General features: G+C 43.5%; 2 long non-coding RNA genes across 4 annotated transcripts in view; both read right to left on the bottom strand.

Moving 5' to 3' along the window:
• LOC111091881 overlaps positions 1 to 15,324 on the bottom strand; it is a 21,387-nt gene extending 6,063 nt beyond the window's left edge. Inside the window, exon 1 of the long non-coding RNA XR_005376690.1 lies at positions 15,222 to 15,324. This is a non-coding gene — a long non-coding RNA (uncharacterized LOC111091881). The remainder of the gene's footprint in view (positions 1 to 15,221) is intronic.
• An 18,046-nt stretch (positions 15,325 to 33,370) lies between these two features.
• Positions 33,371 to 114,648, bottom strand: LOC111091974. 3 transcript variants are annotated; one of them, XR_005376691.1, is made up of 7 exons: positions 114,479 to 114,648; positions 77,099 to 77,154; positions 55,732 to 55,964; positions 55,293 to 55,422; positions 40,900 to 41,146; positions 35,516 to 35,707; positions 33,371 to 34,872 (listed from the first exon to the last, which is right to left on the bottom strand). It is a non-coding gene; the product is annotated as an uncharacterized LOC111091974 (long non-coding RNA). The 3 variants fall into 3 exon arrangements; XR_005376692.1 differs by lacking the exon at positions 77,099 to 77,154; XR_005376693.1 differs by lacking the exons at positions 55,732 to 55,964; positions 77,099 to 77,154.
• Between the last annotated feature and the right edge of the window lie 18,805 nt (positions 114,649 to 133,453).

The following is a 133,453-nucleotide window of genomic DNA, read 5'->3' on the forward strand; positions in this document are numbered from 1 at the left end:
AATCAGAAAAGTGATTGCTTTTTCAGGAAGATATGGATTAAGATCCCTTGCTCTAAGTGGGAGTCACATGTGTGTATATATAAAAAGATTCACCAAAATGGATATTTGAGTTTCTGTACCTTATTTTATATTACACCTCAACTTAAAAAAAATGTAAATGAGTAAACACCAAAAAAAAAAAATGCAGGAAATTCTGAATCCAATATGCCTGCCTACTTGGAAGCCAATAATAGCATACTTCCCCTACAGAGTCCATAGCCAGTCTTTGGGGGCACCACACTTGGCATTGGTAGGATTAGGAGTTTTAGTAAGATTTTTTTTCCTTTACTACGCTGGGCATTGATAGTTCACTGGCCTGGGTTAGAGGGACCCTAATATTTGCCTTCTGTCAATGAAATAGTTTCCAGGTGGTGGCCAAGTTGGAGGTAGAGGGAAGGCAAGGGTTGATATAGGAATAAAGGTGTAGGGTGGGATTAGGCGACAACAAATGACAATGACCAAGATTTATAGAAAACAAGCCTTGCTCTCAGTCACTCAATGAAGGATCCCAGCTCTTGCAGCGCAGGATTCCTTCTAAAGGCCATTCTGTGATGTGATGTTATCTGTCAATATGGTAGATAACAGTGGTCACAGCATGGAACATATACCTAATGCTTAGGTGCTTTGTAGACATCAGGTCTCAGAAGACCAGGGACCTTAGGAAACCATTACCATAGTTACTGTACTGTTAAATTGTCTGGCAGTGTCCTGGTAAGTCTGGTAAGTTCTGGTAAGTCTATACATTGACATCTAATCTTGTCCAAATGCATACATTAGGAGGGCCAGCTTTTTCTTGGGTTTCCAACAACATGGAGGTCTGGCTTTACTAGGTAACTAGGTAGGAACACAGTTCAAACACTGTTATTTAGGTCTGCCCCTTAAATCTGGGTCCTTTTCCAACCTTTGGCTTTCTTTACCCCTGAAATGAACACCTCCTGCTCTTCTTGCTACCTGTTCAAATTCTGGTGACCGAATGAATTTTCAGAGGGGGACTGAGGGGTTGCAGGGGACACAGGAAGAGAAGTCAACATCCATGGACCCCTACTGGATTCTAGATGTTGTGCCAAATGATTTTATAGATCTATGCTGTACAACACAGTAGTCACTAGCCACGTGTAACTATTTAAATGTTTAATTTTCATTAATTAAAATTAATTAAAATTTGAAATTTATTTCTCAGTTGCTCTGGTCACATTTCAAATGCTGAACAGCCATGTGGCTAGTGGAAGAATGTAGATATAGAACATCTCCACCATCACAGAAATTTTCACTGGACATACCTATATATAGACTCTTTCCCCTATAATCCTTACAATAATCGCCTGAAACATTTATAAGTTAGAATGCAGTGGACTGCCTGTAACAGAAAACCTAGGCTCAAAATGACTTTAAAAACAAATAATTTTATTTGTTTTTTAAATAATAATTTTAAAATAAATAATGAATTTATTTCTGCTTGGAGACCAGAAGAAGTGTGTTTCCAGGCACAGCCCAATCAATATGTTGCCAAAGACCCAGGCTCCTTCTGTCTCAATGCTTTGCCATTCTCACTACCACCTTTACATCAATCTAGTTCCTCATGTGGCTATAAGATGGCAGCCAGTGGCCTTTGGGGAAAATGTGCTTCCTTATTCATACACCAAGAGAAAGTTAAAATACCTCTCCTCCAGTCTGATTGGACCAATAGGAGCCATGGGCCTTTCCCTAACTAATAACATTCCCCAGGAAGGGACTGCTGGGGCTGCTTGGGATAAGTCAAGATTCCTCTATGGAATTAGAGGTTAAGAAACCTGAGTAAAATCAGGGTTCTATTGGAAAGGAGGAGGAAGAGAAATGTGTAATGGATAACCATTAAATACTGCAGTGATTATTCTTATGCCCATTTACAAACAAGGAGACTGAAGCTCAAAGGCATTAAGCAAACTACCTAAGGTTAACAGAACAGGTATGTGATCACACAGAGGATCAATCTAGGGTCTGTCAAAGCCACCGCTCACACACCGCCTTGCCACACAACACTGGATATATTTTGTCATTGAGTAGCACAATGCCACTCAAGTGGTTATCCCCTCACTTCTGATTAGTAGCAACATGATGATTAGCTAATAAGGCAAAGCAGTAATGAACTTGCTCTGATCATCTTTCTGTGTAAGCAACTTCTGGTTATCTGTTGAACAGAACACATTATGCTGCTTTCCTCTCCCAACCTTTCCTTTTATGTTAAATATATGATTTTTATCCTCAGAAGGGGGATTATCTCAGAGCAGAATTGGCAAGGTTAAACACTATCTATAAAACACATTCAGCTATGCCATGAAATGAATTACATAATATATCAGTCATCTACCTGGCTTTCAAAAACCTGCAAATGCATTTCTGTTCGGTATGGGTGAGTATTTTATATTTTGCCTCCCTTCCCATGAAGGTAAAAATGACCTTGGTTCTTAGGAAGTGAAGATATATTGAACGGGTTAGGATCAACACAGTTCCATTTCATTTAGTCTCCACTAAAATTGCAAGGAGTGAAAATAGAGCTGGAATTTATTTTACTATATATTGCCTCATTTGAACTTTAGTAAGGCATTAGCTTCTAAGGAAAACCCTCCCCCTTCCATAATCTCTTATTGATGGCATGTTAAGGAAATTGCCTTGACTTTATTGATTCTGAGCTATGAGGTACAATGTACCCGGTGGTGTGTTAAACTGAGAAAGGTATGCTGGGCTGGCTATACTGCCTTGGAGATGGACTCAGCTGACAGCCGGCACTTTGGCCCTACCCAACACCTATGGCCATTCTCCCCAAAGAACAAATTAATGGGATGCCAGCCGCGTAGGAGCCTTCTCTCCATGACCTTGCTTTAAAAGAGGGAGCCCTGAAAGGAGAGGAGCCTTGTATCCTGAAGAGGGAATAGCAGGACAGGACAGGACCCCACTCATCTACTCATCAGCTGAGGCCAGGTCTGCTCAGTCTACCCCTTTCCTGGAAGGGTTGGAGCAGGAGCCAGGTGGACCAGAAGGTATGTCTGGCCAGGTTGCTTAAGTTCTGGGATTGAGGCTTCAGCTGTGAAATAGTCTTGGCAGGGTGAAAAAAGTTGCTATTTTGACTGGCACCAACATCCCTTTGCTGTATTTGTCCAGGAAACTATTGTGATGGGCCACTCTAGGTGAGTCGCCCACACCTGGAGAATAGCTTATAAGCACACAGTGAAACAAGGTGGCAGCTAATATGCTCTGCACAAAAAAGTTTCCAGAAGTGTGTGGGGCTGGGAGAGAATCAGGTGAGCAGGTAAAGATGAGAAGCAGAGATGGAAGGAGAAGGTTGTGGGTTGATCTGATGAAGACAGGGTTGTTGCGATCAGGAATATCCAGTAATAGTTTAAGTCATCTGTAATAAAATACCAACTGCCACCACCAGACTTTGATGAAGTCTGCCATTCACACAAAAATTGGTTCAGGGTAGAATTGGAGGGAGGACAGGCATAGACTGAGGAGGAAGGTCAGCATGGAGCAGAGGAGGAAGTGGCCCTGGGAAGTAAGTGGGGTTGACATAGTTCAGAAGTGACCATCCACACCCCAGCCCAGGACCTCACTGTTATCTCAGAACCCAGCTCAGTGTTGGGCACAGAGAAGACCGTCAACTGTCCCAGGCCATCCCAGCCACTGAATGAACTTGTCCACCTTTGATGACCCCCAAGCCATAGATAAAAACCCCCTCAAGCCTAACAAAAGGACAGTGTCCCTTCTTTTCTGAACATGATAATAAGCTTATTTTCTCAACAGTGAGGTCAGAGAATGGTGTAGGTGAAACAAAGAAATCTATTTTTTTTTCTGGTATTAACTGACTTGTATGGCTGCATTCTGGGTGTTATGCTAACCAAGCCTTTCCTTTTTTTCCCCCATCTTAGCAAAAAAAGTGCAGGTAGCTGAGGATGGGTGTGTCTGTGCTGGAGGTGGGAGGAAATGGTAAGGGTCAGGGAGGTTCTAAGGACAACAGAAAAGTCCATCCTATCAGGTAAGTGGTCAGCAAATGCGTGTGGAATGAATTTCAGCCTGAGATGACACTAGACATTATATAGGTCACGGGCCAACAGCTCAAAAACCTCCAGACAGGATTGAGTGAAGAGAGATGGGTAATGAGGGGCCGCTGCTCCCAGGAGGGCTGGTGCCCTTTCTAAGAGCACTAGCCTCTTCTCAGCTCCAGACAATTATTGCCAAGCAGGTACGTGAGTCCCCTGTGGCTAGATCTGATTTTTTTTTCTCCAAGAAAAGCCAGAAATGTGGATTTTCATATAAAAATACCCGTTTGAAACATTGGAAACCGGTTCAAACAATTTCAAATGCTGTACCAGTCAATAAAAATGCATCTGCAGGTTGGATCCATTCCCCTCAGATGTAGAATAGTGGTTCTCAGACACAAGTAGGCATCACGGTTTGCCACAGAACTTAATAAAACAGGTACACTGGCCTCCACCCCCAGAGTCTCTGAGCCAGCAGTGGTGGCGTGGAAGCCAGACAGGTGCCTGTCTAGCGAGTTCCCAAAGATGCTGATGTAGCTGGCCCTGGATGACCCTGGAAGATCCACTGCTCTTGTTGACCACCAAGATCTCCAGGCTCTCTGCCCTGCCAGGGACTGCTGGGGTCTGCCCTCTTCTTCAGGGCCTCCTGCAAATAAAGTTCTCTGTGAGCCCGCTCTCTATTTAAAGCCTGCCTTCGAGGCATGTTTTTAAAATAGAAGCACAAGGCTCTAATTCTTGGGCTCTTTCATTTCCTCGTAATATTTTCCTGGCAAGGTCTGGGCCCTAAGCATCACATTGTCTTCTCCGAGTCCCAAACCAGAATATTCTTTTCCTGGAGAATCAGGTGCCCCAGTGCTCAACTGCATTTGATCATGTTAATATTAGAAAAAATCCAATATAAATCCTCTTGGTGTCAGGGGTTCTGCAAGGTTGCTCTAATTGCCTGAACCTTAAAATACATTTTTAACCTCTTCTGACTTCAAAGTCAGTTCCAACAAGGCCAGGGGAGATGTCTACACCATTGGGGTTCTCATTAGGGCAGAAGGCCACAGTTTTAGTAACTCAGGGGGGTTGGAAGTAGTAGCACATGCTTATTTTTCCAATAGAACTATGCTCACACAGGATTTCCGCTATTACTTGTGTCTTTTCAAACCCAGAATTGCAGAGATGACCAGATCTTGTCCCTTACATAGGCCCTGAGTAGGAGGCAGTAAACCCTCTTCCTCCACTGTCCACAGAGAATAATGCAGAGATGGCTAATGACCAAGTTTGTAAGGTGGCTCAGAAAGCTAGAGTTACAGGAATCTGGCAGTCCTAAAAGACTCATTGCTAGGGTCCCAGGGTGATCATGCACACATACCTATCACAACAATGGATCCAAGAACTTAATCCCAAAGTCCCAAATGCTTCCTTTCACCCTAAATGCCTGCCTATCTTGGCCTTGAAATCTCCTGAAACTTTCTCACTGATGAGAGATATAAAACTAGCAGGCAAGTCTTAGAGTAACCTTCATGTCACTGTTTGGCATCTGGGAAAGGCCACTGCCTGGGTCAGGATGTCACAGAGCAAGCAAGCTCAAGCAACTGTAAACAAGATGGTCACAGGGCCAGGGCTCTGAGTCTGGAGGGTTCCACTGGAGAAGCTTCTAACTCAGACAGTTCCTCTGGCTGAAGAGTGAGGTTCCTGACCTGGACCTTCACGGGTAAAATCTAGCCTGGGAAGCTTGCCAAGATCCTGCTTTTGGAAGCCTGCCACTGGAGCCCAGGCTTCCCAAATCATTCACCTCACCCCCTCCCCCACTGTCTCTGTCCCCTTTGACTGGAGTCTGGGGCTGTGCTCCTGCCACTGTTTACTGCACTGGGTGCTCCCTGCTGCAGCTTACACCCACTTCCCTTGTCTGGAATCGGGAATCTTGGAATTGGTAGACCCTAGAGTCCTAAGCCCCATCTGTAAAATGTGTGTAATGGTAACTGAGAATCAAATTGGACAGTAGCCCTGAAGTTCTTGGCAACCATGAGCTCCTACACATCAGAAGGTGGTGTCTGTGCACTCTGGCTCTTTGTCTTGTCTCACCCAAGTGTTCTGGTTCCTTCCAGAGTGTGTAGCAAAATCTAGGCATGGTTCCCTCTAGCAAGGATGTTCCCCAGGGAAGAACTGGAAGGGAGGAAATGTAATTTGGATAAAAGAAACGAGGTAAAGGTAAAAAAATAAATAAATAAAGTACCTTTTTGAAGGGAATCAGCTCTGAGTGCAGGAATTAGTTTGGAGGCAGAGTCTCCCCCTCCCCACCCACTGTCCCCACTCCCTTGGGCCTTCTAAGAGCCCCCACAGCTTTACCTGTATGGATGGCCCAAGGGCTGGGCCACAGAGAAGCCCAACTCCAAGGGGTCCCTGCCTCCAAAGGGTCAAAGACAAAATATAAAGAGGCACTGTCAGTGAGTCCAAGGGCAAAAGCACATGAGCACACACCTAGATGCCAGTCCTGGCTTCATTCTTACCAGCTGTGGGTACTCATCCAGTGACTTCTCTTTGAGTCTCAGTTTGTTCATCTGTCAAATTGGGACAAGGACACCCATCTCATGCTGTCTTTGTGAGGACAGCAGTATCTACCTGCATGAGTTTCTGCCTTAGATGAGGTTCCCCAGAGGCAGAGGCAGAGCCTGAGACAGGGATTTGGGTATACGTTGTTTGTTAGAGGAATGCCCTTAGGAGAAGGGGAACAAGGGAAACAAGATGGCATTGGGGATTCTACTAACCAAGGAAGTGGTCCCAGCTTTAGCTCTATCCCATGAGGAGTTCTGGAGCATTACAGACCACAGTCGGCACCACAGACTTGGTCCTTCCTAGAAGCCAAGGGCAATAGACTTTCATACCTTCATCAATCAGTTGTTGTCTACAGGCTGTCTATAAGTAGAGAGGGAAGGGAAGCCTGATGGGGAAGTCTTCTGGGAGAGATGGCTCCCATTCTGCTGAGAATAATTCTCTGGAGGAAGCAGCTATGAACACCTTGGAAACAGTGTGGATAGCAGGTAGGGATGGGCACCCCCTGGGTGAAGAGGATTCATGTAGGGACTACCAGTATTCACCATTCACCATTGCTTTACTTCTTTTTAGTGCTTCCAGCAATAAAACACCTTGCTCAGCTGGTTCAGAAGCACATCTGCCTCATCTTGACTTTGGTGCCATCCTGAGCTGCATCACAGCAAGACACTAATGGGTGCCCTATCCCCACAGGCTCATAACCATACCATGTGTGTACATGTCCCACTCTCCTGACCTCACAGGAAAACAGGCAGAAAGTAGGCAGGGTTGCTTTGCCAGGAAGAGAGGTGGATTCACCCAGACCAGCCACACCCTTGCCTTTCCACAATTCCTAGTTAAGTAGCTCTTCTCAAAAGGCTGAGATCATGGAATGGAGCCTTGCTTCCCAAAGTGTGGCAGATGGAGCAGCAGCATTTGCATCACCTGGGCACTCCTTTGGAAGGCAGACCCTGGAGCCCTGCCCCAGAGCTACTGACCCAGAACCCAGTCTCACAAGCTCCCAGGGTGATCCATGTACATTCTGAAGCACAAGACTGCTGGGGCAGATGCTTCTCTTCTCTCTCCTCCTACCACACCACTGGCTCACCTCCACTGGAATGCTTATTGCATTTGCTGCAATTTTCACACTTGAATTTTTGTGTCCAAAAAAACAGTGGTGGGATGAAGTCAACAAGGAATCTGGAGACCCACAGATCAGGGTTTGAAACCCTGCTTTGTCACTGGCTAGCAAGGTGGCCTTAGGCAAGTGGCTCACCACTCTTGAGCCTTTATTTTTCTCCACATAAAATGGAGAAGATAATTTCTACTTCTCAAGGTTGTTGTGAGCCAAGGTAGTTAAAATATCTAACTGTCCCAAGCACACAGTAGGCGGGACAAAAAAAATCCCCAAGGCCTAATTTAGTGCTTGTCATGTGGTAATATTGAGGAAATTTAATTGAAGTGAATGGAGTGGAAGCAGGCTGACTTTCAGCCTCCAACACAACAGAATGTCTGCAAGGAGGAGGAGGGTTTCAGAAACTTTGATCTTCCTGCTTGCTCTTGTTTCTCTTGCCCTTGATGGTTTTCATATCATGTCTTCAGCTGTTGACATGCGGAAGTATTTGTCTCTGCCTTGCACTATTGAAGAGGATGGATAGAGATTCATGGGCATAGAGAGCAGGGCTAGAAGCCAGGTGGCCTTAACATTTGGAGCTCACAGGCTGACCTCCAGACTTCAAAGCAAATGTAGGAAACTGATGGTATGTGCCAAATTCAACCCTGGCTTCTGTTTTGTTTTGTCTATGCAGATTTTAATTTTTTTTTTTAATTGCTGGAAGACTTCTAAAAGCAAAAGAATTTAGGAAAAAAAACTCATCTGACTTTCTGGCTTTTCTTTTAAGCCATACTGACATCATTCAACCCCCACTGTCTGGCAACCACTGGCTGGAGCTGAGAGCAGCGGCTGTCTTTGGCAGGGCCTGCCCTTTCCCTTTTGCCACACTCCACACCTTTCCCTCTTGTCACCCTCTATCACCATACTGTTCTCTGTTCAGCTCCAACTCATCTGTCTTTCTGGCCTCTCCTTGACTGACACTTGGAAAAGGCAGAAGACCCCAGGGAATTTGAAAAAGACTTTGGCCTTCTAGAATCCATGGAATGAAGCTTTAGATGAATTGTGTCATCCTTTTAAGCATCAGTGAGGCCCCTCAAGATCCAATATTTTATGTCTCTCACCATTTGAGCACTTAGGGTGTGCCAAGATTTTTGTATAACTTTCGTATTTTATCCTTATGGTGGTTCTGTGAGATGGGTTCAGTTTTATGGATGAGAAAAGTAGTGCTAAAAGAGGTAAATATGTTGCCAACAATCACACCAGGGGCCAGCAGCAGAGCCAGAACTTGTGAAAGTGTGAATCTAGCAGAGCCCAGTGTCCCCAAGCCCTTGTCTATAAGCTTAGTTTCATATACGTGCATATACCAGGTTGTAAGAAAATAAAACTCCATGAAATAAGAAAAAAACCCAACTAATTCCACCATCAATCATTTATAAGTTTTGAAACCAGTTGAAAAGAAAGGGAAAAAAATCAATCAGTAGCAAATGTTAGTAGATGTCTACTCTTTCACACGCCCTTTAATTTATAATCAATTCTCAAGAGCAAACTCTCCTCCTGATGAGTATGTTGAGGTCAGAACAGGCCTCCTCTAAGACCTGCTGTACACCTGTCAGCAAGCAAAAAGTTGACCGGGGCCTTGAGCTGCCCACACCTTCACATGGGTCTTGCTGCTAGTGGCCAGCCTCCCCCACCGAGTCCTACTCAGCCATGGAACCTATGGGCCCGTTGTCACCCGGCTCTAGTTTCATGTGACATTCTCTTCACTGACACTCAGAATTCCTCCCCTACCACCCCCAGGCTGGAATGCTCCAGGAGTACGGAGTAAGAGGGACAGGCTGGGCCCCAAATCTGCTCTTCAGTCATAATTTTATACTGCATTATCACCCTCATTTGTGGAGCCTCTTTGAGAAACACTTCTCAGCTTTCCATCTGCTGTGGGGTCTTGCTGCTTTTACACACTGACAGAATGTTAAGAGTGGAAGAGGTACTATTTCTGCATTCATATAGACCCATCTCCTCCCACGGGGATTCCTTCTTCAGTACCCCTGACAGAATGGTGATGCAGCCTATCCATATACTTTTAGAAACATGAAACATATTACCTCAGGGGGGCATTCTGCTCTATATTTCAGAGCTCTGAGTTTTAGTAAGCCCTCTTTAAACCTTCCAGAAACCCACTTCATTTTTATATCATTCATCCATCAGCAAACTTGTGTTAGTATACATTCATTTTGCATGACATAATTTTACAAGTGACAGAAACCCCAAATTAGCCCCCCCCAAAAGGCATTTAAAAAAATAGTTTCAAGTGAGGCTTATCTCGGAGTTTAAAAATGCCACAAAGGACCTGGTGGGGCTTTCATTCCAATTTGTCTGCCATATTATTGCCCCATGAATCTGCAAGCAATCATAGTAACTCCTGGGTTATATGCTTCATATTAGCAAAATGGATGCTGTGGTTCCAGGCCTCTTATCTAATCCTCCAGAAGAACCAGAAGCAACTCTTTGGCTAGCTTTCTCAAAGTCCTAAGACTCACTCTTGTTAGCTCAAATCAAGTCATGTATGGATGTTAACTAGATTTATTGTGGCGATCATTGCACGATGTACACAAATACTGAATCACTATGTTATACACCTGAAACCAATATAATGTTATATGTAAGTTATACCTGGAAAAAAAAGGAAGTTTAATTGAGACAGATATCCTTCTCTTGGACCAATCACTGCAGCCAGAGAGATGAGATATGGAGTTTGGGTGGGAAGGGGGAATTGTCCATCCAACTCAAACCAAAACCCTGAAATGGGGGAGGAATATATTCTCTAGAGGAAAGTAAGGATACTGTTGGCAGTAGAAGGGGGAACAGATCCTGAAGAGGAAGCCACAGATGTCTTTTACACATCTCTGCTTTGTGCCAGCCACCATATTCGTTACTGAGGATGGCAAGTCAAATAAAACCCAATCCCTGACCAAGGAAGCTAATAGCTTGGTGGAGTCATTGATTATGACTTATGGAATTCTCATAAGTGCCCCTTTCTGGAGTGGAGAGAACATATCCTCCTTTTATGAAACGCCTCTGGGCATTTGAAGACACTTTGCCCACCTCTTCAAAATCTTCCTGGAGTTAAACATCTCTGGTTAGTCTGGTTGTGAGCCCTCTAACAAGGTGTGCAAGACTTAGATCATGACAGCCCCCTCCTGTGGATGATGTGAACACAGGGTGCAGAAACGATGGTACTGGATTAGCTGGACCCTTCTTCCTCGAAGCAGTAGGTTTTGGGACTCGGACTGGAGTGCATGGAGTTTATCTGGGAGATGGTCCCAGGAGATACCAGTAGGAAGGAAGGAAAAACAGCCAATGCAGAGTGGCCACAAATTATCACTGTGGACAGCCAAAAGCCCAACCATCCCAGGGAATTCTGGGAGACCACATAAGGCATACTGTCAGCAATTCCTCAAGGATAGGAGGCTAGGCAGCTATCCCCCAATTCTCACTTGTCATGGGGTGAGACCTCTCTGAGGGTTCTCTTCGAAAGTGTCAAGGTCTTGAAAAACAAGACTGAGAAACTGTCACAGATTGGAGAAAACTAAGGACACACGACAGCTAAATGCAACATATTGGTCTAGCTTAGATCTTGGAACAGAAAAAGAGTCTTAGCAGAAAAGTGGTAAAATTGAATGAAGCAGATAGTTTAGTAAGTCAGACTATATGGATGCTGATTGGTTTCTTAGCTTTGATACATAGGCCATGGTTATATTAAATGCTAACATCCAGGGAAGCTTCTGTGAAAGGTATACTAGCACCCTCTGCACTGTATTTGCAGCTTTTCTGTAAATATAAACTTATTTCAAAATAAAAAGTCTTAAAAAAATCAATGCTGGACATCTTTCCAGTGCAATAGAGGTTTATAGTAACATTTTTGATGACTAAATAGCATTTCATTGTATAGACATACCAAATTTTATTTAATCAATATCTAGTTTTTCCCTCAAGTTTTTCTGTTTTAACCACATTGAAATAATAATTCTCTTAAATTCATTTTTGTGTACTTGCCCTTAGGATAAAATCCAAAAAGTAGAATTTCTGGGTGCATTCCAAATTCTCTTTTCCAGTTTCTGAGTGCTCCTGCGCCTTGTGTCAATTGCAACTCCTTGGACCACACCTTAACATGTTGAACTCATATCTCTAGGGGTATAGGCCTAGGGATCTGCATTTTCATAAGCAACCCAGTGATGTTTGAGAAGGCTGGTGTGGTCTTGGCTTGAAAAAAGAAAGAGAGAGGGACACCTGGGTGGCTCAGTGGTTGAGTGTCTGGCTTTGGCCCAGGTCATGATTCCAGGGTCCCAGGATTGAGTCCTGCCTCAGGCTCCCCACAGACAGCCTACTTCTGCCTCTACTTATTTTTCTGCCTCTCTCTCTCTCTGTGTGTCTCTCATGAATAAATAAATAATTCAAAAAAAAAAGAAAAGAAAGAGAAGGAGAGAATGAACTTAAAGGGGTTGTGGCTACCTTGATTTGCCTGCGTCTTCCACAAAGCTTGAACTGACACCTCATATGATATGCCTACTTGGTTTTTATAGCTCAAGAGGCTGCCATCCCAAAGGCAATGATCCCACTCATGCCATCAGCAATTAGTTTTGGGGTGCAGAATCTGCAGTGTATTCTGGAGGAAACACGGGGTTGTGGCCAGGGTTGGTGGAGCTTTGATCTTTTCTAATCCAAGAACAGAGTTAAGTGGGAGAACAAGGGAGAAGCTGAACAGCCACCATCTCCGAGTACCTCTTGTCTCTGCAAACCCAGGAGCTGAGAATGGACATCACCTCTTCTGCCTGGCCTTGAAGAGAGGAGAGCAGTATTTCCCTTGCCAGAAGCTGTCTTTCCTGCTTTTCAGGGTGACCAATTCATCCTGATTTGCCAGGACTTTTCCAGTTTTCATGTTGAAAGTCTCATGTCCCAGGAAACACCTCAGCCCAAACGAACTTGGATGGCCAATCACCCCAAGTGGCCTAGAGAGAACCCTAGGCCCTAACTCAGAAAACTTCCTCCCCCACCATGTGGCTAGAACAAGTTCCAGACTCTGAGGTGTTAGAGGAGGAGTCCAAGATGCTCCCTAACTCCTAGATCTGACACCTCTTCCTTAACACCCCTCTTCCTTCTCCCACCCCCTTTCTCCAGCCTGCCTCTGCCCTCAAGCTGCGTTCTAAGCACCTGCCAACTCTTATTCAAGTATTAAAATGCAGTGCCACTATTGCCTTCTCCAGGTAACCTTCTCCATCTTCTCCACAGATGCCCACCTCACCAAAATCCTGCTCTCCCACTTAGCCGTCATGCGAATCTGGGCAAGTAGGTTAACCTCCCTAAGCCTTCCTTGCACCATCTGTAAAATGGGTTTTATAATGCTGCTTGCCTCATAAAAGGAGTACTGGGTTAGATTAACTTACCACATAGTAGATACTCATTGGGAGTTCTTTGAATGAATGCATGACTACGTAGAGTTGAAATTCAACTCAGAGCCAAAAGCTAGCAATGTAGGCAATACTTTGTTCTTCTTTTCCTTATCCCATCTACTACTCTGTCTCTCTATACCTGCAACTTCCTTTACCACAGGAATTCTTAATCTTCTCAGTGTTGTGGACCCCTGTGGCAGTCCGGTCCCATAGACCCCTTCTTAATGTCTTCAGGTGAATTAAATAAAATAACAGATTATAAAGAAAGCTAATTACATTGAAATCATTATTAAAATGTAAAATATAATTTCCGATGCAGTACTGTATAGCTTCTATATTAACACATTAAATAAAGTCTACCAGCAGGTCTTGTAATAACTACTATTTAAATAGTGAACTTAATGATATTTTAAGATAACTTCAAAAACATTAAAGGAATAGAAAAACATCCATGATTTTTCTTGGTAACAGTCCTGCTGATACCACAGTTTGTTGCCTATGTTTAAAATTGATGGAAATGCTACATTTTATCTAGAGGTTAGTAGAAATAAAGATGTAATGGTTCACCTAGCCAAATTCACAGACCCACTGACTTCTACCCTTGGGCCCTTGAGGGGAGGTGTCTGTGGAACCTAGGTTAAGAACCCCTGCTGTCCATGCCAGCAACCTTGGAACACCACCCTGAGAGCTGCTTCTCTATAGCCTGGGGGCAGAGTTGAATGCATGTTCCATGCTCTCCCTGCTTCTAGAACACGGGATTGTTCTCATGCTAACCCTTAGGAACATTCCTTACACAATAGGAACATCACCATATTAGCATCTCCTGGGCTCCAGAGAGCTTGTCTGTGGGGATGGTCTGTCACCTGGTCTTTCTGTGGCTAGAGTGGCTACAAGAGGCCACAGCCAGTGATGGCTCTGATTCCCCAGACAGATTCCTCTGGCAAAACTCATAGTGGAGGGTGCCTGAGTGCCTCAGTTAAGTGTCTGCCTTTGGCTCAGGTTATAATCTCAGGGTTCTGGAATCAAGCTCCACATCAGGCTCCCTAGTCAGTGAGGAGTCTGCTTCTCCCTCTCCCCACCCCCACTCATGCATTCTCTCTCACTATGTCTCTCTCTCTCTCTCAAATAAATAAATAAAATCCTTTTTAAAACCTCATAGTGGAGGGATGCAGGCTGTGCCTCATTCTGGTGGGGCCTAGGCTCCCACAGCTCAGGATCCTCTCTTTAGGAAGCAATACAAAATTACTAATATAAAATCAAGTATGACAACAAATAACTCAAATGAGAAAAGAAATGACAACAAATTATAAATATTAAAAGCTGACAATGCAAATATCACAAAATTCAGAAAAATAGCATATTATTTTTATTAAATAACTGCCTATCTCTTGTCTAAAATATTTTTCCCTGCATTTATTTATCTGCTTTCTCTTTGATTGCTTCATAACATGACAACAATTTTATACTATTTTATACAGAGCCAACAGAAAGATAATTAAGTTTTTTCTCTAGCATGGTTGAGCAGATATTTTTTTTTAATTATCAATAGTTTATCAAGTTTTCTTGTAGCTTCACAACCCATTACTGGTAAGGTCATAGATATCTTCAGGATTATTGTCAAAGTTGGGGAGTCTTTTCTAAGCTGGAAGTTCTTCCAGCCAGAGCATTTCAGGTTTTCTTTTTTTTGTTGTTTTGTGTTGTTGTTTTGGGGGTTTTTGTTTTTTAAAGATTTTATTTTTTTATTTGAGAAAGAGAGAGAGAGCAAGCAGGGTAAGGAAGAGGTGGAGAGAGGGGGAGAAGCAGACTCCCCCTGAGCAGGAAGCCCAATGCAGAGCTCTATCCCAGCACCCCAAGATCATGGCCTGAGCTGAAGGCAGATGCTGAACCGACTGAGCCACCCAGGTGACCCTCAAGTTTTTTTAAGCAGTGGCTCATCTTTATGCTCTGAGTTGGAGACACTCATTAATAAGTCTGTCACCCACACTGTCACCAGAGTGGTCTACTGGGAGGTTCATGCCATCACATCTGACACAAGATAGCTTCTGTTTTGATGAGACATTGCAGAGAACTGAGTCTTTCACTTACATGTATCTGGCAAATGGAAGAAGTTTCCTCAGACTACATTCCAAATCTTCTTTCTCCTCTACACTCCACACAGTTCCGGACTATGTACCTTGATCTGTGTTGCACATCATGTGACAATCTGCAGCTCTGCACCTTTGAGATCCGGTGCCCAATGAGTCAGCTCTGTGAGTGTTAACAGATTCTTGGAAGTCCTTTCCACATGGGATCATCCAGCATGACCTAAGCTAAACCCCAAAGTGACCATGAACGGTGTCCTTCCACACCCAACTGAATGAGTGACCAACTCATCTCTCTCTGGGCCCAATCCTCAAATTGCCTTTGGCTGCCTCAATAGCACCCCACCCTGGGGCAGGATGACAGAGGGGATGTGGGAGAGGGAAGAGGTGTGTTTGATGGATTGTGGTAAACTACCATGGCTTTGCAAATTCTACAAAAACATGTCACCCTGGAAGCACTTTGTGAGGTCCTCCTGGGATCTTGGAAGAGGCATGTGTGAGTAAAACAACCTCAATAAACATAAAACTTATGTTTCTTTGGTTTACAGAGATCAGCCCTGCTGCCAGCTGCAGGTAACAGAAAACTCAGCTTATAGCAGCTCCCAAAAGCAGAAATCTCACTGGTGCATATACTGGAAGTCAAAAGTGGACAGTCTGAGAGATTGATCCAATAGTTCCCAAGAGACCCAAGTTCTCTCTGTCTTTCCTCTCTGCCCTCTACAGAGCAAGCTTCATCTTATACCCAGCAAGCTTCATCTTATACCTGCACCCTCTCTGTTCTTGAGATAGGTGTCAGAAGCCACTGGTCATCCACCTCCTCTAAGCACTTTCTTAAAACCTCCAGCCACTCCCTCCTTGAGTCTCATTGGCCCAAAATGGGATGCCCACCATTCCTAAACCAATCACAGGCCAGGTCCTTGGGATGACTTGCCACCCAATCAAGTCTGCCCCGGGAGCTGAGGTCAAGGCCCCTACCTTGCTGCTTGCTGCCTCTCCATGAGGGTAGAAGAGCCAGTCTGTTGCAGTTTTACAGGGGTCAGGGGTCAGCCCTGGCCAGTAGCCTACTGAGAACATAGTCATTTTCAACATCGGATCTGTAGAGAGAGGCCTTCAGAGCTCCAAGCCATCCATTCATTCTTTCATTTATTCAGTAAGCTTACAAGGGTGCCTACTGGAGCCAGGCCTGGGCTAGGAAGTAGGGAGTCAGAAGGGACTTGCATACTGTCCTCATCCTGCAGTGATTGGGCCCATTGAGGAGAAATGGAAGTAAGAAATTCGACCATAAAAATGTAGAATGAGATGATCTTAAAGACAGGAGGAGTCAGGACAGTCCTGGAGGCAAGAATACCAGTTTCAACCTAAAGGGGAAGGTGAGGGAGAGGCTGCTGCAAAGAGAATGATCCAAGGGTGCAGAGGTCTCAGCAAGGGGAGGGGCAGGTCACTCTGCATGGCTGGAGAGCAGGGGAGCATTGGGCCAGAACTGCCTCTTCCTGCTGGCAGGCAGTGGGCACCTGGCCAGGTCTTCATGCTGGCTTCAGGCCTGAACTGCACCTTGAAGGTGCTAATGCAGGTAGTGGAGAGAGAGCAGCATGGTTAAATTCAGGTTTAGAAAGACTGCTTAAAAAAAAAAAAGAAAAGAAAAGAAAAGAAAGACTGCTTTTTAAATGATGTATGGAGCAGTGATGGGAGGGATGCCAGCCAGCAGTTGAGCAGAAATTACTTCAAATCCTGTGTAGTTGGCTGGCATGGCATTGACTCTGAAACAGCCCCTGTGGCAGAGGGAGAAACAGGCTCTCTGTGGGGAGCCTGATGCAGGACTCGATCCCAGGACCCCAGGATCATGACCTGAGCATGCAAGGCAGATGCTCAACCACTGAGCCACCCAGGTGCCCCTATACATGTGCATTTGTATATGTGCATGTGTGTTCATGTGTGTTTGCATATAAATGTTTGTGTGGATTCATAGTATGTGTATGTGTTGGGTGTGGGGGCTGGTCAGACAACAGCTTTCCTCCCTCTCTATTTGATGGTCAAATACTTTGTAGAGATCCAGAATCACGTAGGAAAGGGAATACTGAGTTCAGTATCTCTGAGAAATCCCTCTTCCCTTGAAAAGCCTGAAATAGAGAAGGGAGTAAGCGCTGGTCAGAGAGAGAGCACCAGCTCTGCCTGAGTCAGGATGCGATCTTGGGACAGATACTTTATGTTCCCAGGTCTCCATCTCCTCCCATGTAAAACAGGGAAGAGAATTCCCAGTTCTGCCTACTTCCTGGGAGGCTACAATGGAAAGGAGAGCATATATTTTGGGAATATAAGACTTTCTTTTAGCAGGGCACCTGGGTGGCTCAGTTGGTTAGGCATCAGACTTTTGGCTTTGGCTTGGGTCATGATCTCGGGATTGTGAGATAGAGCTCTGCATTGGCCTCCCTGCTCAGCAGGGAATTTGCTAGAGGATTTCTCTCTCCCTCTTCCTCTTCCTCTGCTCCTTCCCCCACTTGTGCTCTCTATCTCTATCTCTCAAGTAAATAAATATTTTTTTTAAATGAGTTCCTTTTAGGATCATCTGTGTGGAACAGTGTTACCACACTGGACTGTCAATTGATGTAGACTTAGTGTTCTTGTGATTGATCAGCGCTCCCAAATTCCGACTGGAAAGGCATATACCTTCCCTACACACTCTGGGGAAAGACAAGAGGTCCCCAAGTATCACATACATATTTGGAAGAGATGAAGACTCAACAGGATCTGACTGTGGAAAATTAAGAGTAATTTCCAAACAGAAAACATTCCTATCTTCAAGTAATTGCTGGAGTGAAGAATAGAAAGCAGAGGGCACAAGCAATGCCCCCACCCCTCTGAGAACAACAACACAGGATGACAAGGTGGTTGTCAAGTGTAGTAGGGAGAAATATGCAAACAGATCCAGATCAACCTGAGGTAAGTAATCAATCAGTAAACATTTATTGATTACTTACTGTATGCCTGGATGAATATCATTTCACCAGTCCTTTGTTGGTTTTTTTTACTATGGTTAAATATACGTAACACAAAATGTGCCCTTTTAACCACTACAAGTGTACAGTTCTGTGGCATTAAATATGTCCATGCTGATGTGGAGCCATCACCATGTCCAGAACCCCTTCATTTTCCCCATTACACATGAATTCCATACATATGAGTACCTACAATAGTCAAATTCACCAATTCCTTTAAGCAGATGTCATTTTTTTTACATTTAATTTCTTAAATAATAGGGAAATGGGTACAGAATTGACACCTTGATTCACTGATTCACTCATGTATTCAATCAAGCTAGCATGCCTAGGTGCAAACTACAGAGTAGTTGTCCTCTGCTGCTTGATATGAACTATAGAGAGACAGGAAAAACATAAAAACGCCTCAGTAACTTCTGAGTCGCATTTTTGCAGAGGGCTGTGGGAGAGCTGGCAACAAGGAGAAAGGATGTATTTTTGAAAGGATAAAGCCCCCTTATTATAGCATTACACAAAATTCCTGCTGCTAGTTTCCTTCAGGAGAACTCCAGGCGCGGTCAGTGCTGGTGTGTGCAAAACAATGAAGACATTCTGAAGCTCTGTTTTCTAAGCCAAGAACAAGCTTCAGGAGTGCAAGGAAATGTCACCACAAAAGTCTGAGGAGATGAGGGCCCCCTGCAGACCACAATGATTCAGCTTTTCTCTGCACTATTGTTCCCTGTCACACCTTGCCTGGCTCTCCCTGAGTGTGGAAGGGGCAGCCTTGCAAGGGGAAAACCTTTTGCCAGATACTTCTTAAGCTCCCATTGGCTGTTTGACTCTAGGTGACTAGATGGCATTAAGGGTCAGGACTGTTATATCTTGTGTGTGTGTGTGTGTGTGTGTGTGTGTGTGTGTGTGTGTGTGTGAAGCAGAGACACCCACATCAGTCCTCTAGTGTTCTCCCAAGGGAGATGGAGCTAGTTGGCTGTCCCGCTTGCTTACATGAGATCTAGGGTAAGCTTTTTCCACCTCTGCCCTCTGCACTACTCACATCTGGAGCCAGATAATTCTTTGCTGAGGGACTGTTGTGCATCCTGTAGAAAGTTTAGAAATATCCTGGGTCTCTACCCACTAAAGCCTCGTGTCACTGCTCCCCTGACACACAGGTTGTGGTTGTGACAACCCAAAATGTCTCCAATCATTGCCAGGTATCGTCTGGGAGTAGGGGTGCCAGATTTAGAAAATAAAAAATTAAAAAGATGCCTAGTTGAATTTGAATTTCAGATAAGCAAGGAATCAGTTTATTATATTTGGGACATATTTATACTAAAAAATATTCTTTTGGGGGGACAAAATCACCTCCACCTTGGAAGCAAAATTACCCCCCATTGAGAACCATGGATCTAGAGTGACCAACCATCCCAGTTTGCCCAGAAGTATCCTGGTTTTAGTGCTAAAAGTCCAGCATCCCAGGAAAACCTTCAGTCCCAAGTGAACTGGAACAGTTGCCACTCTAGAAGATCTACCCTCAATTCTTCATGCTGGTTTCAGCTTTCTGGCTCCCTACAGGCTCCCCACAGGCCTTGGGAGATGCTGGCATTTTCAAAGCATGGAGAGGCTTCCTTACAAGATTGACAGATAAGGCCTCCGTGGGAACTACTAAATGGTCCTATTTTTTGCTGAATTGATTTGCAAACACAACCAAAACATTACCAATAACAGCTTGAGTCAGCCTTCAAAGTGGCCTATTGATTTTGAAGGCCTCAGAGTAGTTACTCTTCCCAGAAAAAAACATCCATATCCCAGATATTTCACCTTAAATAATCCAATACCAGAGCTAATGGGACTTCCCCCACCAACAATGAGACTATAAGTATGCTTTGGTTTTCCTATAAATCCTCAAGATGGATTTTTTTGTGGGTTGATGTTGCCTTAATTCAGAATTGTATTGACTGGTCTCCCCCCACTGCACCCTGAGCTGTTACTAAGCAACAGAGGTGGGTTTTTTTTTTCTGTCATTTTATATTGAGCAGAACAGCAAAGTGGGGTGGAGTGGAGGGTGGGGTTCCAGAAGCTTCTTCTGTACTAATGTTGCTATTGCTACCCATGGTGTTAGTCCACCACAGACCCCATACCCCACTCTTTACAATTTTTTTTCCATAAAATTTGACTTTTGGCAACACAAAAAGGAAATCTATCTTGGATTTCTTAAAGCCATCAAGTTTCCAGTCACTTAATGGATACCTTACACCTGTGTTAGTTGGTAGTGTATGGGAGCAAAAATAAGATGTTCTCCATGATATTACTCAACCATCGGAAAGGACAACCTACCATTTACATCAACAAGGTTGGAACTGGAGGGCATTATGCTGCGTGAAAGTAGTCAATCAGAGAAAGACAATTATCATATGGTTTCACTCATATGTGGAATATAAGAAATAGTGAAAAGGACCATAAGGGAAGGAGGGGAAATTGAATGGGGAAAAATTAGAGAGAAATACAAAACCATGAGAGACTTATAACTCTGGGAAACAAACAAAGGGCTGCAGAAGAGGTGGGTGGAGGATGGGGTGACTGGGTGACTGGCATTAAGGAAGGCACGTGATGGGATGAGCACTGGGTGTTATACTATATGTTGGCAAATCAAATTTAAATTAAAAAAAATGTTTTCCAAGAACTTGGAAATGAGGCCTTTCCCCAAGAATGAAACTGAGAAATTTCACATACAATGGCTGTGACTAATTTGGTAAAATGTGCTACTGAGAAGTCTGGGCACACCACAGAATTCCCTTAGGGCATCTGGACATTATCACGGCAGAGTGCCAGAGCCTGCCTACACTGGCTCGTTGTGCCATTGTACACAGTTCTACCCACTGGTAGCCTGAAATCAATCTTGGTGGGTGTATTTATACCATGGAACTTGGCAAATACTATGTATCAGGTGTTTTTGATTTGTTTTGTTTCATTTTGTTTTCCTAAAGAAAAAGCATTTACTACTAGTCTACTATTGAATAGAAATATAGTTAATAGGTAGAGGCCTGGCCAGTTGAGCTTGACTGTGTCTGGAAAAGAACTATATAAAAAGCCTGGCATTGAAACAGGAGGCCTGAGAATTGGTCGTTCTCTTATCATAGCTAGCCAGGAAGACAAGGTCCAGCCCTTGTAGACATGTGACCCCATCTGGGTGTCAGGGGTATCCTGTGTGTTGAGCTGCTTCAAGCTCCCTCAGGGACCTTCTGAATATAACTTGGCTTCCCAAACTTTGGATTATAATCTAGCCAGTTCCATTTCTGTATTAGTAAATCAGCATTCCAGGCTTACATGTCCATCTTGGGGGCACAACTGTAGTAGTTACTGGCTCAGGTATTGGAAAGAGTCACACCTGGATTTGGACCTCAGCCCTGCTACTCTCCAGCAGTGTAATCTGGAGCATGTTGCTGTTAGTGTCCTTACCTTCATCCTTCTCCCTGATTGAGATCCAGCTCAGCTTTCCCCATCTCTACAAAGCTCTTACCTACTCTAGTGTGCACTGATCATGTCCTTCTCTAAACCATTTATTTTGTTTTATTTCTAGTCTTGTCTCTACCAACTAAATTTTATGATGCTTGAAGACAAGGACGGTGCTTTATATGACTCCTTTATTCCCAGAAAGACCTGTCCCTGTACTGCCCGTGTGGCATGTGCCTGATACAAGCTCATGGCGAGTTAATTAATACAGATTCTTGGGGATGTTCCAGGTGGAGTACAAAGTGTGTTTCACACCAACCTATTAAGTGTCAAGCCCCCCACTGCACACTGTGTGCTCTTCCCTTATTTCCCATCTTAGCAGGTGCTCTTGTCTCAAGGACATGACCTTAACTGTATCAGTTAGGATGCTTTTGGATGCAAGGAACAGAAGATTCCAATGCACAGTTGGCTTCAACAATAAGCAAATCAAGAAGCAATATAATCTAAAAGTGGATACAGATAAACAGCCAGGTGATACTCCTTAGAGATCTAGGAATTTTCCATTCTACTACTCAACCATCTTGGATGCTGGCCTGTCCTATGGGTGATAGCAAAATGACACATCAATACCAGGCACTCATGACAAAGTCCACAGGAAGAAGAGGTACTATCTCTCTCTGAGTTTCCTTCTTAGGAGAGCATAAACCTTCCTGGCACGCTGCCTCCTCCATTGCACACAGGCTTTCCCTTGTATCTCATTAGCCAGGAGAGGACTACATACACTTAACCAATCACTTAACCAATCAAAAAGGGCACAAATGACCCTTTTTCAAGTATTGTGACTGCTCCTCCAGGCTCTGCAGGCTCTCCCAACAAAATGGGGGGGATAACTTTTCCCTCTTCTGTAAATCTAATAAAGTAATACAAAAATTCCTTTAAATTTTTAGTGAAAAGAATTTTAGCAGGGATGCCTGAGTGGCTTAGTGGTTAAGCATTTGCCTTTGGCTCCGGGCATGATCTGAAGTCCCAGGATCGAGTCCCACATGGGGCTCCCTGCATGGAGCCTGCCTTCTCCCTCTGCCTATGTCTACGCCTCTCTCTCTCTTTCTCTCTCTCTCTCTCTCTCTCTCTCTCTCTCTCTCTCTCTACCTCCCTGTCTCTCTCATGAATGAGTAAAAAAAAAAAAATCTTACAAAAAAGGAATCGTAACAGAGGCAGGCAGTGCCCTGCCAGTATTTCTTGGACTTTATTATTACACTGTGTGACAAACAACTTCAAACCCAAGTGTTTGTATCTTGGGCTTGAAGCCCTTATCCAGAACCTGGGAAAGCTGCTTTGTCTTCAGGAAGCAGGCCAGAAGTGCCAGGGCATTATCATCTCAGCCCCCAGAAGTCCTCAACCCATGATTCTCAGAGATGGTGTATAAATGCCTCAGCTCCCTCACACCTGGAGTAGTGGCAGGAGGGGTGAGAGGAGTGCAGATAACTCTGAGGTGTGTGTTCTACACTGTTTCGCAGATTTCCTCACATATTTAAACTCTAGGTACCTCCTGGCTCACTTCACCGCCCTACCTTCCCAGAATCCTCATCTTAGGGTCTGATTTTGAAAGAACACAAGCTAAGACTATAGCCCTGTCTTCTCTTGTAGCCCAGACATGACGGGACTAAATGATCTGGAGGAGAGACATCAAGTTTGCGTCCCAAACATCCTCTCTGACCACTCCATGTGGAAATGCCCAGTATACCTAGTAAGCCCTTTACATGCATTGGCTCCTTCTCCTTCTTGCCTCAGAATCACATTCTCAGTAGAAGCAGAACTAGAAGCAAGCAGAGCAAGGTGACCTCTCATTTGTAATTCAGGCTTCTCATTTCTGTTTGATTATCTAAGGAGTTTACTCTCATGTAAGTTAAGGGAGCTGTTCTCTTACAAACAAAAACAAACGGGGTGGGGGGCATTTCAGAGGTGGAGCAAAGAAAAGAGAGGACAAGGAAAGTCAAAGACTCCAATATATTATCTACAAAAGGCTCTGGTCGTTCTGAGGGGGTTTCAGCCATCGAAGGGGATGCTGCACTAATAGGTGTAGATTACAGAAAGCACATTTTTTCTTATCTTTTTAATGGAGGAGATGTCAGTATGACTGTCCTTAAGAAGTCCTGGCACTATAATTATACCAAAGAACCGAGTGATATTTAACTCAGGCTGCAGCTAACCCTGTTCCCTGCATGATCACCTTTCTCAGATCATAGCCTTACCTGGGACAATCCTGACAGAGGCTTCAGTCACTCATCCTAAACCTTGAGGACCAAAGGGGTTTCAGAATGTAGAATGTATTTCAGAAAGGTGGATTTGGTGCACATCCCACATCTTCTACAACACCCCCAAAGGGCTTTGGGACCTCTCCTAGTCAATGGCATTAATATTTTTGCAGCAGCATGTATACATATTCACACCAAGTGAGATCAATAAAGGCTATAAGTAGCCTCCCCTTAGTGCAGGTCAGATATTTCTGGCAAATGAGATAAGTCAGATCAGATTTTGCTGCTACTTAGATTATAATTAACTTCTGGCTTTCAGAGCTTTTTGGATCTTGAGATTGTGGATAAAGAATTAAACAATAGAGGAATGTTTTCATACCAATACATTAACATTTCAAAAAGTAAGTGAATCCTGGCTCTCATCCTAGGTGAGACCTCACCAGTACCCATTTGTGAGAGCCCAGGTGGGGCTAGAGAAAGCCTCAGCCCCTCAGTGCCTGGGCTGGGCTTGAGTCTTATGATCATTTATGTTATATATCATACAGTTGAATGCTAGAAACTGCTGGAACCTCAGTAGCCAGCCAGCAAGAAGGTGGCCAAGGCAGTCCTCAAAGAGAAAAATGAAGTGTCATATCTTAGGGACAAGTATGGGAATGGTATGGTCAAGGCTTAGGCTGGGAACAAGGCAAGAGGACCAGACATTCCTATTTGGCACTGGCATAGGCACCACAGGCAGGTCAACTGGCCTGGACAGACAAACAGTGGCTGAGCTGGACTTCCCTCCAAAAGGCTCCAGTGAAAAGGTGCATTCGTTTTCTGGACACAGAGGCTCTGGTCCTCCCCCACATGAAAGGATTAGGTCATCAGATTAGTGAGGGAATGTCAGGACTCAGGGGATGGCAGAGTGGTTTGGTTTCTTTTTTCTGAACCACTTAGTGGTATATCTAGAAGGTGTGTTTTTGAACATGCTGCAATCTCTTATCCATCAATTATTAAAAAGTTAAGTGACTTTGGTCTCCAGCAGTCTTCTCTTCCCAGCAGGGTATAATTCAGAAGGTGGACAACTCGGGTTTGATTGTTTCACATCTAGGACTCAAACCTTAGCTCTCAAACCTGTTTGGATCCTGAGTAGCAGGGCCCACAGTGGAACAGAGATACAGACTAGGTTAACAGGCAGGCAGGACCATGTCACCTGCCTATCCCCAAACAACCCATTTACATGGGGCCCAAGAACCTCATGGCAAAAGGACTTGAACAGTGTCAGTAATCAGAGTTCTGACACATAAACATGTTTTGTGGATTGGAGGTAGGTCCCATGAGGACATACCTACAGGGCCCAGAGAAGCGCTAGGCACATTGCAGTTGTCACAAATAATAATAATAAACACATAGATAACCTTACAGGACCAGGTTTTATTCTAGGCATTTCACAAATTAACTCAATCATAACAACCTCATGGGAAAGTGTAGCTTATGTTTTGGGTCCCACATCATGATACCTCATCTAATCCTCGATTTTAATTCAGCTTCAATGGGGAGCTCCCTCCTAGGACAGGGCCCCCAGGTATGTACCTATGGCCTGCCTCATGACTCACAAAATCACTGAAACTGCAGAAGCCAGCTCAGTCCTCTGAAAGGCAAGGTGGGTAACACCTGGTGCTGGGCCCCAACTCGAGGCAGCTCTCCATCAAGCAGAGCTGTTAGTTATGAATAAATGTTCCTGCTCTTTCTTCACAAGGACAATCCTGGGGAACCCTGCACACTTTTCGGAGGCCCCAGTGCAATGGGGCTCCCACTGTAGGAGCATTGACCCTGCTAAGGCATCCATGCTTCCCTCCTTCCCTGCTCATCCACCTACTCTCTCACTTCTGTTTCCTGGGGTCACTTTCCAAATGTACAAACTCTACCCAAGTCCTAGTCTCAACTTTGTCAGAGACCCAAACCAAGACAGACAGATACTATTATTATATAGATTTTTTTATTTTATAGGTAATTGGTCCACAATGAATATTTGCTGTTGACCAAGTAGGTTAATGAATGTGAGGCTGGGGCAGAAGAATGGTTTGAGCCAAATACCAAAAAGGAAAGGTGGGATCGTCAGTGTGGTTTGTGCCCCTGGGACTGAGGGTGTCCTGACCTCACTGTGCAGACATCTATCCGGTCCCCGAGGCAGAACGTGTGTGGCTTGTAGGAGCAACTCAACTTGCCTCCTCCTGAAATCTGAGGCTCCTGGGGGCCCGAGTAGCCTTGCCAAACTTGCCCCATCACAGATTGCAGTCAAAAGGAACTATCCTCTTCTGCCCTCTGGGGAGTCAGGCACCCCAAGGGCTGAGAACCTCAGTGTCTATAATAAGCTGCAGAGACCTGCTCCTGAAGACTTTGCCTGGGTGAGGGCTGGCAGTCTCAGAGGGTCTCTGACTTGTTGGGCAGTTGTGGCAGATTCCAGGGCCATGTAGCATCAGGTGGCTCAGTCTGGAGATGAGAGAAGAGTGGGCAGGACCCCTGGTGCTGCCAAGAAGGGCTGCAGGAGAGTGGCTGCCCACCAGCAGCCTAGTTAGGAGAGCTGGCATTTCTCAGCATGGCCAGCAGCCCCCATGGAAAGCCCGGGCTGGGCAGGGGATAATGACAACACAGTGGCCACCAATAACCTACTCTGATTCAGAAGCCCCCATAAGCTGTTCTTGGAGACTCCCAGAATCACCTTGAGATGGGGCTTGCAAAAAACTAGAGTTCCTATGAACAATTAATGTGGTATAATTTGTCCTCATGAATGGTAAGGCTTAGAGATAGCTTGTTACAAGGCTGTAACTTAGACAAAGATACCTACAGTTCCTCACCTCCCAGCCTCACTCATGGAAGTGTGACCATGGTTTCTTTTTTTTTTTTTTTTTTTTTTTTTTTTTTTTTTGTGACCATGGTTTCTGAAGACAGGCTGCCTAAGCTAGAATCTCAGCTTGGCCACCTACTAACGTACCTAGGACATATCTATAATACATTTGCCTTTTTTGTAAAATAGGTACAATATTAGTAATTGCCAGGGGATCTGTCAGGAGGATTAAATGAAATTCTGCATTTACACCACTTAGCACATAGAGTAAAACCCACTAGAGAACATTATTACCATCAGCACCCTGACCCTGCCCACAGCTTCTCAATTTTCAGCTAAGGCTACAACTGCGAATATTGATCATTTTATTTGGTTGTCCAATTACCTGAACTCCTGTTGTATTTTGAAAACTCCCCACTTTATGGGCCTTCATGGCCTTCAGTGTCAACCTGCCATTGTAGATGCTGGCAACGACAGAAATTGCAGCAGTCTCTGCAGCCAGGGCATAGACCAGCTCCAGGACCCACCAACCCTGTGCCCATGCTGGGCTTTGACCCAGAAGCTGGAAGCAAGGATGGTGGACTTCTTTCTCTTCCTCTGCTGCAGGTTCAATTTTGCAGCATGGGAGTGGTAGCAATGCCACTGAGGGTTCAATGGCCACAAGGAGTAGAAGCTTCTCCAGATTCCTTCTGCCGTGTGACTGTGAGTGTTGCTCCAGGCTGTTATTCTCCAGCTCGGTCATTTGTCTCTGTATTAATTCTCTAGGCACCTGGTGTCCTTTTCATCAAATTCTCTTCTGCCTCAATCAGCAAAGGTTGGCTTCTGAAGCTTATAGCTAAGAACTATGACTGATACGACCACATTGCAATGGAATCAAGCCACGGCCTGGAGCTCACAAGGCCTCTCCCTACGAGTGCCTCCTCGAGTCACCTGCAGTCCTATATTTCTAAATCTGAGGCCAGTGCAAGCCATGACTCATGAGGCCCTCATGGCTTCTTGCCTGCATTACTGCCTTCCCCCAGCCCAGGCTCCATTCTAGTCAGAGCAACACTGCTGGAATGCATGTGGAATCCACCACCTTTTCCTTCACTGGCTCCTCCGAGTCTTCAAAGCACTAGGGGACGCGATACATCTATGCTACCTTCTGATCGCTTCTCAGTTGCATCTCCTTTCCCCACCCAGCCTCTGTCCCCAACACGTAAACACCCACTGTACAGACACACCATGTCTCATTGCTTGTAGCTCACAGGACATGTCAAGCACTAGGGATCTACTCATTCTTGGTCCATCAAGACTTAGTTCAAAGGTCACACCCTCCAAGGAGCCTCCTCTTCCTCATATGAATTAGGTATTAGAGTCCCCTGGGCATGCATCTATTCTCAAATTTTTCTAACTCCTTGATAGTGGTCTGTGTCTTTGTAAGCATACACTGTGATTCCCTGATGACAAGGATGTGTCTTTTATATTGATTTCCTCAGCAACTAGAGAAGGGTAAGATTTGGCCAATGTCTGCTGAATTACTGAAGGAGCAATTGTTATGTTGACCCATTTCCTCCCTCAGATTCCCTCAGTCCTTTGTTAGGATCTTTTTCTGAGTTTTTATGCTGTTCTGCAGTGCCCGATGGTTACTGGTGAGCATGTCTTGTTCATCTTGGCCATTATAGCCTAGGGTCACGTATCCAGTGTTTGTGAATTTGGCTTAATCTAAGCCAACAAAATGAGGTGGAATCCTGTGTAAGCTCATGCTTACCACACAGCAAAATTGTTGAAAGCCTGTCCAAATCCCTTTGGGGATGCTCCCACTCTTTTTCTTCCCCACGGTCGGTGAGCCCTGCCAGCCCCTACCCACAAAGGCTCCTTAACCCATGAGCCTGGGACTATCTGATCATCTTCAGACTAAGAGAGAGTAGAATCCAACTGCTAGAATGCCCAAGAAGGACTAAGTGTGTGACAGGGCTTGAAGGGACAGGTATAAGTGGCCCTGGACCAGAGACCCAGAACTCTGGACCCTCTTCCTGACTTGCCGAGATCCAGGCTACTCAGCTCTTTTTCTGAAGTATCTTGAATATGTCCAGGGCCTTTTTAGAGACATAGCCAGCTCTGCCATCCCCAAGGAAATCAAAGAATTCCACATAGTAACCTACAGGTGATATGTATATAGATGAGGTAGATGTATGCAGACTCTTTTATGTCGGTTCTCCAGGGCCTTTGTTTTAAAGCAGCTTAGGAAAAAACTACCTACTCTCTTCTTACCCCTTCTTTCCACTTATTGCATCTTGAGTCATCTCAAGTACGGGCTTGTGGACCCCTGAAACATTGTTCCCAGCCTCTAATTTATTCCACTCCAAGAGCAGTTCTATTTTCTATCCCCTTCCCCCTCTCCTTCTAGCCCATTCTGTAGGGAGTGAAGTGAGGCTGACTTGGGTCCCCCACGTGGTTACCCTCAGCTTCAGCATATTCATCTGTAAGATGGGACCAATAATATCTATTTTGAAAAGTTGGTAATGAGATAACCATGCTAGTACTCTAAAAGACATCCCATAAATGTCGGTGCTATTCTTAACTCTGACTCTGGCAGCCTAAGGCTCACGGTATTGAGAGCCATTCCTGGCAGCACTAGTGTGTAAGAGAGGAGGGAGAGAGGAGCCAGTAGAGCAGTGAGGATGTCAGGGATGAGAAATGATTGAGCTGTTTTACAGCAGTAGATGATGCTCCCAGCCTTGAAGGAGTGGTCCCTGAGCCACACCTGTCATAAAGCATCAGGAAACATCCAGCAGTCAATTCCTTAGTCTCTAAGTGTTTAAATACAAACACAATCAATACTGGGCTCTGATTGTTGCAGCGGCCCTTCATCCTGAGGTTACAGGGGAACCACAAACAAAACAGGATGCCAGCCAACCTCTGCAGATAGGCCACGCTGTTTACCCCTTAAATCATCTGTTGCATTCTGGGTGTCAAGGGCTAAAACTATGCACCCACTAGTATTATCTCCATCTTTATGGTGATTTTGCATAACAAGGTAGCAAAGCCTAACTAGAGTCATGTGATTCTATGCACAAATGGAACTGGATTTCCACCTTCTTAGGTCAGATTTCCTAAAGGCAGAGCCTGCCAGCTCCCTACCCTCAATAATGCTTTCCATTTCTAGAATGCTTATTGCTTGTCATCTAAATCCTACAAAATCGTTCTGTGAAGGGAATAGAACAAGAATACATTTCCTCATTTGAAAAAATAGAGAACAAGACTCAGAAAGTGGCATTCAGCTAGTAACCCTAAGCCCCAGGCTCTGTAAGACTCCAAGATCAGGTCTCTCCATTCTCTCTGTTCATAGTCAATGTTTTAAATTTCTACCACTAGCTCACCCTCCCCTTGAGCACTTAAATAGTCCTGCTTCTTCTCTGATACCCTGCACATTGAGTTGTCAGTTTGCTTATTAGTCCACCACCTAGACTGACACTTTATCATGCTCATCTTTATAGCACCAGGTGTCTAGTATACTCCTGCTTTCCACATGAAGTCCATCACCTAGCAACAATGGTAAATGTAGCTGGAAAAAGAGCCAGAACAGGCCATATGTGGCCTTGGACACCAGGCACAGGAAACTACATCTAATCCTAGACTAGAGATGTAGAAGGTCTTAGGGCTATAGCATAATCAGATTAGCATAACAGAATGGGCATGGATCTGTGTGGAACACCACAGGAAGGGGTCTCCCATCACTGTTTTATAATATGACAATGCCTAAAACATGAGAGAAATTGGTGCTATACAGATGAGCAACACAGAAAATAAATGAAATGGATGTTTCTGCAAGTTTCTCTTGTTAGACTATGAAGACAGATATCCAGGTAACTCACGTTCCCTTGGTCCTTATTCTCTCTGACTCTCAAGAAGGCACCTTCTCAAGAGGCAGAGAAAAGAAGATTGTGCCAAGTCATACTCCCATCAGCAGTGTTTGAGAATATCAGGTGCTCTATATTTTCAACAACCTTGATGTTTTCTGGATTTTGTATGTATTTGTTTTGCTTGCCCCTTGAACTCTTCACCACTTCTACACCTCCATCCCTGGAGCACATATGGACTGTTGGCCCTGCAGGAACTCTGGAAACTGCAGCTTTCTCCATTATGTTACACTTTGGTGATGGTTTAGTGTCTTAGCACCCTCTGTAGACTGACATTCTAGGCCAGTATGCCCAATGGGCCACTCCTTCCTTACCTAGCTCTAGAAAACCTTCATAGATATAGCCGGATTACATTCCCATTGGGCTAGCCCTCATTTTCTGAGTCTCAAGAAAGCATACCAATACAAGTAACAGTGGGGATTTCATAGGGATTACATCTGTCCTACTTTTTTAGTGAAGCATTTATAAGCTTCAGTTCCTTAATAATTACTAGTAGCAACTTTCTTGGTCACACCTCACCGACACCACAGGTTTGCCAGCAACCAGCTGTGTGATCCTAAACAATTTTCTTCCTCTAGCACCACTCTCAGATCTGGGCAAGCAAGTGGAGTCCCTACTCCAATCCCTATGCCTTGGCACCCCACTCTGCTCCCCTTGCTTTGGAATATCTTTCTCAAAGCATTCCTAAGAACACTTATGTACTTGGAACCAGCCAGGGCCAACACTACTATTTCAGCAAGGTATCCTAAGCACAGATTGGGATCCATGTGGGCCTCATCCCCATTTCTCCTGTCAAAATGCCCTCTGACCTATCCCATGGATAGTGTTGACTTAATGCCCTGAGGGACATCAGGACTCATATATATGAGGTTGTTCTAGGGTGACCTGATAAGCAGACTGCCCCTGCTGGCTGACGTGGTATTTCTATTGAGGCATTGCATGAGATTGGGCTGCCAGAATGGTGCTGATATGCTGATTTGAGGTGATTCTCATCACATCAGACACAAGATGAGGTCAGGGCTCTGGGCTTACAATAGCTCACCATCAACTCTTGGCTCTGGGCCCTGTGTATGTGCCCCTGGGCTCTAACTCAGTTGTGTTCTGACCACAGTGCCATGTCTAGTCTATAGTTCCCGAGGGTAGCAGAGATATTTTACTTTGTGAACCCTCTGCCATGGGTACATAGGACAGCTGCCCCTTACCTACCGCAGGCTTTGCTCCCTCTACAGTTGGCTGCACCTATCTCTTCCAAGAGTTTCAAGCTGTTACTCCACAAAGCCAATAGGTGTATTGGATCAATGTCCTTTCTTCCCATCAATCAATGTAGTGACATTGTGTCTTTTCAGGTCAGTGTTAAATGATGCTGGAGAACAGATGACTATACCTTGTGCTAATAGCTCCATGAATGAGCCTTGGCCTACCTGCTAGTGTGGAAAGCAGGGGTACAATCAACATTGAGAGTGATAACAGTTTAGAAATGCAGTGATTACAGCCTAGAGAATTCAGTAGAAGATATAGTTGGAGGATATGTTATTCTACATTTATGCTATAAAATTCTAAACAGGAAATTTAACATGACCAGAAAATGAGGTATCATTCATATTTTCCAGAATATTCTAGGTAAAATTCGCATTTATAATTGCGATGGTCAGTTTTATGTGCCATCTTGACATGGCAACAGTCCCACATTCTCAAGTAAATATTAATCTAAATAGATATGATAAACATCTCTAATAAATTCACTTCATGTGAAGATTATCCTGACATCCAAATGGGCCTCATCCAATCAGTTGAAAGGCTTTAAGTGCAGAACTGAGGCTTTCCTGAAGAAGAAATTCTACCTGTGAATAGGAGTGTTGGTTCATGCCTACAAGTTCCAGCCCACCTTCCCAACAGTCTTCCCGATGGAGTTCATACTTGCTTATCCAGGTCTCACAATTGCATAACTGATTTCTTACAATAAATTTCTTAATGTATACATATCCTACTGATTCTGTTTCTTTGACCCTGACTGATACAGTGATCATCATCAATGAAGCACAGTCACAATCTCTGAGAGAGTCACTGGAAGCCATTATTCACAAGTAGCGCAGAACATGATGCAATGCCATGAGTAATGATAAGACCAGCATTAAATAGATGGCATTAAGGAACCACAGAAGCAAGAAGATCTATTTTGTTTCAATACAAAGAGGTTCCAAGGAGACATAGCACTATGAGTGTTGCTATATTTTTCTCATAGTAGGAGATATTAAATTACCCAGGTGTATTTCACAATAAAGAATGTGAAGAGATGGTTTATGAACCAAAAAAGGAAGATACAATGCCTGGAGTCCACAAGGAATATTCACATGCACTGACAGGACAACAAACAAATACACATGTGCCTCTTCTATACTCATTATTCCAAATCTTCACTGATAAATTACTATGCCTTATATGGGTCCATGAATTTTATAATATCCTTATTAGAAAATGATTTTATTTCCTAATTATAATTTTATTATTATTATAATATGTATTATATTATTTTAAAATTATACTTTCTTATTATTGTTTCAAATTTTTTATATAGACAGGGACCCTGCATGAACTATTTTCCCAAAACTCACACGCTCTAAGGATGATCATGTCTTCCTTTCTTGCACCTTTCCCCATTGGTAATGAGGAATTTGACTGGTTATTCTTCATAGTTCTTTCCAGCTCTAATATTCTGATTCTTTTCCCAAGGAATTCAAAGCACCTTTCATCTAGAGTCAGAACAAATTTCAGCCCAGTGGATGTGGGGTTTTAAATTTCGTTTAAAGAAAATTCTCCCTTCACTTGTCCACTCAGAACCTCTTGCTCCATTCAGAGAAAAGACTCCACTGCTCCATTCTCAGACCAAGGACATCCTCCTTACGGTTGCTCCACTTAGACTCTCATAGCAGATAAATAACCCAAGCCAAGTGGATTTGTGTTAGAACACCAGGCTCACATCTTTACTCCCTCATACAGTGCACTTAGCCAGGAGGCCTCAAAGCAAATTCTGTTGGTCCTCCTCTGCCAACTGGACATAGTCACGCTACCTAGACTTGACCTTAAAGCAGTGTAAACCATTGCTGCAAATATATCCATTCATGTTGTTTTGACTCCTGTCTAGCACACACACTTCTGCATGGATGAGCCTGTAGTGAAAGGGATGATGGACAAGGACTCAGGGGCCCAGGTCTGGCTCTCCCAGCAGCTACGTGAAACTGAGAAGATTCTTTCTCTCTGGACCTCAGTTCTTTTAATCTATAAAATGAGGAAGTTAGATTAAAGCACTAAGGTTGCTTTTAGTTCTCACATGCTATATTTTCTTTTAACATGTAAAAGGAATTTGAAGAGAAAGTACAAATAATAATGTAACACTCATCATATTCCTTCCACTCAAGATATATATAAATATATAATACACACATACACATGTGTATTTCTGCATGTATGCATATATAGTTTTTAATTTGTGTAGGTAACAAATTTATTCTCCTTTAAAAAAAAATTAAGAAATCAAACATTACACAATGCCTTTGACACTTAGAGGGGCATCTGAATTAGCAGTCCTGAAATGGCAGTCCTTGGTCCTGACTGGTTCACAGACATGTTTGGTTTGGCCAACAATGTTTTTAAAAATGTGAATGCTGATGTCTTCTGATGGGACGTCTGTGCCCTGGTTCCATTATAGATCTGTCCCCCCAACTCCCTATTCACCATACTTCACTCACATTTACGCATCTCACCAAGCCACCAAAGGCATTTGAGTTTGTGAACATCAGTTGATTATGTCTATCTAAGAACAGAAATAGTAAGAATGTTTCCTGTCCTGTCCCATTGCACTTCCACTGTATCTCCCAAGAGATATCACACAGGCAGCTAAGCCACTAAGAAGTCTGTTCTTTCTGCAGTGGATATACACAGGAAGAACTTGAGCTTGGAGTGAACAGACTTGGCCCCAGAATCCAGCTCCACCCTTGGCTTCTTTATCCAGAGCTTTCAATTCTTCATTTACCTTCCAGAGATTTTGCGGTGTTCAGCAAAAGCATCTGGCGCAGAAGAGCACACAGCGGGAGCTCAATAAATGCTAATTCCTTCTCTTATCCTGTTGCAGAGTCAGCATGAAACTCTCTCCAATTTCTTCTCCAGGGAAAACGTCTCTGGGGCCCACCCAAGCTGGGTTGTGGTGTGCAACTCCTCATTAAGAGATGTGAAGAGCCTGGAAATCGAAAGGCTGGAGTAGAAGACAGAGTGGGGTTGCCTGTTTTATTTCTTTTGCAATCACACATGACCACAGGGAACAGCATCATGAAGAGGGCAAAATGTGACAGTGGCATAGGTCATATGCACCTGCCCTTCCCAAAATGCCTAAGGCAGCATATCTTCTGGAAGCCCCCTCCCCACCTTTTCTAATCATGGCAAAGATTTCTTTCAAAAATCACATAGCAAAGGAAGCCAAAGGAATGTTGGTGCCTGTCCCTAGAAGCCACATATCTCTATTTTTGGTTCCCAGTAAAGCCCAGTACACTGTAATTAGCATAATAACATGCTCTCTTCCATAAAGACAGATGACACAGTTGACCCCAGTCCCCATCTGGGCACAGGACGTGTGCTGTGGGTTGTTTTGTCAGCTGTGGACTTGGATTATTTGTTAGTACTCTTTCATCTAGTTTGGACTGGGACCAGGCATTTGCAGGAAGATGGGGAAAGATGAGTATGGGGTCAACTCAGCATCTGAGGGAAGAATGGGTAGACGATGTGGAGTGTGGGAGGATTGTGGGTGAGATTAGTATAGAATTTGGCTCCTGAAGTCATCTCTATAAAGACCAACAGGCCCTGACCTCCTTTGGGAATCAAACCCTTCACTCTCATCTTACCTGAGACTTGGTGAACTCAGTGCAGGCCACTTTTAGTCTTGAAAGTTGACTTCCCCTTGGAGATACCTTCTAATACACTTCAAAATTCAGCGTCCTGGCAAGATGTCAAGTGCATACTCTTAAGCCAGCCTCCCTGAACACAGCGAAACCAAATTACCCATAGATATGCAGCCATGGGGCACTATACATTGCCTATGGAAAGAAAAATGAGGACACACGAAGAAGAAACGGCATCAGGTCAACTCAGGTGTAAAGCTTTCTGAATACCCTGCCTTTCAGATAGCACTGTGCAGCCCCCTGAACAATCCCTTCCCACTCCTCCCACCATCATGATTATCTCTCTGGTTCCAGTCTGCTCCTCTCCCAGTCTGGACTGTGTTCCTCTCGCAGATGATCCAAGTTTCTAACATCACATTTGCATGTTACAACTCTTTTGGTTTCTACCTAACCTCACTGTCATTTCGCTGGCCCTGGGGAAAGTAACAAAGAACTCTCTCACCAAACTTTGTTGTCCTCATTTGTAAATGTGGTGATCTCTTAGGCCTCTTCCAATCCAGAAATCCTAATCCCCAAAACAGCTTGTCCAACTGTGAGCAACCTGATATAAGCCTATCAACACTGCATGTGTGCATGTGTATGTATGTGTGTGTTGTATATAGACATGTAGGGAGAGGTATGTATATATGTTAGGCCATCTTTTATAAAAGCCATCACAACCTACAATTAAAAAGACCTTAGTCATGCAGATTGTAGATTCAATCTTTATATACTTAATATAGGCAGGGTAGGTGCTGCTACTCACATCCAGATCTGACTTTGCGACCTCATGCTGCATTCCTGGTAAGCAGACATGCTAAAAGTTCTTTCCATCTCAGAAAGAACAGGTAAATGGGGCACTCTTCCTCTGAGTTCTCTAAGCCAGTATAATACTCTGGCATTCAGCAGCTGTGTACTCATGATCAAGTTACTTCACTTCTTTGAGCCTCGGTTTTATCATGGAGGGAATTCATATATCACAATATAGCTATGAGGATTAAATGAGTTTGTTCGTGGAAATGCTCAGCATAGATCTGGCCCATGGAAACCAATAAATAATATTATGTAGATTACTATTGATACTAACATGTAAATGGTCCCTAAAATATTTCTTACCACATATATTCAGAATAGTTTTAATTTTTAAAATCCAGTAGCAATACACCATTCCTAGTGAAAAGCATGAATCCAAAGTGAGGTCAGATGAGCAAGTTCTAAGGGGACATATGAGAAACCTGAGAGAAGGAAAGGCACCACCTCTTATAAAATTTTGTGGTCTTCCAGATTGTAGTAATGCCGATGATTCATGCATAACTAACACAGAGCATATTGTGTGTCAATAAACAGAGCTGCCCACAAGGAATAGCTGACAGGTCTCTTTAAAGGAGCACCAATTCCATAAAAGGCCATAAATAAGAATGAACAATAGCAAGAACCTCAGCTTTCAACACAAGACACATTTCCTGCATGGGGCTGGCTTTAAATGCTTAAGGATCCAGCTGGAAACAGCATTAGGCAGAAGCAGGGTCTGCAGCCAGGTCAGCTCCAGCTATCTTCCATGTTGAGAACCCAGCTCCTTTACATTCAGGATGTTTGGGGTGAATCCTCTTCCATATCCCAGATAACCAGCTGCTCCCAGGCATGACTCCTGGGGAAAACCTTTCTGGAGCCCACCGTGAGTGAAGCATGTGTCCTCTCATGAGGAGGTCAATTACAAAGTTTCTAAAGTCAAATACGATGGAATCTATCTCTCCAACCAGCCCATAGAAAGAGTCTCACTCCACCATGTTTGCCTTGTATGTGACTATTGAACACACATCCTGAAGCTTCTGGGAGCCTTCTCTCTGAGATATTTGGTCCTTCCAAACAAACCTATTCCATCTTTGAGATGTAAATGGGAATGGAGGTTTAAGCATCTTAGGAAGAAATCCAGAGAGAGACAGAAGAGACTAAAGTGGTGAGCTCTAGCCCAAGACTTGGGAACCCTGAGTTCTGGCTCTGGCCTGAGTGATCTCTATAACCCATGGCTGGGGGTTGCAAACAAAGCTGACCTTCCACCTGTGGATGGGCTCAGGGAAAATGCCAGTTTCCAAGGTGGAGAGGGTGAGAGGGCCCTGAAACCCTTGACACACTGAGGTCCTACTCCCCTTCCTTTCTCTGGATTTAGTCTATAAAACGTCAGTCCTGAGCTGAACTCTCTAGGCCATGCCTTCTCAACAGGAGTGGTTTTACCCCTACAGAGGCAAAAGTTGCTTCAGTGAGAAATTATTAATCTTTACATGTAAAGCACAGATATCCACACAGTGCATAACATAAAGATTAATAACATATTCACAGCCTGTCTCATTGTTTGGGGTTTCACAGAGGGTGGATAAAAGAAGTTGTCCCTCCTTGCAAGTTCCGGGTCTTCTTGAATCCAAGGGATCACCAGACATCCTGTTTCTCCAGTCTAGTTCTGGCTTTAAGCCAATTATCTATTCACTCTTTTTTTTTTTTTTTTTTAATGTGCCCTTGTCACTGAATGCCCTGATGTTGAGCCCTGGAGCAGGGATTGAATATGTCCATGGCACTGCCCAGTGGAAGCCATCCACCATCAGACAAATGGGTTAATTCTGGGAAGACATACTGAACACATGTAGCATGTCTAACATCTCCTGTCCAGAACTCTGACAAATCTAACCAATTCCAAAATACAGTCTTAGAGTGACCAATGGTTTATCACCCAAACAAGGACATTTCATAGAGGAAAGCGGTACTATTAATAAGTACATCTGGACTACAAGAGTGCCTGGGACTGCCCCCAGATAAACTACAATGCATGATCTTTATACTCAGACATATCTATGAAGGACAATCCATAGTAATAGATGGTACTGTTTGGCCATGCACAGGGTCAGTTTGGGTTGTCACACTGACCTAGGGGCACTCCTGGCATGAGTCAGTAGAAGTCAGAGATGCTAAGTGTCCTTCAATATACAAAATAGTCCAGGAAAACAGGGAATTGCCTGATCCCAAATGCCAGTTACTACTGAGAAATAACGATTGATATGGTAGGATACTAATAATCATCAATAAGGAAATCAAACTTGAGATGGCCATCTCAAACACCCTCAGGGCCAGTCAGGGACCGAAGGAGACATGCCCCTTCCTAAGACATTCAAATTCAGTTCTTGAAAAGATACTGTAGGGACGCCTGGGTGGCTGGCTTAGCAGTTGAGCATCTGTCTTCGGCTCAGGGCATGATCCTGGAATCCAGGAATCGAGTCCCACATCAGGCTCCCTGCATGGAGCCTGCTTCTCCTTCTGCCTATGTCTCTGCCTCTCTTTCTGTGCCTCTCATGAATAAGTTAATAGAATCTTTAAAAAAAGAAAAAGATAATGTCAAGCAAGACTTCCCCTCCATGGCACCAGGTTGTCATCTTTTACTAAAGGTTTACTGATCAGAAAAGATGTTTTGATATATTAAGTGAAAACAAGACGCCACTAATCAGTCCAATCCATTTTACATATATACATGTATGTATGCATTTGCATACATGTATTGTCTTGTCATATGTATACCCACACATGAATTTGGAGAACTACATACATATATGTATGTATGCATGTATATCAGTGTGGGCCTGTGTGTGTGTACAAAAATTCTGGAAGAATATGGAATGCGAAGGGGTGACAAAAAAAGTAGATGACCCAAAGCTTGAATGTTTTCTCCTTTAGAGTGTCCTAGGGCTATGTGATCCTGAAGACCTGGGATCAAGTCCCATATCAGGCTCCCTGCATGGAGCCTGCTTCTCCCTCTGCCTGTGTCTGTGCCTCTCTCTCTCTCTCTGTGTCTCTCATGAATAAATAAATAAGTAAAATCCTTTAAAAAAAAGTTTCCTAGGGCTATGGGGAAATATGAAGCTTTTTAGCAAGTATTGGCAACTGCTTAAGACAGAAGGCCCCTGAGAAAAGTCTGTGAAAAGAAACAGCAGCCACAACTGTAGGGTCTGGCCCTGTGATTGTCATCACATCTCAAATGACTCTTGCTAGCCCTCAATCAAACTTCTGATAGACATAAATCTATACCCCTGGGCCCAGCCTGCTGACCCATAGGAATTGGAGCAATGCTGATGGGTGGAGGTGCAGACTGAGGGGGGCAGGAGGGAACTGGCTGCAAATGAGCAAACCATTCCCACTCCCATGTTCTCTTGTGAGGAAAACACGTGCCCTGGCCACCAACACAATCACTTCTGGGCTCAAAAACAGGAAGAAATTCACTAAACACTACATTGCTAGCACAAAGAACAGAGAAGTTTTGCCAAGAGTACAGCCCCGTCCTGATCGGGGCGTCAGCTAAGTCTTTAAAGGAGGGCTCCACTGCAAGGCACATGATTTCTGAGGCAAAGGGGAAGTCCCCCCTGCCCCAGGCCTCCTCCAATGGCTCAGAGATCATTGTACATTAGGCTTATGGCCGGCAAGGGCGCACCAGGATTATCTCCTCATTCATGTGGGGGAAGACATCTTTCCCAAGGTCAGTTATGCTAGGTCTCACCCTTGCATGATTTCCCTCACTACTCACCCCAATCCTATAATGAGATAGGCTCCACAAATGTACTATTTCATTTCATCCTACTAGTAATCCCTAGGAGGCAAGCGGGACTGTCCCTATTTTACTGATGAAGAAACTGAGGCTCTAGGACTTTAAGTCCCATAGTTAGTCAGTGCCACAGTCTTTACCTTATGGTGCCCACCCATCACTGCACACCTCCAGAGAGCTAGCAGCAGGAACTGACAAATATCCTTTGTGGGCACTGTAGCCATGGATGCTGGATTTCCTTGGGGCTAATGTCCAAAGATGCAGGGAGCTCCGGAACTAAGCCTTTGCAGACAGGTTGTAGATGAACTGATTTATTGGCTCTGCCACTGACTAGACATTAGCCAGATATATTCCCCTATGGGGTGCCTGAGTGGCTCAGTCAGCTGAGTGCCGACTCTTGGTTTCAGCTCAGGTCATGATCTTGTGCATTGTGGGATTGAGCCCTTCATTTTGTTCCATGCTCAGTGTGGAGTCTGCTGGAAATTCTTCCCCTCTGCCCCTCTCTCCATTTGTACTCTCTCTCTCTCTCAAATAAATAAATCTTTAAAAAAGAAGAAAAAAGAAATCTTTTCCAGCAACACCTGGGCAAGTTAAGTGTAAACAAATAATGGCATTTGTTTGCAGTGAAAGTTGAGTGTGGAGTAAGGGACACACACTGCTTACTCTGATACTCAGATTCCCACCCTCCACCCAAATTTTGTTAAATGATGTATTAGTTATCTATACCTGTATAACAAACAACCCCAAACTAAGTGGCCTAAAACCATACCATTAATCCAGCTCATGATACTGTGTCCTGGCAACTGGGACTGGGCTCAGCAGGTGGTCCTTCTGTTCTTGGCTTAGCTGCCTCATGCACCTGCAGGCAGACATGGGTCAGCTGTTGGTTGGCTTTGTTGACATTTCCTGTACTCTCATGTCTCTGAGGCCTGCCCCGACAGCTGGGCTGACTTAGCTCCTCTGGTCTACTTGGTCTGTCTTCATCCAGCAAGCTAGCCTGGGGCTTGTTCACATGACTGTACAGGTTTTCAAGAGAAAAAAGCCTTTTGAGTCATAGGCTCAGAACTGGAAGGGTGTCACTTCTGCCAATTTCTATTGGCTAAAGTAAGTCAGAAGGCCAACTCAGATTCAAGAAGTAGAGAGACTTCACCTCCTGAAGGGAAGACCGGCAAAGTCATATTGCAAAGAGGCATGGTTGAGGAATAATTGTTGTGACAAATAATATACCACAACTGGTTTAACATAAGTCCTAGTAGTATCTACTTCTGGCTTCCCCAAAATGGTCCTTGCTCCTGCCCCACCCTCTTCAATTCAGGTTACCTTGAAGAATCCTAACCAGGTAGAGGCTAACACTCATTTTTTCACCCCATTTTCTGTATCTTGTATCTCATAGTCTTTTTTAATTCTTCTAGAAACTTTCACCTAAGAAGACAGACCCCTGCACACGCACCCAAATAATGAGGGTGGAAAAACCCATTGCCTCTTAGGACCTAATCTCAGCTGGATCCCAATCCATTTTTCCATGTACCCATTCTTTTGAAAAAGAATTTATTGGGTACCTGTAATATACCTATAGTGTTCTAGCATGTCGGAATATAAGGAAAAAGCTAGAGTCAATTTCTGCCCTCATGGAGTTCATAGTGAGATAAGTAGACATAAAGAGCTGAGGATTGAGTTAGCTGACCCATGACACATGTTAATCACTCAATAAATGTTAGGTATTATTAATTGAAGAGGTGTTTTAAAGATTACCTGAAAAACATAAATACAAAGCTTAGCTTGATGTCTAAGATGCAGAAACATTGGATAACTGTTTTCCATTGTTAATTAAAGTAATTGATTACCTCCCAAAACACCAAATCAATTGGGCACTTTTTCCAGCCTTCATCTCATGGGAATGCATTGGAAACTATCCATAACCTTGAGTGTTCTGTTCTCTGGGTATCTATTGACACTGAAGTCCTCACATGGCATGACCAAGATATCTACCCAAGCAGGCCCACTTCCCAGCCCATATGTTTATTGACCACCACACTGGGCATTGATAACAACAGCAGCCTCTGCAGAGTCGGGGAGTAAAAGCCAAACCACAGAAGACAGAGACATATTTGGAGGGGGGTGAAGAATAAAACCATAGGAATGTCCCTGTGGAATGACAGAACATGGAAGATGCAGAGAGAAGAAAAGTGGACGGATCTTTTCCAGCTGTGGGCACCCACAGGGCTATGGAGAAGATGGAAGCCCAGTCCCTCCAGTGAAACAGGCTTGCACAGGTGCCTGGATAGGACCCTGGAGAATTGGGGCATGGCTCCTTTCCTCCTGCCAAAGATGATGACCTGGCCTCCAGACTGGTCTTCGAGGGAAGCCTTGCTGCTTCCCCCAAGGGCCAGGCAATACCAGCTCCTTAAAGAGAGGAAAGAGGTACGTGCGGGCTCTCTGGAAGTGTTCACCCAGTGCACCAATTTATCTTCATTGTGATTCGGCAGTTATTTACTGCATTCCCACGGGGGCAGCGCCAGCTGGAGCCAAACTTGGTAATCGTTTCCTGCCTTATCCTCAGCAATTGTGTATTACATTCCAGCTGATGCTACGTACACCGATATAAATTGTTCACCAATAAACACGTCTCTTAAGAGCCTTATTTATCTTTGGGAAGCTTCATGAAATAATCATACAGATTCATCATGCCATATTCTGCCCTTAGACTTTATAGGAGATTCCCCATTAACTTTAATGTGGAAGGTTGTTAGGTGTCTATTTCCCCCTCCCTTAGCATAGATCAAGGTTAGTGCATGACCAATAAAAGACATATTTTCCAAAAGACCTACTGGATCATTCCTACCCTCCTCCTCAGTGACTGCAAAGACGTCTTCTCCCAGGACGATTTCTCATGTTTTGCCTTCTTCACAACAGAACAACTTCCCCTCTACGCTATTGACTTCAGCCCCCACTTCCAGTACACGCAGGTCTCATGATGGGAAAATCTTCTTGCATTGAAATGACAGCATTCTATCCTCCCCTTCACCCAATATCTTTCTCCTCACTGTTTCCAGTATAAAAATGTTCTCACTATTGCCACCAAAATCATGGCCAGCCTTCTGTAGGTATTCCCAGCTCCTGGATGGTCTCTGCCCTTGGTCTCCCTTCATTTAATACTCACCTAAAGGTTATGATCCTGCAGGTTCACTCCTCACCTGAATTATGTTGCTTCCAAATTTCTGATTTTCTGTTGATTGATTCATTTGTTTTGGAATGGGCTCTTATATTAGGGTAAAGGTTAAGCTGCTGTGCCGAAAATACCTCCAGTAAATTGTGACTTTAAAAAGATTGCGTTTTCTCTCTCACATAGCAGTCTTGAGGCAAATGAGGGGCAGCAGCTCTGCTCTTCATGGTCATCTCAAAACCTCGGTTTTCTCCATCCTATTACTCCATGGTTCTTGGTTCTATCGTCAAAGCCAAGTCATCAGCATGTTGACATCTGTGTTTCAGCTTATGAGCTCAAAAGATGAAAGATGTCTTCTTTTGTGTGTGGGGATCACCTGGAATTGATACTTTCACTCCTTCCCCTTGGCCCACACTTGGTCCCAGAGATGCATCTTGGTGCTCATGCCCAATGTCAGTCCTACTGCTGTGTATGAGAAAGGAGGAGAATGGATTTTTGTGAACCTCTAGCACTCTCCCCACAGTTGTGCTTGATTGACTTACTTAGGACTGGACTGCTCAAAATCAAACAGAGTTAAAAAGAAATCTTTCCTCAGAATAAAATTTGTGTAAAAGAAAGAAAGAAACGCCAAAGAGGTAAATGATAGACTCTGCTGCTATGCCTCAAATCTTTCTAAACTAAGACATTCTTTTTAAAGTTAATATAAGAAAAGGCCTTAATAGCAAGGGGTCATCCTTGGCTCCTTTCCCACACACAGCATATCTGATCCATCAGCAAATACTGTGGGTTCTTCCTCCACTGTGTATTCAGAATGTAACCATTCTTCACTTCCAGTACCAATCAAAACAATCATCAACTCTCTCCTGGCTTATTTCAATAGCCTGCTAATGATGCGAATTCTGTCCTCCTACAGTTCCATACTCAACACAGCAGCCAGAGTAATCCCTTAAAACATAAATCAGAACTTGTCACTTCTCAGCTCAAAATCCTCCAATGACTTCCATCTCAAATAGGAGTAAAATACAAAATATTTACAAAAACCTACAAAGACTACATCTGATCTTGTCTCCTACCAGTCTCCCCCTGGGCCCCATCACTTGTCACCCTTCTTCTGCTCCCCACTCCTTCCAAATATGCTATAGCTACACTTGGATCCTTGCTGTTTCTAAAACATTCCAATCACACCTAACCCCAAGGACTTCACACTGGCTGTTCCCTCTAACCAGAGTGCTCTTCCCCAAAAAACCCAGATGTTTCCTGCCCTCATATCCTCCTTGTCAAATGCCACCTGCTCACTGAGATCTTCCCTAATTCATCCACGCAAAGTGGCCACCCCATATCCAGCTGTGTGCTGATAAAAGCTTAACACCAGCTGCCCTTGAATTGTAGCATTTTACATGTGTGATATAAATAATTTCACCACGACCAATTTCTAGCTGCAAACATGAGGTCACTGAACGAAGGCTGGGAGGAGGGATGCACACAGTTTTCAAGAGCTGGTACAAGGTAGCTGCAGGTTACCATTGCCCACATTTCCCCAGCATTCTCTCCCTTTACCTATTTGGTTATTTTGTCCCTATCACATGATATATTATTCATTCACTCACTTGCTTATTAATAGTGGGTGTGTGTGCCCCAGTAAAATTTGAGTTGGATGAGGGCAGAGACTATAACTTCACCTTCATAGCTCTACTATCCAGAGTATCTTAGGCACTCAGTAATATTTTTTGCAATGAATGAATAAATGAAGGAAGGATATGGCAACTCCCCCAAGAGAAAACATTCTCATCAAATGTATGAGGAAATGCTCTTCCCCACTTGTACTAATTGTCTAAATTAGTGCCTTCCATCAGGAGAGGGAGGAATGCTGTCCAGAGAGCATGAAACAGTAATTCCTTAATTGAAACAACTGGAGGAGTTGGCTCGACAGAGAATGTGCACACTAGAAGAACCTGGAAGAGGATCAAATCTGGCAGGAGCCGGGGCAGGCAGGGGGATCCTCCCCGGGTTTAAGAATCAGTGAAAACAGATTCATATAGAATATATAGAAGATTAAGGCCAGCAGGGTGGGTGGATTGGTAAGGGTTCCTGGACAAAAGGGTCAGATAAAGGGAAGACAGTAATAATCCAAGAAATGCAATTGAAGCAGATGTGGGGTACTGTCTTAGCTATAAAAATTAATAACACAAGTTTTAATGGCAACAGGCAATGTGAATAAAGTTGAACAGAAAATGGTAGTAGCGTATATAGCTGGTAACATTACAAATTGGTTCAACCCTTTTGGAAAATTAGGTGTAGTAAGGAGAATAAAAAAAAATGTTCATAACAATTAACTCAGTAAGCCTATTACCTGTATTTTACCCAGAGGAAGGATTTAATAGAAGAAACCAACTATTAATACAAAGATGCTCTCACAGCAGTCACCATCATAGCCAAAGTCAAAAATGATCTAAATGTTCACTAATAGGAAATGACTAAATAAATGATGATCTAGTAACTCAGTGGAATATTTGTCATAAAACTCTAAAGAATAATTATGAAATCATATAGCAATACTAATGATGTTTACGACACAATGTTGAGTGAAGACCAAACTATATATAGTTGACTAATAGTTGCAAATCTTTAAAATTATATTCACAACAAGGCTATGTCTGAAGGAAATGTGCAAAAATGATTTTGGTGGAAAGGGGATTTTTTTTCTTTTCTAAAATCAACTTTATTTAATCACTAAAGCTTTAATATTTTTTTTAAATTTTTATTTATATATGATAGTCACACACACAGAGAGAGAAAGAGAGGCAGAGACACAGGCAGAGGGAGAAGCAGGCTCCATGCACCGGGAGCCCGACATGGGATTCAATCCCGGGTCTCCAGGATCACGCCCTGGGCCAAAGGCAGGCGCCAAACCGCTGCGCCACTCAGGGATCCCTAAAGTTTTAATATTAATAAGCTTTTGAAAACAGACAATTATTTTTACACAAAAATGGAGGGTTGGAGTGTGGAGAAAAGACATCCCTTCTCTTGGTGGTTGGTCCGCCCCATAAAATCCACTAGCACCAGAAATCGCCAAAGAACATGGGGATGCAAGCCCCCTGCACAGAGTGCCATCTCGCCTGGCCACAGTGAGCACTCCATCTGTCCCACCTACTAAGTCTGGGGCAAAAAACTGCTGTGACACTGGGTTTGTGCAGCCTCTTGGGCTTTCAGCAGTCATACAGCATTTCCTGCCTATCAACAAGAAGAACAGCTTGAGACAATGAACTTCATGAGGACACTTCCTGCCTTCCCGGCTAAGCAGTGAGCAGCAGCCCAAGGCTCTGCGGCCAGAGTGGGAAGACCCAGACTTCCTTCGTGAGCAGCTCAGTTAACTTCTGCCCCTGGAGCCTCTTCTGCTGACGGGGAGCTGGGGGCTTCTAGCAATTATTCAATTAGTCTCTGAGCCACCGTACCTTGGTCTCAGAACCCCCCTGAGTGCAAGAGTCCAAGGGGCATATTTTTTTTCCTCTTGCAACTTGTCTTTTTTAACAGCTTACTTTTCCAAACTCTTCCACACTGCACAATGGGAGCCACAGAATCTCACAGAGACCATACACATCAGGGTCAGATTATCTATTCCCCTGACTCTGGGCAAAGCAACACTTTAAATCCCCCATAAAAACAGTTGGCAGCAGTCACCTGAATCTTCTCCAGAGAAAAATAGTCTCCAACCTTCTAGGACTATGCTAATTTGCAAGGCAAAGCAGTGTCCCACAGCTTGGCCATCTGAAAGTGCCACTAATGTAACCGCTCCTACACCATTGCAACTTCACCAATCACATTGCCCCCCTCCTTGTCCCTCAAAGCAAAAAACGGCTGCACATCAGAAGTACTAAAGGCACAGTTCTATGCTTCATTCAACTAATCATCACAATTTTATGTCGTAGATACTGTTAGCATCCCTATTTTATAGATGACAAAACTGAGGCAGAACAAAGCTAAGTAACCTGTCCAAGGTCACACGGTAAGTGGCAGGATCAGGGCTTGAGCTTCTTTGGTCTAATTCTGGACCTACCTACCTCCACAGTGTCTTCTGCTTTCCTCTACATGACTTTGACCCTCAACAAAAGAAGCACTGCATTAACCACAGAGAAGCTTCCAAAATTCAATTGGCCTCCTAAAATATTTCTGAGTTGCTAGGAATTCACTTAAACACAACTGTAAACTTGCACTGATGACCTGCCTCAGGGGAGGCTGAAAAGCATCCCAGCAAAAGGCCAAACAGGCAAACGTTTCTTTAAAAGTGAGCCTCAAATCCACCCCCACCCCTGTGCTCTGGGAAAAAAGTGATGAGTCTCAAAGTAAAAGTTTAATGGTAAACCTTAATCTTCATCTTTATTATGTACATATATACATATTTTATTTATTTATATATAAAATATTTTTATACAGCCCCAGTGGCTCAGTGGTTTAGCGCCGCCTTCAGCCCAGGGTGTGATCCTGGAGACCCGGATCGAGTCCCACGTCGGGCTCCCTGCGTGGAGTCTGCTTCTCCCTCTGCCTGTGTCTCTGCCTCTCTCTCTGGTCTCTCATGAATAAATAAATAAAATATTTTTTAAAAATAAATAAAAAATAAAATATTTATAGATAAATAGAAAATAAAGTCTTAAAAACAAAAAGAAGAAGGTTGACAAAAGTCCTGTGATACCCCTGGGCCTCGGTAACCCTGCCGTGGGGCCCCGTGACAAGACAGAACACAGAGAAGAAAGAACACCCTACCTTCAGAAGAGGGGAGCATGGATGGTGTGGATGGGGGCAGGAGAGCTGGTAGGAGGCAGGGAGGCCAACTTCAGCCTGAGGCTGGCAGCCGCAGACCTCAGAGTTAGACCCAGGAGGAGCCTCCCCCTCAGGGCCTCCCTGAGATATCGCCGCTGGGATAGGGTCCTTCGGTTCAGTAGTTGGGAGGAGAAAATGAAATTATGGGAGCACAACATGACCTCCCGATCACTGTAACTTCATTTATCCCCACAGGCTGGCAAGGAAGAAAGAATACCCAGTTCTAGTCCTAAAAAGCAAAGCTAATTACAAAACTTCCTCTTCAAAGCCCTCTGCTTTTTCCCAATAACCTACAGGAGAGCTTGGCCTCCTTCCGTTGGCACACGAGACCCTTCGTGATCCCATTCCCACCTCCCTCTGCAGCATCGGCTCCCAGGATTGCAACACCCCCAGAACCACAGTGCTCCCCTTCTCCCACAGATAGACCATGGCTCGCTGATCTCTGCACCCGTCCTTCTGCGCCCTCTCCAGAAAGCCCAGCTTTCCTTGCCCTATGCCTACTACTTATTTTATAAGACCAGCCAAGCTGCTGCAACTCCACAACCCGCCTCTCCTTATCCTGCCTTCTGCCTCCTGCCCCCCAGTTGGTCAGCCTTACTTGTGGGTGCCAGACACACAGGGTTCAGCTTCATTTAAACCTCACCACATGGTGTTATAATTGTTGGTCACGCGTACCTCTCTCCCTCGCTCTGTCACGAGCCACCAGAAGACAGCCATGCCCCTCTCACCACTATCTCTCCAACCCACTCCTATCTACTTCCTTGAGGTTCCTGAGTCAAACCCTGCTAACACATGGCCAGGATTAAGTCAGTAGGTGAGGTGATCCAGAGAAGTCTTTTGGAAATCTAGGTAGCAATGGATGTTTGTTGGAAGGGCTGAGATGTTTGTAGTGTGCTAAGTGATTCAAGGACAGGTAACCAGGGAAATTGATCTATGTGACGGTGCTGGGGTGCAGCCCATACTCTGTGACTATTGGCTGAAGTCAGGCTCTCTATTGGCCCTGATGTCTTGTGTCCCTGCATACAAGACTGGGTTTGCACATGTAATGCCTTCCCAACAAGACTGTAACTGTCAGAATTTCCCTAAATTGTTCATGGGAAAGCCCTTTTTAATGTAAAGATCAGTTTTTCATTCAAGAGACTGGGAGAATTGGAACATATGAACTGGCCAGTTGTCTCCTCTTGCCATGCTCCGATGCTTGCCTGGGTCAATGCCACCCTTCTGCTGTCCCTCCCTGCCTGGTTCCCAAAGCACCTCTTCCCTGCTGCTCCTCCCTGTCTGCTGCCAGGATCATTTACTAGGCCGGTTTGTTCAAGCTCCCTGGCCACATGATAAAGGACAGTGTGCACAGCACTAGCAGTTTCTATGATGCAGGTCACTTTACTGAGTCATCTGTCACTGTGTCATCAAACATACCACTTTCTGAGCACTTGCTCTCAAAAATGTCTCTGGCTATTCAGATTTCTAAAAGATTCCTCTTATGGATTGATTTTAGGGTAGAGACAAGATTATCCAGCCTCCTGGCTGAAGAATCCTCTTGGTATTTTTAACAGGTTTGACAAAGAAGTCTCAAAAATAGAGATAGGAATTGGCTTTTCCAACCTACCCCAGAAGATTTGCCATTCTGAAATGAATTCATCCCTGGCAATCAGCCAGGAACCCCTTGGCTAGCATTCATCAGAAAGCCTGCCTTCTTGGCTCTTAGGGAATGCAGTAGGATTGCCTGAGAATGAGGGCTGGGGGTCCCTCCTGTGGGAAGACTGAGCTCAGGTCTACACTATCAGGCACCAGGAAACTCCAGTGTGACTACTCAGACTCAAGCACAGAGCAAGGTATGCCTTGCTTGCTGAACAAGTTCCACTTAGGAGAGAGAAAAGTTGGGGCAGATGTGGAACTTACCCCCTTCCCTGGTCTGGCTGCAGGATGTTACTCACCTAGTGAACCAGCTGCACACAGTTCACAGGTGGACTTGGTCCAGGGCATCAGAGCACTCCTGGGGCTGTGGGCCTTTGGCCATGGTCTTCAGAGGCACTGATACTGACCCCAGACTATACTATCTTCCCAGGGTTCCTGTATCCACCTAGGCAGACACCTGGGGTTTGAATAGACCCTCTAAGAGCTAGTCTGGTCCCTGGAGTAGAACACAGAGCCTGAGGAGACTTCCCTACCATTACCCTCAGCCATGTCCAGTTCTAGGCCTGATTCTTTTCTAATTTCTAGAGGGTCAATGGCTCCTCCATAGAATTCCTTGGAATAAAGCCTGGCTATAATCTAGTACCTTAGTGTAGGAGGAGAGTTAGCTCAACAAAAGTTAGTTACAACAAAAGTTGTACCCTATGACCCAGCAAACCGAGCTGCTTCTAGGAGTGCTCCAGAGCCATCTGACTAACCGAACTATGACTGGGGAAAGTGGGGTGCCTGGCAGGAGGTATCAGCCAGGGGCAATAAGAAGCTACCACATAAGGCAATAAATACTAAGACAGCCAGGGCATGAAGAAAGCAAGATAGCCCCAGTATGTGGCTGGGCCCTGCTAAGTGAGCTTAGAGTCAGGAGCTGAGTCAGAGCCTGGGGCTTCACTCCTGAGAACAGATAGCTTTATCTGGGCTGGGGAAAGGGGCAGACAAGAGCAAGGGCGATGCTGAGCCCCTCTGTAAGGGTGGGGCATAGGCAGCGTCCCCCAGTTGCAAGAGTGAAAGAGCGACCAGAGCAGGGGCTGGGACAGGGAAAGAGCTGCTTAATTTCCTCTAGCCTGAGGACCAGAATTGGCCTGGAAACCTCCTGCGCCTATAGATACTTGACAAGGAGTATCCACCAAAAAAAAAAAAAAAAAAAAAAGAGAGAGAGAAAGAGGGAGAAAGATTTCACATGGTATCATCCAATGGAAGGAAAAGTCAGCTCATGCATGGGACAGAGAGTGACATTCCTTCCTGCACCCACATAAGTCCTCTGAGGCCAAACCAGCCTCATGAGGTGTTTGAGTTCCCCAGAGAACCTTCTTGGGGAGGGGTCCTCTCATCCTCAGGAAAGACAACACCTCAGAGATTTTCCTGCCCTTCTGGGTTTTTAAAGGGTAAAATGCCTGAGGCTCTCAAGATTGCAGGACAAATACCACCAAAGTGCAAAATTATACAAACTGGATTATAAAGGAGAAAGGCTCTCTTGTTTTTAAGGTCATAGGACTTCTACACCCAAATGAACTCTGTCCCCCAAAAGCATCACTCTGGAAAACCACACACAACTTATGTCTGGCCAATGCCATTGCTGGAGATGTTTTGAGAAACCTCCTGGGGTGACCTTCTGAGACCATTTACAAGGCATTGAAGAGAAGCAGTATCATTGCCATAAAACCACGCCTGTTTTTGTTCAAGAATATTAGTCAAGACCTTTAAATTACCAGGATCAGAAATCTAACTCCAACTAGTTTTCCTTGTTTTTTTTTTCTAGTTTCAAAAGCTTTATAGTTTCACATTATATATTAAGTTTGTGATCCATTTTTGAATTTTTTTATAAGGTGTGAGACTTATGTTAAGGTTTTGTTTTATTTTGTTGCTTATAGTTGCCTAGTTGCTCCAAAACAATTTGTTGTAAAGGCTATCTATCCTCCATGGGATCATTTTTACACCTCTGTCAAAAATCAGTTAGGCATGTTTGTGTAGGTCTATTTCTAGATTCTTCATTCTGTTCCGTTGATCTTTGTGTCTATCCCCCCACCATTCCCAGACAGGCTTTATTAGTATAATTACTCAGTAAGTCTTGAAATTGGATAGACTTGGGGATCCCTGGGTGGCTCAGTGGTTAAGCGCCTTCCTTCGGCCCAGGGCGTGATTCTGGAGTCCCAGGATGGAGTCCCACATCAGGCTCCCTGCCTGGAGCCTGCTTCTCCCTCTGCCTGTGTTTCTGCCTCTCTCTCTCTCTCTCTCTCTCTCTCTCTCTGTCTCTCATGAATAAATAAAATATTAAAAAAAAAAGACATTGGGTAGACTTACTCCTAACACACTATTCTTCTTTTTGAACATTCTTTTAGCTAGTGTAAGTTTATTTGCATTTCCATAAAAATTTTAGAATAATCTTCTGTATCTAAAAAACTAATCATCCTGGGATTTTGATTGGAAATATGTTAAACCCATAGAATTAATTTGTAGAGAACTGATATATTTATTGTGTTGAGTCTTCTAATCCATGAATCTGATATGCCTCTCTACTTACTTAGATTCTCTTTGATTTATTTCATTAGAGTTTTATAGTTTTCAGCATACAAGTCCTGTACAGGTTTTGTTAAATTTACACTTACATATTTCATTTTTTTTACTTAGTGATCATAAATGATATTGTATTTTTAATTTCAAGAGTCACATGGTTACTGCTTGTGTATAAAAATATAGCTGTTTTCTCCATATGCTCATCTTGTATCCTATTACTTAACTCACTGATTAAACTTAGGAGATTTTTTTTCTTTCTTTTTCTGGTAGATTCCTTAGGATTTTCTACATAGACAATCATGTCATCTGCAAATAGGAACAGCTTTATTTCTTCCTTCTCAATATGTATGCCTTTTATTTCCTTTACTTGCTTTATTATGCTGGCTAGAATTCTAATACAGTGTTGTTTTAGAGTGGCAAAGTAGACATCTTTGCCTTCTGATCCTAGGGATAAAGCATTCAGTCTTTCACCAAAAAGTATAAGGTTAGTCGTAGGGGTTTTGTAGATGCTCTTTATCAAATTGAGAAGATTCCCTCTGTTCCTAGTTTTCTCAGAATTTTATTAATCATAAATGAACTTGGAATTTGTCAAGTTCTCTGCATTAATTGATATGATCATGTAATTTTTTCTTTAACCTGTTAATGTGATGGATTACACAGATTGATTTTTGCATATTGAATCATCATTCCATCCTTGGAATAAACTCCATTCCATCTTGGTATATAATTTTAATATACTGCTAAATTCCTTTTGCTAATATTTAGTTATAGATTTTTAAATCTGTATTCATGAATATATAGGTCTATAGTTTTCTTTTTTGTAATGTTTTCATTTGGTATCAGGATAATACCAGCTTCATAGAATGAATTGGGAACTGTTCCCTCCTTTTCTATTTTCTGGAAGAAATTTGTGTTGAATTGATTTAAATGCTTAGTAAAATTCTCCAGTGAAACCATCTGGGCCTGGAGATTTCATTTTGAAGAGCTTTAAAATTAGAAATTCAATTTCCTTAATAGTTAAAGGCTGTTGAAAATTATGTATTTCACGTTGAATAAGATGTGATAGTTTGTGTTTTTCAGCAAGGTGATCCATTTCCTCCAATTGTCAAATTTGTGTGTGAGAGTTGCTTACAGTGTTGCCTTATTATCTTTTTGATGCCTTTAGGGTCTGTAGATGGCTCCTGTTTCTTTCTTAATATTGGTAATTGATATCTCTTCTCTTTGTCCTTTTGTCAGTCTTGCTGGAGGTCTATCAATTTTATTGATTTTTTTTCAAAGGATCATCTCTTTATTCCATTGATTTTCTCTATTGTTTCTATTTTCAATTTCATTTATTTCTGCTCTTATCTTTATGATTTCTTTCCTGCTATTGGCTTTGGGTTTATTTTGCTCTTCCTTTTCAAGATCCTCATACTTGAGAGCTCTATTACTGACTTGAGACTTTCCCACTTTTCTAGTGTATATGTTTAGTGCTACAAATTTCCTGTTAGCACTGCTGTAGCTGTGTCCCACAGTTTTGAAATGTTGAATTTTCATTTTCATTCAGTCTAATATATGATTTTATTTCCCCTGATACTTCTTCTTTAACCTATGGATTATTTAAAAGTGCATTGTTTAGTTTCCAAGTACTTGGAGATTTTTCAGTTATCTTTCTATTATTGATTTCTAATTTGATTTCATTGTGGTTAGAGAATACACTATGTAAGACTTCAATTATTTTCACTTTGTTGGGGTTTTACTGACCCAGAATATAGTCTATCTGGTACATGTTCCACAAGCACTTGAAAAGACTATAGTTTGTTGTTTGGGTGAAGTGTTCCATAAATGTCTATTAGATCCTGTGGTTGGTTGACTTTGTTAGCATCTCTTGATTATCTTTTTTTTTCATTTGGTTGAGATGTCCCTGGTTCTTGGCATTACAAGTGATTTTCTATTGACACCAGGACATATTCATTTTATAAGTCCAATTTTCATTTAAGCTTTCTGCTACAGTTGGATTAGGAGTGAGAGGCCCTCATCACTGACCTGTGGGATGAAAGCACTGGCTCCCTAAATGGCCTTCTCTGACATCACCCCTGGGGGGGTGTTGAGATGCCTTTCTACAGCCTTTGGGAGGCTGGAGGTCTAAGATCCCAGTTGGATCTTTAGTGGCATGGGTAGAAGAGAGGCACATATTTTTCTACGGTGTTTGGCTGGAGTAGAGCAGTCATTGTCTAAAAGTTTTCTGCTTTGTTAATCTGCCTCTTTCCTTGTCCTTTGGCTCAAAAGAACAGGCTTTTTTCAGAGCTTTTAACATCTGTATCTGTTGGTATTTGGAAGCTGCTGGCTTCTTCAGATCCAAGTTTGGTGTATATAAGGCACAAAGAAAACTCAGAAAACTTACAAACATATCATTCCTTTGGTCCTGAAGTTCCTAACTGCTTCTCTCCACCTTTGAGAGTCCTTATGTTTGTTTCACATATAATATCTAGCGTTTTTAGTTGTACTTAGAGGTAGATGAAATAGAACTATGTCCACTCTACCTTCCCAGAAACAGAACTCTAATGGAACACTTTCCATTAATTTCCTTCAATCTTTTTTCTATGCTTTTAAAACTGAAAACTTTCTGTACATACAATTATGCTTTTTAAATTTCAGCTTATACTATAAATATGATTTTAATGGGCACAGAATATTCCATTATATTGATAACATGCAATTTCTGAGTCATTTTCTTCTTGACCATTTGAATTGTTTCCAATATTTTATTGTGTAGTTCCTTTTAATGAACATGAGACTTGTTTCCAAGGGCTTACTAGTGTAAGTATCACTGTAATTAACATTTTTGTGCATACAATATTATTTCCTTATGAGGGGGGTACTTTTTTCAGGATGAAATCCTAGAAATGAGGTTACTGATCTAAAAGAGAAGAATATTGTATATAGTGTATTTTTTTAAAAGCACAGTTTGAATACGTTTATAAGAAACATCTGCAAAGACTTACCTATAGTATTTGGATTCAAAAAGACCCAAAAGTGTTCACTCCCACTTCAATGCAAGGCTGAGAAGATTATCAGCTTTGACTTAAGCAGGTGTAACCATCATGGTCCTCCCTGCAGGACTCCTTAATCAACCTGCAAGTCAAGAATCATTTATCAGTGTTTGTCTTAGGTATATCACTGCCAAGGAATAATCAACAAATCCTTTATTACCTACTGTCATAGTTCTTAGCTTCATTAGGATGTATATTTTAGCAATAAATTGTTTTAGAGCATTTGCATGTGCTATGGTTAAAGTTTTTATAGCTTTTTTGTAACATTAAGGCTAAACATGTACTGTTCAAACCAGTAGACACTTGCCATATGTGTGGCCCCCTAAATTTAAATTAGCTAAAATTAAAAATGCAACAACAACAAAAAATTCAAGTTCTCGTTTGCACTCACCACACTTCAAGTGCTCAGTAGTTCCATATGGCCACTGGCTACTCTGTTGAATGGTGTGGATTGCAGAAATTTTCCATAATCACAGAATGTTCTATTGGACTGTACTGGTTAAGCAATTTCTCTTCACACGCAGCTATCACAGAGGACCTTTGTTTCGTATTATCTTTCCAGAAATAAATTCAGATTTAGAATGAAGTATATCTTCCTACTTACTGAACACACAAAGGAGCACCCTACCAAAAGAAGCCAGAAGTGATAATAATCACAAACAGCAACCAAGGATTTACTATGTGCCAGGCACTCTGCTACACACAGCCACTTCCCCTCAACCCCATATCTCATTTAAACTATTTCAAATGAGAAATTCCAGTAGGGGCAAAAATGCTATCCCATTCATTAAAAGTAATTTGTTGGGAAGAAACGCTTTATGACAGTGCTTAGGATAGAGGGTGAGTCTCCAAGATTATGCCCAAGGAATTCGAGGTGCTGATTGAATCACTCTGTGGTCATTTGTTTCTCTGCGAGGGAGCCAGCAGAGGACAGGAAAGGGTAGGACTAGGAAAGTGTGAGCGTGCAACATGTGTGAAGCTCCTCAGTCTCTTAGAAAAGTGTCCTGTGATGTAAGAAGCCTCACATACAGGCCTGGGGACAGCAGTTCAAGGAGAAAGGAGAGGCATCATGGGCCAGTGTCTCCCAGAAAGTCAGAAAGATGTCAGTAAAATGCTGGAGTTGACCTCTTGCTGGCTGTGAGAGGTTGCTCAAGCCTCAGTATGCTGGCCTACAGTTTGGAGACAGTGCCACTTAACACAGATATGTGCTTGAGGCCTGCATTGAAGAGATACAAGTGTTTTACAATGCTGCCTCCCAGGTCACCCCCAGGCTGCATGTCTTTGTGGCCTAACAGAGATGGGCACCAACAGAGCCATTGAGGTGGCACTTGTACTCTCTGGCCAACTGCTACAGGGCTACACAGCATTGAGGAAGGGCTATCTGTGTTCTTTTGAGAAAGAAAGGGTGGCTTTCCCTAACACCCATTAGGCCTGGAGCTGGTGAGTCACCAGGACTTGCCGGGAGAGGATGAAGTCAGCCCTTTGGGTTCTCTCAGTAACTTACTCCCAGCCACTTACCCCCCACTTCACCCCCTGCACAGAGGAGATGCTTGGTATTGCCAGAAAGCAGCAAGGTACATCCATGCAATTCTGTATGTTGTGGAGTGGGAACCCCAGCACTCCCTGAGATATTGGGCTTTAAATCTGTCACAGTAAATAGTCAGGAATTAATACACCAACTCCCCAACTCTGGCAATATAATTTGCCATCTAAATTGTTATCTTCTGTGGGACGGTACATAAACAAAATGAGCGGCTCACAGGGACCTTTCGGCAGCCCTGTGCTCATGGGTAATGTTCTTCCCTGAGGAGGGGGAGGAAAAGTAGTTGAGGAAGGGAGTTGGCATTTCACAAATTCCTGCTGCGAGCCAAGCAGGGAGCTAGGCACTCAGCACGCACTGCCTCTTTTATCTCTGCGACTGTCCTATGAGAAAGGAATTACCATTCCCACCATGCCAAAGAGGAGTGCGAAGGTCAGAGTCATTCGCTCAAGGTCACAAAGCTGGTGAGTTAAAGAATTGCCTTGAGCCTCGGTGGTGGTGCTGGCCCAAGTTTCACGCTCCACTGAATCAAGTCTTCAAACAGTTCCTGGGAGAAGGAGCCAACACAAGGCAGTGATCAGCTCTGTAGAGAATGCCAGTCCCCAGAGGGATTCCTTTTGTCCTCTCTGTGCACCTCTGCCCCAGGGCTGTGTCCCTCCCCTGCCAACAGCCACCCCAGCCTCTCCCTCAAGAGGATTGTCTAAGGGCTCCCACCGCACTCCGCTCACATGAGCAAAAAGCTGGCAGTACCTGGAAGTTTCTGACCTCCCAGGTGGCCCTTAGCCAATGACTGACTGTTTCAAGGCTATGAACGCCTAGCTTGGTTGCCTCGAGTCAGGACAGCCTCTAAGATGGGACATGCTCCAGAGCATCTGGTGGGCCCTGTGGAAGCTGAGACTCTGCCCGAGCTCATAGCCTTGCTTGGCTTCCACCCTGCCCTGCTCCTCCATCCCTTCATCATTTTCTTTGAAAGCACCTCCCAAGAAATCAGTTTCCCACAGATCCTCAACCCAGGGCTTGCTTCCAAGACAAGAAACCCCCAAGACAGAACATTTCCTCACTGAAGGCAGCCAACTTGTGTCTGGGACACAGCTGACTGAATGACCTTTGGTTCTCTTCTCCACTAATAAATTACTTGAGGCCAATCCCTTTCTCCTTGTCCACCAGAGTGCCTGGCTCATAAGTCTTTGCCCTATTGATGAGCATGGACTGATAAAACGTGTGTGGGATCCCTGGGTGGCTCAACGGTTTAGCGCCTGTGTTCGGCCCAGGGTGTGATCCTGGAGACCCGGGATCGAGTCCCAAGTGGGGCTCCCTGCATGGACCCTGCTTCTCCCTCTGCCTGTGTCTCTGCTTCTCTGTGTGTGTGTGTCTTTCATGAATAAATAAATTAAATCCTTAAAAAATAATAATAAATAAATAAATAAAATAAAACATGTGTGTTCAAACGTACAGTCAAACTTTAAACCCAAATCCCCAAATGCAGATTTTTAACGTCTCACTCAAAAAAGGTATCCACTCTCCCCAGAGAGATCTTAATTTGACTGGTGCTGGTTGGTAGAAACCAGTTATATTTCTTGTGTTCAATAGTTCAACTTCCCCCTTCCCACCTTTATCTAGAAGATTCCTTTTTTGGACCTTCTTTATCTTCATCTCCGGACCTTCCTGCGCCTTGCTCAGAATGAAGAGGCCAGTCCTGCTTTTAACTGCCTGGTAGAGAAAGAATAAGACTCTGCCCAGACATACCCCTGCTATGGCTTCTGTTGCTGCCACATGGGACCACTGTTGAAAACTGGTCCTTTGAATTGGATGCATGCTCCTGCACTGAAGTCAGAGCCACAGTGTCCAGCCATGCAGGCTACAGTCCCACTCCAGGGATGCTATTCCCATTCACTGCCCTATGACACAAGATGTCAGAATTGAGTGTACTGCTTGCACAACTGTGCACAGTGGCTTTGCTTGTGCAAGCCCCTCACTGCCTGTGGTGCCCTCACTTGGGTGTTGGGGTTGCAGTTCTTTAGATTTGCATTCAGTGTCCAGCTGGTTCCATGGGTACAATCAGAGGATCGTCCAGCCCCAGCTCTGCTCTCCACATGGACCCTCACCTCCCCCCACTCCCCAAACCAACACACTCTGGCTCTAGACCCTGCTGGTGAGCCCGGGTCACCAACCTAGACCTCCCTTCCTCCTCAGCAACCTCACCATTGGGACTCTTGATGTCCTCTGGCCAGGATGCCTCGGTCAGGATGACCAGGGAGATATTAATGTCTCTGAACATTGGCAGCTTTAGGGTACACCAGTCATTTCCCCTCTGTTCCTAACTCACTCAGTGCCCACCTTCTTACCTGGCCTCCCAGGTAGGCCTGTTAGGGGCTGAACTGTGTCCTCCTCAAAATCCACATGCTAAAATCCAAAACCCCTGTACCTCAGAATATGACCTTATTTGTAGATGGAGTTTCTCAGGTAAAATGAGGTCATTGAGTGAGCCCTGCCCCAGTAGGACTGGTGTCTTTCTGAGAAGAGCAGAACACTGACTGGTACAGAGGAAAGATCACGGAGAACACGGGGAGAGGTGGCCACCTCCAAGCCAAGGAGAGGGGTCTCAGAGGAAGGCAACTCTACCAACACCTTGATTTCAGCCTTTTGGGCCTCTAGAACTGTGAGGAAATAAATTTCTGTTGCTTAAGCCACCTCGTCTGTGGTATGTTGTTGTGGTGGTCCTAGCAAATGAGGAGAACATCCCTTGTAAACTTCCCCACCATCTTCCCTCCTGTCGGCTCTGCCTCCCAAATGGTAGAAGGAAGAGCCAGCCTTGTTCCCCTAGGACAGCTGAGACCTCCTTATCTTATATTCTCATGATGAAGAGAAACCCTTCTCAGGTTGAAGATGGCTTCCTGCATCCCCCAGCCAGAGAAGGGGCTGGCACATTCTTCCACGACAACTGTTCTATCACCAAAGTCAAAGCTACTCAGCTACCCCCACCAGCAACCCACTCCCCAGCTGAGGTCTAAGAGCTTCTGTTCTTGCCTGGCACTGTGAAGCAAGCGTTGGTCCTCCCGAGGCTGTAGCCTGGTAACACCCTTTACTTCTCTATTTTACCCTTCAGAATTGGAGAGGGCATCTATAGAATGTTATTTTTCGAAAAATTTTAGCTGCCCGGAAGGAAGCCATTGCTCTCACACAAGAAAAGTAACATGAAGATAATCTCCCTCACGTGCAGAGCTACCCTGAATGCCTAAGGGACTTCCCCAGAGAGATCCAAGGCAACACTGGACCCCAGAGATGGGAGTCACTGCTAATTTGATTCCCCGGGTCGCAGAGAAATGGAAGGAGGTGGCACAGGAAGAGGGAGGCTGGTATTTTCTTTCCACTCACAGGACTGCAGTATACTTTACATTTCCCAAAGGCCATAATTATTTCCCGGAGAAGAAATTCAAATGACCCAGATAGTTAATTCAGCAAGATTGGCCCAAAAAGTATTTACCTAAAAGGCAGTTTTGTCGAAAAGAACATCACAACATTGTCAGGGCCTGCTCTCCTTGCCTGAAAAATGCAGGTGCCAGATATAAGGCTGAAGCCTAATATAATTAGAGAGAGCAGGAGGTTTGGGAGTTTGAGAGGCAGAGACAGAAGAGGGCTGGAAAATAGGAGAGAGGGAGGAAGGATGGGAAAGTAAGGTGGAGGGGGAGAGAGAGATTGAGAAAGAAAAAGAGGAGAGGATTCCCATGAGCCACCCAATGCAATGACCAGGGTGGGGCTGTCCATGAACCCCCTGGATCCTAGGAATTACTTCTGCATGGAGAAAGGTAGAAGTAGATGAGTAGCTTATTTTTGGTTACCCCCATCTCCCTTCCATGTTCATCTCTGACTGAATGAACTAGGGCCACCTGGTTCAGGTGGTGAAGAATGGTTCACCATTCTTCTAGGGCCACCTCTCCCTTCTTCCAGGGCACCAGGTTCTCCCCACCCGCATGACTGAGACTCAACTCTACTATTTCCTGCTTCCCCTAATCAAATACTCATCTCCTTAGCACAGGGAGCTTAGCTCTGAGCCTAGAGGGAACTCACTGGTGGAATTAACACACACTGATAGCTACCATGTGCCCAGCACCTTGCCCAAGTCCCTTGACCAGGGAAGGCTAGATGTGAACCAAGTCATCACTGTGCAAACAAGAAAATAGAGCCAATGGTGTTCTACAAGAGCATGACAATGTTAGTTTAAAGTGTCCCATTTGCTATAAAAAAGCAAATATCTATTTAGCAGTTATTATGGGCCAGAGACTGTGCCAAACCTTGTGTTGTAATTTTATTTAATCCACAAAAACAATAAGTATAAATACTATCTCTATTTTGCAGATAAGGAAATTAGGAAGAGAGCCAGGGCTGACTCCAAGATGCCATGCCCTTAATCAGCATATTACTAAGCCTCTCAGCGCAAGAAAATGTTGTAACAGACTCTCAAGGTCCCTCTCTCCACCTTCTTATCCCTGTCCAAAGAACAACCCAGGCAGCTACCAGTAAGTTAGCCTTCAACCCCTGAACTCATGATATGTCTCCAAGACAGCTGGAGTTGAGAGACATGGAACTAAAAGGGCATCCTTACAGAGAGGGACTCCAACATTTGTGTAGCTATGGTATGGGTTTGCAGTGTCAAGCAGGAGGAGCTGTACCCACTTAATAACCATGACCTCTCCCCAAGTCTGACTGATTGAAAGAAGCCCATCTTGAGACTTTGGTTGCTTGCAGGAAACCCACATTGCTCCCCAGTGCAAGGTCAGACCCCAACATGGGACAGTGGAATGTGTTGGGAGGTAAGTCTGTCCTATAGGGCATTCATTCTGTCCTATGTGGCATTCACCACAGTGGCAGTACACCTAAGCCATGCTTTCCGCCATCAGCCTGGCTTGTGAAGAAGCCGATATTTCACTGCCAACCCAGAGGTTCCTCAGCCTGCCTCAGTGGCTCAGCATTCAAGCGAGAAGAGACGCACTGTTTATTGGGCCTCCTCCAATCTCAACAAAAGACATTGTTTCATGCTGAGCAGGAATGGAGAACGGGTGGAGTCTCTTGGAGGCTAAAGGTAGGCTTCAAAGAGTTAGGCCAGTCATAGGCCCTCAGCAAAGCCAATCACACAGTCTGGCCAATGAGGGTTCAAATGACTTGGGGCAAAATGAACAAACATGTCCCTACTGATCCATCATTTCAGGCATTGTGGCTCTATGCATAGGAAAATATGTGTAAGTGTTTATTCAAATAGGAACCTATGGCAGATGGGGAGGATGTAGAGTCTGTTTATGTGACATTTAAAGGAGCCTGCTCCCAAGGACCAACATTTCTGCAAGCCTAAGAACAGAGCTGGGTCTGCCAGCATTATCTTTTGCACACTACATCAGGCTTATCCCTTCTATGGGGGACCCTATGGGTCAGGGACCACACAGGACAGAAGCTTAACTCTCCATATGATCCTGGGCATACCCATCACCCAGCCTCAGCTCCTTCCTCTGCAAAGGGGAAAGAGCAGGACACCTCCCCCCCCCCCCCCAGGTATTTGCAAAGGCTGACATAAAAGCAAACATTTTGTGGATGTTTGCCTGCTTAGTTTGAAGGAATAAAACCGTGTAGGGTAAAAAGACTACTGGGAGTGGGGAGAGAGTCCAGAGTCCGTAAGAGGACCCATCTGAGAGTTAAATGCAGTTAGCGCTGCTTGACAGAGAGCAAGGAGAGCCCACGGGCCAAAAACCAATAGTTCTACAGCCTTCTCCGGGTTCCGACAGCATGCCACCTCACCCGGAGTAAGACCAGCACCTGTGCATTCAGTCTGCGCCTTCCCACACATCCAAGCATGAAAGCATAGCTCAGGGGGTCAACAGGACCCCCCATTTCCCGTGTGTCCGCCTGGCTTCTCAGTCAGAACATAGGCTCCTTGTGTCACACAGGGCGCCTCTGTGTGCCCCGCAGACCTGGGCACAGAGCTGGTCCAGGGCAGACCCTCAATAAATATTTGCGGATCGTCTGCCAGGAGGGAGGCCTGCCTTAGGCCAGCTGCATCCCACATCTTCGGCCACCCCTCGACCTGCGATCGCCTTTCAACCTTGATGCTGCAGATGGAATGCGACTTCTACCCACCGTGGAGAAAATTTTCCATGGCACTCAGAGGGGAGAAAAATGCCAGGTGGGTCTCCAGAAGGCTGCAGGGCCACCCCAGGGGCCCTGTGTAAGCATCATCAAGCAGGCCTTTCTGGTGACAGGGGGAAGGCTCAGGTGAAAGCTGGCTTTCCCCCATGGTGGGGCATCGTCACCTGGGATGTTCGCAGCAGAGCCCACAGGAGAAAGAGCGGATGCCAGGGCAGGAAATCCCAGCAGAGCCCCCACACTCTGCAGTGACGTGAGGCCCTGGCCACGCCCGGCCACCCGGCAGCTCCAGCAGGGAAACAGCTTCCTTTTGTGGTCTGACCCTGGCTGGCCGCCAGGGCTTCAACAAGAGCCTTGTGATGTGCACTTTTGAAATGTGTTGGTGGCGCGGAATGGCATGTCTAACTCGTGTTTAATGCCCGTCAGCGTTTATGTCTCTTTCCCACGCCCACGGATGCAGACTGGCTGCATGTGGGGACTGTGGTGGCCAGCCGTCTCAGTGCCTGGCCGTGTGGCAGGGGCCCTCTCAGGACACGCTTCCTTTTACCCTCAGCCTACCCTCTGCCAGGCCAAGGATGTGGCTCCCTTGAGAAGGGAGAAGAGAAGGCAAGCGGGAGCTATACTTAATATCAGCTGCTGGACATGTGTTAGGTTGTTTTCTGTGAGGTGTCAGGGCCCCCAGTTTGCAGGTGGGGAAACTGAGGCTCAGAGAGGTTAAATCTTTCTTGGAGGATAACACAGCTATAACATGATGGAGCAAAGTCCAAACTCCAGTCCGACTCTTCCAGGATTCAGACTCTTCCCAGACACCTCCACCCGTCTCCTGGGAGGTTCATTCTCCCCAGGATCATTCCTGAAGGACAAGGCAACCGTGGCCACAGCCCACATTCCCACTGCCTACACCCACCTCCTGATGACCACTGGCAACCAGAGTTTGAGAAGCCCAAGGGAGGCCCGGTCAGCTCACTCCAAGCTCATGGTTTGCTTCAAGAACATTCTATTTGATTTGGGTTGTTAATTCTCAAAGTATGTCTGCCAAAGTTCAGAAGTTACTGTGCTTATTGTTTTTCCACGATTTTCTTGTTTTTCTGTTGTTTCTTAATTATGGCAGCTTCTGCCTGGCGGTCCTTGGAGAGACACACTTGGGCTCCAGCAGGTTCCCTGGGTGGTCTCCAGGAAACCCAGACAAGAATCGTGTGCTGCTTTGTACTGTGATGACACAGCCCTCTACATTCCTGCAGCTCACAGGAGCTGGGGAGAAGCTGCTAGAACCACACAGTGCCTGTCTTGGGCTAAGTTCCCCTGGAGAGATTAGAACAGAAAAGCAGGTACATGGTTTATCTAGGAGACCCACAGTGAAAACTCCAGAGCAGCAGCAGGCCATGTGACATGGGGAAGGAGAGGAAGAGAATATAGGGGATGTTCCTGAGCAGGCTACTTCTGGGGGCACCTGAGGCTCTCTAGGAAACAGTAGGACATGGCCCAGAGTCTGTGCTAAAGAAGATGCAGTGTTTATCCACCAGTCGTTGGTTTAGGTCTGTCCCAGACAAGCCAAACCCTGTGACCAAAATCCTCAGGCAGAGAGAGACACACATGCCCGAATCAGAGCCTGATAGTAGGCCTGGAAATGGTGAGTACCAGGGGGATACAGGCGGGTGCTCCTCACAATGGGGCCGTGTCAGGTACCACCACTGTGGGACAGAGCTCTTGGGCTCGTTCCCCTCTCCCTCCTTATGGGCTGTGATTTGGATGATACTACAGCATGGGCTCTAGGTCACTTTGTCTGTCTGCACCTTCTCAGGCATCTCAGGTAGGGAAGAAGGAACTGGGTGTCACTTCCCAGTTTTGGAGAGTTCTGAGGTACTTGGACTTGTCATCCATCAAAGGCAGACCTTCCAGAGAGAAAAGAGGGCAGACCCAGAGATCCCTTAATGCACCAGGCACAGACACTAAGGCCTCGGTGACCACTTGCCAAGCTGGAGGACTGCAGTCAAAGCTTGCAGTAATTGTGGAATTTGCATGCTCTTCCTGGTAGCTGTCTCTTAGAAGCAAAGAGGACCACAAAAAAAGACCAGTCATGGCTCCTCCTGTAGTCAGAGAGAGGAGCTGGGGCATAGGAAGGATGGATCATTTGTAGCCTGGGGGAGGGTGCTGTGCTGCTCCCTTCCTTTTCATTATCCACTAAGAGATCCACTGCTTCCTTTCCTTGCCCTGGCTGATCCCCCTCCTTGCCTTCATCTCTGTACGTGCCTGGCATCTCTCTTCTTCCCGCTGTGGACTTCTGTCCCCGTTTAGCTTCTCTCTCTCTCTCTCTCTCTCTCTCTGAGCCACTGGGTCTCTAAGGTGCTCATCATCTCCTGTCAGACCTCTCTCTTCATTCTCTCTGCACCTCTTCCCCTCTCCTCGGGCTCCCCTGAGCCCCTTCCCCCTCCTCCTAGAGACTTGTGCACCCCTCCGGGCAGGTCTGGAGTTTCAGTGATGGGGCTGCCTAAATCACCAGGGACGGGCACTGGGGGGCACAGGGCATGCACGTCCCAGCATCCCAGCGGCATGCCCAGGCAGCGGGAGGCCTGACAGCCTTGTCCATTGCCATTGCGAGGACAGCTCCCAGCCTCAGCCACCAGCAGCCCTCCATTCGCCCTCCTCCTCTTAGCCATGATCAACATTTCAAAAGCGAACGCACAAGCCCTACAGTGGGTTCCTATAATTCACCCAAGGGTTGCGCCTGCCTGCCTGCCTTGAGACAAGCTGCATTCTTCCCTCTGAGTTAGCTATTTTTAAGAAGGCTCCCCCCTCGTTTCCAGTTCCCATTTCAGCCCAAGCGCTGAATTAGATTCTTTCTTCATTTTGTAGGCTCCCCCTCTCTGTTATTATATAAAACCATTTCAGCCCTTAAGGAGTTGGCATCTGACATCGACAGCTTCTGAATCCCCAGAACAGAGAAGGGAAGGAATAAACAGAAGGGAGGGAAAGAAATGTTCTGTTTCTGCTCCAGGAACATGAATCGGCAGAGAGTTAAATAGCAACAAAGTATTTGGTGTTAATCTTTAATATTCTCAGAAACTTCAATCCCTGAGCTGCCATTCTCCAAGTGACTCTGGCGCCTCTCACAAGATATCACACCTTCTATTATGCTCTAAAAAAAGTACCCACCAGAGGGGAGTTCTTAGTGATTAGACTGCCAAAAAAAAAAAAAAGAGAGAGAGAGAGAAAGAAAAAATCGAAGGTGCTCGTTGCTATTTATAGGGAAATGACTGAAAAGGATGAGACATGGATTCCTTTGCCGTCAGTCTGGCCAGTTTTAAGCAGACCCTGCCTGAGCTCGTTCTGTGATGTGATCTCTACCTTCCTCCATCTCCAGAGTCAGGGAGCAGAGAGAGCGGCATGAGACAGATCTCAAGGGCTGCAGCAGCATCAGGAAGTGGAGGCGGAGAGAGTTTGGGTGTCCCCACCCCGGCTGCCTGTGCCCTCCTCAGAGGAGGAGGTGAGCCAGACTGTAAATGTGAATGATAAGATTCTTCCTCTAAACTACATGTGTGGCCTGCTAGCTCCATGTAGGTTCCTCTAGGCAGAGTCTGAGCCCAGGATTCCACCGAGGGCAGTTTATCTGGGAGGGGAACCCAGGAAACACCTGCAGGGAGGTAGGAGGTGAGAAGGAAGGGCCAGACAGCCAGTAAGGACCATAACATCCAGCAAATGACCTCTGTGGGCACCTGGGACCCCCTGCACAAGTCAGAGAGACAGTGCAGAACATGCACCTCAGAGTTACCACACCTGAAGGTGAAGAACCTGGAGTATTTGTCTACTGACTCCAGCCAGTCCTTGGCTGAGGGCTACAGGAGGGAGGGTGTTAAATTCTCTGGCACTCCGAGCTTGTGCACACTGGCTGCACAGGACACCTCCAGCGAAGACATGCAGGTGCTAACTGTTGGAAGTACACTGCAATGGTGAGTGAGAGAGTCAGCACCCACGGCAAATATCAGTGACCTGTATCATTCATGTTTGGGGCTAGCGCTTCAAAATAAAGAGTGGGAATTGAAATTAGACGGATGAACGTTGCCTTTAGCATGCCACACCTCTTTTCATTGGGTGCCTCCTGGGTTTCTAGGCAACAAGTCACATTGGGTTTGGAAGTCTTTGCCCCAATAGCATAGTCTTTGGAATTTTTCCTAGAGGAAAGTTTTCTCCTCCTTTTGCAGAACGAGGTGCCTGGACATGAAGTCTTGTCCTTACCCTAGATCGCCTGCGGGGCTTTCTGAAGCTGAGAAATTCTTTCCCCTTCCCTTGGCACCTGTAGACCTAGAGTTATGTCCAAGCAAAACAGAGCATTAAGGAGGAAGGAGATGAGTCACTCCCTCCCTGCCTCCCCACCAGGGCTCCCCTCATGTCAGAGTCTCTTCCCAAAACATGCAGCTCTTGTAGAAACACTTAATATTATACGACATGTCTCCTGACACCCTCCCTCCATCCTGGTTCCATGTGGTCAGGCCTAAGCCTTTTCCAGAATGGCAGTCGTAGGACCTAAGTGGCAGATTGTCAAGGAGCCTTTCTCCAATGAATGACTAAATGAAGGTCCTCAGTGCCTAATTGAGAAATTCTTTGGCTACTCCAAGACTTATTTTATCAGGTCTAAATCCCCTTATATATTCAAGGCTCTTTACAATTTTCTACCCTGATTTCCCACCCAAGGTTCATGTTTAACATTCCTCTCCATGGCTATTGACCATTTGGTCAAGATGTCACCATTTTTCACTCTGATGGGCTTTGCATGTGCTACTTCCTCTGCCTGGAACACTCTTCCACTTTCCTCTGTCTGTTAAAGGGCTACTGTAATCCTTTAGACTCATCTCCAAAGTCCCCTCCTCCATGAAGTCATTTCCAAATCCTCTAAGAGGTGCAAGATGATCAAATAAGCAGACCTAGCAAGTGTCTGAGGGACCAGCAAACAAAGACAACCAATAGCTCTTTTTAAACAGTTTTGATATTTCTAAAAAACAAAGACAGCCAAGTAGCCAATATGCAAAATGCTCTGATCTGGTTTGGCCTTCCTTATAAATTTTATTTTTGGTTATGGTTTTGTTTTGTTTTGGCTCATCAAGCTTGGAGAAAGTTGTCATCAACCTTTTTGGAGCTTGGGACCTCTAGAGTTCTTATTATTGCCTCTACTTACAAGCATTAAAATTATTTAATCATTTATTCATTCATTCATTCATTCATTCACTCACTCAGCACACCGGGCAAGGCCTGTGGCCTGGGACATGCAGGTCACACACTCTGGAGGAAGTAATCAGCACATTACAGATCGTTAGGACACTGTGAGATTCCTGATCATTTGAAAGGGTCTGCCCTGGTGAAATAATGACACTAGTAGATTCTAACATAAACTAAATATTCAGGAGTTTACACTCATATAAATAAACATGTGAATAAATGAGTGGCAGAGAACGGATAGCTCTTTCTTACACTAGAATTCTAATTAATACCTGAACAAGAGGTCATGCAAGTAGGAAATCACCATTTGGCAATGACCACATTAATAATGGCTGTAGGTAAGAATCAAATGCCAATACTAAAAGTAGTGGGCTACTGTCTTCTAAGAAACAGGATATTTGCATAGTCTCACAGACTTGGCTTAGTCTCATCCTTACAAAGAATACATTAATTACAAAGGGAAGAATAGCAACTTTGTGGTGGAGACACCTGGCAGACATCACCTCTACCAAGTGATCAAAGTCAATATCACCAATGATAAGACAAGATGACATCATGCACCTCCTGACATTATGTACTAAGAAGGACATAATATCACTTCTGTGCTTTTGCTGCCAAAAATGCATAACTTCAGTCTAATTGTGAGAATATATCGTACAAATCCTGTAGTAAGACACATTCTATAAAAGAAATAGCTAGCATTCTTCAAAATCACGACAGTCCTAAAAGGCAAGGAAAGACTGATGAAATATCCCAGGTTAGAGGAGGCTTACAGGACAGCTAAATGTGGGCAGACAATGCAGACTCTTGGAATGAAAAAGGGTATTAGTGGGACAACTGGTAAAATATGAACAAAGCCTCTAGATTGGTTAATAGAGCTATATCAGTGTTAATTTCTTGGCTTTGATCATTGTACTAGGTGATGTAAGACGTTAACATGAAGGGAAGCTAAGTGAACAGTAGACAGAATCTCTGTGTACTGTTCAGCAACTTTAAGTCTGAAATTATTTCAAAACAATGTCAAAAATATATGGGGGGAAAATTCTGCTCTATCTTAACCTCACGTTATCACAACACCTGAGGGATTGTTCTAGAATATTTGTTTTGTTTATTTGCATCCCTGCAAGCCTCTCCAGGAACTGTCTAATTCTTTCTGGGATCCTTGTGATGCCAGTGCTCCAAAGTTTCATATCATTCCCTCCTCCAACACCCACTCTGTGCATTTGGGGACCATTGCTAGGAGGTACAAAGGGAGCTATCGAAAAAATTCTGGATTTATTAAGCAGTGCTGCTTAAACATCATCATGCCTTTTATGAAGAGAAAAGGCAATGCACTGGTAGTGTGATACGTAGATTGCTCCACTCCTCCCTTATCCCTTTGTACTGAATCTTTCCGATCCTATTCCCCACCTGGAATCAGTGCTGGCTTCATACTTGCTCTGACCAACAAGCAGCAGAAGAGACAATGAACCAGGTTTGAACCAAGCTACAAGAGGCCTTGCATGTTTTTGCTCATCATCCTGGAATCCTGCCCCCTCACCAGGTGAAGAAACCCAAGCTAGCTGCTGGAAGATGACAGGTCCTGTGGTGCAAGAACAAGCCAATTGCCAGCCAAAACCAGAAGTGTGCACGAAACCATACTTGATCTGCAGGCTTGCCAACTGACCACAGACTCATGAGTGAGCCCAACTAAACCAGAAGAACCACCCAACTGAGCCTTGCCCGAATTCCTGACTCATAGCACCATGAGCTAGACAAACGGTTGTTGTTTTAAATCACCAAGTCTTTGCACTGTTTATTATCCAGCATTGGATAACTGATATAGGTAGCAATATATATCTGATATATCTCCATATCTTGTATCTCCCATAGCCCTAAGCTCAAGGACCAATAGTATTATCCTCTCTTTGCCTCAGATAGACAAATGCAAAGACGTGGACCCTTGTTTTAAACAAAGACAAGACCCAATTGAAATAATACCAGAGAGATCTCCTCTCCTAAGTAAGATAATTTGGACACCTCTTCCCAAAAGGAAAAGGAATCTTTGCAAAGAAATTTCACTGGTTGAGGAAGCAAAGCACAGGCAAGATCAGCTAGACAATTCCTTAGTAAGAGGTCATCAGTATACCAGTCGCTGCTGGGGCAAGGGAAGCAGAGGGAATGGTTTTGAAGGGCAGGACACTTTTATAGGATAAAGAATAAAGAATGAGGAAGAGAAAAATTGAAAATATCTGATGGGCTGGGGCCACATGGTCCACTTTGGGGTGAGAAGGCCCAGAGTTGGCTTAGGGTTGGGGGTTGGCTGACCAGACAGACTCTATTTCTGGTCAAGCAGAGCATTGTTAGAAACATGAGTTATTTGACTAACCCCATATTGGCTGACATGGCACCCCAGGCACGACAAGCTCTATCTCAGTCCTAGAAAGTTATTTCAACAGAAACAATGACCAAGCTTCTCATTTGAGAGAACAGCTACAGCACACAACAGTTATGGCTTCTATGAACATATGTAGCCTGACTCTATCTAAAACCTCAAATTTCCCCTTGCACTACTTATCAACTCCCCCACCCACCCGCACACACACAAGCCTTGTCCTCACACTGTACCATGCTGGGCCCCGAAAACATGAGTGTCCAACCAAAGCACTCCTGCTGGGGATTAAGCTGCAATTTTAATATTAATGCACTTTTCCCATCCCTTGGGAATCTTGCCCACCTGTTCCCAGCTTCTAGGAGGTGCCTCCAGCTCTGGAGATTCCGTGGCTGGTGCCTGCCGAGCCTGCCACGTGTACTTCCAGCAGCCCCGACGCACCCTCCTGCCTCACCCATGCCAGCCCTTTGGCTGCCCATGTTTCCCTCCTCTTCTCTCTGAAAGCCCTTTGGGATGCACTTCTCCAGTGTGCTGAACTCAGCCCAGCCTGCTGACTCTCTGGGCCTCGTGCAGCCCATGGAGGCTTTTACCCTGCCCTCCGCCCCATTTTGCAGTTCTCTGAGAGGAGACTGTCCTCTTCAAGAAGTGTTAAATAAAATCTGTATCACCTAAATTGTCTTCAATCATTTTTTTAACACTTCAAAGGTCCCCCTATTCTGGATGCTATGAGAGAAAAACTGGATATTTACTCTTTTCTGTCTCCTTGGTCAGGATTCAGCACGGGTCACTGAGTGGAACACTCTGTCTTTACCTACTGAGGACACAGGCACACTTCCCACCCAAGGTGACAGGTTGTTTCTACTTCAGGAAGTGCCTTCTTGCCCTCGGAACAGACAAAATGGCTCTGCTCCTCACAGCATGAGAACTCTGATTTTTCCAAGAACTGGCCATCAGAGCTGAGAACAACACAGCCCAGCTGCACAGATCATAAGAAAGCAATATTCATCGAATATCAGACTGTCCCAATATTTGAATTGAGTAACAACTTGTCATGCATTCTGCTGGTAGGATGCTGCAGGAATAGAAACTTATTTTGCAGAAAAAAGGAGCAAAATAGTCAAAAGATATGTGATAGTCAGGATTTCTTGTTAGGCAGGCAATAGACTACACAGAGGAGGCTTTCCTTGACATAGGTCATCTTGATAGCAGGAATTACTTGCCCATCCTGCCTTACCTGAGACTCCTTCCCACACTAGCCCAGGCCGCCTCCGTGCTGCCCACCGAGTTCCCCAGAATGCCATGGGCTACACTTGGCTTAAAGCTAAGCTTGAGTAGAGTCCAGCCCAACTCAACTCTTTCTCTGTTTTAACCCTCAAGATGTAAGACAGTTATTAAAATCAACAACAGGGCTCTCAGCCACATACCCTCTTGTTAACTCCCATGATTAACCATGAAGGAGCCAATAAAGAATACTCCACCCCTCGTGATCAATTGTACAATGATGACCTCCTACTCCTGAGCCTGAGCTGTCCTGCCCCTTAAGGCCATTGTGAAGGGCCCAGCATGAGCTGGAAGGTCAAGGGCTGCAGCTCTTGGGAGGCCCATCTGCTTTCAGGGGCTTGCCAGTGGACAGGTGGGCATGAGGAGTGCCAAGACTGGTCCCTGACAGAAGGCTCTAGGATGGTTCCAATTTGTGCCAACCTTCAATACCTCTTGGAATAAGGCCCTTCTTCATGTAGTCCAGGTCTTATGGGTTGGTGGGAGAAGTTATTACCCATACCTGCCCACATGGAGCCATATCCTGTCTTTAATCAGAAATACCCATGCAGTAGGCCTAAAGCTGAAATTCGTTTCCTCCTACAGGGCTGGAGCAAACTTTTCCCAGGGAGACAGAGTTTTCTCAAGCCACCGTTTATAATGTAAGTCCCTCCAAGAAGCTGAGAAGCATCATCTAGTAAATTATATCAGACATGGGCTCCCCACAAAGTAGCTCCTGAGATAAGGATTCAAGTGCAAGCAGTTTATTTGGAATGAGAGAGACTGGGGATGTTAGGGAATAAACAATGCCATGTTGGCAAGTTGGCTACAGGCTCACTAGAGTTTAACCCCCTGAGAAAACTGGGAGCTCACGTACATTATTTGCACATTAGCTGGGGCATTTTTACACCAATTCCTGCAGTCTTGATTTGAAGATGAACCAGTTGGGGAGGGAGGAAGGAGAAATGGGGGGTGTTAATTCCTAGCATGTCCATTCTTTAATGTGGATCTGTCATGTGGACTTTGGTGGCCAGATGAAACCTTCAGGAAAAGAAATAGAACTTCTGGCAGTTGGGAATCAGTCCAGCAGACCACCCTGGAGTAGGGCAGGCTAGGAGTATAGCAGGGATTCCCAGTGGCCACACAGGCCCCTCAATGTGACTAAGGCAGCAGTGATGATTCTAAAGGATACTGATATCTTCCCTAGGAGCTGGAACCTGTGATGGCAGCTGAGGAAGGAGTTCACCATTTCCCAGTGAGGAAAGAGAGATTCCAAGAGGTCCTGTGACTTGTCTACAGCCACACTGTTGACGAGCTGCTCAAACTCTCTGATCCCAAATTCCAAATGTTTGCTACCTGACCAGTTGGCCTGAGTGGTGAAACCAGGAACAAAAGGATGGGGCCTCAGATGGACAGGAAGGACAGGACATGTGAGAACAGATATCAACTACCTAATTTATCAAGCAGTTGTTATCTGCTTGGTCTTGCTCTGAGTGTTTTTCATGAATTTTTTCATCTCATCTTCATGGTAACCTCCTAAGTTTGACACCACTATTTTCCCCACTTACAGATGAGGACACTGAGGCACAGAAAGGTTAAGAAATTTTCTGATGCTGTGAAGCTAGGATGGGACAGACCTAGGGTGCCAACCTAGACAATTCATCTCTAGAGTCTACGTCTGTTAGTAAGACAGACATCTTACTAACCCCACCCTGTCTCTATATTCTCAACAAGTTTGCTCATAGCCATGGCTGCTTGAAGGCTACTGATCTCTCCTTGACTAAACCACACTTCCTAGAATTTTTTGACATCAGCAAAGGGGCCACAGCTGATGAAGAAGCCAGGAACTTCTAAAACATCTAGCTGTCCACCTCAGCAGAGGCAGCGAAGCACGTAAGCAGATTGGCTCTGAGGTCTACAGTGCCAGACTGGAATTCCAAGCTCTCCCTTCAGGCATCTCAGCAGGATTTGAGGGGCAGCCATGTACCAGACACTGTATTAGGCTCCAGGGCTACAAAGGTGAGAATGGTGAGAACATTCAGCTGATTCTATATCCAGACAAATAATCAAGTATGAGGGCAGAATGAAGACATGGTCACATACAATGACTCAAAAAAAAAAATCTGCCATGTATCCTTTTTTAGGAAGCCTCTAGAAAATGTGTTTTAGCAAGACAAAAACATAAACCCATAAAGAGAAGAATTGCAGGGGTGCCTGAGTGGCTCAGTCACTTAAGCATCCGACTTTTGATTTTTAGCTCAGGTCATGATCTCAGGGTCGAGAGATTAAGCCCCACATTGGCTCCAGGCTCAGCTTGGAATCTGCTTGAGATTCCCCCTCCCTCCTCTCTGCCTCTTGTGCTCTGACACTCTCTCTCTCTCATAAATAAATAAATCTTTAAAAAGGAGAGAGAGAGAGAGAGAAGGAACAGCAGTAAATCAGAGCAGAGAGTGACAAGATATGCCAGGATAAAGGATCTGTGCCATCCTAGAAAGTAGTTGTGATGGGTAGGGTGTGCACACAGGTAAGACAGCAACAGTGTGGGGGTGGGAGGGGAATGACAGGTTAGTTGATGGATTTGAGAGAAATATTGATAAGATTGACAGATCTGCAGAGGTACTGGGTATGCACTGGGGATGGAGGAATCGCCTTGGATATATAGACAATTAAGCAGAGTGAAAAAGAGCACTTTTTCAAGCATTGAAACATGATCATATTATACTACTTGATCCATTAGTGAGCAATAGTTTTATAGTTTTAATGGAAACAAGGATTTGATTAACCTTGTTAATCAACGTTATGGTGTTGAGATTGAGAGAAAGGAACAGTGCAAGTGGTGGAGGGATGTTAAATTCTCAACCATCATAAGGGAAGTCAAATAGCGTACAAACTGACACATCAAGATATAGTACAATATTTAGTCAAGCATACAAAAGGAAGTCAAAAGGTACAAACTTCCAGTTATAAGATAAATAAGTTCCAGGGATGTAATGTATAACATGGTGCTTATAGTTAATGACATTGTATTGTATATTTGAAAGTTGCTAAGAAAGTAGATCTTAAAACTTCTCATCAGAAGAAAAATATTTGTCACTATTTGTAGTGATGGATGTCAATTGCAGTAATCATGTCATCAATACATACATATATCAAATCATGTTGTATACCTAAAACTAATACAGTGTTTTATGTCAATTACATCTCAGTTTTAAAGAGGAAGAATTAAATTTTTTTAAAGAAATAGTACAATAGCTTAATACATACAATAATATATATTATTTAGGGAGGTAAAAAAAAAGAGGTGAAAACCTTTGGGTATTTGGGGTCATGGAAGGGCAGAGGAGCCAAGAAGGATATTCCTGTTTTATATTTTAAGTCTTATAGTCCTATTTGATTTTTTTCAACCTATTGATTTTTTCAACATGCAGAATTTACTTGCAAGAAATTTAAATTAATTCCTTTACAAAGGAAATATTTTTGTTTAATTTCTTCAAACTCTTGATCCAGTGGTAATGCGTAAATGCATCTGTCACTATGTAGGACCTTTATTATTAGGAAATCAATACCTCCCTACCCCTGCTACAAACATTGAACAGATCCTTCAGAAAACTAGTCTAAAAGGCAGCTAAGGGGACAGTCAGGCCAGGGTGCCAGCAGCTATGTTCCACTTCAACCAGCAAAGGCTAGTTTTAACTGAAGAGAGGGAAAGCAGAATTAGGAATTGTGATATTGAAATTTGTGGTTCATCAGTGAGGGCAGACTACCACCCCCTACCAGCTCATCACTGGCACTTCTCCAGACTCACCAGCACCCTCCTGCCCTTAGATATACTATGGCTGACAGTGACCCACAGCAGGCTTGGGAAGTATCCATACTGATGGAAGCACATCTTCCAAATCAGCCCAGGCCAAGAGGAAGAGTTTATTTCAAAAGTATTGAAACTGTGTCAAACCCAATTAAAGGAGAAAACTCTAACCCCCAAAAGTTACCTAAAAGACAAACACGATATTCATATTCCTGGGAAAATGCAAATAATTTTTACAGGTGAAAAGATGTGCTCTCCAATACTTTCATACATAGTAAAGATGGGATGTTTTCTTAGATGGAATGGGACAGATTCTGTGGAAGCAAAGAGGCCCTTAAAATGTCTTCTTTCATTCCCAGGCATTTGTTTAGATTACCAGCAGGACAGTAGGATGACAGAGGGATGCTGAGTTGGCCAACTCCTAGATCAATGACTCAGCCTCCCCCTTCTCTGACCTGGTGTGCAAGAGAAGCCTGCAGTCCATCTCATAGGCCTCCTGCATTCCCAGGGCAGGGGCAGACACATTGCTATGAAAACTAATTCCTCAGCTCAGGAACCCCACATGGTATACCATGAGACTAGCACTCACAGCAGAAAAGGTTGATCCAAAGTAGCTTTGCAGCAGCCAGAGCCAACCAAGGGTGAGGTGAATTCAGAAAGGCCCAGAGCTGAAGGCCCCCATCTCTCTCAATTTTAGAAATAGCACATACTGCCCCTTGGTTTTTTCTTTCCTTTTGCTTGGCTGAACTTCAGAACTGAAGTAAAATCTGCATGTGCCTCAGCCAAATATTACCCTTAATCATGCTGCTGCTACAACGCCTAATAATACTTTGTAGGATTATATTGCAGAACAAACCCTTCTCATACACATCAACTCACTTGACCCTTAAAACTGCCCAGTGAGGTTGGCAGGGTGTTTTATAGACAATTGAAGTGTAAAGATTTTGAATGTCTTTCCTGAGAACGCCCAGCTATTAACCATCAGATGAGAGTCATGATATTTCTACTCAGTTTTTCTCCACAAAGGGAATGAAGGTGGTAGTAGTAAATGCACATAATAAAATAGTGCAATAAGCAACAGAAACAGGAAAACATAGGAATTAGGACAGGATATAAGAACTGAGAAGAAAAAAATCTCAACAAAGTCCTGCCCAGTTGGTATAATTGAAGATATCCTGGCAGCCTAAGCGAAAAAGGAAACAAGATTAGTCACATAGGTTTAGTTGTAAATGATGTGCCAAAATCAAGATCCAGCATCACACACAAAACTCAACTTGAAAATGCTTAGATCCATTTCTCATCCCCAAAAGTAGGCTATTCCTAATTCAGGAAGCATCTGGGCCCACCAGCTAAGGGCTCATCCCCTGAAATATACAATTCTGTTACTGGTTTAGCACAGGTTCTGAGAACCATAGCAAGGCTCAAAATAAAAATCTCCTTACCTGAGGCTCAAAAAACTAAAACTTCCAAATGGAGTGATTGGTTCTGTCTCCTCAACCTACAAGAAAATCAGTTCCAAAGTCAGAGAAAAGTCAAGAAACTTAGGTTCCATTAAAATGTCAATCAAGGATTCCCCCCTGAAAATCTAATTATATCTCATCATCTCAAAGACTCAAGCTTCCATCTGTAGATAGGAAATTAACCCTCCATCCTGAGCTCCTAAAACAAGCCAAATGGAAACTGTTACATAATTTCAGTTGTATCTGAGGAGATCCTCACAAAATGTGGTAGGCACTTACTGTTTACATCTTCCCAGCATCTCTCCCTCTTTCCTTGCTAACAGAACTCAGTTTTTCTTCTGGGGTCCTGATGGGTCAAAATGTCCCACCACCTCATTTGGCCAAGAGATAGGAACATAGCTCAACTGAGAACATTGAGGTTCTTCTAGAAATTAGAATTTTGAGCGGAGAGATAGAGACATCTCATGGAAAGATCCCAAAGAAGAGAGCTCACCAGTTTTTACTAAGATTTTCATGGATCTGCTGATTCTCCTGGCCCTGCTGATTCCCATGGCCCATTTGATCAGCTTTTTCTGTGATTCTATCAACTACCCAACATCCTTCCAATGAGTTATTTTTTTAATTAAACTAATAAATGTTACTTTCTGTTGCTTACTATCAGAGAAACCTAACAGGTCCATAAAGAAATGGTACCAGTGAGTAGCCAAACCTTGACATCTCTTTATTACAGGCCAATACAATATAAACCAATCAAGCAGTGCTTATCAGAAACACCTGGAGGGCTTCTAAACAATTTAGATATGCATTTTTTAAAAAACTACTCTAGTGATGCTGATGCCCATGCATAATTAATAATCCCTCCTCTAATGGATGACAGCAAACCTGAGCTCTAATCCCAGACATATTCTATTCTATATGACTGGGGCCAACCCTTAATCTCAGCCTTTGTTTCTCTATAAAGTGAATGAGGTGGTAGCTGTGGGTGGGGGTGATTCTGGAGAACTGTCCAACAAAAGTGGGGGGCCGCTCCTCATCCCAGTAAATTGTGGCTGTGAGGGAAAGAAGATCTGGGCTTGCCAGACCTTTCAGCTTTCCAAGAGAAGTGGGATTCAGTATCATTTGCCATAAATGGATGGTAATTACAAAAAATAATTACAAGCAAACAGAATTACTAAACTCTATCTGGAAATGTTGCCTGCTTCAGGCTCTGAGCCAAAGGCTCATGGCCTCTTCACTGCAAAGGGAGATTAAAAAGAGAGAATAAAGCTTACCACTGTCTGATGGAGACTTTCTCCTTCACGTATCAGTGGGAGTACTGATAAGGACATAATTATCATAATGTGATTCAGTGTTATTCAGTACTGGATCTGTGGAATCCATGTGCAACTGTCCACCACCTTGGTCATTCTGGAGCCTTTGAACCTCCCTTCATGCCCAAGCTGGATTCCACACTTCCTGGTGAGATTTTTCTGCCTGCTTTTGACAGCCAACATGGAGGACATTTTTATGCCATCTGGCCTGGAATTCAGCTTGAGCCAGCATTTTCTACATCATCCCTCACTCTCCATCTCTTTATTCCTGCTGTTTCTTTCCTCCACTCCTAGATCCTTCCATACATCCTATGCAGGGTCTAGTATCTTTGTATTGTCCTTTGCCCCAAAAAGAGGAGAAGCAAAGTGCCCAGCCATGACTGCAGAGGCAGAAGGTCCTGTTATCTCCTCACGGAACAGATGGGCTACTCAAAGGGACCAAATGACTCGTTGCAGCACACAATTGGCAGACCTGAGGAACATTTTCTCACTTATTTATCCAATATATTTTGAGGACCTCTATTCTATTCCTGGCACTGTTCTCAGGATTAAAGATAAAGACAGAGCAAAGACTCTGCCCTTCACAAAGAGAATGCAGGATATTCTCTAATGATGATAAGTGCTGTGATATAAACCCAAGCTGGGGTGGAAGTGGAGAGTGCCTGGGACAATGTTTTGGACAGGGTGATAAAGAAAGGGCCTCTTTGAAGAGCTGATATTTGAGCACAGGACGAGAATAAAGTGTCCATGCAGACACCTGTGGGAAGAGCATTCTAGGTAGAAGGGAAACAGCCCCAAGAAAGACAGACACTTGATATATTTGAAAAGCAGCATGAAGGCCAGTGTGACTGGAGCAGGGTAAGTGATGAAACTTTGGGGATGAATACAGAAGTAATATGGACATGAAGCACTATTAAGAATTTTTAAGTAATAGAACATGAAGCAATTCTATTAAGAATTTTTGTTAAGAAGCTATTTGGTAGGGCAGCCCAGGTGGCTCAGTGGTTTGGTGCCACCTTCAGCCTAGGGTGTGATCCTGGAGACCTGGGATCGAGTCCCACATCGGGCTCCCTATGTGGAGCCTGTTTCTCCCTCTGCCTGTGTCTCTACCTCTCTCTGTGTCTTTCATGAGTGAATAAATAAAATCTTTTTAAAAAAAGAAGCTATTTGGTAGTACAGTGGCATGATCAAGCAGTTTTGAGGAATATTAGGAACCAACTTCTAGGCCCTAGCTCAGCGCCATTTACAGAAGTCCATACTGCTTCCTTTTCTACCTGGGCCACTAAGCATAGCTGCACAAGTTGTGTACTGCCTAACTACAGTTCACATGGATTATTATAATGCTCTTTGAATTGTGAAGTGTAATGACTATATTACCTTCTACCCCTGGAGGCTCAGTTAGACTTAATCTCATCCTGGTGTATGAGCAAAGCTAAGCACTTCTGGTTCAAGTTCTCATTTTCCTTACTAGGTTGTGACAAAGTTGGTCTGGGGGTTGAGGTGCACTTTGATGGAGAACCTGAGGTGAGGGAGAAGTTCAATCTGATCTCCAATTCCCCTCACTCATTATCTTCTTCCCAAGACCTGTGATTTCAGAAGCCAGAGGACAATGGAATGAGCCAGCACCATCTCTACCAATGACAAATCTGAGTTGCTTGGCTCTTTGGACTGGGAAGAGAAAGAGTGAGCCTCCATTCCTCTGATCCTATAGCATATGTCCTGCCATTAGTAGGTATGAAAGAGTGAAGAGAAACTCTTTTTGTTGCAGTTTTTCATTACTTCTTGTTGTTTTGTTACACACCCACACATCCACCCCAACCCCTGACACATAACACACACACACACACACACACACACACACACACACACAAGATTAGTCAAGGTCAAGTGAGTCATCTTCCCTGGTCCCCAAAACCTCACCTAGGAGGACCCCCTCTCATATCCACTCCTCTACTCTATTTGCCTACTTTCTGATCAGATCCCTGACTACATTGTAAATAGCAGCTTAAAACTTAACTCACTTTGCATCACCCCTGGACACAGGCAGAGAGACAGCAGCTTGAGCAAGTGACTTGTGCAGATTGATTGTCCAGCATAGCTAACAACACCTCATTTTGGGAGAATATTTATCTTTGCATCATTGGGGTTTGGGCCTGAGATTGTCATGAAGTGCTAGCATCTCACAAAGCCAATAAAACTCTTGAACAGGGAAGTATCATTTTCACAGACCCATTTTTAGAAAGCAAGTAGTTAATCAGACTCCATAGCAGCTAATTAGCTGAGCTGTGGAAGGAGCTACACATAAACATCTTGCTGGGAGATTCAGCAGAGAGAAACACACAAGGAACACAGTGTCTCACTTCCTACTCCTTCCTGCAGGGAGGAAACAATAGACTAGGACCCATCCTACCTGTACATCACAACATCTCTAAGGTAGCTGGCAACTTTCCCGCTCCCTTTCACCCGTGCAGAGCTGCCCTGAGAATGTTCTTAGCCCAGTGGGGCAGGTGAGCACATCCCTACTCAATCTTATGTCCTCTGGCAGAATATCCTTCTAACTGGAGTCTTCTGTCCAGTTCCTGTTATAGGTATCTATTGGTGTGAAACAAACATCCAGAGAACTAATGGCTTAAAGCAGTTTATTATGATCTCTTATGAGTCTGTGAGTTAGCTGGGCTCAGCTGGGTAGCTCTCACTTGATGTCCATCATGCAGTGATAGTCAGATGGCAGCTGGAGCTGTCTGAAGGCTCAGCTGGGCTGGTCATCCAAGATGTCTCCCTAATGGCTGGTGATCAATGGTGGCTACAGGTGGGAAGCTCAAATGGAGCCCATGACTGGGGTACCTACAAGTGTCCTCTTCATATGGCTTGGGTTTTCACAGCATGGAGGCTGGGTTCAAACAGGGCGCAAGAGACCCATGTAGCAGCTGCTGGGCCTCTAGTCTCAGCAGGCTCAGATCATCATTCTGCTGCTTGCCATTGGGTAAGCAGGTCATAAGTCCTGCCCAGATTCAAGGGAGGGAAATTAGAATCTACCTCTTAATGTAAGGAAAAACATGCATAGGGAAGGAAGGAAATGATGGAGGCCATTTTTGGAGACTACCCAGTTCCCCAGAAGAGGCCTTGAGTTGATGATTCTTGTACAAGCAACTGACACAAGAAGTGCTCCCAGGAGAAACTGAGTAAGAGAATGGGGAGCACATCAGGAAACAGGAAGAAGACCAGCAGGGGTGATTTGAGGCAAAGTTCTAGCCTTACCCTGAATCCAGAGATGAGTGCTAGAGTTTATGCCTGAGAGTTTGACCCAACTTGAAAGAAGGAATGGAGCCTTCCTATTTCTACACCTGTGAATAATTTGCTGGTGCCCACAGAGAGACATAGAGGTGTGAATAACCAAACACTTTCCTATCTCTCTACATGACACAAAGTGGCTCCTATAGCCCAAGGGCAATCCTCTGAAGAGTCACATGAGCTGCTGTGTAAAGCAAAGCACACAAATGTTAGGGAAGGGGTATATGGAAATGTAAAAGGGATTCAAAAGGACCTGAGCAGAGGACTGTCTGTCTGCTACAACTGACTCAGGTGGTTTGGGGAGAAGATGGAGAAGTAAGGATTTGTCATTAGTATATCCTCATGCATCATTTTGCCCCCAGCTCTTCCATGAGGTGGGGCTTGAAATCCCCATTTATATAGAGAAATCCCACACTCAGATGGATTGCAACTTACCCATAGAGCAGGATCTGAGCCCAGAACCATATGGCCCTGAAATCTGTGCTCCATCCTTAAACCACACTAAAGTCACAGAAGAGTAGGAAACTTCAGCTAACAGCTGCCTCCTCACCACAAGAGGCATGGATGGCCTTCGGGTAAAAGGCCTGGGTTTCCCTCCAGCATCTGACAAAACCACACCATTTGCAGAATGCTCTCCACTGCCACAGTAGACGTGGCAAAGCTCTCTGCCACTTAAGTCATGTTATTCTCAAAGAGGTGCTGAGTGGTTTGTCCTCCATTTAAGCAGTGGTTTTCAATGTGGGTGGGAGTGGGGATGCTCCTCGGGGACATTTAACAATGTCCAGAGACAGTTTTGTTTGTCACAGGATGGGGGTGGGGACATTGTTACTGGTGTCCAGGAAGTAGAAGCCAGGGATGCTGCTAAACATCCTACAATGCACAGGGCAGCCCACTATTACAATGATCCAACCCCAAGTGTCAATAGTGCTGAGCTTGAGAAATCTTGATTTTAAGGAATAAGTCTCCAACCAAGCTAAATGTCCAAGAGGATAGAAGGCAGAGGAGCAGGGACTCTGCCTACTTTCACGCAACCCAAATGCAAATTAACAGTGAAAACTGAATTTTAGGTGGCTAGTTTTTATCTTCACGAAGTACAGCTGGCTCTTTTCTTGATTTTAGCAGCATGTACTGGTTGGATTTACTGAGTCATTCTACATTCTGGAGTGATAATCACCCACTGACTTATGACATTCTTGCACCAGAGAAGATACCAAACCACCTTCTCAAGGGAAGAAATGAACAGTAGTAAGTGATATTTAGCAACTTTTAAGGCAAGAAAATGGATAGTAGGATATGTTGCCATCATGGTCTGCTTTCTTCACTTGCTAGTCTATAGCTTCTTAAGCATCGAAAATAATGATGTGTCTCAGCATTTGGGAATGTGGTATGTGTTCACCTATAGATGAATTGTGGCCATAATTTCCTATGACTGATCGTACTAAACGTACTTAAACATCCAAACATGTGTTTCCTTTCAAAGTAGTCACCTTGGGAAGCTGTACACCTATATTTTTCAAGTATATCTTTTCTTTAAGTTGTGAAAAAATACACATTATATAAAATCTATTATCTTAGCCATGTTTAAGTGTACAGTCAGTGGCATTAAGTCATTCACACTGTTGTGCAACCATCACCACCATCCATCCACAAGCCTCATTTCATCTTGCAAAATGGATACTCTGGACACATGAAATAATAACTCATTCCTGCCATTGCCTCTGGCAACCACCATTCTACTTTCTGTCTCTATGAAGCTACTTTAGGGACCTCATGTAAGCAGAATGATGCAATATTTGTTTTTTTGTGACTACTTCACTTAGAATAATGTCCACAGTGTTCATCTATGTTGTAGCATGTGTCAGAATTCTTTTAATTTTTAAGGCTGAATCATACATCAATGTATGTATTTATCATATTTGGTTTAGCCATTCATCCCTCAATAGACACTTGGGTTTATTTTCCATCTTTTGGCTATCATGAATAATGCTGCTATGAACATAGTATACAAATATCTCTTCAAGTTCCTGCTTTTAATTCCTATGAGTCTATACTCAGAAGTGGAATCATTGAATCATAGAGTAATTCTATTTTTAGTTTTTTGAGGAGCCCCCATACTGTTTTCCACAGTGCCTACACCATTTGTATTCTCACCAACAGTGTACAAGGATTCCAAGTTCTCAACATCCTCACCAACACTTGTCACTTTCTGTTGTGTTGTTTTTTAATATCTTAGCCATCCTAATGGGTTGAAGGTGGCATCTCATTGTGGCTATGCACTTATTTTGAACAAATCTGCCATTGCTGAAAATATTTTTGAACTTCATTCTTTAGAAATGCATTCCCATGAAGCTTAGAACAACAAAAGAAAAAAAACCTCATTACTTCAGAGTCATATACCTTATTTATAATCCAAAAAGGTCTTTCTCACTTTGAAAAACTACTGGAATTTGCCAGACTTATCTCTGAGCAAATCTGGGTCATTTCTAAACATCAAATCCACTCTCAAAGAACCAAAGTTTGCAAGACATTATCTTGAAAACCCAGCTTTATAATGGATTTAGGTTACAGTTTAGAATAAGATTATGCCCAAGGTTAAAGTAAGACTCGAAATATTCACTGTTCAATGTAGTCATAAGCCACATGCACAATAGTCATTATCTGACTTAAGCCAAGCCTTGGGTAACCTTGGTATTAAATGGATATTTTTTATTTTGATACCATTCCTGTTTATAGTATTGAGTTGCCAAATGTGGCATGCCCTTTACTGGGTGATGAGAATATAAAAATAAATAAAACAGTCCTTCCAGGAAGGCACACAATCTGATGAAAGAGACAGACATGTGGCAGATGATTACAATCAGAGGTGATATTCACAATGTTTTACAGCCAATGGGGTACAAGTCCCTGACCAGTCAGAACAGAACAGGGACCTACCTAGTCAGAAATTAAACTTTTATTTGCTAGATTATGAGATCATCCACAGATTTCAGAGAGAGGCTGAGGGCTGGCATGGGGTTAGGGAGTAGGGTTCTCAGTTCTGTGTTTGGACACCTGTGTTTGCCAATCAGTTGAGTACCAGCACTGGTACAATATGGTATGGTTGGTGCAAGCCAAGGGTGGGCCTAGAGGAGGAGGTTATTAGCTGGGCATATGGTTGGATGCCCTGCCATGTCCCTTTATCCCACTTATGACTTCAACCACAGCTACAGTGGACAGTTCCACAAGCTGACTGTGTCCTACCTATCTCAAGCACCACTGTCTTTCCATTTTCTGCCCCAGAGCTGTCAACACACTCCAGCTCAATCCAGAAATGAAGGGCACTGACATTCCCTAAGGCAGCCCTCAACCAGTGGTAAGGAAGGGAAGAGATAGGCTGGAGAGACACTTGCCTCCTTTTTCAGTGAATGGTCCTTCTCCACAGTCCCAGGAGCGAGATCTCCATAAAGCATCTGTATACCAGCTTCTCCTCTTCCCTGTCCCTCACTCCTGCTTCCAGCAGTCACTCCCTGAGCCCTTAGCTCAGGCTCTGCTTTCAGGTGAACACAAGACAGGAGGAATCAGGGAAGGCATCACCAGGACAACAAGGTTGAAGCTGCACATTACTTCAGAATAGATTAGGGCACAGAGATCTCAGAAAGCATAGTAATCTCAGAGCAACTGACCTGGTCTGCAGTGAAGACATTTGGAAACATTGGCCTAGCTCCTTTCAAAAGCCTCCCCCTTTTGGACTAACTAGTGTTGACTTTCCCTACACCTGTGTCAGCCCCCACATCTACCTGGGGAGTGCCAATTGAAGAGAAGTTGCATGAGCAAGTAGAGTTCTAAAATCTTATCCACAGAACTGTTTTTAACATCTTTGTATATATTTTCTTAAATTCTTGCTATCCTATAACCATAATTTTTATTTCATCTTTTCCTTTTTTTGTTATCTGTGTCATTCATCTTTTCAGTTATCCTTTTGCTCCCTATTCCTGATATTTTTGCTTGCTCATCCTTAGGACCAATTTTTATCACCAATTTGAAGCCCTTCGAATTCTTCCCCACTGTCTCTCACACCCATACCCACTGTTCCTCTCACACTACCACCTTCAGTGGAGACTTCATCACTGCGTGCCTCAGTGATTGCCAGCAGCCTCCTGCCCCTTGCCACCATAGTCCATCCCCAGGAATATCATCTGCCAGACACATGATGGGATTTAACTGACATCTGGTTAGGGAACCCAGAAATGCCAAATTTTACCTTTGTCTCAGTGAGCTTCTGATATGAGTTTACCCTTATACACAGGGGCAAGTGAAAAACAAGGTACTGTTTTCATATTTTCAGGATTAAAATCCTAATGTAGGACTTTGTAGAAAAAAAAAGACTAGAGAGCATGTCTGAGTACCAAGGACAAGGAAGATGTCTTTCCCCTCAGCTCAAGACAAAACTCTCCATGGCCCAGGACCCAAGACTGAAGAGAGGACACACATGTGCATATGACTGCAGAATAGAGAAATGTATGTGCTTACTCTTTCAGCTGCCAGGAAACAAGAGGAAGAAAACAGAGCACTGAAAGAAATAAGACAAGGGAGCCTCCTTCCAAACTGGATGTTGGAGACAATAATGAGGGGGAAGAAAATGTCTATAAAATGCATCTGTATGCTCAGGTTAAAAAGATATTTGTGAAAAAAGTAGACAATAAATAATCTGAGGCAAAATGGGCTGACACCAAAAAAGACAAAATCAAAATTACAAGGACAGTAGAAAATATATATAGGTAGTTTAGTTTTGCATTAGTGGCATCTTTAAGGAAAAATGGAAGGAGTTAAGTCTAGTCATGTAGTTTGGATATCACAGAAGCTTAACATTATTTGTGCATGCATTGAAAGAAAATTATCAAGTTGTCACCAAGAAAGGACTACATAGAACAAAATAAGGTACCCTGGGAAGTCAAACTTCTCCCTGTGTTATCATGACACAGTGATACCTGGAGGGAGATGCACAAGTCTAGTGTGAATCTAGAAGTGGGATCATCCAGGGTGGCATAGATACTTGGTGGAGTCAAGAGGGAGCAAGGAAATCCTTGTCCACGCATCCATACTGATCACCCTCACCTAACGAGTTAGGCTGATGTTTCCTCCTCCAAGAAGGAATGAAAATGGGTGAGAGATTAGGCCATGAGTATATTTCTCCATTTAGAAACATACCCACAATGGGGAATCCTTGGGTGGCTCAGCGGTTTGGCACCTGCCTTCAGCCTAGGGTGTGATCCTGGAGTCCCAGGATCGAGGCCCACGTTGGGCTCCTTGCATGGAGCCTGTTTTTCCTTCTGTCTGTGTCTCTGCCACTGTGTGTGTGTGTGTGTGTGTGTGTCTCATGAATAAATGAATAAAATCTTAAAAAAAGAAAGAAAGAAAGAAAGAAAGAAAGAAAGAAAGAAAGAAAGAAAGAAAGAAAGAAAGCTACCCACGCTTTTTTACTTTTCCCAACCACTGGGCTTAATAGTCAGGTCTATTGTTAGTCAAATCTGAACTGACTCAGGGGAGAAAATCCAGAGTATCAGGAATACCTCTTCCTTCATTCTTGTGGTCTCTCTTCTTTACTTTCACTCCATAAACAATGCTTCATTTGCATTGCCCCGAGAAATCTCTGAAGTGGGTCAAGAAAGGCCACTCATTTAACTCCCAAGCCTACTACCTAAGAATTTTCCCCCATTCTGTATCCCAGCTACATCATCCAATCTAGTTCATCAGAGAATGTGATGCAAAGAGCTGAACCCCAAACCAGTAAGATAAAAATGAAATTAATTTTCATCAGACCATCACAAAGTTTCCACACAAAAATTAAATAAAATTCTTAGAAAATACAAAATTTCCAAAAATGTCATCCGCCCTCCATTGTTTTCTCAGAGAAAGTATAGTCCTACAATCAAATCTCTCCCACGTTGTCTCTTGGAGAAATTAAAGTTGCACAACATCCTTTGCAGAGGTGTTTGTTTTTCTTTTATTTATGTATGTATGTATGTATTTATTTATTTATTTATTTATTTATTTTTATTTTACATAGCCCAAAGCTGAGATATAGCTCTTTGGAACCTGTGTGGAAGCTTGGTTTCTCCTTTAGTAGCTACCACATGGGCTAGCTGCTTGCTGGGAATGATGTTGCCCTTCCTTCCAGGTAAGATTTATCCAATGCTAAGTTTCCCATGGGTCCCACTTTCTGAAGTTCCAAATAAATGGGCCACATAAGAATATCTCAGTCCCAATCTCACCCCATAAAATATAACCATTCATTCCAAAAGCTTATCATATAAACATTTTCTTTATGCCCAAGAGAAGGCTGAGGGAAGGAATTGTGGTGAGAAGCACAGCTTCAATCACATCACTTCCACTCAAAACCTGAAATGGCTCTCCAATGTTTAGACAATGAAGTGTTATTACATCTTCCTGGTATTCAAGGTTTTCCAATATCTGGCCAAAAGTTGTCCCTCCACATCTGCATGCTGTATCTGCTGTTCTCCCCTCCTCCCATGTCCTCTCTCTTCCTGCCTGCCTCCTCTCTAGACTCAACTCCTTAATTAAGTTCAACTCAGGGGCACCTGGGTGGCTCAGTGGTTAAGCATCTGCCTTTAGCTCAGGGCGTGATCCCAGAGTCCCAGGATCGAGTCCCACCTTGGGTTCCCCGCCTGAAGCCTGCTTCTCCCTCTGTCTCTGCTTCTCTCTCTGTGTCTCTCATGAATGAATGAATAAAATCTTTAAAAAAAAAAGTTCAATTCTGATTCCATCTTTTCCATGAAGCTTCCCTGGCCAGCCACAGATACTACCACCACATCTCATCCATCCCTGAACTCAGGGACCACAGCTTGTGCTATTCATGTGCCACTGAGTACACACAGTCTCTGGCTACCTGGTGGCAAAGATGAAAAATCATACCCTCTGCACAAAAAAGGTGATCACACCCTATGCAGAAATTGGTTTTAATAACCAGAAAAATCTCACTCTACAGGGGTCTGACTTTTTATCACTTAGTCTTATATGCAAAGAAGAGAAGCTATTCTAGCCAGGTTATGCTGGAATGAATTATTATAGGATACCCACAGCTTAAAAGATAACTGGAAGTACTCAACAAACAAGTTGAACTTTCCCAAATGACTCTCAAAATCATGGGAATAGCCGAGCCACCAAAAAGCAACTGTCTTTTACAGTTAGGGAGCACTGGGGACTTCATCAGTCCCATAGTCAAAAGACCATCACATCTGCCATGATCTATACCATTGGAAGCATGCCCCACGGCACCCTGCCTTTTGACACCCTTAGAGACAATGACTGGACCCTGAGACCAATATGGCTCCATAAGTATGCTGACAACCGAAAGAACAATAGCTAGACATTTGCTCGCTTCAGCCTTCCTACACTCATGTGAATGCACCTGATAGGCTAAGTCTAGATCGTATCTAGAACTTGACCTGTAGGGGAATCAGGAAATATAGTTCTTGGCATTCCAGCCTCTACAGGAAGACTCTATAAAAAGAGTGGAATGGCTGCCACAAATCTATATATATGTTAACCTTGCTCTGGTCTGCCCCTCAAATTCACACATAATTGAATTGTCTGTGGTGCCTAATATTTTTTAATTCATTTTGGTAACCACCATTCCCCTAACTCTGTCAAACAGTTAATAGTCTATAATCTACACATGAACATTTCAGTACACTAAGTGTACACAGCATTTCTCAAACTTTAATGGAAAAATTATTACAGACCTCCAGTATTTGTCAAAATTAGTTTTATTACAATGTTATTTAAACTGTAGAAACATAAAAATAGTTATAAAATTCTCATGGTTACAAAATCTAAAAAAAAAAAAAAACCTATAAAAACCATTTTGCAAATTATAAACACAAGCAAAAATTCCAAAGTGAATGAAATGGAAACTAACCACATTTCTTTAGCATGATTAATGATGTTGTTTTGTTCAAAGTAAATCATCAACATTGGACCTAACAGTGGGAAAATTCATTTGCACGTCTTACATTTCACATGTTAATGGCTTGCTTCTTTTGATTTTGAGCAGGATGGTCCATTGTTTCAGTCACTGTCAGTATCATTATCATTATTTTTCCGTTTTAACAATGAACTCATTTTTAACCACTGATTTTTAATGGGCCAATCAATTTAATGGTGCATTCCCAAATAGAGTGCTGAAAATTTTAAAGCACCATTTAATGAAAACTTCTTCAGTGCACAATTACTAACACCCTTATTGTTAATGAACTGTTGAAGGTTGGTTTGTACAAAGAGGTGGTCCATGTAGCACAGCCCTGTGCTGTGACTATGGTTCTAATGGCCACAGCGCAGGCTCTGAGAAGTGGTACACTTCTGTATGACTCGTTCCTCCCACCTCCTTCTCCTATATTAACTACTGCAAGTCCTTCATTCCTATGGTTTGTTTGAGCTTTACCAACATCCTCATAAACATAAATATAAACAGGAACAGTACTTGGTTGGGATAGTTCCCATGACAAAAGGAACGCCTCCCTTCAAATACACAAGAATAAGACAGGAAACCCAATAGGAAAAAATGTTTAAAAAAAAATAGAAACAGTCAATTCAAAGAAGTAGAGGTTGAATGGCCAATAAGCATGAGAATTGATGCTCACACTGACACAATTAACCAAATCACTGATTTAGTTTACTTAACTGTTTAACAGTCTAATTAATGGAATTAAAATGATTATGAGATACCACTATATATCCATGAAATTGGCAAAATTAAAAAGTCAGACAGTACCAATATCTTGAGCATAATGGACAAATATTTGGGGGAAGGAACATTTATTGACTAAAGGTAAAAAAAAAACAAAAAACGGTGCAGCCATCCTGAAAGCAACCTAGTACTCTTTAAGTATGCTTATAGTCTGTGACCCAGAAATCCCACTTAGGTACACATCCAAGAAGAGTTCACACCCTTCAGGTCCATGAAGGAATATGTGTGAGGATTTTTTTTTTGTAACATTTTTTTTTCTAGCAGAGGTTTTGTGATAACTGAGACATGCATAATTAGGGGAATGGATAAGCAAAATATGATGCCAACTCATTACAAAACACACAGAAGCAACAGACATAATGAACTAGAGGTTCATATGGTAATGTAGATAAAATCTAAGAAAGCTTTATATTGATTACAAAAGTTAGAATGAGATCTCTATTATAAACCAAAACAACTGCATACAAAAATACTATGTGCTTTTTGAAGATATATACATACCTATTTCAAGGTACCAAACATCAGAATGTCTATGGGAGAAAAGATATAAGTGAGTGAATGTGTGATATATCTTGAAAATAGAATCAATGGGAACTGTGTTATAGATTGGAAGTGGAGTTTAGAAAAAGGGAGGGATTAAAAATAAACACCAACATCCTGGTAATATAGAAAATCAGCCTACATGATGCTGACAGAAAAGGAGAATGTTGGAGAGGGACATTACAGGAGGAAGGGAGTGAAAACTAAGAGTTTAGTGTTTTTAATGATGTATTTATATATTTGAGAAAGAGAGAGACAGCATGTGCAGGAAGGGCAGAAGGGGAGGGAGAGAAACTTGAGCAGACTCCATGCTGAGCATGGAGCCCGATGCAAGGGTTAATCTCACAACCCTGAGATCATGACCCAAGCTAAAACCAAGAGTCAGATGCTTGGGATGCCTGGGTGGCTCAGCAGTTAAGCATCTGCCTTTGGCTCAGGGTGTGATCCTGGGCTTCTGGGATCAAGTCTCACATCAGGCTTCCTGCATGGAGCCTGCTTTTCCCGCTGCCTGTGTCTCTGCCTCTCTCTCTCTCTCTCTCTCTCTCTCTCTCTCGAATAAATAAATAAATAATCTTTAAAATGTAGTCAGATGCTTAACTGACTGCACCATCTAGCCACCCCAAGAATTCCGTTTTAATTGAGGGATCAAGGGTCATCCAAGTAGAAATGTGGAGTTGAATTTGCTTAAATGGGTCAGGACTTCAGAAGAGAAGTCTGGTCTAGTTTATTATTTCATTTACAGGCTAACCTGCTGTAACAAAGCTCGAAATACAGATGTTTAATAAAATAAAATTTTAGTATGGTATGACTCTGCTCCACAAGGTAATTCAGGGGCCCAGGCTCTTCTATCTATTCCCTCCACCATCCCCAGAGTGTGCCCTCACTGGGATTGACAAAGCTAGGTTACTGCTTTGTCTGCATCCCAGCCCATGGGAAGGAAGGAGGAGGGAAGGTCCAAGGCAAATGACTTGTTTTTAAGTTGGACTTAACCAAAAGTTGAGACTTAACCACATCACTTCTGCTCTCAACCAACTGGCTCAAACTTGGTCAAACCTCAGAGTTGGCCATAGCCAGCCACAAGACTGGTAGAGAATGTTGCATCTAGCTAGGAAGCTCAGGGGCTGGCTGCAACTGAATAAAGATGGAAGAAAGGGAAACAGGTCTGGGGGCCTGCTAGTGGTCTCCCCAAGCCAGCAATTATAGTCATGAGTGTACAGGTGGAAATAAAGCCAAGGGAGCAGATAAGATAGTGTAAGATGAAAAAAAAAAAAAACAAAAAAACAAAACAAAACAAAAAAAAAAAGATAGTGTAAGATGATGGTATAGATAACTAAGGAAATAGGGAGACCAAGCCTAAAGCACTTTTAGATTTAATGATGGATATTGTAAGGAGGAGCCCAAAAAGTAGACTGAAAACCAATGGAGATATAGCAGAGTGGGGTGTCAGAGAAGCTAAAAACGACCCAGGGAACAACCCCCCACTAGTGAGACATGATAGTTTATGAATACATATCCCATCTTCTTCCCTTTCCCAGAGCACCGTCTCTCAAGGACCCCTGTGGACTGAACCCCAACTTGCCCACAGAGACCTGCTCATTAACTCACATTGGATCTGCTTTCTTTCCTTCCCAGTCTCACTTCCCTAAGCCAATGATGCTTCCTGGGACCTGCTTTAAGGGGGATACCCAAATGCAGTCAAGGCCTCAAAATGCACTCTGTGAGTGTTATTATGACACTGCTTTTACGACTCCACACTTGTTCAGGGTATGCTAGGGTTGGAGCCCTCCCTCAGGGCTCCAGATGCAGACTGAAGAATTTATAACAAAGCTCATAGGCCTATATCTCTGGGTCACATCATCCACAGTCCCGCCAGCCCGGCTATGACAGATCAGACAGCTCCCTAAATTTAATGCCCCACTGAGCTACAACAACCACCACCAAAGAAAGGGGGAATGGGCAGAAAACCCCACCAGACACTCCACTCCTAAGAAAATAAATAAAACCGTGGTCTCTGATGGCAAGGTCAGGAGATGTTTTATTCTCACACATTTGCTCTGTCCCATTACAGGCTGGATTCACGAATCCTCAGTCTTTATCTTGACGCTATATTAAATGGGAATTAAACTGAGTGATAGTGATCACTTCTCACAGGAGGCTCAGCTCTCACTGGGACAGAGCAGTTGGAAATGCTGAGCAGAGCAGCTGACAAGGCAAGGAGGTAGTTCTCCAGGGACTGTAGGGACAGTGCTTCTGGTCCTTGGTGCAAATCCTGCTCAGCACCTTCTTGCCTCAACTGCTCCCCTATGGAAAGTGGAGCCGCACAGAGGACCTGGCCTTTCACTCTGCCCAGCATTTAAAGGAGGCCCTGTGTAATGGAGCTGCCTTCCTGGGGACAAACAACTCTGAGAGAAGAGATTGATTTGAGGTTGAACTTTAGATTTCAAATATTGCCTCAATCTAGATTTGAAAGTTTGGTTTAACATCTTAAGGTTGTATCTGTGTTCTAGAAATACTAAACAGGGCAGAGAGAATGATGAAGAGCTAAAGAATAAAATCTCCTCCATCTTATTTTGCTTTTGTGTCAAGAAAATTTATAGTCATTCTTAACCTCTTTTGGGTCAAGTACTCCTGAGACACTGATGAACGCTCTGGAGCTTGTCCCCCAGAACATATACACCCAAACACAGGAAATGCTGCCTACCCTTCCACTGGCCCTCAGATGAAGGACCTCTGCTAAATAAGGAAGAGAGAGAAGTTTGAAAATAAGAAAGAACAGCAAGAAGAACAAGAAGGAGGGAAAAGCAGGAGATATGCTTGAATGGTACTTTATAGATTAAAATCACCTTTACACATGCTAACTCATGAACGTCACAGAATAGCCCTATGAGCTAGGTCATTCTGCATGGGAACTCATAGGAGGGGCTCCCAATCCCAAACTGAGGGTCAAATGGCTCCAAGGCATCTTGAAAGAAGTGCCAGCCAAAGTGAGACCACCCAGGAGGGAAAGAAGAAGGTTCAAGGCTGAGAGGAAGCAAAGGTCTCCTGGTAAGAGAAAGTGTGGCTGAGTATGGTAGGTAACCCTCCATCTAAGACTTGTTGGCCCACTCCTCTGCTGTACTCATACCCTACAAAGGCTTTCCCTCTCACTGAGTAAAATCCCATGCCTTACAATGACCTAGAAAGTTCTGCATCATCTGCTCCCCTCCCCCTAATCCCCACTGTCTCTTGGACTTCACATTCTATTTACTTACACCCAAGGCAATCATACCGTCCTTTCTATTGTACCCCAAATGCATTAACCCCACTAAACGCTCAGAACCATTGCACGTCCCATGCTCTCAACTTGGAAAATTCTTCCCCCAGCTATCTGCTGTTTGCGGATAGGGCTGTTTCCCTCACCTCTGCCTTTCCTTTACTCAGGTAACACCCCTCAGTGAGATCTTTTCTGACTTCCTTCTTCCAAACTCCACAAAAATACTCCCTGTCCCTCTCCTCAGCTTTATTTTTCTCCTTAGCATTTACCACCACCTGACATTTATTTCACTTAACTTGTTTATTCTCAATCTTTCTCCACTGGACTATATGGGGAGGACAGATATCTTTGTCTCTTTTATTCACTAGGATTAGAAAGTTGCCTGGGACATAGTAAATGCTCAACAAATTGTTGTTCTAAAAATGAATAAATGTAGAAATCCTTAGCAGAAACATCGTCTTGAGAACTCAAATTTTCCATGGTAAGAACTAGAGAAAAAAAAGTTCTGAGTTCTCAAAAGGTTAAGAGCCCTGAAATAGAAGGAGAAAATGTATGCCATAGGTTGGAAGGAAATAGCTTTCTTCTGCCCAAATGGAGAGGATTCACAGCTAGCAGTAAGAGAATCAGCTAGCTCAGCTACTACCTGACCCCTGATTGATATTCTGAGAATGGGGTGGGAGTGATGGATTTCTCAGATAGGAAGAGGGTATTCAAGGGGCAGATGAATGACCTTTGGCCTTCCTGGTATAACCCAGAGTTGCTGGAAGAGTCCTGGAAAAGATCCAAGTGCCCAAGACAGGAAACGGTGATTCAGGCCCCTGGGAACTAGCCCTCGAAGTAGGGTTTGAGGTGAGGATTGGGTGTGCATCTGGAACTCTTGGAGCTGGGGCAGTGTGTAGAGGGCTGAGAGGGCCAGTGGACTGGCAAGACCTGTGTGAACACATGGATGGTATGTGGACAGGTCAACCAGTAGCCATAGCAGGACCAAGGACATAAACTATAGACAAGATTCATGCCAACAGAATAGCAAGGCTGTGAATCTCCCTAGAAACGTAAATCTTTCCAGACACAGGGGAGAAGGAACAGGGAAGAACCCTGAGTTACCAAGTAGTCACCAAGACATTGAGTATTGACCAGTGCAATTCACAGAGACAAGAAGTGAAATGGTAGTTGTCAGGCACTGAGGGCAGGGAGATTTATTTGATGGATATGGAGTTTCTGTTTGGGATAATGAAAAAGTTCTAGAGGTGAGTAATATTGATGGTTGCACAACAATGTGAACAACTCATTGCCACTAAACTATACACTTAAAGCTGGTTAAAATGGGGGGAGGGTGTCTGGATGGCTTAGTTGGTTAGGTGTCTGCCTTTGGCTCAGGTCATGATCTCAAGGTCCTAGTATTGAGCCCCACATCTATGGGGTCCCACATCCATGGAGCCCCACATCCATGTTTAGCAGGGAGTCGAATTTCCCCCTCCCTCTGTCCCTCTCCTGGCTTGTGCTCTCTCTCTCTCTCAAATAAATAAATCTTTTTAAAAAACTGGTTAAAATGGTTCACTTTATTTATTTTTTGTTAATGATTTTATTTATTTGAGAGAGAGAGAGCATAAGCAGGGGAATGGCAGGCAGAGAGAGAGGGAAAAGCAGACACTTCACCAAGCAGGGAGCCTGACTCCAGCCTCCATCCCAGGACCCTAGGATCATCACCTGAGCCGAAGGCAGATGTTTAACTGACTCAGCCACGCAGGCACCCTTAAAATGGTACATTTGTTATATATATTTTATCACAATAAAAAAGATACTTTTTTAAAAAGCAGCATTAATCAAGTTACCTTGAATTGGCAAGATTACTTTTCTTTTTTTTTTTTTTTGCAAGATTACTTTTCTCTACTGCTGAGCAGAAAAGAGGACATGTAATAATTTGAGTCAGTTATAGAAAAATTAAGTTTCATTTTTTCCACAGCTGAGCTCAGTGACTATGTAAATACTCACCACTCTCCCCCAACACACAAGTATTTTTGTGGAGCTCTAAGTGGTTCACATGACTAGGTATATAGTGGCACAAGAAAAGTGGGAAAGAGGGAAGAGGGAAACAAAGCTGGAGAGATAACAGTGGCCAGATGATGAAGTCCTCGTAAGTTATGTTAAGGAGTTTGAGGGCATGAGGGAGTCATCGAAGGGGTTTAAGAAGTAAAACAAATTTGGGGACAAGGATGCTTCTGTGTGCCTACTTGTGGTCAGAAGCATATAAAATTAATTAGGAAAACATTTAAGAGAGAGTTGGCTCTTCCAACCATAAGACCCTGACCAGTAGGCCTAGAAGCAACTTCAGAGAACATGGAGACCAATATCTTCATGTCAGCTGGGCAAAGCCTTGAAAGGGGAGCACATTTCCATCTACAGACAATGAGGTTGCAGAGGTAGGGATGAGCCAGGTTGTGGAGGAAATGGTTGGCACCAAGACTCTTCTTAGAAAGTTTAACCAAGTGGTTCTGTGCTGGGTAGACTATTGGGAAACACTGAAGAAAAGAGCAAGGAAATTTTAGATTGTCATAAGAATGATTTTCCCTTAAGCCTCCGGAGCCAGACGAACCTGAGTCTGTAACCATGGCCTTCAGCTGGCCACCTCACCACCGCAGAACCCTGTTGCAACCTGTAAATGAGAAGTTCTTGATACACATCTCAGGAGTTAAGTGAAATAGCAGCTCAGTGCCTGACACACAGTAGGTGCTTCATAAATACTTGCTTAAAATTCAGCGTCTTCCTCTAGTCAGTCTCACTGGCCAATTGTCTACTTTATGCAGATACTTCACATTTATTATGAAGATACAATTACCCACCTTGCGAAGATACTCCTATTGAGACAAGTAACACTATCATGGTTTTCCTGGCTCATTACTGAAGCCCACCCCCTCTAGGCACCCAGAACTCAACTTCACCCCATGATTTCCTCCACGGGCTGGTCCATCCCAGAAGCATATAAATGCACGTGGCTGGAGACAATGATGGGATTGTCTGACTAGACATTTCAGGTGGACATGTAGAAGCCTGTAAGTTTCTGCCTCCCATCCCATTTTAAGAGGACACACTGGCTAAGATCTGTTAGAAAGCATCTTCTCATGTATTAATTATGCCCCCACTAATTACACAGGAGGGTTCAGGCAGCATTATGGGAAGGGATGGGCACTGAGCAGTGCAGGAGAAAGATGACAAGCTTGGCTTTTGCTTTGCACCTGGGTCCAGTCTGAATTCAAGAAAAGATTTTAACAGCTCTTTCCTTCATTCTCTACATACAAGGAGTGGAATTTTGCAATCCCTCATCTAGGGAGCCAGGAGAGCTATATTGGTGATGGGGCTGGACATGAAGTGGAATAGAAGGGGAGCATCTCTGTATCTATATCCAGGACCCCACAAACTGTAGGACAATACACCCCCTATTTAATAATAGGCTTCAGAAAGAGCCAGAGGAGGGACACTCCCACATTCAACATCTACCCCCCATTGCAGGAACACTATAATGTAAAAGAAGAGTAGTATCTGAACATTGAGGAAATGTGGTGTCTATTTCGCAAGCACAAGAGGAAAAGAAAGGCTGCAGGGTTTGGGTCCAGAATGAGGACCCAATTTGCCTTCCCACCCCAAACACACACACACACACACACACACACACACACACACACACACACACTAGGAGCTCTACTTTGGAGCCATCAGCCCAAGAAAATGTACCTATAGAAAATCCATCAGGCCCAAGCTCCAGAGAAGCCAGCCTACCCCCTATACTCCTCCTCACCCTCCAGGAGGCCATCAGCCTATGGGATCAATGACTAAAGTCTTCCCAGAGTGGTCAGTGACCACTGACTACCACAGAAAGGCAGTCACCAGACAGTCTGTGGAAAGTAGACACCTAGAGCCATCCAAGGACAATCCACCTACACTCTTCCTCAAGGTTTGGCAACTGCAGCCACCTCCCCTGACTCCTGTCTGCTATCCTGGACCAGATACTCCTGGGGGAAGATGAATCTGTAAAAAAAATATATGCACAGCCCAAAAATATGTGGTATTTATTTACAAGGTGGTGCTAGTGAATAGCTCATTTATCCTGAGGGGAAAAAAATGGGCCAACTGAGTGCCTTCAGGCTATTAGAAACAGTCTTATGGAATCTTTTAATATGTTAAAAATTTTAATAATCGAAATAACACATGTTCATTGCAGGAAAATGAAAACTAAAAACTCTTCTACATAAATGCATGCACATGTCCACAAAAGCACACACAAAAGAATGTTCTTTGCAATGCTGTTCGAAATAGTAAACAAATGCTTAAATAGTAAATAAAAGAAAGTACTTAAATGTCCAATGGGATGGAAAAGGTTGAGTAAATAGGATGAAAGGCACAGCTTAGAGAATCCAGTCAATGATATTGTAATCGTGTTGTATGATAGCAAGGGGTAGCTACACTTGTGGTGAGCACAGCGTAATGTATAGAGTTCTTGAGTCACTATGTTGTATACCTGAAACTAATGTAACATTTTGTGCCAACTATACTTCAATAAAAGAAAAAACTACATCCTTGCATCATGGAAAGAAGTTAATGACAGAGTCCAGTGAAAGAGGAAGGCAGAGAACAATATCCATGGTATGACTCCACGGGTGGAAAAATTACTTTAAAAGTTTTTATGCATTTACAGAGAAGAGGGTCTGGAAAGATACCCACCCTTGAATATTGGTTACCTTCAAGGGGATAGGAAAGGGTGAGAGGAGCAGTCTTGTATTAGCTTAGATATATCTGAATCCTTTGAAAGTTTGAAAGTATTGTTTTTCGAACTTAGAATAGAGAAATGAGAAAATCCACATTACCAATAAATAAATAAAAACTCCGCAAAACCCTGGAGATAACTCTTCTGGTGTGTGTCTACTCTTCCAGGTTTTGTTTGCAAATAAGACTACTCATAGCTAAGATTTGTCTCTAAATAATAGATCGTGCACATCTTTCCAAGTCAACAAGCAAGCATTACAGTTTTAGGGACCACCTCATATTCCATTGCATGCATGTACTATATTTACTTAAACATTTCCCCTAGGGCGCCTGGGTGGTATAGTCGGTTAAGTATCTGACTCCTGGTTTTAGCTCAGGTTGTGATCTAAGGGTTGAAAGATGGAGCCCCTTGGGTTCCCCACTCAGCACTGAGTTTGCTTAAGATTCTCTCTCCTGCCCCTATCACCACCACCACCCCCAACTCTCTCATGCACTCTTTCTCTCTCTAAGAAATAAATAAATCTTTAAGAAAAAAACCAATCCCCTATTGGTAGACATTTAGATTGTTTCTCCTCTTCTTTCATTCTTTTTCAAACAAAAACCATGCAGTTATGAACATCCTTATTGCTAGGGTGTTGCTTGTAATCATGATTATTCCCTTAGAACTAAGTCCTAGAAGTAAAGTTGTGGGGTGAAAGGTCATGTATACTTTAAGACTTTTAATACATATTGTCAAAGTGCCCTGCAGAAAGGTTGCAAGGTCTCTAATCCCTTATCCACAAAACTCTGAAAACTGAGAATGCTTTCACAAGTTGAATATCTAAGCTTATTTGGTGTCAGACCCTGATCTGAATGGACACAAGGCTATTTATAGTCTTTTTTTTATCTCACTAAGTATGAATATTCGTGCATTTCGGGCAGACACATAAATGTGTGTATCACCCTGGTTCCTGAGGGAGTGTTATATAATATACAATTTATACATCACACTGTTTTTCAAAAATCTGAAAAATTCTAAATTCCAACATTTTTCTGGCCCCATAGGTTTCAGGTAAAGGATTGTGGACGTCTTAATTCATGCATCCCCCAGCAGACTATGAGACTATCATTTTCATAAGTTGTTTTCATCTTTGCTAATCTGGTTTTCAAGAATCTTAAGTGAGGTGAGGCACTTTGCCCAAGCTACCTGACCATTTGAAGGCCTTCTGATGTAGCATGTCAGCTGCTGTCTAAGCCTTGGCCCCGCTCCCATAGGTGAGGCCCCGGGCCGCGCTGCTCATCATGTCTTCACATCCCCTTCAGGGACCACTGGCCCAAGGCATCATATCAGCTCTTCCTCCACCATCAGTGGGAGTTTCTCATCTCTGGTTTCCACTTCCAGCAGGTGGGACACTACTCTTTTCTAACCCATCTAGCTACTGAAGGAGGGAAGAAGGAGTGGTCCCACAGCAGACACAGGCCCCCTGGTAATACTGTTACTTTAGGAAATCCTCTTGTTTCCTGGAGCCTAGGACTCTGACACAGGGTGCTGAGTCAGTGTAAATTCCACTGAAGCTTCACACAAACCATAACCCATGCCTCTGCCACTGAGGCCAACCTACCCACCAGAGCCATCCTGCAAATAGGATTATTTGTTTCCACCATTGTCATTTATATCAGCCAAAATGACCATGAAATTATAGATAGGGTCATTCAGGCAGATCGAGCCTACCAGCCTGACTGTCATATCACTAGGGTCAAAAAGGCTATAGGAAACCCAGGCATACCGAGTCAAGGGAGCATCTTGGAGGAAGTACCCAGGGGCAAGATAGGCCAGCAGGAACAGGACACTGATGTCCAGGACTAGGGACCATCATAGCTGCCCCAGGTATCTGCACATTGATGGCCATGTCTGTCTTACAAATGTGACTTTGAAGCAGAAGGTCAGTCCCTGGCTGATGCATGCAGGTTCCTCCCGTAAGCCTGAGCCCTGAGCATGTCAGAGAATCATGCAAAGACTAAGTGAAGGCATCAGGAATACAGTTGGAGGGGATACAGTCAGAAATGTGTCTCAGAAAGTGTGGCTAGGGCCTGAGGAGGGGACACTGAATCCCAATAAAACACAAACCTGAGACACATGGGAATAGCTGCAGACAGTGTAAACACTAACACCCAAAAAAGAGTCTCGACACAGAGCCTTCAAGAGGGCACGTGTGACAATTCATGTCCTCAAGACAAACAGTGTTTCAGTAACAGTATCTGAATGTCCAGGACCACTTAAGTAGGACTTTGGGAAGGAGGCCAATGAGATATGCTGATATATCTAAACACGGTATTTTCCTATGGCTCTTAATCTAGGTTACTAAATGCCTTCATACATTGGTGCTAGCACTTTTGTAAGTTACTTAAATTTTCCGTGCCTGATTTTTCTCATCTGTAGAGTGAGGATTGTCATTAGGGTCAAAGGAGATCATATCTGCAATGCACATGAAACAGGACCTGGTACATGGTAAGCACCCAATAAACATAAGCTGGTATTGTTGTTGTTTTATTATGATCTTGAGTGGTCATTAATATTATATCAGAAGAGGAAAAGGTCTTTGTCATGAGCCTGGAAGGTGTCTTATGGAAAGTAGTAGAGAAAAAAAGAAAAAAACAATAAACAAAGAAGGTGTCATTATCAAGATTCTAGTTTCAATTGCCAGATGACAGGGAATACTGAATTTCTTCCAGTTAATAAAATGGATGTGAGAAGACAGAGGAAGAGTTTGAGGCCCAAGCAAAGAAAAAATGAACACACAGTAACTGAGGGTGTTTCAAGGAAACCTATAGAATTCTGGTGGCTGGGCAGTGAGCCCTGAAACTGAAGATGCAACTGCTGCACTTCTGGGGACACGCCAGAAAGGAGGTGCTGGTGGCATTAGGGGGATTGGAGCATATGCAAAATGAGTAGCTTCAGAAAGAGAAACACTTTCTAGAATTGCAAAAGTTAAAGACACTTGGAGAAAGTTAGAAGATCAAAGGAGATTTAAAGAAGGGCTATACCATCTTGTACTGAAATAGTCTCCAGTAGCTGAAATATGTCCCCAAGAGAAACATGGAAGCCAAGATAAAATGGATTCAGTGCTCAGTGCATCAGTGAAATGTCACAAGTCTCCATTACTTTGGCCCTCCTGGCCAACCGAGAGCTTCACCCAGAATTTGGATTTGGAATGTACAGCCTGTGACAGAAGCTTTCCCACCCCAAGATGGAGTCAGCCTGGAATGTGGGGGAGGAGACTCAGGGAAGAAAGAGGCTATGGTGCTATGATGGGAGGGATGCAAGGGCCCTCAAATGAACAAACACCAGCTCGATTAGTTTCAGGTGTTCACGCTCCACTCTAGGCAGCAGAGCTGGGCTCTGTGTGGACATCCTGGCCATGCACCCACATTCCATGAAAGCCAGCCACAGAGGCAGAGAGAAGCTGTCTGTGTCCCACTAACCATTTCTAAAAGCCACAGAACTTGACTTGTTGCTTGACAAATATCAGATATGCCTACCCTTGGTAAATTAGGTAAGAAACATAACCCCACAAAAAGGAGGAGACTCCGGTTCTGAGGAGATACCAAAAGTAGCTTCAGCCCACCTTAGGGAAAGAGAGACTTCCTCAGAGTTAAGGGCATATCATCAAAGAGTTGTGAAGGATTATTTCAGGATAACAAGATCCCTTCAGGAATTTCCAGGCTAGAATTCTAAAATAAAGTGGCAAGAGGGAGAGAAATACAAAACAATACTGCTTATTTTGTGTGGGTGTATATACAAAACTTTATATGTATATATGAACATATACATATATTTATATATGCATGTTTCATATATATATTTATGTGTACACACATATGCAAATATCAAAAAGTGAATATTTGCTGACCATTACTCCAATTTGATTTATCACTATATATATGAACTATATAAAGAAAAAAGAGGGGACAAATATACCAAAAATATCAATAATGAGATTCTGCACAGGACTAAAGATGATCATTTTCACTTTGGGATTTTTTTCTCTATTTTTTGAATTTCTAATGGTTTGCGTTTTGGATTGGTTTCTTAGAGAAGATGTTAGATCTCCATGCCCTGCATCCCAGGGAACTCCTTGAGCCTTGTAGAAATGTGCCCAGCTTGTCCCTAGCAACCTCACAAGAGGCATATATGAAAGGATACAGCAGCTAGGCCCAAAAAGTCCAGCTACGCCTTTCTCCCACTCTGAATCCTCTACAAAACAAAAACGAATTTTTCCATGGTAACCTATAACCTGCTCCGTTAGACACAAAGGCCACTGGCAACTTTTAAATAGCAGCTTCATGCCCTATTCCTCTTCACATATACAACTTGAGAGAAAAAAAAAACAAAAAAACAACAGTCCAGAAAAGGTATTCCAAATTGTTAATGACTGACATGTCAGTTCAAACTAACTATGGTTATCTGGTTAGTGAGAGCAAAGACGATTACTATCCTATTTCTTTTTACTGTTGCTCTAATATGAATTTTTAAAAATAATGACAAATATAAGTTATACAGCTATACCAGAAAAAAATGGTCTTATTTTAAGGAAAAGAAAAAGTAAAACCTCATTGCGTCTCCATGCCCTCAGGAGAAAATTCAGTCTCTTTACATAACTCATTAGGCCCCATACGATCTTGTCCCTAACTGTTCAACGACGTTTGAAGCAACTGGTTCAACTCTAGGAGGTTGTTGTTTTTCTTAGTCAAAAATGGTCAGTTATTGTCAATTTTATGTGGTTGAACATACCTAAAGCCCTCATCCTCAGCTGTGTGCTGCTCCCCAACCTGCAAGCCCCAACCCCTTCTCAACCCCCATCTTTCCACTACCTACCCCACTCTGGCTTCCTCTCCCTTACTCACTTCTACCCTTTCTTCAAGACTTTTGGCCTCTCTGTCATTTCTTGGATACAGGATTTGGGCCGCCTTCTAGGAGCTTCCAAACATCCCATCCTTATTCACTCATTCATTCACTCAACAAATCATTATTAATCACCAACCATGTACATGAAGAAATATGTGCACACACACAAACGTAAACACCAAAGAGTGAATATTTTCTGACCATTAACCCAATTTGATTTATCACTATATACATATAAACATTTGTGACACAATATACAAAGAATACATATCACCATCTAGCTGAAATCTAAACAGTGGGGACATAGTAATGAAAAGGGCAAAGTCAGTAACCCCTAGTCATACTACACAGTAATCTGCCCTGGTTCCTACTACTAATTTCCACTAAACCGTGACCCCTCCTAGGTCATGCTCCATGTCCAGTGCACCATCACACAGCCACAGCTCCACATACCTCTCATAATACTCACATGCTAGTTGAATGAAAAATAATGAATGCCTTAATTTCATCAAAGTTTGTCTGACACTTTATTTCTCTTCTGTTCCAGTTTTTTTTTAAAGGTTATAGCTCACAACTTATCTTCTGACCAAAGGAAACAGCTGATTAAAGAAGCCCTCTTTTGTTCTGGATTTCCTGGCCAGGTCGAGCAAGTCCTGTTTGCTTTGACCGCCTCTGGAGTGCTTGCTGGGTGAGGTCAGGGAAAGGAAGGAGAACACTGCCTGCCTGTTGTTGGTGTGGCAGGAAGCCAACCACAAGCTCCCGCTGTATGGAGAGGAGACAGGGGTGATAGGAGAGATGGCAAGATAGTGACCAGCCTAGATAAACCCCAACCTGAGGAGAAATGTGTATTGAACCCTTATGCCAGCCTCAGGACCTATCTAGCAAAAGCAGCCCATATGTAATCAGGTCACAGAATTCGAGGGCACCCAGGGACAAATAAGGAAACCAAGACACCAAACAGAGTCAGTACTTGCCAGGATCATAGAGCCAGGCAGCAGCAAAGCTGAGAGTCAAATTGTAGCTTGCAACACTGGAGTCCTTGCATTTTCCTGGAGGGGCAGAGCTGAACCAGGGGAGGCAAGTAGGCTGTCCAAAACTCATAGCTCCTGGCTTCCACTCAACTATAATGACTTTGGTGATTAATCCACCCACAATTGTTTACTGAGCACATATTACGTTCTAGCACCTGTCTAGGTAGGCAGTAGTGGGGAGGTGAATTCCCACCATTGAAAATCCCTACAATGAGAGTGATACAACTTGTGGTGCCCATAAAGTTGTGCAACTCACCTGGGTGATTCTGAGTCTGAGGCTTGGGAAGCCTCTGAAAGGGGAGGTGGCCTCTTCAGCCTACCCTTCCCAGAAGCATAGTCTCTGCTCTCTGAGTGGAAACTTTTACTTGTTTAAAGCGTATTAGGAATCCTGAGAACCAAGATAACACACAGAGGGGAATTGGAATCTACAACGGGCCAGGCTCTGTGCCAGGTATAGACATTCTACATCCTTTGATCCTCAAAACAATTCTCTACAAATTAAGAGATTGAGGCATCAAAGAAAAGATTGAGAGGACTGAATTTTAGAGTACTTGCTGCAAAGTCCCCAGCATTGTATTGCTTCCTCCAAGGCATTTAGGAGTTGGTCCATATTGGACAGCATAGATTTTACAGAACTTTTCTGCTATCTCAAACTGTTCTATTAAACAACACTGAACAAAACCTATGAGAGCTCACACAAGTGCTTTCCATTATCTTGCATCTTCTACTCTCACTCCTTCCAAAAGTAACCATGAAGCAAAGGACATTTAGGTACTCAATAAATATTTGAGTATGAATAAGGAAGCTCAATAAATATTTGAATGAATGAGGAAGCTGTGGCCTGAAGACCAAGAAGAAAGTGACTATAGAGGCAAAAGTGGAACTGATTTACCTGAGAAATATTCACTACCTGGTTGACAGCTTGCACAGACCAGAAAATTCTTTCTCCATCACCATCCCCACCCATGAAAAACAGAGATGAATGGTGATATAAATCATTGGAGCAATAAAATGTGTACCTACCCATTACCTCTTCAAATGCTTCATGTCTGACTGTGTGCATTCATAGTAAGCATTTCAACCAGACCAAACAGTGGCTAACTCTGATGGGGGCAAAAGTGCCTTTTTAAAGTGAAATTTTAAAATCTTATTCAGGCCAAAACTTGAGAGGTAGGATCCTGGAGCTTCTGTAACCTAGTTCCTTTCTGGTACAGATGGGGAAACTGAGGCCCAGACAAGCAACTGGCCCATGTACCACAGTTAGGTTGAAGCAGAGTTGTTCTGCCTATCTGCCACCTGGAATTCAGACCAAATGAGACAAATGCTCCTTGTCAGAGTAGATGGACCAAGGAGCGTAAAGCTCAGATGGCCAGAGAACCAAAATTGAAATCCAGCTAATGAAGAAACCAGGGCAAAATAAGACAATAGATTTGGAACAACCCCAGGACAGTTGGGTTGACCAGATGTATGTTAAGAAGAGGAAGAAAATTAGGAAATATCCAAGTTGGGCAGCATTAAATGTTGGTAAGGTTGATGGAAATGGGCACTCTTATATGGGACTGCATGTTGGAAGGGACCTTCAGAAGACAAGTTTTCATGGTCTAGTATAATTTAAAATGTGCATTCCTATGACTCAGTAATCCCAATACTTCTCTAGAGAAACAGCTACATGAGTGGACACAGAGACATATATAAGACTGTTTGTGGCAGTATTGCCTACAATGGTGAGAAATTAGAACAACTTAAGTGTCTAACCATGGGGATGAATACATATAACGCAATCGATCCACACTATGGAATACTACCATCAATTAAATAGAGCATAGAAGATCCATCAGGGCCACCATATCCTACTTATATACCATACCTTTGCATGAATTAGAGAAAGATACCCCATCTGGGTAAACAAGTTAGGGAAAAGCAGCCCTCCCTTTGGGCTAAGCTAGCAGAGATGGGCTGAGTTTCAGCCTCCTTCATGCCCTCCCAGCTGTGTGACCAGAAAGGTAGCTTCTGAGTTCAATCCTACCAGCCTGAAGGACTGTCAAATGGAAAAATAAGTTGCAGTATAGCATATAAAATATGATGGCTTTAATATATTTAAGCACATATTCTTTATGTTTTCTGTGGGGATATAAGTACATTAACGTATATGTTAATGAGTAGAAAAAGGACAAGAAGGGTATGATAGCTGTTACCTCTTTGAGGAGGTGGGGCACTGTTGGTCAAAGTGGCCTTTAGTCTTATCCGAAGGATTCTGATTTAATTTCTCACAAGGATAATTCATTTCTCTATAATTTATATAATTAATTTTTAAATTAAAAACCAAAAAATAGAAGTTGGGTTTTGTGAGCAGAAGGAAGGATTTGTGTCGTCCTAGGTGATACCCACCACTGTCACAGCCACCAGATTTAAAGGCACCCTGTTCTATGGGCTGAAAAGCCACATCTGTCCATTCAGGACCTCACATTTTCTGGGGTAGAAAGTGACAGATATCTCAGATGGGATAAAAGAACTTTTTAAAAATAAGAGAATAAGCCTAGTGAGACTCTCTCCTAGGTATGCCTGCAGACAACCTTAGTGACTTCAACTCCAAGAACCCCAGCTTCATCCCCAGAGAAATGAGAAAACAATGAGAGAAATGGGGGGTAGGGTATGGAAGAGCCTCTCCTCTCCCCATACTTTCCCAGAGGCAGCATTTCCCCAATGCAAGGAGTACCTGTAGGTCCCAACGGAAAATGGTGAGAAAGTCAACACACCAACTTGAGCAAGATCAAAGGAACGATCCAATGACTTTTAGGGGCTTTATCACAGTGAAAAGAAGGTGAGGGAAGTTGACTGGACTTGAAATTGTTTTTTTAATGGTTTGATTTCACGCTCTTCTTGTTGCTTAAGTACCATTCATCTTCCTCCAAATCTCTAGCAGGAGCTTCATATGGCTTGGCAGCTCAATTTCCTCTCAGCCTACTGGATCATACAAAGGTCCCCTGGTCACTTATCTAGGGAAAGCACACTGGGAGCCATAAGAACTTGCACCACCAGGTCTCAGCATCCCCTTCTTTGCAAGATTTACAGCCATAATGGGAATGGATTTATATCTCAAAACACTTGCTACTCTTGTCATCCCCATTCAGAAGCAGCCCTTCTTCGAGTGTCCCTGCCTTGAATACTATTTAATGATCTCTCAGAACAATTGATCACTCAGACAAGGAGACTTCACTGAAAAGATGATGATGCCTGATGTGAATGTACAATTCCAAAGGAACAAATAATCCCACACTATGTCCCCCATTTCCTGTATCCATCTTCCTTCCCTTTGCCTAGGCCACCCATTTGTCATACCTGCCCGCCTGTGGGTATCTGCTCTGGGGCCATGATGTGCTTACTACCAGGTAGCATTTCTATGTTGGGCACTTTCTGCCCAGAGAGAGGTCCCAGTGACATTTCCCAAGGCCCACTTCACACAAGAGAGGTTTGGGTCCTGCAGCAGAGCTATCATTTCTCTTCCAATGACTAAGAGAGAAGAAAAGATCTGGAATGAAAGGGTAGCAAACAGAATGATGAAAAAGTAAAAATTTAATTCAGCATCTAAAAAGCTATAGCTGAGAAAGGAGGAAATGCTGGCTCCAAGCTAATGTTCCATGTGCTTGTCAGCATAATCTTGTTGCTATTCAACCTGATGTGTAGAGACATCTCACAGTTGAGCTGCTGACCAGCCACAGTTGTAGCTCTTGCTCTGGTCTCTCCATCTGCCAGGCTTGCAGGGTGCAGTCCAGCCCCCTTTGTCCATGTCCCTGCTGCTTCTGTGACCATGGCTGCCTTAGGTGGTTCTCCTGGCAGTAGTCTTGAGGCAAGAATTCAAAAGGAAATTGTTTGAGAAGTGACCTCAGGAAACACTGAAGGGGAGTGAGGAAGTGAGGTGGGGAAGGAAAGAAAGTCAATAAAGAATGTGTTATCAAACCTATTACTGTGAATGAGAGAGACCCAGCCCCCTCAGAGGCTTCATACAAACAGCATAATGTGCACTTCCAAGCTGTTCCACTGGAGGGGCAAAATGTTGGGGCACCTCTCCTCCAATGCCCATCCACCACAGGCTGAGGGCTGTTTCTGGGTCCTAGCTCATCAGCACTTCTACAGCCTGCCTAGCACACTTCCAAGAGAAAGCCTCAGGCCAAGAGCTGTACGTGCATTCAGTAAGCAGCTGTACCATACAGTGGACAGTGAGCTCAGGAATATGGGTAGTGCACCCACCGACACTGCTACTATTCTTAATCCCCATTTTGCCTGGCAAACTTGCATTTATGTTTCAGGACCCAGGTGAAATGTGACCTTCTCTGAGATATCACCTCCTTCTTCACTGTCTCTCCACAAAGAAGAAATGAATAGCTTTTTCCTCTAAGTTTTACTAGCATTTTACACACATTTTAATTAAACCAGCAACCATGTTTGTTTGTTTTTTTCTATTTTGTTGGACTATTCTTTTCCCCAAGCAAACTGCACAATACTAATGAAGAGATCAAGTTTGAACCATCCTGGCATCTTAGTCTCTTCTCCCATTTATAATTTGTATTTACTGAGCATATGCTCTGTGGCAAACACTGTTTTAAGTATTGGGGACACAGAAGTAGGAAAAAAATACTAGGTCCCTGCTTTCTTAATTTTAACAGTTGTGTGTGTGTGTGTGTGTGTGTGTGTGTCAAAAGATGACAGATAAAAACAAACATATAATATGTTAGTGGTGATAAATACAATGAAGAAAAATAGAGCCAGGTATGAAATAGAAACTAAATGTGTTGAGGGTAGTCGTTTATTTGGGATGGTCAGGGGAAGGCCTACTCTGATAAAATAGCATTTGAATGTGGATGTTGGATAAAGTAAGAGAGTGATCCATTAGGATATTTGCAGAAAAGGTAATCTGGACAAAAAAAAAATCAAATGTGCAAAGGCTCTGTAGTAAAAGCATGCTAAGATATGTTTTGAGAACAGCAGGAAGTGCATAATGCTTGCCCAGCTCATGGTTGGTTTCCTGGTGCATGACTGTAAGATCCACTTGCGATCTCTTCTGAGTTGGCCAAGCTGCTCCTCATCCTATACACATCTCAAGCACCACATTTATCATAGTATACTACAAACATTTGCAATGTCATCAGGTAAGAATGGTGTCTTTTGATCATTTTTGTGTCCTTGGTGCCACTCAGTACCCAATCTGTTGTCTGTGCTGAATAGGTTCCTTAAATTAAAGTCATCATTATTCTCCATCTCAAACTTGGGAAAATAGGGATCAAGTCACAGAAAGCACTCTTCAAAGAGCATACTTGCTTGCAAATTAAGATGCCTATGGATATTGGGAACTAGATACAGATTTTTCTTTTACATTTTAACTTCTTATTTCTTCAACATTTTCTCTGCCCATCCTGAGCTTGGTGGTTTCTTTATTTTTTTCCAGTTTTATTGAAGAAATAATTATATATATCACCATGTAAGTTTAAGGTATATAGCATGATAGCTTGATTTACATATGTCATGAAATTATTACAGCAATAGGTTGAGTTAACATCCATCATCTCATATAAATAGAATATTCAGAATTGCTCATGTGAGCAACCATTCTTGGGTGAAACTAGGCACTCTTCTGGGAGTTATAATCCTAAAATGTATAGCTTTTCCCTAAGAGGCATTGGATTGAGGCAAATTGTTGAAAATATTTTACAAGCTGACCAGAGAGAATTTTTGGTGCTTAAAAAAACAATGATGTATTACAACCTTCATGGATGAACACAGCCTTCAGTCCTCTAGAAATCACCAATGATCTAAGCTAGAACAGAGGCAGCAGCAGCTCAGGTGTTGACTCAGACAGGCCCAAGTGATTGCATGTTAAAGTATTAACAGATGACAGCACATTCCAGAAAAGTGTGCCACGAGCCTTGCCATTAGTAAAGACATTTGGGGTCACAAGAACATCAGTGCTTCATCTGTCTAGCACTCTGTGCCTTTCCTTTGGGCAGTTCCTATTTCAAATATACAACTGAAGGGAGGGGGCTTGGTTAGAGGGTCAGTGACCCCATGAGGGAGGTACGATTAATATTACCATTTTATGAATGAATAGCCCAAGGTTCAGCAAGATGAAGTTTGTGCCCAAATTTACCCAGCTAGAAAATAATAGGGCCAAGGGTTAGACCCAGTTCTTTGTGATTCCAAGGTCCCTTCCCTTCATTGGAAACGACAGGGAGGGGATCCCTGGGTGGCGCAGCGGTTTGGCGCCTGCCTTTGGCCCAGGGCGCGATCCTGGAGACCTGGAATCGAGTCCCACTTCGGGCTCCCGGTGCATGGAGCCTGCTTCTCCGTCTGCCTGTGTCTCTGCCTCTCTCTCTCTCTCTCTCTCTGTGACTATCATAAATAAATAAAAATTTTAAAAAAAATTAAAAAAGGAAATGACAGGGAGTAGAGCAGCAGCAGAATAGAAGTGTTACAAACAGGCACTGGAAGCTGCCATTGAGGCCACATTGTCCCTGTAAGCTCAGGCCCCAGAGCTCAGACAGGAGAAGAAGCAAAGGAACCAAGCATTTCCATAGAGTGGAACCAGCTTTAAGAATCAGCCGAAAGGATGCCTGGGTGGCTCAATGGTTAAGCATCTGCCTTCGGCTCAGGGCGTGATCCCAGGGTCCTGGGATCGAGTCCGGCATCAGGCTCCCCACAAGGAGCCTGCTTCTCCCTCTGCCTATGTCTCTGCCTCTCTCCGTGTGCCTCTCATGAATAAATAAAATGTCTGAAAAAAAAAAAAAAAAGAACCACCTGAAGAAGCTTCAAGGAACCCATATGGATTTTCAAGAGTTACAATTTCTCATAAAGACTCTAGCCTGGGGGGCGGAGGGCAAGGTATAATCTATAAAGGCAATAGAGCAGAACAGTCTACAGCCAGGTCAGGAACCTTTGGGGACAGATGGGAAAGCACTCTCCTTTCCCAGGAAAACAGGAGCCAGATTAAGACCAAGACAAAGTCTGTGGAGACTTGCTTTATACCTAGGAGGCCACTGGAGACAATTCAGAGGGACCCATTTGAAGAAAATATTTATATGGCAATTCTAGTAGGCTCACCCTAGAAGTACTCCCAATTTAAAGTCACCCTTGACCTATCATTTGAATCTCTTCAGAAAGCAACTAGCCCAGCAGAGTATTTCTAAACCCATCAGCAATGAACCTGGTATCAATATTTAATCTCAAGGGGAAGAGATCTATACTGGTCAGGGCTCACTTGGTTCTCAGTGACAGAAACTCATTTCAAAATAGCTTCAGCAAAAGAGGCAAAAATTACTATCTATTAGAACTACAGCATAAGAAGGCAAGACCACCTGGAACCAGGGACACAATGGCAGTCCAATTCCCCCACCTCATCTCTTTCCTCTGCTCTCTGTTAGGAGGCTGCATTTCCTTTCATGAAATGAAACCATGGTTCCCTGGAACTCTAGAACGTGTGCCAACTTCATCATCAAAGAAGAAATCTCCAATTAGATAAATCCCAGAAAAGACCCTTATGTCTCCAACCCAAGACCAATCACTGTTGTCAGGGGCTGAAGCACTGTGACTGGCCACATCAGGTCAAGAGCATGGGTTCCCAGGAATGACAGTCTTTACTAAAACCTCATGCAACTTTAGGTATCAGTTGGAGGAAGAGCCATTCCCTGAAGAGACTAGAGGTATAGCAAAGACAAGGCCCTACAGCAACTGCTGGGAGCTGAGCAGCTATACCCATAGTATCTACATTAGCTCCTAGATATTTCCCCCTCACCAATCCAACTCCATCCCTCTTGGTGGGAAGAAATCTACTAAACCTATTCATTTTGAGAAGTAAAGCCCTGATGTCATCTTTGTTATAAAGAATAGGAACAGAAACAGACTAAAATGTACTGCTTACAGGACTCATGGTGGTTCTCTATTTCACACAACAAGGTCAATAGTAGTGTCCACCTTGCAGATGAGGAAAATGAAATTGAGAAGAGCAAAAGTGATTGCCTTGGGTCACACAGGTAGTCAGTGGATGAAGCAGACATCTTTTCATATTAGTGGCAGTTTTATAGATGAGGATATATTTTCCAACCTATGGAATCTCTCTTCAAGTATATTTGTACACTGGCCTGTTGGTAAGGTACCCATCCTAGGGTAAGCATCTTATTCGGCATTTTGCAGGTTTTTAGTCCTCCCCACCTATGGATATCTGCATAAACATTCATAGCCTGTCTGAAATCCAAACTCATCAGGAAAAATTACCTGAGGCCATTGAATAATGGATTCTTACTTTGTGTCTTTTGTTCTAGTGGGAAGACCCTTTACCAATGATTGTAACATGCTCTGACTGGGCCTTCTTATCAACATAGAATTGACACTCATGCCCTTAGTGCTAATGACCTCCACATTCTAAAAAGATGGCACCTCCCTCATGGCTTCCTAAGAGGCAGCAGCAGTGTTCATTCTATAATCAATCATCAGCCCTGCCCCTGGGTAGTACCTATATGGAAACACTGGGGAGAAGAAAGGAAGTGGGGACCAATGGAGAGTTCTGTGTGGCTTTTTGGTAAGCACAGTGTCCCTGTCAAGACTAAATGACATGCCTCCCCACTAATGATGGGGAGATAGGAGAAATTTCTCTTCACACCAGTGGGCAGAATGGATCAGGAAAATCACTCATGGATATTTGGGATATCTATAAGAAGAAAAGATTTCATCTCCTCCCTGGCTTTCTCTAGCGCTGACAACAGGCAGAGAGGAACATGTTTGGAGAGTGCTCAGGGAATTTGTAAATGTCTCCTGAAGGTGAAGAGTACATGTGAACATCTTCATCTTATTTGAAGAAAAGACTCATAAGAGTTCCCAGGAAGAAAAAAAAGGGGGGCATCTTCACTTCAACAGAAGAAACACAGAGGTAAAAGGGGAGGCAGGAAGTATGGGGCTGCCCGAGTGTCCCCCAGGCAAGAGAGGAGACATTCCTTCTGAAAGGATATTTGGACCTGAACTGCCTGTGGGGAGACATGGTCACCTCTGAAGAGTCTTTAGCAGTAGAAAGAGATGGAACAAAACTGAGTATTGCTCCCAGGAAAACCACATACTCTATTCAGAGATGGCCATATCCAAAAAGACCTCAAGCTTCTGACAGAACCGGATTGAACCAGAGAAAAACCAAGACCACCTCACCACATAAGAGTCATATAAGTTGGCCCCTTCTTCCCATTCTTCCCCCACTGCCTCAGTGCAGAAAGCTAGAAACAGAGGGAGGGGGAATAAGGGAAAAGAAGACCATGTTTTTCATCCATATAAGTTCTCTGAGCCACAAGTCTAGACAGCAGTGGCAGAGGAGAAATGGCATTGGATAGAAAATTGGTGCTTTTAATGGGACCTGGTTGTGTTTAATCACTGGACGTGGCCAGAAAGTTATGGAATCTGCCAAGATAAATTAGAGATCAAAGAAGTAGATATTACAGAGCACAGCAATGAGTAGGAAAAAAAAAATCTTGTGTTTATATCTCTACCACACTGAGTGTTCTCAATGAACCACTTACATTTGGATTCTCTTAATTGACCCATTTTCTCTAATCCTGTTGAACAGTTCAAAGCTCTTCTTTGCTTCTGTGTGGCTTATTTTCTCTTAGCAGACAGACTTTCTCTGGGTGGCTAGGAAGAAGGCCAGCATTCTCCAATTCCTTATTGATCCATAACCCCAGGGATAGGGCCCTTCTCCAACACCAACTGAAAAATCTGAGAAGGACCCTGATTGGTCTTACTTGGGTCACATGACTCCCTATGAAGGGATCAGAGAGTCTCCTGACTGCCTGCCCCCACCCATCATGTTTGAAGCTAGAGATGTGCAATCCCCCAGACCAAGGAAGGAGAGTGTTGGAACAGACAAAATACTACTGATGTCCTATGTGACACCAACATGTGTCTTAAGGAAGAAGGGCTTTCATTCTTTCTGACATCTTGGAATTCTTATCTTTCTACACACTTCTAAAAGATAGTTTAAATCATCAGGGGTTTTTAAAAACTCTTTAACAGGGGTGCCTGGGTAGTTCAGTCAGTTAAGCATCCAGCTAAGGTCATGATCTGGGGTTGTGAAATCAAGCTACGTGTCAGGCTTTGTGCTGGGCATGGAGCCTGCTTAGGATTCTATCTCTCCCTCTACCCCTCTCCCCCTACCATAATTCTGGTATACATACTTGATCTCTCTTTCAACCAAAAAAAAAAAAAAACCCCCCAAAAAAAACCCAAAAAAACAAAAAACCCTCCCTTTTTTTTTTAAAAACAGAATCACGTGATTATGAAAGAGAATAAATATGAATGGTAACAATTTCTTTATTTTCCCAAAAGTTATAAAGGCCCATTGGCAGGAAAAAAGAAAAAGAAAAGGAAAACTGTCTGGCCATCTCTTTTCTTTCCTTGGACAACAACCAGGGCACCTGGAAAAAAGCTAATTTTCCTTTCAGTGGAATTTAGTTCACTTATTTGTATCTTGAAATATCTGGAAAAGTTAATCATAACTAGTATCCAAATATCTAAGCAGGACATTAAAAAGAATCAATTACTCTTCAATCCACCTCCACCCCTGAGACCTCCAGTTTGGTCTTTAGTTCAAGGTACAAAAGATTAACTCATAGGATTTCAGAAAGGTGCTAGAGATACACAAAATAGCATATTGCTAAATATTCCTCTTCCTTTCTTACAAGACTAATCACAAAAGCTATGCCCTCTCTGACCGGCCACCTGCCCAAACCTAAGTAGAACTGATCACATCCATTTTTGTGTCCCTACCATTGTTCTGAAGTCTATTAATCATACCAGGAAGGATGTAATGGTGGCCATGTTCATTTATCTCTCTCCCTCTCCCTGGCTATGGATTTCCTAGGGGTTAAGGTTCAGTGTGATTCACCTCTGTGTTCTCAACCTACATCTGGGAGTGTGGCACAAGTGGCAATCTCTGGGATGGATTGATAGATGGATGAGTAGGTGGATAATGTCAAGAGTGTAGGTGGTCCATGAATATGAAAGCCCAAAGATATGTTACTGATCCAGGCCAGGCAGTCTCTTTTTAGACCTGCACTGTCTGGCTTGTGTAGCCACTATTTGTGGCTTTTTAAATTTAAATGAATTAAAAGTAAACAAAGTTAAAAATTCAATTCCTCAGTCATATTAGCCACATTTCAAGTTCTCACTAGCTACACTAGCTAGTGATTACTGTTTGGAAGGCACAGATTATAGAGCATTTCCTTCATCACAGTAAGTTCTATAGAGCAGTTTAATAGAAACCAAAAGTACACGCAGACTGACCCAACAGCATGTTAGTAATCAAAGCAATGCAAATAAGAAGCAGAAAGGACCAAATGCCAGATGACAAGGCCAACCGGCAGAGATCAGAATTTCTACAGAAACCTCGGAAGACAAATGAGGTAAGTTTTGGGGATCCCACTGGACTGCCTGCCTCTTCCCAGGCAGGAACCAAAGTCCAGCCAGTGGGAAGGGGTAAATAGGAATAGAAGGCTGGAGTGAGGAACACAGCAGCTAAGAACAAGTGTAGATTTGCCCTGCACCTTCTCTTTTCCAGGGGAGCCCTCATACTTTTGAGTACAAACTTGTCAGGGGAGAAGCAGAGATAAAGAAAAACAAAATCAGAGCATCTGGACATGTCAGTTGGTTGAGTGTCCAACTCTTGGTTTCAGCTTGCGTCCTGGTCTTGAGGTCATGGGATCGGGCCAGGTGTTGGACTCCATATTGGGCATCCTGCCTGCTTGGGATTTTCTGTCCCCTTCTCCTTCTGCCCCTTCTCTCTCTCTCTCAAAAATAAATAAATAAATAAATAAATAAATAAATAAATAAATAAATAAATTTAAAAAATTAAAAAAAATTTTAAAACCCACAAAGAAAAACAAAGTCACTTAAGTAATTCTTTCTAGCAAGCCCTTAATCTTGTTTTTTCTCTTGATGAAAAGAAGCCAAGAATAAAGATGTGGAAGGAATTGGACTGAACATTCAACCCAGAATTTGCCTATGTATAGATGTCCCAGAATTCAACCATTCTCCTGGGTGAGGCTTGGTGAACTTACCCTATTATCTTTGCTTACCCTATCCCTGGCCCAGTATCTGGCCCAGAGTTGGTATACAGAAAATGTTGTTGAATTAATTGATTACTCCCCTTTCATGACATAAAGAAACAGTCTAGTTGCCCAGAAAAATGTTCATTTGTTAAATGTGGGCAAGAAGGGAAACGATATATCATTTAAGCCAGTGGCTGCTAAAGGACAACATCAAAAGTCTTGGTCCTGACGCCGGTTTGAATTCGGCCAGTAACTAGCTATGCTCCTTGGTCCTCAGTTTCCTAACCTGTGAAATGGAGCACTTGTTCTGATGTGCTCCACGGCCTTCTCAGCTTGGTGACAATGGGCTATGTGTTTACTCTTCCTAAAAGTGCACAAGAACTATTTCTGTTTTCTTTTTGGTGGGGATAAAGGATTTTATTAAGGGATTTAATTAATCCTTCTCCCCATCAAAGGTGAGTTTTGGAGCATCCCCAGTCTGACTGGGGCCAGCGTCAGTGACCTGTAATTAAGTTGTAAATCTGTTCATGATTGAGCAAATGTTTGCCAGAGACCACAGGCTGGGGAGAAGTCTTCCCTAACTACAGGGGAAAACTGGAAGCCTGCCTGGGTGACGACTTATGATGCAGAGGGGAGAAGAATGTGGAGCTCTGAGAATGGGCTAATGTAGAATTGCAGGGAAGAAATTTAAACAAAAACAACAACAAAAAAACAAGGAAGCAGGCATCTTCTGGTGGGTAAGCAAAAAAAAAAAAAAAAGAGGCAGGGAATAACATATAAAGCTATCTACATATCTTGTACTTCACACATTTATTTTGTTTTTACAAAATACAAAAACGAAAACAAATGCTAGTGAGTTCAATACCATTATACTCATTTTTATAGATGAACCTGAGGTCAGGAGAGGTTTGGTTTGCTTCATCCATGTTGCTGAGAGCCTACTGTGTACTAGGAACAGGTTACATAGCAGCAAACATGATAAACATATTCTCAGCCTTTGTGAAACTTAGAGTCCAATGAGCTCTCAGATACTGAACAAATGATGACCCAAATAATTATGTACGGTTGACCCTTGATAACACAGGAGTTAGAGGCACCACCCCTCTCCTCTGCACAGTTGAAAATCTGTGTATAATAATATACTATTGCCAGGAAGCCTTACTGATAACATAAATATTTGGGGATCATCTGAGTGGCTCAGTGGTTGAGCATCTGCCTTCAGCTAAGGGCATGATCCCGAGGTCCTAGGATCAAGTCCCGCATCAGGCTCCCTGAGGGGATCCTGCTTCTCCTTCTGCCTATGTCTCTGCCTCTCTCTGTGTCTCTCATAAATAAATAAATAAAATCTTTAAATTAAAAAGACAATAACAGTTGATTAACACATATTTTGTGTATTATATGTATTATATTCTTTATTCTTAAAGCGAACCAGAGAAAAAAGAAAATCATGAGAAAGAAAAAGTACATTTACAGTACTGTGCTGTAAAAAAAATCCACGGGTAAATGGATCCATGCAATTCAAGCCCATGCTATTCAAGGGCCAACTGTGATTATAATGATGTGACATTCCCTAAAAGGAAAAGGCTAGAGTGTTCACTAGGTTCCAGGCTGCCTAACTATCTAACTGGATGCAGAGATCAGAGAAGAGCTCTGGGGAAATAAGTGGAGACCGAAAGGGTCTGGGAGAGGGACCAGGTGAAACAAATGGGGGCAAGAGGAGAGTCTCTTAGCTGAGTAACCTCAGAGAGTTCCCCCCTAATCTCTCAGACCGTGCCAGAACCCCTGGTAGTGCATTGTTCCTCTTTCTAGCCCTCAGCTAGTTTGCAATTACATAATAGCTTTGGGGATTTTTAGATTGATGTCTGCCTTCTGCAGTAAGCACAGCTATAGGAGAGCTTTTGGTCTCCACATAATGCTGAGCACCAAACCCAGGACCAGCACAGAGAAGATGCCTGATACCATTTACTGAGTAAATGAATAAAGCTGACAAGTATGGGAAATTTGGTAATTAAAGAAAAATGGGATATCAGTTGATCATAATTATAAAAACCTGACCTGTGGTTAGTATGGGTCTTTAGCACATTGCCTAACACCTAGTGTTTATGCTGTAAATGGCGGTTATCAAAGAATAACTACAAGGTAACTGTAAGCAACCTAGAGCTATACAAATACCTGAAACTCATAAGCTATCAGCACCAACTTTTGAAAACCTCCGTACCACCTTCTCAGTTTTTGATCTGTACCATCTGGACAATTATTTGCTCAATATTTTTCTTTAAATCAACCCAATGTATTACTTTGATAAATTAAATGGAAAAAATAATCAGTTTTTTTAATAAAGGAGAACTGCAATAAACATAGGGGAATCAAAACTGTTTTGACTAAATTCAGATATTAATGTCTGAGAAATGTTCTTTTCCTGAGGCCTGCTCTCCCTGGGTCAAAAGAGAAGAAATAACTAAAGAAACTTCTTTATGTGGATAGAAACTGATCCCAGTTAGAAGGAAGGAAGTACAGGAAGAAAGGTAGTGAAACTAAAAAGTTAAATATAAAAAACTATGGACTGTTTAGACCAAGAGTAATAATAACATGACATACGTAGAAGTAAAATATATGACAATGAGAGTGAAAGGCAGGACAGAGATACATGGATTTAAACTGTTGTAAGGGTCTTGTGCTATTCAGGATGTGGTAAAAATACTGATTTAAGATAGACTACAATAAGTTAAAGACACACTTTATAATTTCTAGAGTAACAACTAAAACAATGATACTGTGAAACACAGCAGAAAAGCTAATATGAGAGAGAAAATGGAAGAAAAAGAGGAAAAATAGCAAAGGTATGTTGCTGAGGTGGATAAGAGGCTAGCACCAATTTGAGATTTTGGTGTGTCTAAAAGAAACTTAGCAAGAAAACAAGCTTTGTGCTTTCAATTCAACATTTTCTAAAGCTGCATCTATGATCCATCAGAAATCCCCAGTGAGGTAGGTACCAGAGTTTAAAACCTGGCTCACCCAAGGGATGTGACAAGGAGGCTATCTCCTTATTCGGAATGATGTTTATAGTCGCATGTCCATACCCTCCTCCCTTTTCTCAGGGGCAAATCTCAGGGCAGAATTGGGCTCCACATACTTTATATTAGAGGCAGATACTGCTTCTAACCAGAGGCCCTCCTTCTGACCAGTGATTTTCAAGTACAGGTGATTTTGCCACCAAAGGATATTTAGCAATGTCTGGAAATATTTTTGGTTATCAATTTGAGGGACTGCTACTAGCACCTAGATGCCAGGGATGCTGCTAAATCCTACCATGCACAGGACATCCCTGAAAAACAAAGAATTTTCAGGCCCCAGAATGTCAATAATGCTGAGGTTGAGAAACTCTGCTTTAGGACACAATTAACCACAACACCAAAGTGGAGGCTTGCGTTGAAGCCAAGAGGAAAGGAGTTAGCAACATGGACTGTACTGGTCCTGAATTCCAGACCAGGAGAAAAAAAATTTCAGCCTTGCTTCCCCAGGCTCAAATCAGATCATCATTAACACCAAGGCTCTTCTCAGCAACTTCGGTCACTGATTCTAGAACACAGATAAAGCTCTAATATCACATAGTCGAAATCCTGGAAATTAGGTAAAGATGCTTCTGCACCATCAAACTGTAGAGAGACAGCATTGTGTGATACAGTTAAGAGATGCTGTTTTGCACAGTGCATCCACAAGGTCTACAATAAGTAAATCAATAACATCCCTAATTATAGAGGACCCAGCGGTCAATTTTGTGCTTCGGGCAGGCTCTCAGGGAGACGGAGTCGTTTTACTCATCTTTGCTTTACTTGGTTCTTTGCTTTACTTGGTGTGTTCTTTCTTTCGTTGGCAGCTGTCGATTGCACCTTCCAATACTCACCTGGGAACCTGCTACCAGGCACAGCCGCCACACTCGCCTCCTCCTTGGCCAGAGTGGAGGCTCCTGGAGCTAATGTGCTTCCTCCACAGTAATGCCAAGCCTCAGGGAATCTGCCCTCCTGTTTCCTGCTGACAGCTAGGGCTCTGCAGAGCTTCAGAGGCAAGAAAGCAAAGCTCCCCAGAGTCCCAGTGCTCTTGGCAGGCATCCCCAGGGATTCAGGGCAGGTGAAGAATTCTCATAGGGGCAGGCTTTCCTCCCACTCGATGGTGGCATATGTGAAGCGTGAGGAGAGTAGGGCAGCTGTACGTAAGGCCAGGGAACAGAGGGGAGGGCTAACACTCCTCCGAGACTGCTCATGTCCCCAGCCTCTGTCCTGACCTGGAGTCTCCCTATTGCTTCTCCCTATTGCTTCTCCAAAAGCAGCAGCCTTGGGAGGTGTAGCCTGTACCCTTGGGGTAGGCAGTATATATAGCTATGCTGAGATCATGCTGGTTGGTTACTCAGCTGGGACTGGTTTGACACTGAAGCTGTTGCTGTTTGTGGTCAGTTTGCCCTCTTGGGCAGCTCATCCACAGCTGGAGCTAACACCTGGGGCAGACTGCACCACGCTCTGGGCCTGCATCTATGGGGAGCAACCACCACTGGAGCCTCCCACAATTACCCCAAATTCAGCTTGTCTGCAAGTTCATCTTCCCCTAAACCTGCCCTTCCTCCTGCCTTGGGCAATGTGTTGAAGCTAGAAACTTGAGAGCCACACTCCATCCTGCCCGGCTCCTGCACCCAACCACTCACCAGACACAGCTAATTTTACCCTTTGCTCTCTCTCATGTCCATTCTCTCCTCACTCCCCCTCCTCCATTCCCATTGCCTGGTCTTTTTCTACATGGGTCATCTCTTACCTGAATGACTGGAGGGTCCCCAGCTGGTGTCCCTCACTTTCTACCTCCTACCTGACTGTATGGCCTCCTATGGACACATGGATGTACAACATCTTCCCTTGTGACTTTTTTTTTTTTCCAGAAACATCATTCTGATGATGTTTCCTTCCACCCTTCTGCTTAAAATCCTTGGAAGGTATGTTCTAGTTTCCAGAAAACTCCAAATTCCTATGTAGTGGATAGAAGTCCTATTGGAATCTGACCCCTTTTCCCTTGAGCTCATCTTTGACCAGTCAAACCCCAGGGAGTAATAATTAGACGAGTTAGTCACAGAGGGCAAAACTTTTTGGCCTCATAGTTTATCTATTTTCAAGGTCATTCATGCAGAGGAAGCCATCTATGCTAGAGAAGCCAGAGTTGAAGCCTCCTGGCTCAGATTCTACAGAGCAACGGCATCCACTGCTGGCCCCAACCCCTGTTCATGGTCCTACACCCCTCAAGAGAGCCTCTCTCAGTATTCCAGACTCCTGCCAGGCCATGCCTCTCCCACAATCACATCTGACGGACAGTAGGAGCTTTGAGCTCCTACTGTATGTTCCAGGTACCATGCTAAGTCCACCACCTGCCTGTCTCGTTAATCTCCACCGCATCCCTATGAGACTGTATAATAATTAGCCCCATTTTGCAGATGACCAACTTGAGATCCAGAGGTCAAGTAGCTTGCCTAAGATCCCACGATGGAAAGTGGCAGAGCTGGAGTTCATAACCACAAGCATGCCCTACACGAGGAGACCATATTGTTTCCTGGGTTCAGGAACCCAGGGTTGCTTTAAAGTTCAAAATGGGGAGGGCACTCTACAGTGTGTTTTGTGTGTGTCCTTCCAGCATGTGTTTTCTTCTGAAAAAATGTTTTCGCCACCTTTGAGAATTTATGCATCCTTTTTAATAGAGAGGATTCAGAAGCATTTTGGTGGTGAGTTGCAGCTTGGCCTACCAGTCGTGAAGAATTTGTCTTGGCCAAATTTGGGGGGGAAAGGAAGACGCTCTACTTGGTCACTCTGATTCCAGAGGCTGTAAGCATAGAACCTCAGTTCAGGAGGTGACTTCTCATCCAAAAATGCCCAGAAATGAGTTTATGAATTTAAACCCATTGCAAGGGCTCTGCTAGGTATGGGAGAGAGTGCTCTGGCATCTCAGAGACAGTAGCTGAGTTATGTGGGTTCTGTATCTCCCCTCCAATATGGAGAAAATCCTTATCACTTCCCATGGATGACAGGAGGTGAGACCACAGCCCAAAAGATCCTGGGCAGGGAGAGTCTCTGCTGAATCGCACAAAAAGAGTTGTATCAGTTGTGAAGACTTGCACTTGGGAGCAGAGCTAAGACTTCCTTAAAAACTGGATCCTCAACTTTCCTTTCTCATCCTTGTGACTGTTCATCTATTTTGTTTGGGCTTCAAAGTCAGTGAAAACATACAGCATAGGTTATTCGGGAGCTGGTTCTGAGGACGTGGCTTCTTCCTTCAAAGAGGTAACACAGAATTCAACACAGGTTATCCACACTCCCTGTGCTGTACGGGAGAGCGATGCTTGAGATTTGGAGGTGAATCTGACCAAAGGGCAGTCTGCTGGGTGCATGTGTACTCCTGGCACTCAGGAAAACACTGCTTTCTTAAGATTTATGACTTTATTTTATGTTTTAATGCTTTCTGTCAAAATTCCAGGATACTATAGTGACTGATGGGAAGCAAGGAAAGGGAAAGAATACTCTAGGTAGTGGAAATAGCAGAGATTAAGGTTTAAAATGAACAAGGTAGCAAATGTTTACTGAGCACCCATCACACACTGCCAGCTGATTTCCAGATAAACAGAGTTCAGGGCCACACACCCTCAAGGACACTCCAAAGGATCCTGCAATGCCTCTCCGGGAGAATGAAGGCCTATTTGTCAATTCTTCCAGCCAGGGGAGAGAGAGTGGCATCTCAGAGGGGCCCCGATTCATGCCAACCCCTCCTCAACTATTAGTGCAGCCTCAGAAAAACCAAGTCCAAGAGCTGACCCAGGACAGAGGTTTAGACAAGCAACTTCTCTTTGCTCTTTCTCAGTTCTAAGCCTCTGGCACAGTCACACACGCATTGGACATGAATCTGGTCCTGCTGATGTCTGCCCAACCTCACCGCTCTGACAACAAGGAGTTCTAATTTTTTAGGAGAGCTCACCTGGAGCCTCTTGCAGAACAGCCAGGAAGCCCGCCTTGAGGGGATCATGATGTCCGCAGCAGCCCCTCTGCCCATTCCCTCTTCTATATTCCAGCCTCTCCTTCGAAATCAATGTATTCAATACAAAGGTACAAAATGGATGAAAGTTGTTTTTAAATGCTGATTTCATGCCCCTGCCCAAGGCACTCTTTTTTCTTCTATTTAATTTTTACATCAGATCTGTGATAACAAACGCTGGGGCTGATTCATCAAAGGAAACTGATAATCACTAACTTTATACATTTTATTTTGTTCATTATTTTATTAACCCCTGATTCTGAGAAATATTCCTTCTGAACAAGCTGGACATTGGCATAAAATTATTAACAATAAAGAGATCTTTTTTGCATAGCAATAGGTTTATTACCTGCCAGCTGCAGTAAGTATGTGGGACTTGCTTTGTGGCAGCAAACAAAATCTAGCAGACACCTTTCCATCTGCCTCCAGGTAAACAAATACCTTGTAACTTAAGGCTGGGCTATATTTTGCTTTACAGAAACGTACCCATCTTGTCCTGGTTGTGATTCCAGGCAGGTGGGAAATAGTAGATTACCAAGGAGGTAGGGCCAGAAGTCAGGCCCAGGGCAGCCCCTAAAAAGGCAAGGATGGATAGGATGTCCCAAGGATTGGTTGGGGTGGCACCTTGGGCGACCCAAGAATCATTGAGAGCAGCTGAAAGTGTGTGCATCAACCATATTTATGAAGCACTTCCCATATGTACAGCCCTCAGCAGAAGTCAGATGTATGTAAGCAGAAGGTATTGGGACGATTCTCACCGTCTTTAAATCCCTTTCTTACTTTGGGAGAAATTCCCTGGCTTAAGACCCCCATGCCTCCTCCAGATAAAAGCTGGGATTTCTTTTGCCCAGCTGTTCTTGCCACTGAGTTGCAGGTGGCAGGTTTGGGGTCCACCAATCTGACACATCCACTCAGAGACTCTGAGCAGGAAGCCAGTGCCCTAGAGGTTGTGGTGGCACACAGAGTCCACACTGCTGAGCAGAGCAGCAGAGTCTTCAGCTACCAGGGACACAGGTCCCAAGCACCAGAGTCGCGGGCACGGATGCGATACTTGTGTCCAGAGGTGTATTCTGTTTGTGATAGAATCTGGCCATGGTTCTTTATCAGTGGGCCTTCAGCTTTGTTCCCCTAAACCTCTCAGAGATTCTGTGAGTTATCTAATACTCTTGAACAAATTCTTGTCCTGCTAAGCTGGCTGAGTTTCTGATGTTTGAAACCAGGGGAACCCAGACTGTGATCCAAGCTCTCTATAAGCTGCAAATGACAGAAGCCCAAAGGAAATTTGCTGAGTTGTGAAATTGAAATAATCCAGGAGAAATGTGGCTTCAGGTATTGTTAGATCCAGGCAACACAGCCAGCTATATAATTTGCAGGGCTCAGCACAAAATGAAAGTACAAGGACCTTTTTCAAAACTTGTTAAGAATTTCAAGATGACCATGTAAGAGCATTAAAACTAGCTCAAGGTCCTTCTAAGCTCAGAGCCTTTTGTGACTGCATAGATTGCATGCCCTTAAAGGTGGCCCTGCCAGGGGCTCAAACAATGTCGCCAGGCCCCCAGTGTCTTTCTTCTCTAGCTCTTGGTTCCACCAAGTCCCAACTGATCCCATGCCTACACTTGCACTCCAACATTCTAGAGAGAAAGGCCTGTCTGGATTCATACAAACAGCCAAATGAGACTCAGGCCAGTTGTACCCACAGCGTGCCTGGGCATGCTTACCATAAGTACTCTGATTAGCCTAGATGTTGGCAGGCTTAGGTCAGGCCCCCAAAAGCTGCTTCTGAGAAAAAGATTAGTGTGCAGGTGATTTGTAAAGGAAGTGCTGCCAGGTGAGACCTGTAAGGACACAGGGAAGTGGAACAAGGAAAGAGAGGAAGCTAAGCAGGAGTGTGATACCTCGGAGGGTGGCCTCACTTGATGCCATGAAGAGCTCTGGAGTTTAAGTTACATCTGAGGGCAGCCTGAGTGGTTCAGCAGTTTAGCGCCGCCTTCAGCCCAAGCCCTGATCCTGGAGACCTGGGATCAAGTCCCCCGTCAGGCTCTCTGCATGGAGCCTGCTTCTCCCTCTTCCTGTGTCTCTGTCTCTGTCTCTCATGAATAAATAAATAAATAAAATTTTTAATAAAATCTTAAAAAAAAGTTACATCTGACAGTTATCCAGACCTCAGACAAGGAAGATCGCATTTCTACTCTCCCCATCTGCATCCCTCAGTCATTGATTAAAGCCACTTCCAATGTGGGTGGGCACATAAATTCCCAGGCACTGCTGAGTCTCTATGTGTATAGACAATTCGCATCCCAATAGACTGAGGACAATCTTCTAAAAAGAAATGCAGATGCTACCTGTTGGAGATGAACACTAAAGTGTGGAAGAAGGGTCCCCAAATGGTACAGCCTTTCTGTGATGTGGGCAGAGCACACGCCCCAGTTCTGTGACATTAGCATACTGACTCTGCCTGAAGTAGCTCTCATAAAATGCTGAAGTACATGACCCTGAAGTCCCACTGGGAATGTTCTTGTGTGATGGCTTCAGCCAATGAATCAGGAAATACTAGGTGACAGGCCAAGAGTGACTGCGAGATTCTATCTATTTCTGAGCTTTTATGTACCTAACATTTCAAAAAATTAATCTTAGGCTATCTGAGCATATAATCCAAAATTCATATTCCCTATTTTGAAATGAATGAATTGCCTACCAACGTTTGCAGGAACTGTGTGAGCTGCTGAGTCTTTCACAGGAACAAACTTTGTACAAGGTCTGCTCATATCTTTTGACACCTGCACTTAGTCATGGGTGACTACATACTGCTCTTGAGAGATGCTTATCATTTGCTTCATTAAGGATGGGATCCTGGGAGAACAAGTTAATTATTAACAATAAGATATATGGATAAATTTTTATTACAGTTTTGTTGAAGTATAATTCATATACCATATAATTTCCCTATTTACAGTGTATGTTTCAGTCATTTTTATTTTTTAATTTTTTAAAAATATTTTATTTATTTATTCATGAGAGACACACAGAGAGAGGCAGAGACATAGGCAGAGGGAGAAGCAGGTTTCCTGCTGGGATCCCAATGGGGGACTTGATCCCAGGACCCCGGGATCATGCCCTGAGCCAAAGGCAGTCACTCAACCACTGAGCCACCCAGGTATCCCTATTTCAGTCATTTTTAGTAGAGTCAAGTAGTACAACCATCACCACAATCAATTTTAGGAGATTTTCATTACTCCAAAAAGAAACCCCATACCCATTAGCAGTCATTCTTGTTCCTCACTCCAAAACTCCAGTGCTAAGCAAAACAGTAGGAAGGGCTGGTGGACCATTCCTCTTGTTCCATATCTCAGGAACCATCCAGAAAGCCCAATGGGAAAGCATAGTTCTGGAAAGTCCCTCAATTATCTACATGTGCTTGGGAGTCTTAAGTTTAGAGTGCCTTTCTGATCCCCAGCCTCAGTGACTGGCAAATCAACAGAAAGAAAGTAAAGGAGAGGCCATATCAACTCAATCGAGCCAAGCTAATGAATCTGGCCCAGTGTCACAGTCCAAGAGAAATGTGAGTGTTTGCCTACGCAGCTATCCTGAGGGCAGCAGTCGCCTCTGGCACACGAGGCAGAGGTGTGGCCTGTTTCCTTCCTGAACACCAAGGCGATGTCAGGTCATTCCCTACACAGGCTCCACTTCTCCAAATTGAAGCTTGGGGAAAACAGAGCATTCCCTACACAGGAAGCTGGCGATGCTGGTTGAACCAATTTATGCACTTCTGTTAAAAAAAAAAAAAAAAAAAAAAAAAAAAAAAACTACTTTTCTTTTAAGGAGAAGGGAAAGGCAAGGGAACATCCAGCTAAGCATGTTAGAAAATCCTTTAGAAATAAATTGACAACACCACTAAGAGATTCTGTCTGACCATTTTTTTTTTTTATTCTTCCAACTGAGGCAAAGAGTTTAGAAAAAATAATCTATGAGACCTAAGGTCATTAAATCAATTAAACACATATGTGTGTGTGAAAGTTTGCTGTATAAAAATCTTGGCTAGAGTGTGGTATTACTGAGTTAGATACATTAAGTAAACACTCATTTGAAGACCTTTCCCACTGGAACGTAAGAATAAGGCAGTGAAAAGAATACATTTTCTGAACATCACATCGGCCCCATTAGGAGAGCTCTGTGATCACATTATTATGTGCTTTGTCTTCAAACAGAGACTTCCCTGTCTTTTTCACCCATAAGCAGAAAAAGTCCTCTCCATGCTCATTATCAGGCTCCCGGAGCCCGTTCTCTCTGATGTGCCTCCCTCCCTCACTTTGGAGCTCTACTTCCTTGAGATCTGTCATTGTCACCTTTATTATAATGGAGTCTTACAATCCCACAGCTAGTGACACTCAGGGGAGGAGTATTCTGATGAGGAGGGTGGGGGTACCGGGGGGGAGATGTCTGTGATGGAAGTTTCCACAGAGGCTACACTGAAAACCCGTAGAGAGATTGGAGGACAGGTAGGGAGACAGGCATTTCACCACCCAGTTCCTTTCCCCTGGTCTCCTGCAAGAAAAATCAGAAGGGCCCTGGAGGGTATCCATGAAAGGAGATCTTGCATTATTCCAGTTGCATTATTCTCTTCCCAGGTACAGCAAGCAGGATCATACACAGTTGAGTAAACAGGTGGAGATGATGCATTTTCTTTGTATCCTTTGAGGTCAAAGGGAGTGTAACACACCCATGGGAGGAAGGAATGAAAGCTGGTATCCTTTCCTCATGTTCAGTAGGGTCTCTGACTCAATGGTAGGCCAGTTAACCAGACCAATAGAGCATGATGAGTTTCTTTCCTTCTAAGAAGAGACTATGCCTCAATGGGTGTTATTCAACTAAAAGAAAGTCGAAGATCAGTGTGTATGATTTGACCACAATTTGGAGGGTAGAACTGGCTTGCAATATCACAAAAAGAGGCACCAGAACTGCAAGAGCAATGTTTTTAGAAGCACATCTAAGAAATGGCCAAAGAGATAGGCAGCAATAAATCAGAAAAGGTTTAATTCTTCCAGTTTGTCTGCTTTGGCCAAAACAATAAAATTTAATCAAGTTCAATGTGCAGATATGATTTGCATGACTTGTTTAGCATTCTACAGATGAATACAGATCAGATCTATTGATATATCTATCTATCTATCTAGTTGGTTTGTTTTGTTTTTTGTATTTTTCTCCCTAAGAGTGAACTGTCAAGACAAAAGTAAATTTTAAATGTACGCAGCAATGTGCTGAGTTGCAGAAGGATCCTGTGGATTTACAAAATTGTTAGTGGCCCTCTCAATCCTTTCTATTATTATTATTATTATTATTACTATTATTATTATTATTATTTTGCACTTGCAATTAAAAACATGTTGCAATCTTAAGAGAGATTGGTTCCAATTCCATATGAAAATGGTACACAAGTTGCTCTGCGCTTTTGAACAGAATAAGAGAAAAAATGCAGAGATGTGGGAAAGGAAAAAATATTCACTTTTAAGATGAGATAAAATATGGGCTCAGTAAAGTGAAAGATATAGGGAGGCTATTCTAGATAGAGAAATACTATAGTGGGAAACTCTTCTGCTAGTAAAGGTAGTACAGGCCAAATTAAGAGGAAAGAGAAGCAACCAGTAGTCATCTGCAAGAGGAAATAGGTTGGGGCAGTGAAATATGACACTTTGCTCAAAGTAACCCAAGGGCATTTTCAGAGCAGTGGGTGATCCTGGGAGAGACTGTAGTGAAGAAAAAGTCCAACAAAGGTAAAAGTTGATGAACATTTACTAGGATAAATTCCAAATGGATTAAAGATATAATTAAATCTAAACATTTTTTTAAGTGTTACTAGAAGACATGAATTTCTTCCTCTATAACTTAAAATGGAAGCATTTTACCATGACTCCAAATTCAGAAGAGACAAAAGAAAAGATTGATTAATTTGTCTACATTAAAAAAAAAAAAAGAAGAGGAGGAGGAGGAAGAGAAAGAGTGAAGAAAATAAAACAATATTTTACAAACCCCTTAAAGACAAAGAACAAACTGGAAAAAATATTCATATCATAGACAAACAGCTAATTTTCCTGTCAATTTTATATAAATTGAAGAGGCCGCTAGGCAAAAGATATGACCATCATTTCATTGAATTAAAAACAAAAATAGCTCAGATACATGAAAATATCAACTTCACTTATAAGAGAAATGCAAATTCAAATTACATTGAGATATTTCTAAAATTGCAACTGTTTGATGACTGACTACTATATTAGGTTTTCCCAGAAGCAGACCTTGAGACAAATAGTTTACTTGTAAGTAGTGATCCCACTTGGGAGGTGATCACTGCAATTGCCAGCAGGGAAGTGAGGAGAAGGGAAAGAAGTTATGACAAGCTGTGTTATCAGGCCAATTGCCAAGATGGGTATCTGGAGCTCAGCTGGGAAATAAGGAGATAGTGCAAAACACATGTCAGAGTTATCCCCTCAAAAAGTGAGAAAGCAAGGTGTTTATCTACCAACTGCTTGACCATCACTTTTGATGGCTGCTCACGGGGAATTAACTCTCAGACATTTCTTCTCTGTCTCCCACACTCATACAGACCAAGCTTGCTTCCTGAAGCCAGAAAAAAAGTCCTAGCATAGAGATGACAGTCTAGAAGGCATGGCTAGGGCACGACATCCTCCTCTTCCATTGATGAGGCTGCTAGGGAACAGGCACTCTGGTACGTTGCTAGTGAGAATGGAAAATTGTTATGACATCTATGGTAATTGGGAGTGCCAAAGAATTATTGGCAATCTGGCAATACCTAATACTGACTCTGTTCTCCTGGTAAATATATACCCTTTGACTCAGCATTTATTTATTTTAGGAATTTATTCTACAGTTAAGATATGCACATTTAGCAAATGGCACATGAGTGAGATTATTTATGCAGCACTATTTGCAACAACAAACTCTTGGAAACAGCCTAATGTCCATCAATGGGAAGGGGCTAGCTAAATAAATTAAGGTGCTGTGGAATGCCACACAGCTATATAAACAAATGAGGCACTACTCTGGAAGTAGTGATGTAGTGAGATTTCCAAGATATGTTGGTAAGTGACGAAAGTAAAGGGCAAGATTATATTGTTTGTTTGTTTGTTTTTTAATATAAGAAGGGTGGTGGAGGCAAAGTAACCCAAACTCATGTTGACTTATATATGCATATTCTCTATGCTGGCAAGATACAGAAGAAATTAACAACAATACAAAGGTGAGGGTTGTAGTGGTATAACTGGTAGATAGGGTGAAATATATATAAAATTGTGAATACATTATTTAATTCAAAAATTAAACTTAGAAATACCAATGGATGTGGGTATCGGGGGGAGGTAATGGAATTATGTAGCACTTTTTCATTCTGTTACATATTTCTGATTTCTCTGAATGTTTTATGTGGTACATGTACTAAGTGGCAATATAAAAAATAGTACATATAACTAGTAAGTACAAACGAGGAAGATAAGTAGACAGACAATGGTTGAAAATAATCAAAATGGAAAATTTTATTGGACTAGGTAAAGAATAAAAATCAACCGGCTGTGGCTAAAGGGGAAAAATAATTCATTGGAAGGGTGTTGGATATTTCATTGAATCCCCAGGAAGGCAGAAGCAATGTATGCGAAATAAAAGCAGAACCATCAGATGACTACACTGTGGCCATGGCTCCACTGGACCGAGTTCCTTCTGCCATCTTTAGGGAACGGGAAGTCAGACCAGAAATTTCAATTGAGCCCAAGATGTGGCAGCTTCCAGATGTCAGGGTATGAGGCAGGTCACTCGGCAGAAATGTGAAAGCAGATGGCCCAGAACTGGGTATAGTGAGGACATCAAAGGGACGAGAGACTGAGATTGGAGGCAGACCTTTGAAGAGGACCCTAAGATTGTGGAGTCCCACCATGCCCAAGAGAGTGATAGAGCATTCCAGCAGGGGAATTGCCAACACACCCACAAAAATGCCCATAACAGGGCCACCTTTCAACATTGGTCAGACCCACAGAGCAAAAAGCCAGTTTACGACAGTAACCAGTCTGTGAGGAAATGCCTCTTTCCTCTTAGCCCTAACGCCAGACAGGTTAATAATAGCAGCTGGGCAGTGGGGAGGATGTGATGGGGAGAAGAAGGAGTCAACCCATCCTCTTCATAGTCCTAGCTGGGATGGGGAGGAGAATTTTTACCTTCAGCTGGAGATAGAAGTATACACAGATAAACCGAGACTGTGTTTTGCAAGTTAATGACCACAGGACTTTGTTACCTGGCAGAGACCAAGAAGGTCATGGACATTCATCTCATATGGCTTCCACTGGTAATGGCAAATCCACTCCCATGCTGGAGGCTTAAGGAGGTGTCAGGTGGGGTAAGCAAAAAGTTGCTTGTAGGGGTGCCCATCACAAGGTCAGTGAAGTGACAGTAGTATAGCGATTGAACATTAAATCTACTCTAGCTTCTTCAGCTCACTTGCTCCTGTTTCAAAGTCCCAAGCAGAAGCATCCGATTGATAAACTGAGATCTCGAGCCCATGCTCCAGGCACCATGTTGCTCACGATACTCTACTTGATGAATTCGCTAAATTTAGGAAAAGGGTTTAGATGAAACTGATATACATGCCCTCTACAGGGAAGCTCTGCATTCACTTTTGTTGGGTATTGCACCTTGCTGAGTGCCAGAGGGGTGAGGAACGGAGGAAAGGATTCTAAAAAAGAGTGGCATAGACTCTGCCCTCAGTGAAGTGGAGTCTCACTACATTATAGCAAGGACAACACAAAAGTATCTCACTTTTATCTAGAACCTTACAAGCCTAAGAAGCTCTTTAATGTTAATTGCATTTGCTCTGGACACCAAGACAATGAGAAAACTCTCTAGGGTCCAACACAGTGCCTGGCATGTGCTAAGTATTCAGTAAATGTTAGTTCAATGATTCAATGAGCAAAGGAATGAATGGGTAAGGAAGAGTTAAGTCCACTGATAAATGTATGGGCTTTGCAACTCATCAGTCTAGTTCATAGCTCAGCCTTGTCAAGTGGAACTCACCATGATGATGGTTCTTTATCTGTGCCTTGCAATATGGTAGCCCACGTATGGTTACTGAGTGCTTAAAATGTACTAATGAGGCTGGGGAACCGAATATTACTTTTATTTAATTTTAATTTATTTCTGTTTGAATTAAAATGGCCACATGCAGCTAATGGCTACTGTACCAGACAACACAGGTCTGGAGTTCTAATTCTAGTACGTTTATCTAGCCTATAACCTGAGCAAACTCTTTAATTTCCCTAAATCTGAAGTTCTCCAAATGGGAAATGGGAAAAAATAATGTTTCCCTACCCCACTATCTGTGATGGTTTAAAGAGGTCT

This window comes from Canis lupus, chromosome 23 (assembly GCF_011100685.1).
Source record: "Canis lupus familiaris isolate Mischka breed German Shepherd chromosome 23, alternate assembly UU_Cfam_GSD_1.0, whole genome shotgun sequence".
Taxonomy (NCBI): Eukaryota; Metazoa; Chordata; class Mammalia; order Carnivora; family Canidae; genus Canis; species Canis lupus.